At 40.2% G+C, this 125,843-nt stretch overlaps 1 protein-coding gene across 1 annotated transcript; it reads left to right on the top strand.

Moving 5' to 3' along the window:
• Positions 1-7,980: 7,980 nt before the first annotated feature.
• Positions 7,981-109,971, top strand: YAF2 (YY1 associated factor 2; the record flags this gene model as incomplete). Its single annotated transcript, XM_080705757.1, is given in 6 exon segments — positions 7,981-8,006; positions 8,221-8,346; positions 43,040-43,097; positions 43,099-43,112; positions 108,343-108,495; positions 109,734-109,971. Coding segments are annotated over 6 exon segments (615 nt in total).
• Positions 109,972-125,843: the final 15,872 nt, after the last annotated feature.

Raw genomic sequence — 125,843 nt, forward strand, 5'->3', positions numbered from 1 at the left:
GGAACTGGAGCGTATACTTTGATTTTGCCAAATGGCAGATTTACAGTCCCAAGCCCTGGTAGCAGCCCTGTGGCCAGCTGAGGATGGTCAGCCCTTGGGGAGACGAGTGCCACTTAGGGGAGGACAGAAGCAATGGCAGCCACCTCCAGAAGCCTGCTTCAACTGTGGACTCACTGGTCACTGGGCACACGGTTGCCACCAGCTATGTCCGCCGACCAGGCCGTGCCCGGCTTGTGGCCAGGAGGAACAATGGAAAACTAAGTGACCTTGGAAAAGAGGTGAGGCTCAGTTACCTCAACACAGGGGAACCACCCTTCCAGACCAGACCCCGCTGTTTGCCCTACTCGGTCTGGCTGAAGATTGACACTCCCTGGCCTCGGCCACCCGTATTACTCAAGCTGAGCTCAAGGTAACTCTCCAGGTAGCAGGTAAGCCAATCTCCTTCTTGATTGATATGACTGCTACCTACTCCATCCTCCCTTCTTTCTCAGGACCTAGTTTCCCTTCCCAAATCTTGATTCAGGGGATTGACGGCATGCCCTCTTGCCCACGTACTATAGGCCATCTTTTATGCCATTTGGAGACCTTTATGGTTAACCATCCATTCCTGATTATCCCTTCATGTTCTACCCCCCTTTTAGGTAGAGACTTTTTAACCAAAATTGGGGCTGAACTTTCATTTAATTTCCCCACGGCTTCTGTTTCCTCTAATATACTTCTAATGGCCGTAGCTACAGTTGATGACTGGGAAGCCAAATCTCCCCTTCCAATAGATTTTGTTGACCCTATAGTATGGGATACCAGAACCCCAGTTGTGGCAGCCCACCACATCCTGGTCTGGATTGTTCTACATGACCTCACTACTTTCCCTGCCTGCTCCCAGTTTCCCATATCCCTCCTTCACCAACACGGGCTTAAACCCATTATTTCTCATCTCCTGGCCCAGGGACTGCTTATCCCTAATAATTCCCCATATAATACCCCCATTCTCCCAGTTAGAAAACCTTATGGGACTTATAGTTTAGTCCAGGATCTATGTTTATTTTAATTAATGATGTGGTGGTCCCATTCCACCCAGTTTTCTCTAATCCTTATACCCTCTTATCTCAGATTCCCCCCCAATACCACCCACTTTTTATTTCTCAATTTAAAGGACATACTTTATACAATTTCTCTGCATCCTGAGTCATATCCCCTTTTTGCCTTCACTTGGGAGGACCCCAATACCCAGGTTGTTCAATAACTAACCTGGACTGTCGTGTCCCAGGGTTTTCGAGATAGCCCACACCTCTTTGGATAAGCTCTAGCACAGGACCTCCTCCAGTGCCCCTTGGAGCCTAGTTCTCTGTTACAATATGTGGATGACCTTTTACTTTGTAGTCCCTCCCTAGAAGTGTCCAAACGGCACACTGCCCTTCTCCTTAATTTCCTTGGGAGCACGGGTTACAGGGTGGCCCCACATAAAGCCCAGTTATCAGTGCCTGAGGTGCGGTATCTAGGCCTACATCTCACCCCAAACACCTGAGGACTAACTATTGACTGGGTCAAGGTCTTACAAGACTTACAGCCACCCACCTCCAATGACCAAATCCAATCTTTCTTGGGTTTTGTAGGATTTTTCCAGCATTGGATTCCCAACTTTGCCATCCTAGCTAAGCCACTACATGAGGCAATTAAGGAAACCCTGGTTGTCCCCTAACTTTGCCCTCAGTCATTCGCCAAGCCTTCCTGGCTCTCCAGGAAGCCCTCCTTAAATCCTCCAATCTTGGCACTCCCCAATCCCACTAAGGCCTTCTTGTTATATACTGATGAGAGGCAAGAGATAGCCACAGGAGTGCTCACTCAACCTGGGACCAACCCAGGCACCAGTGGCCTATTTATTTAAACAGCTTGACCCTACCACTCGTGAGTGGCCACCCTGCCTTAGGGCTCTGGTGGCAGCAGCCATGCTCAGAAAAGAGGCTCTTAAAATTTGTCTCCGGATGCCCCTGCAGGTTTTTTCCCCACATAGACTCCAGGATTTGCTCTCTCCTTGAGCACTCCCTCTTCTGTCACCTTCTCGCATTCAGGAACTTTATTTGTTGTTCATGGAAAATCCACATGTTAAACTGTCTCATTCCCTGGCCCTTAACCTGTCCATTCATTTACCAGTGAGCCAGGGTTTAGGCCCTTATTTGTGTTCACCTAACAATGTTTACTCTTGTGTTGATATGATTGAAACTTTAATTAAACCTTGGGCAGGCCTCCAGGTTGCCCCCCTTCTTAATCCAGATGTTACTTATTTTGTTGATGGCAGCTCTGTTCCTGACGCCAGAGGTAAGAAAAAGGGCAGCCTATGCTGTGGTCACTCTAACTCAAGTCATTGAGGCTGCCAGGTTACTGGATGGTACTACCTCTCAAAAGGCTGAACTGATTGCCCTAACTTGAGCCCTACACCTGGCAATAAGGAGTGGGTGAACATATATACCAATTCTAAATATTCCTTTTTAATAGCACATTGCCATGCCTCAATTTGGAGAAAGAAGGGATTTATCTCCATCAAGGGTTCACCCATTGTTAATGCCAACTTGATTAAGAAGCTCCTAGAAGCTGGTCGTGTTGGCGCATGCTTGTAATCCCAGCATTCGGGAGGCTGAGACCTGGAGGATCACGGTTCGCAGACAGCCTTAACTACTTAGTGAGGCCCTCTGCAACTCAGTGAGACCCAGTTTCAAAATAAAGAATAAAAAATAGGGCAGGGGGTGTAGCTCAGAGGTCAAATGCCCCTGGGTTCCATCCCCAGACCCACAAAAAAAAAAAAAAAAAAAAAAAAGAAGAAGAAGCTCCTAGACTCTCTTTCTTTATGATGAGCTGGCCATCTACTGTCGGGGCCACCAGGCAGAATCTTCCTTAGTAGCCAAAGGAAACAATAAAGCTGATTGTACAGCAAGACAGCTGACACAAGCTCAACAAAGCCCACCAGTCTCTGTACTATTTTTTATTTATTTATTTTTTTTGGTGGTACTGGGGTTCCTGGAAGCCCTTCTTCCTCCAGGCTACACTCCCAGACCTACTTTTAAATTTCTATTTGGAAACAGGGTCTCCTAAGCCAGCGCACGCGGCTGGCTTTGAACCTGCGCGACCCTCCTGTCTCTGCCTCCCAAGTGCAGGGATTACAAGCGTGCGCCACCACGCCCGGCTTCTCTGTACTATTTTTAACCCTCCCCTCAATGGTGCCTAATTACATCCTGGCTGAATAAAAACACCTGATCAAACTTGGGGCATCCAGTCCTGGGTTGGGGGATACCCCAACCCGGACTGTCAAGGCCTTTAAGACAGGGGATCAAGTCCTTCTCAAGTCGCTTCAACCAAAACATCTCCAACCACAGTGGCCTGGGCCCTTCACAGTGATCCTCACCACACCCCTGCAGCCAAACTGCTGGGAACCCCCAACTGGCATCATCTTACCTGGCTAAAAAGGGCTCCGTTACAAGAGTCCTATGACAAATTCTCTTGCACAGTGTTGGAGCCTACTAAACTTTGTTTTTCTCGGCATAATGTTCTTTGATGTTTTATTTTAGCAGGTCCACTTGTTTACATACTATGGTGCTCTCATCCTTCGGATGCCAAAATTCCATAACTCCTCGTCTGGTAAATTCTCCTCGAGCCCACATCACCAAGCTGTCCAGGGTAACCTCTGACTCATGCTGCAGCCATACTCCCAACTGCCCACTTCTGTAGGACCTGACCTCTCCTGGCCAAAGGTCCCCCTTATGACACCCCTTGACAGGAGGAAGTAGTTTAAGATTCAAATCTCCGCCCATTATTATCAAAAGAGAGGGATGACAAGTCAGGTCCCTTCCCTTTCCCACAGGTGGTGGAACCCTGGAGAAGGAGGAGGAGACTCTGCTAGGCAGGCAGGCCATATTGTGAGGCATGCAATATCGTGAGAGAAGCAGTGTTCCCATGCATAGTCCCACCCCCAAGATGTATACCTTAAAAAAAAGAGGCATTTTCCTTCTAGCCTCAGATGGGTCCGCAGGTCTTTGGGACTGTTCAGCCCCCATACCTTAGAGGACTGCAATAAAATTGGCACTGCGCTCCCTAGTCTCTCTCATCTCTTTACCATGCAAACCTAACAGTATGTTGTTATAATTGTGCTATTTTGCTATTATTTAGAGTACTGGGGATTAAAACTCAGGCCTTTCACATGCTAGGCAAGCATTCTACCAAGGAGCCATATTCCTAGACCCCTTTCTATTTTGAGACAGATTCTAAATTGCTCAGGTTGGCCCGGAACTTATGATCCTTCTGCCTTATCCTCCAGAGTTGCTGGGGTTACAGGCACTCACCACCACATCTGGCTATATTTTTTATTGTTAATCTCTTACTGTTCCTAATTTGTAAATTAAGTGTAACCATAAGTATGTATATATGGGGGTTGGTATTCTTATGTCTGTTACCTAAAGGACTTACCAAGTAACTTGAGGAAAGAGGATTTATTTTCTTCTGTTTTAGAGTTATATCCACATGAGGCCAGGGACTGTGGATCTCAGGGCATGGCAGCAGGAAGCAGAGAAAGGGAGAGCACATGGGCTGTGCTCACATCATGGAGGCCTCGAGCAAAAAAAAAAAAAATGAGCAGGGTCATATATAATCCACAAGGCCGCACCCCCAGTGACCCAGGCTTCTAGCCACTACCCAGATAAATGCATCATAATGGATTTATCTACTGCTGGGGTTATAATCCTTAAGATTCAATCATATCAACTCCAAACACCAATTTATTAGCTCTTCACGGAGCTATTCTATACCTAACCATAACAGTATATATAGGATTTAGTATTATTTATGATCTCAGGCATCCACTGGGGATCTTGAATATATCTCTTAAGGATTAAAGGCAACTATACTACCTGATTTTTGTTGTTGTGTTTGTTTAATAAACTCAGGACTAATCAGAACAGTTTGGAGCTTCTGGAATTCCAAATTCCTCTCTCTCTCTCTCTCTTTGGTGGGGTACTGGGGATTGAATTTGGGGGCTGTCTACACTCCCAGCCCTATCATATTTTGAAATAGGGTCTAAGTTGCTGAAGGTCTTGCTAAATTGCTGAGGTTTTTACTAAATTGCTGAGGCTGGCTTTGAACTCGTTAACCTCCTGTTTCAGCTTCCAAAGTACTGGGATTACTGGCATTCACCATAAAATCTAGCTTTAGTTTTGCTTTAAAAATACATTGTGGGGCTTAGCTCAGTGGTAGAGTCGTTGCCTAGCAAAAGCAAAACCCTAGGTTTCATTTCTAGCATTGCAACCAAATCAAACCAAAGAACGCTGTGGCCATCACTTTTGCAAGTATAGCATTTCTTGTTAGTCTCCTTGACGATCCATCAAACTGAGGCATTTTATTTTATTATTATTATTTTTTTTGCAGTACTGTAGATGGAACCCAGGGCATTCTACCTTCAAGAGGCACCCCAGCTCTATTATTTTTATTCTTTATTTTGAAACAGGGTCTCACTGAGTTGCAAAGGGCCTAAGTAGCTGAGGATGTCCTTGAACTGTGATCCTCCTGTCTTAGCCTCCTGAATGCTGGGATTGCAAGTGTGTGCCACCAAGCCTGGCTCAAAATGAGGCATTTTAAAACATAACGGTCCCTTGGATTTGGAAGGGACTGAGTTGTGGTGACATTTTTTTTTTTTTGGTGTGTGTGTGTGGTATTAGAGATTGAACCCAAAGGCATTCTACCTGTAAGCTACAACCCCAGTCCTATTTTTTACCCTTTATTTTGAAACAGGTGTCACTAATTTGAAGATGGTTTCACTAAGTAGCTGAGGCTGACCGTGAACCATGATCCTACTGTCTCAGATTCCCAAGTACTGGGATTACAAGTACCAGTATCAGCACACCTGGCTGTGGTGACAGTCTTAACTGTTTTTTTTTTTTTTTTTTTTGGTGGCACTGGGGGTGGAACCCAGAGGCTTTCTACCTCCGGGCTATACCCCCAGAACTTTTTTTTTAATATTTTATTTGGAAACAGGGTCTCACTAAGTTGCTGAAAGCCTCACTAAGTAGCTGAGGCTGGCTTCGAACCTGTGCGATCCTCCTGTCTCAGCCTCCCAAGCGTGGGCATTACAAGCGTGCGCCACCACGCCCGGCTTTAACTGTTTTACAGATGAAAAAATGAAGTGATTTTTAAATAACTTTACCCATTAGAGATTTAGATTAGGCCACAGATCTTTTCCTTAATCACATCCCTCCTATTTTTTATGTTTTTAAATTGGGGTCTGACACAAGAGAAGTGACATTTGCAAAAAGTACAGACAGCGTGATAAATTCAAAGACTGGTATAAAATGAGGTGATTTGGTTGAGAAAGCACGGTTTAGTAAAAGGCTAATAGGATACCCGAGCTTTAATCCTGGCCCGTGCATCATATAAAAGCCATTTAACCTGGACCCTGTGTTTTTTGTATTTAAAATAAAGGGTTAGACTACTTGATCAAACATTTGTATAATACTCTGAACCCTTCAAAGTGTTTATTTGTGTAGGATTTACAAAGTGCCTGGAATATAGGGCTCAAAAAATGTTATTTTAGCTGGTCACGGTGATGTGTACCTGTAACCCCACTATTTGGGAGGTTGATAAGGGAGATAATGAGTGGTAAGGAGATCGTGTCTCAAAGAAAAAATATGATAGGGCTGGTGGGGGGGGTGTAGCTCATAAGTAGAACACCCCTGCATTTAGCTCTAGTACCACCCCCCACACACACACAACTTTATTTTATTATTAAGCACAGAGCCACCTTATATAGATGCCATTTTGCAGATGAAGCTCAGAATTATAGAAATTAAGCAAAAATTTCACGGTCTATTAAGGTTAAGGAAAAAGGGAAGAAGGGTAAGAACACAGGACCATTCTCTTTCTGTTGCTATTTTACAGGAATGCAAACTTGATGTAAACCCAAAGATGGGCAGAAATAGAACAGACAGAAGAGGGAACTACATTATTGCAGAAATAAGACATGTACATGAAGAAAGGGTACTGGCAAAGGAATGAATTTACAGTCTTGGTCAGGAGGCAGCTTTTCTGATGGTGAGGTCAGAAAAATGCATGGAAGGTATTAGATGCTAGGCTAAGGCGTCTGGGAAACGGTTTTTTTGCGGTCCTAGGAATTGAACCCAGGGCATTGTACCTCTGAGCTACACCCTCAAGTTACCCCTCCCTCCCTGTTTATTTGCTGGGGCTGGCTTTGAACCTGCGACCCTCGTGTCTCAGCTTCCCATGGACTGGAATTACAGGCTTGCACCACCATGCCCGGCTGAGTCATTAGCTCTTGACCAGAGTGGTGGCCTAATGTCAACAGTATTTTATGTTGAACCCGGTTGTGGATTACTAAATGAATTGAGGAAGTGGAACTGGAGCTTCAAGGACTGGATGGCTTGTGGGAGCCTCGTACAAAATGAGACCTGCATCATGAGTCCTGGGAGGAAGGTGTTCGTCTCGCAGTCGTCTGCGTTCAGGGCATATGCAAACTCTTCCTAAATGATAGGGCTCAAGAAGCAGTCGTTGTAACTGCAGAGCACCTTTGAGGCCAGAAAAGCGCTTCTGGAATGAATACAGGGTTAGGCTCGTGGCTGTTTCATTTCTAATTACGCACCCTAGAGGAAGTCCCCTAACCTCTCGAGCTCCGTTGCCTCTGAATTCAGGGTGACCATCCCTGCTTGACGAAGCACTCACGTGCCCGCCGGACAGCTTCTGAAGGCCTCTCGTCACCGCGCGGCGGCGGCGGCGGGCGCGGGGCGGCGGGCGGCGCGGGGCCGGCGCCTTTGAAGCCCGGCGCGGTCGCTGATTGGCGCGCGCGCGTCACGTGCCCGCGGAGTCCCCGGCCGCCGGGCTGCGTGGGCCGCCCGAGCGCGGCCGCCTTCCCGCCCCCGCCGCGCCCGCTTCCGCCCGCTCAGCACCCTCCGTATTGACAACCGCGGCCGCCGCGTCGGGAGCCGAGCCATGGGAGACAAGAAGAGCCCCACCAGGTAACGGCGCCGGCCCCGGGCCGGCCCGCGCGGGCGGGCGGGCGGCGGCGCCCACAATGGAGCGATGGCGGCGGCCCCGGGCGGGCGGGCGGGCGGCGGCCCCGGGCGGGCGGGCGGGGGCCCCGGGGCCCTGAGCGCGGCGGGCGGGCGGCGGCGGCGGCGGGCCGGCCTGCCGGTGACCCGCGCCGCGTCGTGTCCGGCTTGTGTCCCGCAGGCCGAAGCGGCAGCCGAAGCCGTCCTCGGACGAGGGCTACTGGGACTGCAGCGTCTGCACCTTCCGGAACAGCGCCGAGGCCTTCAAGTGCATGATGTGCGACGTGCGGAAGGGCACCTCCACCCGGTGAGGGCGGGCGGCGGGCGGGCGGGCGGGCGGGGCGGCCAGCAGGCCGCGGCCAGGGCCCAGCGGGCGCGCCGCCCCCACCGCCGCCGGGCTCGCGCTTTGTAGTCGGCGTGCGGGCACCCGGAGCGCGGCCACTGCCGCCTCGGGAGGCAAGGGCAGACTCTCATTCGCACCTCAAAGAAAAGTGTCTGATTGTAGAATACACAATAGCTTAAACTTTTCTTTTTTCTGAAATACGGAGTCTGGAAGGGTTAGAGCAAGGGTTGGTTTGGAGTTTTTACTCCAGGTCGAATATTTCATAGATAAGGTAGTTGGACCAGAGCCCGGTCACAGGAACACATTTTAACTGAAAGTATCTGAATATCTTTAGTTTGATGAAATGGCAGTTTGTTAGACAAATGAGATGAAATGATCTTGGCCTGTTTTCAGTCTCAAGTTTATGGTCTTGTAAGCTTATAGTGTTATAACTGTCTTAAAGAGCTACTTAAACGAATTAAGTGGATAAAGAAAATCATCCAGGAAATTCATAGTTAACGGCATTCTTGAACTGCCAGCTCTTAGTTGCAGAGTTCCTGCGCCTTTATAGGAAGGTAGCCTTTGAATTAACCAACTTTAATCCTGTGATTTATAGCTTAATATTTAGATAAGGCACTTTGATATTACAGTCTGTTATAACCTAAATAATTACAAGTCAGCACATTTACAAGTTTAATGTTGCTTTACAAAAACGCTGATGTATTTCAATATCACATTATAAATATTCAGTAAAAGATTTTTAAAAGTGAGAAATCCGAATTTTTTAAACATCACATATAGAACATTATTAAGTCTTAAAACATAGAAACAGAAATCTTGACGTTTTAAGATTTTTTTCAGTGAAACTAGCTGCTTTTGACCTGGTTGTGTTTTTGTAAATTATAATACTCTTTTTTTTTTTTGCATATGTATTCTCATTTTTATTAGATAAAATATTTTGAATATTTTTTATTATACCACTAAAAAGCAAGCTTTTAAACATTTTAAATTTGAAGGAAGGTAAGAACATTCTAAAAAGAAAAAAAGTTCCCTACTTTGTGTTTTTGGACCTGTGTTTTAAGTATTTTAAAAAGCAGAGTATCTTTATGTATATACGGTTGGATTTATTTGGTTTAGAATATATTTGTATGTCTATGTTAGTACTTTTTTTTAATATGCTCAATAAGCAATATTTAGGAAATTTGTTTTTTGAAGGCAAGAACTTGAGAGGCAGTTATTATAATCTTTATCTCTGGTACTATATTGTTGCTTTTTGTTGTTCCCTTTCTATTTTCTTGTAGCCATTAGAAAAATACTGAAACTAGAAGAGCCTATGTTTATTTCCAGGGACAGCAAGGAAGGGGGGAAGCTGGTGTCCTACTCCACAGCCAGTCTTGGGGTTAGAGGAACCCTGAGAAATAGAGTAGGTGATGGCAGCTCAGAAGAGAAGCAACAGGCCGAATGCGTGGCACCTGGAAGAAGAAGGATTAGAGTTCACAGGGGAGTTGGCCCAGGACAGAGAAGTGGGCCTACTTTAAAAGAGGCTTGAGGCCCACATTGGGGCCCTTGACATTTTTTTTTACCAGTACATCTGAGCTCTTGTAGATTCAATTTTTAGTGGTGGAAACATTACTTGAGGAGGACTCAGAGGAGCATTGTCATTTGGATTGAAACTGAAGAGGCTCTGGGCAACCCACCAGAAGTCTAAGGGACACTCTGTTCCTAAAAGTAAGTGTTTTGCACTACGACCCTCTCAGCTTCTTTCTTCCTCTCCCTGAATTGTCTCTGCTCTTTTGACTTAGGCCCTAAATTAAACCTAAGAGCTCTAATTTTCTGTTACCTGTTACTTTTCTACTGTTGTTTCTGAAATTGAGAGTGGATTCCATGCTTGGCTAGAACAGTGGAACAGGACTTTGCTAATAAGGCAGATACTGATCACACCATAAAATATTTCCTCTTCAGTAATATTAGAAAGAAATAATTAAAGGACTTTAGAACACTATTGAGAGGCAAAAGTTTAAGTAGTTGGAAGAAATAATTTTCCACAGCTGGCATGTTAATTAGCAGCTAGGTAATTTCAAGGATGAGGTTGGCAGGAACCAAAGCAGGGACTAGATAGCCACGAAGCAGAAGGATGAAGTATTCTAATGATATGTTTGTGTGACCAAAAGAGAGGATTTGAATTCCTTGGGTCACATTAACCTTTGAACTGATTCTGTCTCATTTGCCAAATGTGAGGCCAGTGCTAAGCCATTCTAGACATTGGACACATTTTTTTATTTGGGTACTGGGGATTGAGCCCAGGTGCATTCTACCTCTGATATATACCCCAGCCCCTATTTTTATTTATTTTTTTGTTTTGAAACAGGGTCTTGCTAGGTTGATGAGAGTTTCACCACTTGCTGAGGCTGGCCTTAAACCTGAGATCCTCCTGTCTGAGTCTCCCAAGTACTGGAATTACAAGTGTTGACCACCACACCTGGCTTTTTTTTTCTTTTCTTTTTAAGCCTCTCGGTAAGATTGAGTCTGTCTCCCATTGAAGTCTTTACTGAAAAAAAATTTTTTTCCTTTAAAGAATATCTAGTTGAAATGCTTTGTATTCTAATAGAAGACCATTTCCTTTAGCTGTATCTTTGGCCTACTCATGTCATTCGGTAGAATGAGGTTGTATAAGTAGCATGTTATGTCAGAATGAAATGGAATGACATAGCTTCAATTCCTCCACTGATATATTCTTTAAATTTATGCTTTTTTTTTTTTTTGTACTGAGGATTGAACCTGAAACATTCTACCTTCCAGCCCACACATCACATCCAGTCCTGTTTTATTTTTTATTTTGAAACAGGATCTTGCTAAACTGCATAGATTGGAATTAACCTGAGATCCTCCTGTCTTGGTCTTCTAAATCCTTGGATTATATGTGTGTGCCATGACACCAGCAACTTTATGCTGTTTCTGTGATTGAATTTTTTTGTACTTGGTGGCCTTAATTAGTTTAAATTCAATTAATCTTTTTTAACCTAGATGCTAAATGACAAAAAAGTATAAGGACCCCAAATTTTCTACATTTGGTTTTTATGAGAAAAAAGTGCTAATTGTCACATTGGATTGCTCTAATTCAGATAACAGGTATTTAGAAATGATAGAGTTGTTTAGTTTTGAACTATGGTCTAAAATGAGAACAATTGAGATAACCTAGTCCACAGCAGACTTTCAAGTATAACAGTTAATGTTATATTTTCCTGGGATATATTCTTAATTCCATTAGATTTCTCATAGGTGTTATTTTGGAGAGCTGTGGAAAAGATTACACATAGAAAGAGCACTAGGTCTTCTATTGGAAGTCTGGTGACATGAGCTCATCTCTCATTTGAATCACTTCAACATTCCTCTAAGGTTTATGGAGCATCTTAAGGGCTGAGCTAGGTACTAGACATACAGTGGTGAGCAAAATAGATGCTTCTTTGCTTCTTCTATAAAATTTAACGGTTTTGTTGTCAAATGAAAAACACTTTGAACTATCTAAAATTCTATATGTGAAGAAGTGTTACAACATCTTTTATGTGTGAGATAAAGTAGTGAAACTATTGTTTACAGCCGGGCATGGTAGTGCACGCTTGTAATCCCCGTGCTTGGGAGACTGAGACAGGAGGATCGCACAGGTTAGAAGCCAGCCTCAGCTACTTATTGAGGCTCTTAAGCAACTTAGTTAGACCCTGTTTCCAAATAAAATATAAAATAGATTTGGGAGTTATAGTCCAGAGGTAGAAAGCCTCTGGGTTTCACCCCCAGTACTACCAAAAAAAATACTGTTTATAACTGAACACAGTATTATGGTTAGGATTTGATAATTGTGAAAGAAAAGAATTACTGCAGTTTCAAAAAAAATGGGAATAAACCGCAAAGTTCACATTTTTAAGAAACTATAAGGAAATCTCTTTTCAGTATTATTGTTGTCTTGTCACACTTGCTTTCTGTCCTTTAATTTGATGTTTGGTACTGATTCTCCTAGGCCTTTGGTGTGAGAAGTGGAGGGAAAAAACACGGGCCATCTAAATCAATCTTGTTTTTAGAAATACAGAGTTTCTGATCTTCCCCTATGGATCTAAGGACCCTTTCTAGCAACCACTTACTTGTTATGCAGATATTCTTAGTCCAGGAGGTCTCTTGTTTGTTTTTCTTTTTTCTTTTTCTTGGATTGGCCTTCCACAGGTTCCTTGTTTACAGGGAAATTGTGAAAGTGATTAATGTTTTGGATAGTCTGTAGTACTGACTTTCAAAGTATGGAATAAAGACATGAAGGGATCCCTGAGTTGTTTGGTTAATCTGTGAATTCCATACTACTTTCATAACAATACTAAACTGTTGTTTGACACTCGTAGTAATGGTGCAGAGGCCCTGGTAGGTAAATACCACCACGCTTGTACAGTGAAAGTAACACCAGCCTCACCTAAGAAGATGTATTTCTGTGTGTGTGTGTTACTGGTGATTTAACTCAGGGGTGGTTTACTTCTAAGCTACATCCCCAGCCCTATTTTAGTTTTTTAGTTTGAAACACGGTATCACTAAGTTGCTGAGGACCTCTCTGAAGTGTTAAACCTGATCATGCACTTACTGTCCTATCTCACCTTTCCAAGTACTGGAATTACAGGTGTGTGCCACCAGGCCCAGCTCACCTAATAATATTCTTGATGAAACAGTAAAAGTTATTAGTTTTGTTTAATCTCATTTCTTTTAATATTTTCACCAAATGGGAAGTAATACATTAAACATTATATCAAAGTGGGATGTTGATTGCAAGGGGAAGGCACTTGTGTAGTTAATGACATGCAAGCAAAACAAGCTGCTTCTTTCACAGAGCATCATTTTTTTCTTATAAGACTGCCTGACAAACTATAGTTATTCAGACTTGATACTTAGCAGATGGTTTCTTGAACATGGATACAGTAAGTCAATTTAAGGAAAACAATTGATAGGATTTGTTTCTAGTGATAAAAATAATTCAAATAAGAATCTTGAAAACTTGTAGCAGTAAGCTTTAGAGTATCTAAATACTTTGGAGTGTATATATATATATACATATATACATATATACATATATACATATAGTGTGTGTATATATACACGTGTGTGTGAGTGTGTGTATGTATATATTATTTTATTTTTTTGTGGAGATTGAACCTAGGGCCCCCTGGAAGGGACCCTTTGAATATACTAGACAAATACTCTATGGCTGCGTTACATCCCCAGCCTGTGTTCCTCCTTTATTGTGTGTATGGTACTGGGGATTGAACTCTGGGGTGTTCTACCTTTGAGGTATACTCCCAGCCATATTTTATTTTGAAATAGGGTCCCACCACGTTGCTGAGGCTGGCCTAGAACCTGCAGTATTCATGTCTAAGCCTCCCAAGTACTAGGATTACAGCTGTGTACTACCACAGTCAAGTCTCTTTCTTTTTTTAAATTTTATTTTGAGACAGGATCTTACTAAATTGCCCAGGCTACCCTTGGATTTGTGATCCTCCTTCCTGCCTCCCTCAGCCTTCCCAGTAGCTGGGATTATAAGTATATACCACTGTGCTCCGCTGTTTTAGTTTTTTTTTTCTCCCAAGTACTTTAAAGACCTTTCTAATAAGACTTTCCTGTTACCAGTGAATATAACTTCTGATATTTTATCATGAACTGTGCCAACATTTGGAAGGACAGCATAGCTCAGTGAACTAATATTATCTAATAATCAGTGTATGACTTTACAAAACCTTGCATGGATAATCCATTCACAGTACAAAATACTAGGGTTTTGAGGGAACATTATGAAAACTTCATTGATGTGGTTTCAGATTTCACATTGCAACTAAACTTTCATGTATTTTTTTGTTTAAAGTAAAGCAGATCCTTTTCAAGATTATTTCTAAATTTCAATAAAATAATTTTCTTTCCATGTTTCCCTTCTCTCTCCCTCTATTCAATCTCAGCTGCCACAATCAGACAGGTAGAAAGCGTGAGGACACTTTTTTTTTGCTTCTGTATTGGAAACCTTAGTAGCAGACTACAGATCTGGCAACTGAACTTTTAGTAACAACTACTTGTGATTTTATGTAGTAGCAAAGAATATCTACAATTAACTGAAAAAGCTATTAAAATATTTTCTCCCTTTTTTCAACTATATGCCAGAAGAAGTCTATTTTCTTTATATTCTGGACCAAAAACCTTTTTGCAACAATTTGAATGTGGAAACATATATGATAATCTAGATGTAGTCTTCTGTTAAGCCAGATGTCAGAGGCTTATAAAAATACTCAGTGCCACTCTTCACACAAAATTATCTGTTTTGGAAATACAGGATTTTTAAAAATAAAATTATGTCATTTAATTAACATGATGTTTTATTATTTTTAAATGGACTAATAAATATTAAACATTTTTCGTGTGGTACTGGGCATGGAACCCAGGGCCTCATTCATGATATAGACAATTACTCTATCACTGAGCTACATTCCCTAGTCACATTTTTATTTCCAATATAATGAACAAATATAAGACCCACATAAGCAAAAGCACTTCTAACTTTAAAGAGTATAAAGAGATCCTGAGATCAAAAAAATTTTGAACTTTTGGTCTAGAGTTTGACTAGCATGTGTTTCTCCATACAACAGCTTACCTTTAGTAGGCATTATTTTTCTTTCATTTATTCATTACTGTGTGAAGTCTCTGCTAATTGGTGGTCTACCTCATTGTTAAACACACTGGCCTAACACAGTGGTCTTAGTGTTGCCTCTCTGGTGCTTACTATTGATGACTTTTTGTTTTTCTTTTCTTTCTTTCTTTCTTTTTTTTTTTTGGTGGTACTGGGGTTCCTGGAAGCCCTTCTACCTCTGGGCTACACTCCCAGACCTATTTTATACTTTTTTAAAAATTTGTAAACAGGGTCTCTTAAGCCAGCAAAGCTGGCTTTGAACCTGCGCGATCCTCCTGTCTCCGCCTCCCAAGTGCGGGGATTACAAGCGTGCGGCACCACCCCCGGCCGACTTTTTGTTTTTCAATTGAAACGCTTCTTCCTGGATATTCTTAATATTCTTTCTTTCTTTTTTTTTTTTAATGAGGTACTGAAGATTGAACCCAGGGGCATTCTTCCTTTGAGCTACACCCACAGCCTTATTTTATTTCTTATTTTGAAACAGGGCCTTACTGAGTTGTGGAGGGCATCACTAAGTAGCTGAAGCTGTCCTAGAATCTGCAATCCTCCAGTCTCAGCCCTCCAAGTACTGGGATTACAGGAGTGTGCCACCATGCCTTGCTTCTACCACTTTTTTTTTTCCAGTTTTTCTTGTAAGTCCCTTAAGTCAATTTCTGCCTAACCATGTCTTCTCTATATTCCTTACCTTGTGTGTACCATATAGCCCTTTCTGCAACCTAAGATAGGAACACTGTGTTGGCTTTGATTGTAACTTACTATCATCTCTCATGTATAATCTTCTGGATTGTCTCTCAGATTTCTTTTTTCCAGTTTATGTATCTGTAGTTCAGAAGCCTTTTATCATTTCTCTCATGAGCTATTCAACAAATTGATGACCAGAATGCTGCTAATATAATCTTTTTGAAACAAATCTGTTGGTCTCTGTATATTAAAAAAAAAAATGAGGCATCTTCAGTGGCTACTAGATAAATGATGAGTAAATAAATATTTATTACTGAGTAAGTAAATAAATGAGCTATTGAGCATGGTGTTCAAGGCGTTAATAATCTATTCCTAAACTACCTTCCTAGCCTTATTTCCTGCTGCTTATTTCAGTCAACCCTGTGCTGGATCAGCAATCAATATTTTTATCAGATGGTACTCCTAATGAACCCTTCTGGGTTTACCCTCTTCCTATCATTATCATATTGATTCTGTGTTTGTGTAATTACTGCCAGAGAATCACCAAATTGTATAATTATCTAGATATTTATTTGCTCTACAAGGCAGAGACTCATTCATTTTGATATCCCCAGAACCTAGCAGAGTACCTAGAACATTGTAGGTATTTAAACATTTTTTTTTCTTCATTGTAGGTATTTAAACTGCGAATTGGACCCAGGGGCATTCTATTTCTGAGTTATATCCCTAGCCCCTTTTATTTTTTGTTTTGAAACAAGGTCTTGCTAGGTTTCTAAGTTGCGAGGTTGTTCTTGAACCCATGATTCTGTCTCAGCCTTCCAAATACTGGGATTTTAGGTGTGTGCCACAACACCTAGCTAAAACTTTTTCAATTAATGTTTCTTTACTTTTGAATTGCTTTATTGGCATCTGACATTGGTTTTTTTATAATTTCTAAGATTGTGTTGTATTAGGCTATTTTGTCTTTAAGTTGTAGGTTCATATCATTTGTTTTAGCTTTGTTTCCAGGATGATCTTCTGTATGAATACCTTAGCATTTTTGAGATACAGCTTTGGAAAGTTATATATTTATTATTTTTATGATCTTATTTGCAACCATATAGGTCTTGTTTTGAAATATATTGTGTTTCTTGACTGAATTATAAGTTCTTTGTTGAAATTGAGGGCCTATAAAAAACTAAAATATACTATGCATAAATGTGTGATATTTGAGGTCAATTTTAAAATAGTTTAGCATTCAGATTTCACATGTGTTTGAACTGTATTGAGTTTAACATAAAATTGGGCAGGATGTGGTGGTGCATACTTGTAATCTCAGTACTTGGTTCGAGGACAGCCTCAACAAGTAGTGAAACTCATCAACCTAGCAAGATCCTATTTCAAAAATAAAAATAAAATAGGGTTGGGGGTGTAACTTGGAGGTAGAACGTCTCTGAGTTCAATCCTAGTACCAAAAAAATAAATAAATAAAAATAAAATTGAAACTAATTGAATTTAATTATAATTAAAATGAAACCAAGTTTTATGATTGAGATAGTAATGTTTTATCCACAAACTTGTACTTTTAAAGATAAGTTAATTAGCTGGGCGTGGTGGCGCAGGCTTGTGTTCCCCACGCTTGGGAGGCTGAAACAGGAGGATCACACGGGTTTGAAGCCAGCCTCAGCTATTTAGTGAGGCTCTCAGCAATTTAGTGAGACCCTGTTTCCAAATAAAGTATAAAATAGGTCTGGGAGTATAGCCCGGAGGTAGAAAGCCTCTGGGTTCCACCCCAGTACCACCAAAAAAAAAAAAAAGAAAGATTAATTATGCAAATTAGGAATGGCCATATAAAAACTAGGCATATATTAGGAAACTAATGGAGTTTCCCCTTATCTACATCTTCACTTTTTAAACTTTTTTTGTGGTGCTTGGGATTGAACCCAGGGCCTTTTACATAATAGGCAAGTACTTTACCACTAAGCCACACTCCACCCCTCCCCCAACCCCAGCCTAGCTGTGCCACTATTCCAAATTTCTGGGGTCAGACTAACAGGATTAGTCACTGATATCGTTCTAGAATTGTGTTATCATTTGGCCTGTTCAGTGAATTCCTGCTCTTTCTCCCCACCTCCTATACAGGGAATTGAATCAGGGACACTAACTGAGCTACATCTAAAGCCTTTTCAGTTTTTATTTTGAGACAGTCTCACTAAATTGCAGACTTGCCTCAAACTGTCTCAGCCTCCCAAGTACTGAGATTTACAGGTACGTGCCACCACACCTGGCTTCCTGCTTAATATTTGAGACCTGTGACATTCTCATTGCCTATTCTATGACATTGCCTATCCCAAACTTGCCTTTGTATATGCCTCTGAATGTGGCCTCTGTCTAGTTTCAGAATTTCCTCCCAAGCTCAAAGCTGATTGGTCTTTTCCATGAAGCTGAGTATTCTAAGTGGACAAATTAACCAGGGAGGGAGAGAATGAATCTTTTTTTTAAGCTCTGAGAGTAGCCATTTTCTCTTTCTATAATTTGAATATTTCTTCAGGATCCACTTGTGATGCCTATCTGTATTGTAGCATGTAGCATACTATAATTCAGTTATGTGTATTTATCTACTTCCTTGCTGTGCTACTAGTTTCTTAAGAGAAAGTGGAGTTTTTCATTATCTTTTTCGCAGGTGCTTGACATAGTGCCTGGGAAATAATAGACATTCAGTAAACTTTTGTTGAAACAAGTTTGTATATGTATTAGAAAGAACAGGTCATTGCCCCCCCCCCACACACACACACTGAGGATTGAACTCAGAGGTATTCTACCTCTGAATTATACCCTAACCCTTTTTATTTTTTATTTTGAAACAAGGTCTCACTAAGTTGCTGAGACTAGCCTCAAACCTATTCTCCTCCTGTCTCAGCCTCCCAAATACTGGATTACAGGCATGTGCCACAATGCCCATCAGTCGTTGGGTTTTTAAGAATACAACCTGTGAAAAAGTGGGAATTCTCAGCCAGGCGTAGTGGTGCACACTTTGTAATCCCAGTATTTGGGAGGCTGAGACAGAACGATCCGGGTTTGTGGACAGCCTGTGCTACTACTTAGTGAGGCCCTTTGCAACTCAGCGAGTTGTAGCTTGAGATAGAATGCCCCTGGGTTCCATCCCCTGTACTGCAAAAAAAAAAAAAAAAAAAAAAAAAAAAGTGGGAATTCTCAAATAGAATATATATGTCATTGTTTGGTGAAAGAGCCTTTCTGTATATATGTGTAGATTATTGAAAATAGAAATGAACAGAATTCTAGAATTCTGCACATGCTTATTGGGAACATATCATACACCTTGAATGAAGTTAGGATGACAGAATTGTGGATGACTCCCAATTGTAGCCCTTTGAGAATTTGAATTCTGGCACAGAAGATAGATAGTATTGGCTGATGAGTAAGTACAAGGAGTTGAAAATTAATTTTCCAACATAGTCCTAATTTTGGGAGAAGACCTATTCTCAGATCAAATATGAAATCAATTATTGTGGTTTCTATCAATAATGTACTTATTGTAAAATGTGCTTTAGCATCATGGCCATTTTCCAATTTGATTACCTTTTACCCTGGGAAAATTCAGCCAAATGATATCCTTTGAAACAGCTCCCACTTGATTGCTGGTTAAAGCTTTCTCTTTTTTTCCTCTATATTATATGTATATTTTAAGAGAAGTTGCTGTTTTTAATATGATAGTTGTCATAATTGAGGTAAGATTTTATTTTATTTTATTGTGGTACTAGGGATGGAGCCCAGGGAGCTTTTACTTCTAAGCCATCCCCCCCCAGTTCTATTTTATTTTTTGTTTTTTTAAACAGGGTCTCACTAGGTTGATGAGAGCTTTACTACTTGCTGAGACAGTCCTAGAACCTGTGATACTCCTGTCTCAGTATCTCAATTACTGGTATCACAAGTGGGCACTACCATGCTGGCGAAGTAAGATTTTAGTAGACTAAAATTTTCCACCATGTATTCTGGTCCTATATCTAACCTTGAAGAAAAGAATGAGAAGAAACTTTACCTAATCAGGATAGTCTGATAAACCTCTTTATTAAAGGGAAAGGGTAAAAAGATCAATTGGTATTCAGACAACCTGGATTTTGGATTTTTAATCTAGGCTCTAATACCAATCATCTATCCCCCACCCCCATCATGTAGAATGGTTTGAAAACCAGTGGAAAGCTGTACAGGAATGCATTCTGAACATGGTAAAACATGAGTGCTTTGCCTATGACAGATTTACATAAGTTGGTGTGGATTGTTAAATTATACATATTGAACATTTAAAAAGTGATCTCAGGAAATGTATTTGGGAAGTAAAATAGTTTTAAAATGGAATTATATCATTAAGTTGAATGTCTCTCGTTATGTTGGCAGTGATCTTCAATATGCTCTTCAAGTTTTTTGTTTTCCTTTTTTTTCCTTCCCATTTCCAAGTTGTCATTGGCTGGATGTGGTGGCATACACACACTTGTAATTCTAGTACTTGGGAGGCAGAGACAGGAGGCTCGCAGGTTTGAGGACTCAACAAGTAGTGAGACTCAACTGCTAGTTGAGACCCTGTTTTAAAACTCTAGTGAGACCTTGTTTCAAAATAAAAATAAAATAGGGTTGGGGTTGTAGTTTAAAGGTATAACGCTCTGGGGTTCAATTTCCAGTAAACACAACACACACACACACACACACACACACACACACACACACATAGTCATTGTTGAAATACTAAATTGATTTAATTTCCATAATATGTTTACTGCCTCAGAAAATAGTGGCTTTTACTGGTAAGGAATATATTTGAAAAATTTGCTACTGCAAATTTAATTTTTTAGTTACTGTTGGTGGTTTCTGGGGGTAGAAATTCAGTAAATACAGTATCTTTATCACTCGTGTAGTGCTTTAGGGTGTTTGGGATGTGTTCCTATGCAGCCTTCCATCCGCACATTGGACCACCCTGTGTGGTAGGTGGGCAGGCTGCTTTATCTAGCCACAGAATTATATTAGACTGTACCAGGGTCTAGATATTTAGCTTACCAACCCCTTTTCAGGAAAAAAAAAATACCCAGTCCCCATCCCCACCCCTAGAAATCTACCTTCTTTAAGCAAATAGATTCAGTGACAAATTTAGGTTCTATTATGTATCTATATTTTATTCTAGTACCCCCTGGGGGGAAATATTGCCCACTCTGGAAACCTATTTGTCAGGTTGCTTTGACTGCTAGGGATCTTTCACCCTTTCCATTTGGTAAAGATGTTTATAAACCTTTTCTAAACCAGGTATGATGGTACATGCTTGTAATCCCAGTACTTGCGAGGCTGAGACAGGAGAATCACAGGTTTAGCAACTTAGTGAGACTGGGTTTCAAAATAAAAAGTAAAATAGGGTTGGGGGTATAGCTTGAAGGTAGAATGCCCCTGGGTTCAATCCCCAGACCCCCCCCCCCCAAAGAAAAAGGAAAAAAGAAAACCTATTAGGTGGAATGTTTCCTTGCTTTCCTTAAAGAATGACACAGCACCAGCAGACTTGGTAGAAAAATTCTGTGGAGTAGCAAGTTTTCATTCAAGGATTTAAATGAAATCTTAGGGTTTTGAGAGACACATATTTCCTTTAAGAAGTTATCTTTTTCTTAGCCAGGCGTGGTGGCACACACTTATAATCCCTGCACTTGAGAGGCTGAGACAGGAGGATTGCGCAGGTTCGAAGGCAGCCTCAGATGGCTTAAGAGACCCTGTTGCCAAATAAAATATAAAATAGGTCTGGGAGTGTAGCCCGGAGATAGAAGGCCCCTGGATTCCATCCCCAGTACCACCAAACAAAACAAAACGTAGTAGTTATCTTTTTCTTTATAAAATTATTAGTAAATAATTATCTCTTTGGCTTATAAGCTTAGTGGCATTATAGATGTAGGAATATTATATCCTTGTGACTATGTGCCACAAACCGGCTCAGTCGAGATTGGGGTGATCCCACTTGCGATCGAAAATCTCAGAAAAGATGGGGGAGGATAGGGTGCCGTACTGCAGCCGCTTTTCTGCAGCGATCCTTTCCCTTCTAGGAAATAAATTTCTTTAAGTTCCTATTTACGGCGCTTCTGGAAAGAATCTGACATGGATCAATGCTTCTTGTGCAATCGAACACTTTATTCTAGACACAAGATTTTTTATATTTCCCCATTTCCCCGTGATTCCCTAGAAGAAAAGTGCAAACACCAAAAATACAATAGTGAGATACACATGCAAATCACCAACCCTGAATAAGACAAAAGTGAGGCCTGTGACATCACAGGTCCTTGTGATTGAAATCAGTCCCATGAACCCAGGTGGGTCTTGTGCTCCGAGTCAGCCCCTCTGGCCTTGCAGCTGCAGAGGCTTTTAGTGGGCAAGTTCCAGAAGAACAAAAGTCACACTCAAAATCACTTGAAGAATCCAGTTTTTAAGAGTTTTCTTTAACCCTTTTGGAACTTTTATTCCTAGGGCTTAGTACACTGTCCTTCTCTATCTAGCAACCTCCTTTGAGCTGAATGGGGGACGAAGTCCGAGATTCCAGCTTTCATACATGTAGTTGGCGTAGGGAAATCCATGTACATTTATGATGATTTAGAGGATTTCGATGAATGTCTGCTGGATTTTGTCTGCAATACCATCTGCTGTCTGAAAGCTTAAGCAAGCTCATAACACAGTTTAGCAGGTAAACACCAAGAAATAACACGAAGTTTTTAGATTTAGTTGTCAGATGTACTTCTCTAGCAGCTGAGCACTTTTCCTCAAACGATAGGCTTATTAGAAGCCTATTCCTCTTTTAATAATCCATTTCCTCATCTAAAAGTGGGAAGTACTTTGGCCAGAGACCACACCTTCTCTTGGGGCTTATTTCTTGCATTGAGATCTTGCCTATGGCTGCATGAGTGGTTTTCATGCAGATGCCAAGAGAGCTGGTATCTGCAACTATGAAAATAAATTAAGTAAATATTTGTTAAATGCCTATAGGTCTGTTTATTGGCTTTCATGATTACTAAATTACTCTACCTTTAGTTGCTTGGGCAGTGATTTATAACTGTCTCCCTTAAAAGATTCTGTGTGTATTTGGTGTAATATTTGTTAAAGAGAAATTGTAGAATTATTGAGAATTTTAGAGCAAAGGAGGCTTTCAAGAGTTTCCAGGGTGTTTGGTTATTTCCTGAGACAGACTACTTTTTATTGCTTGACTCCTCAAAAGGGAGGGGTAAGACAGTCTTCAGAAGGTAGATCTTGAAGGGTCTGTGTTGGGATGTTGGTATGAAATGTTTGAAGTGGGTTAAAGCTACTCTTGTTTGCAAATCCTCCTTGTAGGGATTTTCAGCTGCATTTGGAAGATTCTTACAGTATTGTCTTAGAGAACTAACAGGTAATATTTTAGAAATCTTCTGGGTGGGGTCTTTTCCTTTCTTTCTTTCTTTTTTTTTTTTTTTTTTTTTGTGGTACTGGGGTTCCTGGAAGCCCTTCTACCTCCGGGCAACACTCCCAGACCTATTTTTTATTTTTTGAAACAGGGTCTCTTAAGCCAGTGCAGCTGGCTTCGAACCTGTGTGATCCTCCTGTCTCCGCCTCCCAAGTGTGGGGATTACAAGTGTGCACCACCACACCCGGCCCTTTCTTTTTTTTTAACCCCAGGGCTATAGTCTAATATCCTACTGGTAATTTTGGAGGGGCAGGCCAGAAAGATTGTGACTTGTTCAAGGTCAAAAGCTGATTAGTATGCAAGTGAGATATCTGAATGTTTAGTACTTTTGTTACCTTGTTGTTGGTAGAATTTAAATTTGCTAGCAAGTATTTTATTAAGAATTTGTTATACTTTTCCTTATACCTAGATGCTATGCATATTGATAACATCAAATATTAAGCCTATTGCTTCTAAATAAGAATTAAATTGTTAAAATCTGCTAGTATGGTGAATGAAAAGATGACTTTTTCCTATGTTAGCTAATATTTTTGAAGTACAGATCTTACAAATTTCATTTTGTTGTCTTTTATAGTAACACTTATTTTCTGTGTATTCAGATTTTTTGATATCATAGTTTCTTAGAAATCTCAGTAAATATTTACCTCCTTTGTGATATAAATACTAAATATCAGTAATAGTATAATTGCTAACCATTTTGAGTATATGTGTATTTGAGTGATTATAAAGTTTGTACCATCAGTTTTTTGACATGAGTTAAAGCATTTCATCTTTACATGTTTAACTTCATCATTTATAGTCTGATCAGGGTTCTTTTAAACAACACTATATTTCACTTCTGTAGGAGGTGCTGGGGCAGTTGACTTAAAAGATCAGCAAGTAAATCATATTTGTATGCTCACAAGTTTGTAAAACTACGTATTTTCAAAGTAGGCAAAGTTGTTTTGATTTTCTTTCATCTTTTGCTATCCGTTTTTACTATTTATCTTTTGTTTTTCCATGGCCCAAAGTCTCTTTATTAATATTTATTGCTAGCCTACCATCTAAAATATCGATTCCTTCATTTTTCACTACATCAACAGTCCTTCCTTTAGAAGAAAATCTTTTAATTATGTTTTATGTAAATCTGAATAAAGTAATTCTACCTAGCATGAACATAAGTAACTTGGGTATGAGGGGGTAGAGTTCTGTTTTTTAAGATAATTCTCTTATTAGGTGCTTATTGATGATTCTAAAGAAGCATAAAAAGGAATACAACAGTTCCTATTATTTTTTAGTCAGAGGTGGCTACTTCTAAAATAATTTTCTATCTTTAAAAAAATTCTTTTAAGCCAGGCGTGGTGGCGCACGCTTGGGAGGCGGAGACAGGAGGACAAGGCAGGTTCGAAGCCAGCTGTGCTGGTTTAAGAGACCCTGTTTCCAAAAATAAAAAAATAGGTCTGGGAGTGTAGCCCGGAGGTAGAAGGGCTTCCAGGAATCCCAGTACCACCAAAAAAAAAAAAAAAAAAAATTCTTTTAAGTTGCCTAGGTTATCCTGTGTCTGCCTCCCAAGCGCTGGGATTACAAGTGTGTGACACCAGGACTGGCCCAGGGTATTATTATTTAAAAGTGGAACTTGAAAAGCCGGGTGTGGTGGCACATACTTGTTATCGTAGACTGAGATCCTCCTGTCTTAGCCTCCCAAATGCTGGGATTACAGGCGTGCACCACCACGCCTTGCTAGGGAGAGACTTTTTTTTTTTTTTTTGGTAGTACTGGGGATGGAACCCTTCTACCTCCAGGCTACACTCCCAGACCTATTTTTATACTTTTTATTTGGAAACAGGGTCCTTTAAGCCAGTGAGGCTGGCTTCAAACCTGCACGATCCTCCTGTCTCCACCTCCCAAGCGCAGGTATTACAAGCGTGCGCCACCACGCCCGGCTAGGGAGAGACTTTTTAATCAAGGATCTTTTTTTATTTCACATGACTACTCATACTTCACATTGCTCTCTCTCTCTCTTTACACTGCAGCACTTTTCACAACACTGGTACTAGGGAAGGCTCTCTTAAATAGGCAAGAACATTTGGAAAATGTTATATATCCTTCTGGAGTTTAATAAATTAAGACTTCTGAGAAGTCCTTGAGTAAAATAATTTGTGTTGACTTATTTAATGGAGCAGTTGAGAGTCATTAGACCAGAGAATTTTTTTCTCATACAGAGTATATTGGGACACATTGTAGGCCCTTCCTATTGAACTGTGTTCTACACATCAGTGGCATCAGCATCCCTTGGAAGCTTAATTGATCTACATGAATGTGGTTATCAAATTCAGTCAGTATTCCCATGTTGCCACTAATCTATAACCAATTTTTTTTTTTTTTAGAGATTGAACTCAGGGACATTCTGCCACTGAGCTATGTCCCTTGCCTTTTTCGAGATAGTGTCTTACTAAGTTGCCCATGCTGGCCTCAAACTTATGATCCTTCTATTTTAGCCTCCTAAGTACCTTAAATTATAGGCATTCACCGCCAATGCCTGGCTAATTTTCTGTAACTTTACACAGTAATTTTCTATGATATACTTTGGTAAATTGTACTTTAAATGTACTCTTGCTATCTTCCACTTGTAGAGGATTGTATTCTAAATTCATATTTTTAATGCAGGAAATACCTGGTTTTATTTTTACATTTGCACATTTAAAATTTTTGTGTGTATTTAGTTTGATAATGTAAAGCAAAGTAGTTATTTAGGAGTTCCCAGCAATTAGGTAGTGTAGTAGGTTAGAGTATGGACTCTGGAGCTCTGATCTTTGAGTTTAAATATTGTTTTCACCACTTATACACTATACAGTCTTGTGAGGCTAATTCAACTTTTTTGAGCATTAGTTTTTTTTTTTTGTTTTGTTTTTGGTGCTGGGCGGTTTAACCTACATTCTTAGCCCTGTTTTATTTTTATTTTGAAACAGGTTCTCAATAGGTTGATGATAGTCTTACTACTTGCTGAGGCTGTCCTCAAACCTATGATCTCCCTGTCTTAGCCTTTCAGGACTGAGATTATGCTGCCATGCCTGATTTAGCTTTTTGCATTTGTAAAAACAGAGCGTGGTGGTGCACGCTTGTAATCCCCGCACTTGGGAGGTGGAGACAAGAAGGATCGAGCAGGTTTGAAGCCAGCCTTGCTGGCTTTAAGAGACCCTGTTTCCAAATAAAAATATAAAATATGTCTGGGAGTGTAGCCCAGAGGTAGAAGGGTTCCATCCCCAGTACCACCAAAAAAAACCAAAAACAAAAACAAACAAAAAAACAGATTATGGTAACACCTCAGAGTTGATGTAGGGATTAAATGTACTTATTGTACTTACTACACTAGCATAATGGATAGTAAGAAATGTTATCTAAAGCCAGGCATGGTGGTATATGCTCATAATCTCCCTGCTTTGGGAGATGGAGGCAGCAGGATCACAAGTTTGAGGCCAGTTTTCATAATTCCATGAGACTCTGTCAAAGTAAAAAGAAAAAACTGTGGATATAATTCAGTGGTAGAACATCCCTGAGTTTGATCTTCAGTACTTGAAAAAAAAGGTGGTGATATACTAGTAGATATCCACGTAGGAGCATATAACAGTTTCATGTAAAACATTTGGGTTCGAGTAGGATAACTGACACAATGAGAGTATAAGAGTAAGTGGTTTCTACTAAAAATAACATTTCCCGTAAATTGCTTCAGGGATATTTTTATCTCTCCACCTTCCCTCCTCCTTTATCTACTTCCTCCTCTCCCCTCTTTCATGCACATGTGTGTGCCTGCCTGTGTGTTTCCTAGCATCCTGATTGTTAAGTAAAATAAAAAATGTGAAGTACAATAAAAAATATGTGAGTAGGGCAGAGTGTGAAAAACACGAGAGAAGTCCGGTACACATGGCATGTAAAGTTTTAATTGCAGGGCTCTCCTGGGGATCGGGCCAGGGCACCGTGGGGCCCGCGCGCCCATCCGAAGCTAGAGGATGCGGGCTCTCCTTTTTAAGGTATGCATCTCGCGAGATGGGGGGTCTACTCGTGGGAACGCCCAATTCTCGCGGGGTTCTCCCCCCCCTCCCCCCCGCCGCCTGTGCAGAGGTCATGTGACACAAAGTCACATGAGTGCAGGACCCAACTTATTATCCTGGCCTTTTGGTGGTAAGGGATAAGAAATGAAGATTCAACCCTCTCGCGATTTCCTGCTGTCAAGGGGTGTTGTAGGGGCCCCTGGCCAGGAGACCACTGGAAGGGGGCAGGTGGGTGTGTAGCTGCAGTGAGAATTGGAGGTTACCCTGGACAGCTTAGTGATGTGCATTTGAAGAGACTTGAACAGGCGAGAGGCTATTAAAGAAAAAAATAGCCGGGCGTGGTGGCACACGCTTGTAATCCCTGCGCTTGGGAGGCAGAGACAGGAGGATCGCGCAGGTTCGAAGCCAGTTGTGCGCGCGCTGGCTTAGGAGACCCTGTTTCCAAATAAAAAATGTAAAAATAGGTCTGGGAGTGTAGCCCAGAGGTAGAAGGGCTTCCAGGAACCCCAGTACCACACACACACACACAAAAAAAAAATCGTGAGATTGAGCAGGTGACCAAAAAGGAGACTGGCTTACTCACTACCTGGAGAGCTACCCTGGGCTGGCAAGGAGGATGGAGGTTGAGGGATCCAGGAACCGTCAGTCTTCAGCGGCAGGGCCTGGTCTGGAAAGGTGGTCCCCCTGTGCTGAGGCACCTGGGGCTCACCCTTTTCCAAGGGCACTGTTCCAGTGGCCCTCCTGGCCACACGCCTGGCATGGTGTGATTGGTGGGCGTGGCTTTGCCCCACTTCAGGCAGGCTCCTGGAGGTAGTCATCCGTTGCTGTCCTCCAACTCTAGGTGGCGCTCCAGAGGGCTGAGCCGCCACTGCCAGCCGAAGGGCAGCTACCAGGGATCTGCCTTTTGGCAAAGTCAGAGTGTATGCTCCATCTACACCTGTTTCTCTCTGGAATTAAAACTTTAAATGCCATGTTAACCAAGTCTCAGGGGTTTGAGGACCGTCCTCAGCCTATCTAATTTTTTTTGAAAAGCCTCTTGAGTTGGTTCAGTCAGCCGCGACGGACCCACACTCACACACAAAGATCGTGTCCCAGGGTGGGTGCCCGGCAAGAATGGCAACGCGGACTTCCCACGGGCGGCCAGAGGGTGTCGCCCTAGCTCACTGTCCCCAACCCCGTCGTTTCCCGCAGCACCTAGGGCGCTCCTGAGCAGGCCGGAAAGGGAGCCAGAAGCCGAGCACGTTTAGGATTGTGTGGAGCCGGCCGGGAGGCCACCCAGCAAATTGCAGTCTGGCGCGGGCCAAGATGACAACTGTGACATCACCAGGCAGTGACTACGTGCCATCACAAAATGGCGACTGGCGGGAAAATAAATGGCAGGTGATGGGGAGAGCATTTGGAGAGATACCAGACCTCTTATAAAAGTTCCTAACTGTTCTTGGGCCACCGCAACCCATTTCCCAACTCATATCAAGGTCAGACAGGCGCTCAGGGCATCTGCTAGTTTAAAGGTTCGACTTCCCATAATTGGTTCCCGGGCAGAAACGAAGAACAGGAAATGGGCGTCCCAAATTTCCCTGTTCAATCGTTCAGACACGGGGGTTAAGAGAGGGAAGGATGTCTTCAACCCTTCTCAGAAAACTGGAGGATGACCTGGTCATCCGGAGGGTGGTCCCAGTGGACTGGGGGACAGTGGGTCACCAAGTGCTTGGATTTTGAGGTCCCAGTGGACTGGAGGACCCACGTCCAGAGTCCGCTAACCAAGGGAAGGAGGCAGCTTACCTGAATGAAACATTGCTGACCAGCGCTGGCTGCGGCAGAAGCGCTGAGAAGCTGCTGGGGGCATGGTCGAACCAGGGTGCGGGTTCCTGGTGTGGGCGGCACTGGCAGCCGGCGCATGCAGGATCAAACAGTGGCGCGCAGGCAGTATGGCTTGCCGGGCCCGCGGTGTGGAGACAAAATGGCTTCTAGGTGCGTGGCCGATGCATCACCAGTGAGCCTGGCTCGGGGCAGGCAGAATGGAGCAGCAGCAAGTGAAGCTACGGGTGGCTGTGGCGGAAGCCGGGGCGGCTGTGTGCCGCCTAATGAGCCTGGCTTGGGGTGGGCGGAGTGGGCAGGACAGAACAGTTGGAGGTTCTGGTGGTGACCGGAGCGCTGAGCTGGAACGGCGGTTTTAGTAGGTCCAAGCGGCAGGCAGAGGTCCTGGCCCGTGCAGGCTGTCGACGGACAGAGCAGTGCCGGCACCACCCTAGGAGCCTGGCTCGGGACGGGTGGAACTGGCAGCCTGGCGACCAGCAGAGTCTGCATGCCCCAGTGGTAGTGGCTGCGACAGCGGCGGCAGCAGCAGGAGCAATGCTTGCTAGCGGAGCGCTGGTGTGGGATCTCGCAGTCGAGCTGCTGGTGGGTTGGAAAGTCCAGGGCTTATAAAGAGAGTAAAAATAAAAAGAGAAAAGAGAAAAAAAAAAAAAGAAAAAATAGGGGAGGGACCCGAAAGTCCTCCCAGGTCAGCACCAAATGTTAAGTAAAATAAAAAATGTGAAGTAAAATAAAAAATATGTGAGTAGGGCGGAGTGTGAAAAACACAAGAGAAGTCCGGTACATGTGGCATGTAAAGTTTTAATTGCACGGCTCTCCTGGGGATCGGGGCGAGGCACGGTGGGGCCCGCGCGCCTGTCCGAAGCTAGAGGACTTGGGCTCACCTTTTCAAGGTATGCATCTCACTAGATGGGGGGTTTACTCACGGGAACACCCAATTCTCGCGGGGGTTTCGGCCACCCCCTGCCCGTGCACAGGTCATGTGATGCAAAGTCACATGAGTGCAGGACCCAACTTATCACTGATATGGACTGTCACATAAAGATTAGGCCATACCAGTAAATTTAATAGTAGTAAGAAGAGTATGTGGACTTAAGACTGGAGCAGCGTAGTTTTTCTTTTTTCTTTGTGCTGTTTTTCATAGTTAAAGAGTAAGTCTGTTTTCAAGGTGTAGTTTGTCAGAGCAGGGTTATGGTCTTTTTCAGGCTCTTTTCCCTCCCCTGTCTCCCACAAATTTTTTCTTGTTCTTTGTGATTGCTCAGGCATTATTCTGAAAAAGATCTTCCTTGTCCCTAGGCCAGAATAAATGCCCTTTAAGTTAATTGTAAAGCACTCTTTACAAAAATTGATAATTCTGTTTACACAGTTTATAGAGTATATATTGGTTTTACTTCTGTCCCTTCTTGGGATTGTTGTTTTCCTGAGGGCTGTGTTGATTTGTCTTAGAATCACTTTCCCCCACCCCATTGGTACTGGGAATTTTTACTTCTGAACCCAGGGACTTCTTACTTCTGAGATATACCCCCAACCCTTTTATTTTTTTTGAAACAGGGTCTCCCTGAGTTTCTAAGGGTATTGCCAAGTTGCTGAAGCTGACCTTAAACACGTGATCCTCCCATCTCAACCTCTCACATACTTGGGCCAACATGCCCAACTATTCCCAGCATTTATTTATTTATTTATTTATTTATTTATTTATTTATTTATTTATTTATTTATGTGGTACTGGGGATGGAGCCCTTCTATCTCCAGGCTACACTCCCAGACCTATTTTATATTTTATTTGGAAACAGGGTTTCCAAAGTGTGGGGATTACAAGTCTGCGCCACCATGCCCGGCTTATTTTTTATTTTGAAACAGGGTCTTGCTAAGTTACTGAGGATGGCTTCTTACCTGTGATCTTCCTTTCTCAGCTTCTCTCAGCCTCTCGGATGCTGGTAATATAGTCATGTGCTACCATGCCCAGCTCTACATTTCGAGTCTCTACCTTGCCATTTATATACCCATTTTTTTTTTTTTTTTTTTTTTTGGTGGTACTGAGGATGGAACCCAGGGGCCCTCTACCTCTGGGTTACACTCCCAAACCTATTTCATATTTTATTTGGAAACGGGGTCTCACTAAGTTTCTGAGAACCTTACTTAGCTGAGGCTAGCTTCGAACCTGTGTGATCCTCCTCTCAGCCTCCCAAGTACATCACGCCCAACTACCCATATGGATTATTTTGTGATTTAAATGTGGTAAGTTATATAGTGAATTCAGTATAAATCTTAGTTAATTATGATGATTACAATAATAATAAAAGTTCTGAGTGCCCATCATTGTGTCTCATATAGGTCTATCAACTGTACTTGACAGAACTGAAAAGGCTTTTATAATTTATGTGATTCTACTGGTACCTTAAGCTGTTTTATGCTCCTTGTTTTCTAAGAAACATATTATTTCATGTTATAATCCTGTGTAACTAGAGTATATTTAATTATACTTATCTTTGCTAAAAAAAAAAGTACATCAGTCAGTGTTGCTTGCATGTTCAACTTTTTCAGTTTTTTTTTTTTTTTTTTTCATACTGGGGATTCAACTTATGGGCATTCTACTTCCAAGGGACACCCCTGGCTTGCTAAGGGTCTTGCTAAGTTGTTGAGATTGTCCTTGAATCTGTGATCCTTGTGTTGCAGCCTCTCAATGGGATTATGGCTGTGAAGCACCATGCCTGGCTTAGTAGTTTTTAAAGTGCTTTCTTTTACCATCAGTACAGTGTATGATTGGAACCACAGCCAGTGGCATTTTATTCTGTCTTCTGTTATGCTTACTTGTTAAGTCTTAGCTACCAGTAGAGAAATGGTTTTGTAGAACCAGTGCAGTAATTTAGACCAACAGACAAGAATGGCCTGAGCAAAGGTAATACCAAGTGGGGAGTGGGAAATAAATGGAGTTTTTAGATGTATTTAGAAGAAATTTTTTAGGACTTGATGATTGATTTGATATGGTTGTAGGAGATAAGAAATAGCATTATACAACAGGGAGTTATCAGGAAAGACCGTAGGGTTCTGGCTTATTTAAGCAGGTGGGTAAGTGGTGATATTTCTTACTGAGGTAGTACTAGAAAGGCAATAGTTTACTTTTAGATTTGTTAAAGGTTAGGTGCCTGGGGAAAATCTGAGGAGTTGGAGTGTATGTAGGTCAGTGGTAGATCACTTGCCTAGCATGCACAAGACCCTGGGTTCAATCTTTAGCACTACAAAAAAAAAGTTTCCTCCCTCCCTTTTTCCTTCCTTCCTTCCTTCCTTTGTGGTACTGGGGATGGAACCCAGGGGCATTCTACCTTCGAGCTACATCCCCAGTCCTATTTTTTTAGTCTTTTTATTTTTTGAAGCAGGGTCTCACTGAATTGCTGAGGGCCTTGCTAAGTAGCTGAGGCCTTCCTTGAACCACAATCCTCTGGTCTCCGCCTCCTGAGTGCTGGGATTAAGTGTGTGAGGGTGGGGAGTGCAGATCTCAGGACCAGGTGGTGATGGGAAGAAGAGAGAGGGAGGACAAGAGCAACATGTAGTAATTCTTAAAAAGTCTTGAAAATGTGTGCAATTGTGAGGAAACATGTATGGTTAGATGAAACTCTTTTATCTTCTCTTTTTTAGGAGGGATGAGTCAGCACTTTTTATTGATGAGCTCTAACCAAGCAAATCACAGTACCTTAAAAATGTTTTTGATCTATAAAGCAGTAGCTATCTCAAAAGGCACTGGATTTGTTATGATTTGTGATGCTTAAAGATTCAGGTTTTATGAATGCTGAATAACAAAGTTTATTTAGTGGATAGATAGTATAAAAAGGGAACAAAAACTCTTTAATTGAAAGTCTCTGAGCAGCTTGTGAATTTTGAAAATGATTCAACTAATTAAACTTATTGGAATGCTATTATGGAGCCGATGCTGAGTATGTGGTGGACATACAAGTCATCCTTTATGTAATTTTAAGTTTTAAACAAAAAATATAGGTAATGTAATTATAGATTGTGATAACAGTAGGAATTGTTTGAAGTAGGTAGATGAGACTCCTCTAAATGGGTAACATTTAACTAAAAGCTGAAAGTAAAAGGGAGGTGTTTGTGAAAGAGTTCTGGTTAAGCTGGGTGTGGTGACTCACAGGTTCAAAGCCAGCCTCATCTACTTAGTGAGGTTCTCAGCAACTTAGTGAGACCCTGTTTCCAAATAAAAAAATATAAAATAGGTCTGGGAGTTTAGACTGAAGGTAGAAAGCCCCTGGGTTCAACCCCCAGTACCACCAAAAAAAAAAGTTCTGGTTAGCAGCAAGGTTAAAGCCCTTTCTGTAGGAAAAAGTTTGTTTTATATTTAGCAAAGATTAGCATGTGGTAAGGCAGGGGTGCATGATGTCAGATGAAACTGGAGAAGTAGGCAAACTTCCAGATCACAGCTTAGTCATAAATGATAAGACACATTTGTTGAAAGTATAACAAGCCATTGAATGAGTTTGTGTGTGAAAGTGTTGTGTGGCTGCTATAATGAGAATGGACTGAATGGAAATAGAAAAACTAGCTAGGCTATTTCTCTGATTAGGTAGAAGATAATGTAGCATTAATATTTGAGGATTAATTCAAATAGAATGGGTTTGTATCTCACTGTTACTTACTGTTATTAATATCTTGATGAAAGCTTTCATGGATAAGGTAATTAATGAACATCCATTAAAGACTTCGAAAAGTGGTATTTCAGTACTTAATGGCTTTATGTGACCTTTTTTTTTTTTTTTTTTTTTTTTTTTGATGCTGTAGAACAAATCTAGGGCCTGACACATGCCAGGCAACTATTCTACCATTGAGCTGTCACCCTGGCTGGCACTATGTGTACTTTTTTGGGTGGTGGAAGTACTGGAGATTGAACCCAGGAGCAGTCTACTCCCAAGTTACATCCCTAGTCCTTTTTATTTTTATTTTGAAACAGGGTCTTGCTAAGTTGTTGAGGCTGACTTGATCCTGTGATCCTCCTATCTCAGTCTCCAGAGTACTGGGCTTACAAGTGTGTGCTACCATACTCAGCTTTATGTGCATTTTTTTTTTTTTTTTGAGAGGATGAAGAACCCAGGGGCATTCTACCTCTGAGATACACCCCCAGCCCTATTTTGTTTTTCATTTTGAAACAGGGTCTCACTAGGTTGATGAGAGTTTCGCTAGTTGCTGAGCCTGTCATGCAGTAGAGAAATTGTTACTTAGAAGTTTTTATTCATTGGTAGTAAAGGAATCATTTTTCTTTCAAAGGAAGGAAAATGAGACATTCAGAACCTTTCTTCAGTTATAGTAACTACTAGCTGTTTTGATTTGAGACTATATTGAAATTTATATTAGAAAAATTTTCCTTGTTTTATTATATATACACACTTCTGCGCACATATGTAATGGGAATTGAACCCAGGAACATTCTACTTCTGAACTACTTCCCAGTCCTTTTTTATTTTGAAAAACAGGTTTTTCTACATTGATGAAACTGGCCTTGAAACTGTGATTCTCCTGTCTTAACCTCCCAAGTACTAGGATTACAGGTTTGCACCACTGTGCACAGCAATAAAATGAGTTTTACAATTAAAAATATTTTTACTTATATTTTAGAAATTGTTAAGAATTGATTTGAAAACTACTGCAGAGCTGTTTAGAATCTGGTCAGATTAATTTCGGTCTTACAATTATGTTCTTCTAATATTCTCTCACAAGGCTGCAGTCAGAATGTCAGCCAGAACTGCAGTCATTTCATTTATCTACTGCTTTCAGGCTCCCTCCTGTGCTTGTCAGCTGGCCTTGGAACACCTGCTTCCAGCTTACTCATGTGGCTGTTGGCAGGTCTCTGGCTATTGGCTAAAAACATCAGTTTCTTGCCACTTGGGCTTCTCTGTAGGAGTTTGCTTGCCTCAAAGGAAGATATCTAAGAGACTGTGAGGCTGAGTCCTCAAAACAGCAACGACAGCCTTTTTAGGTACTTTTGGTCCTCTCAGTCCTGCCAAATTCTCCTTAGAGATAAGTCGCTAAATCAGGAGGAGGCAATTATATTAAGGCCTCAGTATAGGAGGTGGGATTATTGTGGGCTATCTTGGGGGCTGCTCACCACAATATCCTGTAATGCTTTAAAATTTTTGCTGTTAGCCAGTCGTGGTGGCACATGCTTGTAATCCCAGCATATTTGGGAGGCTTGAGACTGGAGGATCGCGGTTTGCAGACAGCCTCAGCTACTTAGTGAGGCCCTCCGCAACTCAATGAGACCCGGTTTCAAAATAAAGAATAAAAAATTGGGCAGGGGGTGTAGCTCGGAGGTCAAATGCCCCTGGGTTCCATCTTAAACACCGCAAAAAAACAAAACAAAACAAAAATTTTGTTGTTGCAGCTGGTCATGGTGGTGCATGCTTATAATTCCAGTACTTGGGAGGCTGAGACAGGAGAATTGCAGGTTCAAAGCCAGCCTCAGCAGCTTTGTGAGGCTCTCAGCAACTTAGACCCTGTTTCCAAATAAAATAGGTCTGGAGGTAGAAGTTCCATCCCCAGTACCACAAAAAAAAACAACAAAAAAAAAAAAAAAAAAAAAAGTTGTTGCAGGAGTCTTTCTTGAAAAAGAAGCTTATGAGGAGCTGGGTGTGCTGGTACACACTTGTAATCCCAGCATTGTGAGGCTGAGACAGGAAGATCGAGTTCGAGGACAGCCTCAGCTACTTAGTGAGGCCCTTTGCAACTCATTGAGGCCCTGTTTGAAAAATAAAGAATGGAAGCTGGGCGTGGTGCAGCACGCTTGTAATCCCTGTGCTTGGGAGGAGGAGACAGGAGGATCATGAAGAGACCCTGTATCCAAATAAAAATATAAAATAGGTCTGGGAGTGTAGCCCTAAGGGAGAAGGGCTTCCAGGAACCCCCGGTACCACACATAAAATAATAATAATAATAATAATAATAATAATAATAATAATAATAAATTAATAAAACAATAAAGAATGGAAAATAGGGCTAGGGGTGTAGCTTGGAGGTAGAATGCCCTTGGGTTCCATCCCTAGTACCAAAAAGAAGCAGCAGCAGCTTATGAGGGAAACCCAAAATGTAAAATAAACAGGGAATTGTTCTGTTTAGAGCAACTCTTACCTAGTTAGCATCCTCCACCTTCAGCTTTTTACAACAGGTTGGATATTAATGTTTCATCCATCAAATGTCAGTCAAGAACATAGACGTATACTGCTTTTCTGATACTTTCATTTTAGAAGTTGTCAGCAGGTACAGTTCTAAGATTCTAACTGAAAAGTCATGCTTTGGAATGTGGAAAACAATTTGCAGCAATGTTTCTGGCAACTTTTAGTCTGAGTAGCTTCCTTTACTAAAGTAAGTCTAATACAATGGCTTATTTTATAGACAGGACTTATATATTGGTGTGATAATAATAGTGGTTTGCTTAGTAACTACTCTCAGGAATGAACTATTTTCAAGTTCTGTGTTTTTAAAAAAATCTTTAGTAAAGCCGGGCGTGGTGGCACATGCTTATAATCCCCATGGTTGGGAGGCTGAGACAGGAGGACTGCACAGATTCAAAGCCAGCCTCAGCTACCTAGTGAGGCTCTCAGCAACTTAGTGAGACTGTTTTCAAATAAAATATAAAATAGTTCTGGGAGTATAGCCCAAAGGTAGAAAGCCCCTGCATTCTACCCTCAGTACCACCAAAATAAATATAATAAAATAAAAATTAAAAATCTTTAGCATATGCTGATATAGGTTTTGCAGTTTGATTTTAACATTATTGTGTTCTTGTGGCTCTTTTCTGCTGCAAAATGTAATTTTTAATAACAAATTACTTATTTTCTTCTGCAATATGAAGAATATAGTTTCAAAATATTACCAATATTAACAAATAATCTAAGTCAAGTTTAGAATTTCTCTGGAGGTATTTTAGTTTTCAGACTATATCTACTAAAGATGTATAAAGTCATTTGAAAATAATTCCTTTTCTGAATAGATATGTTAATAATTTGATATATGGCTAGATTTTGGATATTGTTTCTAAATGCTTTCCTAATATTAATTTAATAAATCCTTATAAATGCCTTATGATGTTCCCTTGTTACTGTCTATTACAAGTGAATATAGTTTTGCCATCTTGATTTTAGACTAATTTGGGTAAACAAGAAAATAGTGCTCTTTTTGCTTTATGAATTGGTATAAGGAGAGATAGTGGAATTAACTGAGTGAAAGGAAAAATATTTTTTTCAGTTCCAGATGATTTTATATCTTTCTCAAAAAAAGTTATTTACAGGAGCTATATATCAATAATCTGACAGTGAACTTGACATTAGCTGGCTTGATTTTTTTTTTCTTTTTTTTCTCCCCTAAATATTGTTTTTCTTTTGTGGCTTTGAATTTTAAGACAGATATTCTACACAGCATATTGCATAGAATGGATGGTTTTTTAAAAAAGTTTAAAAAGGTAAAATAGTCCTAGTGCCTGTCATGTTATAGTAAACATACACACAGTGTTTTTGCTTATTATAATATAGACTTAAATGTACAAAGATGTTTTCCACTTTTTTTTTTTTTTTTTTGGTGGTACTGGGGGTGGAACTGGGGCTTTTCTACCTCTGGGCTACACTCCCAGACCTATTTTATACCTTATTTGGGAACAGGGTCTCACTAAGTTGCTGAGAATCTCACTAAGTAGCTGAGGTTGACCTCGAATCTGTGCAATCTTCCTGTTTCACCCTCCCCAGAGCTGGGATTACAAGTGTGTGCCACCATGCCCAGCTTTCCACATTTTTAAAAATCTTTAAACACAACAACTATAAGCCTGAACACATAGGGAAACCCTGAGGGAAGTATAAGTGTACATGGGAGGGGATAAGGCACAATAAACTCAATAAATTTTTGTCTAGTGTGTGTATATTGTGTGTGTGGAGGGTAGCAGGAATTGAACCAAGAGATGCTCTTACTGAGCTATACCCGTAGCCCTCTTTATTTTTTATTTTGAAACAGTCTTGCTAAATTATTGTGTGTTGCCTGTGAACCTTCAGTCTTCCTGTCTCAAAAAATATATATTTTTACATGGTGTGTTGGCACATGCTTACAATCCTAGCATTAGGGAGGCTGAGACTGGAGGAGTGCAGTTCACAGATAGCCTTAACTACTTAGGCCTTCCACAACTTAGTGAGACCCTGTTTCAAAAATAATAGTGCTGGGGGTGTGTGGCTCGGAGGTAGAATGCCCCTGGGTTCCATCCCCAGTACCCCCCCAAAATGTGTGTGTGTGTGTGTGTGTGTGTGTGTGTGTGTGTGTGTAATAAAATAAAAACTATATATATATATATATGTGTGTGTGTGTGTATGTGTGTGTGTGTGTGTGTGTTTTTTAAAGGCAAAGTATCAGTTGGGTATGGTGGCACACACCTGCAATCCACAGCTACTTGGTAGGCTGAGGAAAGAGAATCACAAGTTTGAAGCCAGCCTGCCTAGTATAGTAAGATCCTGTTTCAAAAAATAAAATGGGCTCCGGGTGTGGTGACACACGCTTGTAATCCCAGCATTCGGGAGGCTGAGACAGGAGGATGGCGGTTCGCAGACAGCCTCAGCTACTTAGTGAGGGAGGCCCTTTGCAACTCAATGAGACACGGTTTCAAAATAAAGAATAAAAATAGGGCAGGGGCTGTAGCTCAGAGGTAGAATGCCCCTGGGTTCCATCCCCAGACCCGCAAAAATAAATAAGTAAGTAAGTAAATAAATAAATAAATAAATAAATAAATAAATAAATAAATAAAATGGGCTAGAATGTAGCTTAATGATATAGCACCCCTTGGTTCCATCTTCAGTAACATATACACACACCCTCAAAATTTCTGTTTATAAGTAATGTGCTGTCTAGGTCTTTCTCCTTAAATGATAATAAGAGGGAAGATCTAGCTAAGAAAAATCAGATAATACAAGATTCTGTTGTTTATCTGAACTATTCCATAAGCTAAAGGAGCTAAAAAGAGTTTCTGTAAATAATATTACTTAATAGGTAAGTTTATAATTTACTTTTTATCTTACTTTGGTTATATAAGGCTCAACTTAATTGTGTCTATTTCTCTCTGAGTGTATATGCACACACCTCATATTTATATATGAACCATCAATAATGTCACTTAAATATATATGAATATGTGTATAATGCTAAAGTTTACTAAACTGAATTCTGAATCCAGGATTTATATGAGGAAAAAATTTCTGCAACTTTAATACCTGCATTAGAATCTTAAAAAAAAAAAATATACACACACACACACACACACACATATAGTACAGGGGATTGAACCCAAGAGTGTTCTACCTCCGAGCTACACCCCCAGCCCAACTTTTTATTCTTTATTTTGAAACAGGGTCTCACTAAGTTGAGGAGGACCTTGCTAAGTAGCTGAGGCTGGCTGCAAACCTGAATGAATCCTCCTGTCTCAGCCTCCCAAGTACTGGGATTACAAGCGTGCACCACCACACCTGGCAGAATCTTAAATCTTTGTTGTTGTTGTTTTTTCTTGGTGGTACTGAGAATTGAATCCAGGCCTGGCATTCTGCATCTGAGCTATACCCTTAGTCTTATTATTTTTATTATTATTATTATTATTATTATTATTATTATTATTTTGTTTTTTGAAACAGGGTTTCTCTTGGTTGCAGAGGTATTCCTGGAATCTGTGATCTTCCTATCTCAGCCTCCCAAGTATTGGAATTAATAGGCATGCCACACAGTACCTGGCTTAAATCTTAATTGGAAAATAGAAATAATGTAACTGAAATAATCAAAACCAGTTGTAATGTCCAAGCCAGGGGGTGGTAGGAGAAATGAAAGCTAGCTACCACACTTTATTTTTATTCTTTTATTTTTGTTTTGGTGGTACTGGGGTTCCTGGAAGCCCCTCTACCTCTGGGCTACACTCCAAGACCTATTTTATATTTTTATTTGGAAACAGGGTCTCTTAAGCCCATGCGGCTGGCTTTGAACCTGCGTGATCCTCCTGTCTCCGCCTCCCAAGCGCTGGGATTAGAAATGTGCGCCACCATGCCCGGCTAGCTACCACATTTTTTTTTTTTTTTTTTTTTTTTGGTGGTACTGGGGTTCCTGGAAGCCCTTCTACCTCCGGGCTACACTCCCAGACCTATTTTTACATTTTTATTTGGAAACAGGGTCTCCTAAGCCAGTGTGCGGCTGGCTTCGAACCTGCGCGATCCTCCTGTCTCTGCCTCCCAAGCGCTGGGATTACAAGTGTGCGCCACCACGCCCGGCTAGCTACCACACTTTAAACTGTTCTTTCCATGGGTTTGGATTGATTTTGTGAAATAGATTTTCATTAGTGAAATGTTTGATTTGGGATTTGTGTTAAAGGAGTGCCTTTTTGTTGCTAAACATTATAATGATTAGATCTCACAAGGATGTTGTCTATTGAATAGAGCATCCTAATCTATTTTTTCTAAACTATTTTGATGAATTCATTTTAATTGGGCTTATGGAATAATAACAAAACAAAATATAACTTGCAATGCCAGTTTCTGATTGACCCTTCTGGTTGCTTAAACTATTTTCAAGATGTTTTAGTTCTCAAATTTTTATTATTATTGTTATTTTGGGGTGTGATATGGGGCATTATACCACTGAGCCACATTCCATTCCTAGCCCTACTTTATTTTTATCCTAAAATAGGGTCTCACTAAGTTTCCCTGTGCTGGATTCAAACTGAAATCCTCTTGTCTCACCTTCCAAGTAGCAGGATTATAAGGGTATCACACCATGCCCAGCTTCAAATTATCTTAAATATGTATTTGATTCTATCTTGAGTTTGCAAGACTTAAATCTCAGTGAGGACTGCATTTGCTATAAAGAAAAGTTAGAAATTACCATTTAATTTTTTATCTTTTATCCTAGCCTATATCACTAGGAAGAAATATTTGGATTAGTGCTCCTGTATCTATTTTATCAATATACACTATAAGATCTTCAGTGAATAGAAGTTAAGGAGGAATCTAATTAGAAAAGTTAACTAATTGACCTTTTGATAGTGATCTTTATATTTACAATTAGAAATAGATGTCTATATTAATCTATTTTCTGTTGCTTAAAAAATGTCTGAAGCCTAGTACTGTATAAATAGTAGAATTTAATTAGCTCACAGTTTGTAGATTGCATGTCTATGATTGGGTGATTCCATCTATTTGGACTCTAAGAAGGGCTTCAAGGTAAATGGTGTCTTAGTGGTGAGGGGAAGTACAGAAGAGTTCACATAGGAATATAGGAAGCCCCAGTGTAAGGAGGGACCAATATTGCTCTTTATAACAACTTACTCTTATAATTTTATAATTAATCCTTTCTTTTTTGTGTGTGGTATTGGGGATGGAACGAGGAAGCCTTTTTACCTCTGACTAAACCCTCAACCCTATTTTATTTTTTATTTGGAAACAGGGTCTTGTTAAGTTGCTGAGGCTGGCTTCTAACCTGTGTTCTAACCTCTTGTCTCAGCCTCACAAGTACTGGGATTATAGCATGTGCCTCCATGCCTGGCTGTAATTAATCCTTTCTGAAGGCAGTGTCCTGATGACCCAATTAGTTTTAGCTGTGCTCCACCTCTTGAAATTCCAGCATCTCTCAACATTGTCACACTGAGGACCACATTTCCAGTGCATGAATCTTTGGTTCATACATACTCCCACCATCGTAGTGTAATTCCCCTGTTTGAGTTAATGAGTCACTTGAAATCTAATGCATTGTTATTATAGTATTTTATGATTCAGGTATACAGAAAAATGCATATATTTTACCAACAGTAATTTGTGTCTTAAAATTAAAAGGGAACTAACAAGTGTGGTGTTGGCCTTTACTAAATACAAATATTACATCATATGAAAATTGAAATATGAGTTTCATTAGAGTTAAATTTTGAAGCAAGTCATGGCACATGCTTGTAATACCAGTACTTGGGAAGATAACAGGTTCGAAGCCAGCCTCAGCAACTTAGTGAAGCCCTGCACAACTGAGTTAGATCCTGTTTCAAAATAAAAATAGGGCTGAGGGTATAGCTTGGAGGTGGAATGCCCTGGGGCTCAATCCTCAGTACCCCACCCCCACATATACCAAAAGACATTTTGAAGCCCGATGTGGTGGTGTATGCATGTAATCCTAGTACTTAGGAGACTGAGATAGGATTGCAGGTTTGAGTCCAGCCTCAGCAACAGACTTTTATCAACTTAGTGAGACCCTCTTTAAAGTAAAAAAATAAAAGAAGATTGGGGTATATCTTGAAGGCAAATTGCTCCTGATTTCAACCCCTAGTTACCCCCTCAAATTAGATTTTTGAATTTGTTACTGTGGAATGATTTTACAGACCATTTTACCATATTTACTCTTAAAGAAAAAATTGTACATTTTCTGTTTCCATAGAATGAAGAATCATGAAACTACAATTTTCTTAAAGGTTTTCCCAAGTCCTGGGATTCATATGTGTACTACCATGCCCAGCTTTCCCCCCTTGTATTTGTTTCTTTCTTTTCTTTTCTTTTCTTTTCTTTTTTTTTTTTTTCTTTTTTTTGGCAGGTCTGGGGATGGAACCCAGTGGCATTTTGACCTCCGGGGTACACCCCCTGCCCTATTTTTTATTTTGAAACCGGATCTCACTGAGTTGCAGAGGGCCTTACTAAGTACCTGAGGCTGTCCGCGAACCACGATCCTCTGGTCTCAACCTCCCAAATGCTGGGATTACAAGCGTGCGCCACCACACCCGGCAACCCCTTGTATTTCTAATAATGCCAGTAGTTTCTGTTGTCCCTGTAGTTGGCAAATTTTTTTCACATTTACTCTGGTGTGTTCTTATTATCTGACAAATTTCTATCCTTTTCTCCTGTAGTTCTACATGTATTGATAATCTCAAATAAAATTAAATAATCTTTTTATTCTGATAGAGAAGAAAAACCTGGATCACTTACCAGTAACTGGAGTTCTCCTATTGGGTAATCTCCACAGATCCACATTCTTTGAAGTTATTGTGAATGCCTCGAGGACCAAGGAACGGTTGAAAATTTCCAATTTCAGGAAGGTAAGCAAGTGCACTGAAGCATGTCTCTAGCATCTTCCAAATCCCCTGCCCCCAACCTTCTTACATATGCGTCTGTACTGCATGCCCCCTCAGTTCCAGTGGATGTCCATCAAGAAGAGTCTCATGCTGGACAGAAGGGCAAGAGAGGTGGATCTGTGAGGGAAAAGACCCAATAGGATAACTCAAGTTACTGGTAAGTAATCTAGTTTTTACAAGCTTGAGATTTTTTTCTTCTCAGATTTCTTCTCTTTAGGAAGAGTTTGTTTAATAGAAAGAAAGAAAGTTGTTTGAGATAGTTTCTTTTGGTATGCTTGATGTGTATTATATAAATTAGTGTATGGATGATATGCCAGAATATTAATAGATATATAAAAAAGAATATGGTAATCTTGAGTATGCTATTTACCTCATAACTTTATGAAAAATAACTATTTATTAGCTTTTGGTTAATGATGTGGTTCTAAAGCAGTATAGGAAAAAGTATATGTTGAAATCTTATTTTTTATTTTTTGCAGTGCTGGGGATCAAACCCAGAGCCTCATGATGTTAGACAAGCAGTGTACTGACCTGTAGCCTAGTCCTTGTTGAAGTTTTTTACAAATATATATTTTTGATGTTGCTTTTAATAAAGTTAATATGTGTACTATAAATTTATGTACATATCAAATTTAGTCGAATTATGGCACAGTAGTAACGAACAGTAAGAGAAATTTTATATTAATTGATTAGCCCTTTTTTTTTTAATTTTGTTTCTTTAGTCAGGTGTGGTAGTGCATACCTATAATCCCAGTACCTGGGAGGCTGAGACAGGAGTCACAAGTTTGAGGCCAGCCTCAGCTACTTAGTGACACCCTCCACAACTTAGTAAGACCCATTTTCAAAGTAAAGAATAAAAAATAGGGCTGGAGGTGTTACTCAAAGGTAGAATTCTCCTGGGTTTAATTCCCAGTATCTAAATAAATGAAAAATATTCCGTTTTTTTCTGTGGTACTGAGGATTTAATCTAAGGTCTTGTGGTCTTGTATATACTGAGCAAACACTCTACCACTGAGCTGCATTGCCAATCTGCTTAGCACATCCTTTTTTTTTTTTTTTTTTTTTTTTTTTAATTGTGATACTGGGAAGCCAGGCATTGTAAGGCATGCTTGTAATCCCAGCATTTGGGAGGCTGAAACAGGAGGATCCGGGTTTGCAGCCAGGCTCAGTTACTTAGTGAGGTCCTTTGCAACTCAGACCCTGTTTCAAAATAAAGAATAAGAAATTGGACTAGGAGTATGGCTCAGAGGTAGTATGCCCCTGGGTTCCACCCCCAGTACCCCCAAATAAATAAATAAATGAATGAATTGTTTACTAGGGATTAATCCTTATCTACCACTGATTTATTTATTTTTGTTTTGAAACAAGGTCTCACATAAGTTATCACATGCTGGGCTTGAATTTGTGAATAGTCTCAGCTTCCAGAGTACTGGGATTAGCATGTGCCACCATGCCTGTTTTAACTATCAGTTATTAATGACATAAATTTCAATGTATCTACTTTTGTGTGTGTGTGTGGTACTGGAGGTGGAATCCTGGGGCTTTCTACCTGTAGGCTATACTCCCAGACCTATTTATATTTTATTTGGATACAGGGTCTCACTAAGTTGCTGAGAACCTCACTAAGTAGCTGAGGCTGGCTTTGAACCTGAGCTATCCTCCTGTCTCAGCCTCCCAAACGCGTGCCACGCCCAGCTCAATATACGTACTTTTAGCTTTATTAAAGATGTATTTGAAAAATAGTTTCAGCCATATTGCAGTTATATCTGCTACTTCCTTGATTGTAATGAAAGAACTTATTAATGTGAGGTATGACAGAATTAGTTCAGTTTGAGCTTTCTGATTTCTTTCACCTCAACATGATTTATTGAGGTGGCATGTAAATGTCAAGTAGAGTTTTCTTCTGGTTTCTCATTCTGCACTGCAATCAGATAACTATTCTGAAGGGCATTTTTTCAGCACATAGAGCCTGTATTGATATCTTGCTGTAGTTTTCTAAAATTTTCATTTCTTTGCTAGGTATTCAAGTCCTCTCAATTCCATTATTTTTAGCCTTAAGTTTTTTTGGTTAGCTATCATTTTTATACTTTTGAGTAGTGTTCATTTTCTTGAAGTGGCTTCCTCCTGCTATTTTCCTATACCTCAAAGTTGAGTGACATTCTACCCTGTATCAGTCCTTTTTTGCTAGAATCTTTGTTACCTGTGTTTTCCCAGTGGAGAGGTAGGTTTTCTGTAAGATGGTGTTAATTTGTGGAATGTGCTTATTGTATGATGCCTAGCAGCACGTAGTAAGTAATCTTGTTACATAGTATTTGACTGTAGATTGGTCTAAAACATTTCTGTGGTTACAGTTATCTTTACAGTTTCTTCCTCATATAGTTTAGTGCTTTAGGTTGCATCACTATTTTGTTTTTAAATATTTAAAACTCTTAAGCTTGGTTGTATACTCTTTGAGAGGATTTTATAGCTTTTTATCTTGGTTTCTAACACTATGACCCAGATAAAATTATATCCACTGCAACATGTGGGGGGTGCCTGCCTTACTTGAAGCAGCTTCTACAACTTAGCCTGGCCCTCTTCAACTTACTAAGATCCTCTTTCAGAATAAAAAATGAAATAGGGCTGAGGGTGTAGCTTGGAGATAGAATGCCCCTAGAGAATCTCCAGTAACACACACACACACACACACACACACACACACACACACGCACGCACGCACGCACGTACGTGTGTTTGGTAATGGGAACTGAACCCAGGGGCATTCTGCCTTAGCTACATACCCAACCCTGTTACTTATTCAGAAACAGTGTCTAAGTTGCAAAGAGAGGCTGAGACAGGATGATCACAGGTTCAAGGACAGCCTCAGCACATAGTGAAACTCTCATCAACCCTGTTTCAAAATAAAAATGGGGTTGGGGGTGTAGCTTGGAGGTAGACTGCCCTTGGGTTCAATCCCTAGAAACAAACACACACACACACACACACACACACACACACACACACACACACACACTATAAAACCCTAAGAAACAAAAACCTATCTAATGAAGGAGTAAATAAAATCTAATTTTAAGATTAGAAGAAGTCATAGAAGAAAGAAAATGTTCTTTGACAGTGTCTTCTAAGTAATCACCAGTGGCCGGGCGTGGTGGCACACGCTTGTAATCCCTGCACTTGAGAGGTGGAGACAGGAGGATTGCACTGGTTCGGAGCCAGCCTCACTGGCTTAAGAGACCCTGTTTCCAAATAAAAAAATATAAAATAGGTCTGGGAGTGTAACCCGGACGTAGAAGGGCTTCCAGGAACCCAGTACCACTAAAAATAAATAAATAAAAATAAATAATCACCAGTGAACCAGTTCAGGTCCAAGCATTAGGCAAGCCAAGATAAGAACATTTTAGGTGGCTTAAAACACTAGCTTTGAATCTGCTGCTGAATGTCTATGGTATAACAATGGTAGTTTATCGACAGTGCTCATATTCTTTGAAGATATATGTTGACATATTTAGTTTTCTTATTATCCTGAAATATTTGAATGTGAAATATCTTGAGGGGTTTAGGAATGGTTTTATTTATTTTATTTATTTATTTATTTTTGGTGGTACTGGGGTTCCTGGAAGCCCTTCTACCTCCGGGCTACACTCCCAGACCTATTTTTACATTTTTATTTGGAAACAGGGTCTCCTAAGCCAGTGTGCGGCTGGCTTCGATCCTCCTGTTTCTGCCTCCCAAGCGAGGGGATTACAAGCCTGTGCCACCACGCCCGCCACCACGCCCAGCTAGGAATGGTTTTAAAAAAGAACTCTATTGTGTTTCAGCTTTTGTAATTCTAAGTTGAAATAAATGGACCCTGTTCTTTCCATATCTTGACGAGAGCAGGCATAGTTGGATAAAATGTGACAATAATAGACAAGAGATCTCTTTAAAAAAATGTCCTTTTTTGTGACTAAAGATGGGCTTTATAATAGGTTGTTTTTTGTTTGTTTGTTTTTGTTTTTGCGGGTTTGGGTATAGAACCCAGGGGCGTTTGACCTCTGAGCTTATATCCCCAACCCTGTTTTTTATTTTTTTATTTTGAAACAGGGTCTCACTAAGTTGCAGAGGGCCTCACTAAGTAGCTGAGGCTGTCCATGAACCGTGATCCTCTGGTCTCAGCCTCCCAAATGATGGGATTACAAGTGTGCACCACCACGCCCGGCTAATAGAGACCATTTATAATGGAAACTTTTGCCTCAAAGTTTCACCTAGGCAATTGAGCAAGACCCTGTTTCAAAATAAAAAGCAAAATAGGGCTGGTGAATGAGGTAGAATGCCCCTAGGTTCAATCTCTTACTACACACACACACACACACACACACACACACACACACACACACACACACGGATTAGGACTGGCATAGTGCTGTGCACCTGTAATCCTAGTACTTAGGAGGCCTTGTCAATTTAGTGAGACCATTTTCAAAAAAATGAGGGGGGGCTAGCGGTATAGATCTGAGGTAGAATGCCATTGGGTTTAATCCTCAGTACTCCTGCACACATGAAAGAAAGACAGAGAAAGAGGGGTGTAATGGGGAGAAGAAAAATTTTTAATATAGTGGAACTGGGCATGGCAGTGGCAGTGTACCCTGTAATCTAATCCAATTTACTGAGGAAATATTTCAGTAATTCAAAGCCAGCTTGGGGAACACAGCAAGATAGAGTAAGAGACAAAAAAAAAAAAAAAAAAAAAAAAAATCTAAAGCATCATAACTTCAGGACTCCTAGAAAATAGTGATTAGCGATTTGGAGTAAATTTACCTTAAATAATGCATATATTAGACTAAAAGATTGAAAATATTTTTTTTTTTTTTTTTTTTTTTTGGTGGTACTGGGGTTCCTGGAAGCCCTTCTACCTCCGGGCTACACTCCCAGACCTATTTTTTACATTTTCATTTTTGGAAACGGGGTCTCCTAAACCAGCGCGCGGCTGGCTTCGAACCTGCGCGATCCTCCTGTCTCTGCCTCCCAAGCGCGGGGATTACAAGCATGCTCCACCACGCCCGGCAAAAGATTGAAAATATTTTGAATATAAATGATCTTGCTAGTCAACAACAGAATAAGAATAAAAATAAAAAAGCCGGGTGTGGTGCACACTTGTAATCCCAGCATTTGGGAGGCTGAGACAGGAGGATCGTGGTTCAAGGACAGCCTCAGCTACTTAGTGAGGCCCTTTGCAACTCAGTGAGACCCTGTTTCAAAATAAAGAATAAAAAAATATGGCTGAGGGTTCAGTTTGGAGGTAGTATGCCCCTGGGTTCCATCCCCAGTACCGCCAAAAAAAAAAAAAAAAAAAAAAAAAAAGCAAAGCTGGGTGTGGTGGCATGGCACATGCTTGTAATCCCAGCACTTGTAATCCTGGGTGGGAGGCTGAGACAGGAGGATTGCACAGGTTCAAAGCCAGCTTCAGCTGCTTAGTGAGGCTCTCAGCAACTTAGACCCTGTTTCCAAATGAAGTATAAAATAGGTCTGGGAGTATAGCCAAGAGGTAGAAAAGCCCTTGGGTTCCACCCCAGTAGTTCAAAAAATAAATAAGTACATACATACATACATACATACATACATATGAGATACAATAAAACCAAAGAAAGGAGGAAGAGAAGGGACTCTTGTAATAAAAATAGAATTTGATGAGCTAGAAAATAATCAGCAACAATAAAAACAGTATCATAATCGGTCAAAAAAAATGCTGGTTCTTTTCAGTTAATTCTGGAAACTCATCAAGAAAAGCAGATTTCACCAATTTAAAAAGAAGTATCACTATAAATACAACAGTAATTTTAAGAAGACAAGGAATCACTAAATAAATTTCAAAATGAAGATGAAAAAAATCTTTTTATTGGGAAAAATCTTTTCATATTTTTGGCTCTTCAGGAAAAAAACTGAAAACAAATAGAAAACCATTAAAGAAATTGACACTTTGGTACATTTCTCCATAAGGGATCGTTTTTGTTTTTTTTTTTTTTTTTAAAGTAACAGGGCTGGGTATATATAGCTCAGCGGTATAGCACTTGACCGGCATGTGCCAGGTTCTGTGGTTGATCCCTAGGACAACAAAATAAATAAAACAAACAGTTGAGATACAATTCACATACTATACAATTATTCCCAGTTAAAATGTACAATTCATTGAATGGGATTTAGGTTTTTTTATTTTTATTTTTTTAGCAGAGTTGTGCTATGGTATCAATAGTCAATTTTAGAAAATTTTCATCTCCCTAAACTCACTATTTTAAGCACCTATGAATCTTTTTTCTGTTTCTATAGACTTGCCATATCTTGCTAGTTTTTTTTTTTAATTGGTGCATTTTAGTCATACATCTTAATGGGGTACAAGATGGTAGAGACATACATGCACACATCAATTATTTAGCCCTTTCCCAATTTCTACCCCATTCCCTCCCCTCTCTTTGTCTTGTTAGTTCATAAAACAAAATCTTATAATCTGTACCTGTTTCGATTGGTTTCTTTCACATAACATGTTTCTTCTTACTTTTTTTGGCAGAGGATGGGGTGTGGAGTGGGGAGGGTGCTGGGGTTTGAACCCAGCTGCATTCTAACTCTGAGCCATACCCCTAGTTCTGTTTTTATTTTCAAACAGGATTTAACTAAGTTGTTGAGGCTGGTCTTGAACTTGTGAGCCTCCTGTCTCAGCCTTCCAAGTACTGGGATTACAGGTGTATGCCACCGTGCCTGGCTGACTATCATTTTACTTTCATACCACTAATGTTTGGGGGTTCTAATTTTACCATGCCCTCATCAAAATTTTTCATTATGTATCTTTTTTTATTTCTGGCATGCTAGTTTGTGTGTGGTGGTATCAGAAGAAATAGCTTTAATGGTGATACTTATAATTTCAGATACACATTTAAGAACAGATCTCAATTTTATACAAATTGACTCAGAACAGAAAAAGAAAATTGCCATGATTCTATTAAAAAAAAAAAAACAAGTTTAATCTTGAAATGTGGACTGGAAAGAATATACAAGGGAAAATATATCACATTCAAATGTATTTATGGTGCATGAACATTTTAAGTGAGGTAAGAAAAAAAGAATAAAAAAAGGAAAACAATTTTAAAAATAAATGGGATTAGATTGTAAAAATAGTTCAATATTTGAGAACTGTATTAATGTACTTTATAAGAAAATTTAGGAAAATCTAGATGAATTTAGCAAAAGTATATGATAAAACTCAATATTCATTCATGTTAAAAATATATAAAAATGCTCTTAAATTGGAAAGGTGGATGAACTTCTTTTTGTGTGTGTGATGCTGGGGATTGAACCCAGGGGGCATTCTACCTTTGAACTACAATCTTAGCCCTAGTTTTTATTCTTTATTTTGAAGGAGGTAGGACTCATATATTGATAAGAAATGAATAGCAGTTGTCTTAGAAGAATGTTATTGATGAAGAAAGGTCATGAGATCCTGCTGGAGTATGAGAAATGTTAATATCTTGGTCTGGACTGAATCATATGGGGTATTTGTGCTTAAAAATCAAGCTATACATTTATTCTTTATATACTTTGCTATGTGAGTTATGTCCCAATTTTAAAAAATGAAAGGATGGCACTTGAAGTAGTATATTATTAGTATAGGAAAAGACAGATTAACCGAATAGAGTTTAGAAATGGATCTGTATGTATTTAGAAAGTTGGCAACTGCCAGAGATGGCATTTTTATCACTAAGGAAAGAAAAAATAGACAAATTGGTTTTATTTTGGGGGATGAGGGAACTAGATCTCTAAACCATTATGTAAGGACCTGGGGGTGTTGCTCAGTGGTAGAGTACTTGCCTCCTGTAGTGTGACACTCTGGGTTTGATCCATAGCACTACAGCAAACTAGCAGACAAACCATATACAGAAATTCCTGTTGAATTAAACAGTAAACATAAAAAAACTACTTTTTATTATTTTTTAATTTTTTGTGTGGTACTGGGGATTAAATGCCCAGGGCATTTACCTCTGAGATCTACTTTCAGCCTTTTTTTTTTTTTTTTTTTGAAACAGGGTCTCATTAAGATGCAAATGGCCTCACTAAGTTGCTGAGACTGGCCTTGATCCTGCCTGTCTCACCTTTCTAGTACAGGGAAGTGTAATCCCAAGAGAGGGTGTTCACGCCCAGCTGAAAAGCTACTTTTTCAAAAAAGAAAAATATAGAAGAATGTTATTTTAGAATATAAAAATATTTCTTGCCGGGTGTGGTGGCACATGCTTGTAATCTCCTCGCTTGGGAGGCAGAGACAGGAGGATCGTGCAGGTTCGAAGTCAACCTCGCTGGCTTAGGAGACCCCGTTTCCAAAATATAAAATAGGTCTGGGAGTGTAGCCCGGAAGTAGAAGGATTTCCAGGAACCCCAGTACCACCAAAAAAAAAAAAAAAAGAAAAGAAAAAATTTCTTTAGCAAGTCAAGAAAAGAAGAATGAGCTGTCAAAGATAAATTATTTTATTACCTCAGAAAGAGAAACATGCCAGGCATGGTGGAATATACCTATAACCCCAGTACTTGGGAGGCTGAGACAGGATAACAGGTTCAAGGCCAGTATCAGCAACTTAGACTCTGTTTCAAAATTTAAAATAAAATAGGTTGGGGGAGTAGCTCAAAGAAAGAATGCCCCTGGATTTCATCCCCAGTACCTTTCTACCCTTTACCCCCCCCACACACACAGAAAAACTTAAATAAATGTCATAAAAAGAACTAGGTGCAGTGGCACACTCTTGTAATCCTAGTACTTGGGAGGCTGAGACAGGAGGATCGCAAGTAGAGGACAGCCTCAGCAATTAGTGAGACTCATCAACCTAGTGAGACCCTGTTTTAAAATAAAAATTAAAAAAATGGAATAGGGCTGGGGATGTAATTTTGAGTTTTAAAATGCCACTGGGTGTCAGGTGTGTTTGTAATCCCAGCATTTGTGAGGCTGAGACACGAGGATTGCAGTTTGTGGAGAGCCTCAGCCTCTTAGTGAGCTCTCTGCAACTCAGTAAGATGTTGTTTGAAAGTAAAGGCTAAAAAAACAGGGCTGGGGGCATAGCTCGGAGGTGGAATGCCCATGGTTTCATCCCCAGTACCACACAAAAACAAAAAATAAATAAAATGCCTCTGGGTTTGCTCCCCTCAAAAAAAAAAAAAGAAAGAAAAAAGAAAAGCCAAACTGAAAGATAATTGGCATTACCGAGAACAGACAGGTACAATGTCTTCTTAATATTTAGTGGATTTTGCACCGGGCGTGGTGGCACACGCTTGTAATCCCCATGTTTGGGAGGCGGAGATAGGAGGATCGCACTGGTTCGGAGCCAGCCTCACTGGCTTAAGAGACCCTGTTTCCAGATTTTAAAAATATATAAAATAGGTCTGGGAGTGTAGCGCGGAGGTAGAAGGGCTTCCAGGAACCCCAGTACCAAAAAAAAAAAAAAAAAAAAATTCAGTGGATTTTTGTCCAGACTATAAATATTGAGAAATGAGCAATGTGTATAAATGCACTTTGCAGCAGAGAAAACTGGAAATTGGACAACAAAGAATTAAAAAGACGCTTAATGCTATTTGTAGGGAAATGTTCTTTAAAACATATGAATTGAGGCAGGTGTGGTGGCTCATGCCTATAATCCCAGTACTTGGGAGGCTGAGATGGGATTGCAGGTTTGAGCAGAGCCTCACCAAATAGACTCTCATCAACCACGTGAGACCCTGTTTCAAAATAAGAAATACAGTTGGGATGGGGGGTGTAGCTTGAAGGTAGAATGCTTTTATGTTCAATTCTCAGTACCATTAAAAAAAAAACAAAGTGTTAATTTTTATACATTAGATTACAGTACTCAGAATGGGGTATTATTTAGTTGAATATATGCATACTCTATTATCTAGCAAATAATTACTAGATAAGGTATAAGTCTAGAAAAACTTGCACATTTGCCCAAGGAGATTTGTACATGGATATTTATTTGGAAAACAACTTAAATGTCTCTCAGTAGGAGAACATATATAAATTAGATACAGAATAATTATATTATGGAGAATTACTGAGCTCTGTGTTTTCTGTTATAACAAAATACTTGAAACTAGGAACTTTATAGAGATAAGAGCCCTGTTTAGCTCACGGTTTTTGAAGTTGACTATCTATGACTAGGGTGGCCTCATCTATTCTGTTTGTGACAAGGACCTCATGGTGAATGGCATAGCAATTGCAAGGAAGTGGTGAGACAGGAAACCAGTGAGTGGGGAAGTGGCAGTCTTGTTCTTTTGTTGTTTGTTTTAATAACTGGCCCTTGAGAGAACTCACTCATCAGTGATGGTGAGACCATCATTAATCCCTTATGAGGGTGTGGTGGCACATGCTTGTTTTTCTAGCATTTGAGAGGCTGGCACGAAAATCGCATTTCGTGGACAGCCTTAGCTACTTAGGCCCTTTGTAACTCAGTAAGACCCTGTTTCAAAATAAAGAATTAAAAAAATAGGGCTGGGTGTAGTTCAGAGGTAGAATGCCCCAGGGTTCCATTCCCAGTACGGGGGGGGGGGGGTATTCTGAGGCTTATACCCCATTGACCTAATTACCTCTTACTAGCTCCAGCCTCTTAATATGACAGCACTGGGAACCAAGCATCCAACCCTTAGGGACCAACTCAAGCCACACCCAAATGATACCAATAACCCATAGACTGTCATAGCTATTAAATAGCAGAGCTGAGAGTCAAAGTTAGGATTTGAACCTCAGTTGCCTGGATACAGAGCTCATCACTTTGCCATATCATCTTTTGATATGTATGAATATGGAGAGACCTTACACATGTAAGTAAAAGCTAATTGCAGACTGATGTGTGTAATGTGATATCATTTACAACTTAAGAATAGTGGTGCCTCTGAATGGGCTTGGGAAATGAGGGAGATCTGGTGATATGATTGAAAGAAAACTGATTTTGTGGGCTGCTTGTTTTTCTTAAAGGACATGTATCATAGCTTCTTTTTGCAAAAAGAAATGCTGCAAAGATTGACCTTTATTATTTTAATCTTTATTTACTCTTGATTTTGGTCTATTATAAAAAAGCAGTAGTGGCTCTGACACAATATCTGAAAGATTAGCCTAGTTCTAAGCTGGTTTGGGGGTTCACACTTGTAATCCCAGTACATGGGATTACATTTATGCCAGCCTCTCAAATGCTGAGATGAGTGGATCACAGGCTTAAGGCCAGCCTCAGCAACTTAATGGGACTCTGTTTTATAATAAGATATAAAAGAGGGCTGAGAACGTAGCTCAAAGGTAGAGCACCATGCGTTCAGTCCCTAGTACCAAAAAAAAAAAGGAAAGAAAGATTAGATATTAGCCTAGTTCTGAGGTAGTGAGCCACAGATAAGCACCTGGTACTGGGGAAAGGGAGATGAATGGTGTTTGGCCTCTCTCTTTAAAGAGTTCAGAGTTTTATAGGGAGAGAGATAAGGAAAATAATTTAATTCATTTATCCTTTCCTGTATGATCATCCCTGCCTCCTTGTTTCCAAACACAAATAGGAAAGGGAAGAAATATCTTGATTTGAGGGATGGGAAATAGGCACTGAAATATTGATGGCGATCTGCAACTCACTGAGACCTTTTTTAAAACAAAGAATAAGCCGGGCGTGGTGGCGCCTGCTTGTAATCCCCGTGCTTGGGAGGCTGAGACAGGAGGATCGCACAGGTTCAAAGCCAGCCTCAGCTACTTAGTGAGGCTCTCAGCAACTTAGTGAGATCCTGTTTCCAAATAAAATATAAAATGGGTCTAGGAGTATAGCCTGGAGGTAGAGAGTCTCTGGGTTTCACCCCCAGTACTACCAAAAAAAAAAAAAAAAAAAAAAAAACCAAAGAATAGAATATAGGGCTGGGGTTGTAGCTTGGAGGTAGAATGCCCTGAACATCCCTAGTACCACAAAAGAAAAAAAATCTTTAATTTTTCTGAGCATAGCACAATTTTTAAAGCTAGTAGTCTTAAAATATCAGATAATACAGTTGTTCATAGTGTCACAGTATTCTTTATCTTCCAGTCAGTCCTGTCTTATAAAACTGGTTTTTTTGGGGGGAGTTGGTACTGGGGTTGCTGGAAGCCCTTCTACCTCCAGGTTACACTCCCAGACCTATTTTATACTTTTTATTTTTTTTTATTTTTTTATTTTTTTGAAACAGGGTCTCTTAAGCCAGTGTGGCTGGCTTCGAACCTGTGCGATCCTCCTGTCTCTGCCTCACAAGCGTGGGGATTACAAGCATGCGCCACCATGCCCGGCTTGTAAGACTGTTTATGTTTTGTATTTTATTTTTGAAATTCTTAATTTCCTAAAGAACACATTTTTTTTTTCAAGTCTCCAGGTAGGCTGTAGACTTTTTCTGCATGATACTAATGTTTATAATAATAAAATATAACATAAGTTCATTATGAGAGAACATAAGTTCTCTTTATAAGTTTAACTTCTTGGATTTTAGTTGAGAGGATTCTCAGAGAAAGCATGGTATTATGGCTGGATGAATACAGTTGAACTTACTTAAATCCTGTTCCATGTGCACACAGTACTTCTTTCTTACTATGTAGCCCTTTTGCCAGAGATAAAAAGGGAGCCTGGTTACTGTTTGGTGGAACAACTTTCCTGGCTCAAGCCTCTGCAGCTTTGTCACTGTTTTTCACCTTAAAATCATTTTACCGAAGATGGCGACAGAGAAAAGCGGGTCTTATGAGCCCTGCTAACAACCAATCTCTGTTACCACAAAATCAGCGCCTTTCATAGCCAGAAAACACCATTAGCAGAGAAACAAAAAATGTAAATACAAGGGACAGAGAAAAAGAGGGCTGGAAAAACGAGACACCAGAAAGAAACCAGACCGCAGTGCTGTGGCCAGAGCCGCGGCGCGGGCGCCATCTTCCCTTGCAGCACCAGGCCCCAGAGAGGAGCGGAACTCAGAACAGAGCTCAGAGCCAGAGAGGAGATACGCTGGCCTCACGGCCGAGGACGTAGCAATAGCGCCATACTGCCAACGGCAGCAGCGAGCTCACCAGATGGCGCCAGACCAACAAACTCAACAGCCCACCAGGCTCCAGAGAGGAGTGGCGGACAGCAAGCCGAGGTGAGCGGCTGCAAAGCAGCCGGGAGCAATTCGGCAGATTTTTCGGCACCGGGAACATCTTATGCTCCGAGGGGCTGGGCTAGCACATCCTGCAGGGACTCAGAGTGGAGCTCAAAAACAGAAGAAATACGCCAGCTTCACAGCCGAGGGTGTAGCAGTGGTGCCATATTGCCACCGGCGGCAGCAGCAGTGAATTCACCGAGTCCACTGCAGCTCCATCAGTGCACTCAACGACAGTGAGTCAAATTGCGGCCCCTAGAGGAGAAATCCCAGTACTGCACCTCCAGGGACTTGACCCAGTGGGGGAGTGGCGGTGGCAGAGATATCACACCATAGTCACAACTCCCTGCAGGAGAACGCCCAACCCGGGCACCCCCCCATGGTCTAAAGCAGCCTCGATTGACTCCCTGGGTCTGAGACTTTGCGATACAACCCAGTAAAGGAGTAGTGGGGACTGAGATACCACAGACTTGAGATCCAGAGCACCTTAAGTGAAGTCGTAGTGACCCAGGGAAGAACCCAGAGAAGGCACAAACTTCCAAAATCATGGGAAAGAAGAATAACAATGGAGCAATGAATGCCCACAACCCCACAGCATCAGAACCTGATAAAACAGAAATTCAGAGATTTCTAGAAGATCAAATCAGGAAAATAACTGTAGAAATAATAGAGGTGTTTCGAAAAGAATTCAAGAGAGCCAAAAAGAGATAAAGAATGCAATCAATGAAGTAAAGGCCTCAATTCAAAGTATAAACAACCGATTAGACCACATGGAGAATAGAATCTTGCTCCTAGAAGATGATCACTCCAAAAATGAACGCATAGTTTCTAATTTAGAAAAAAAAAAATCTGACAGCAGGAATCTGACATTGAAGAAATATGGGCCCACTTTAAGAGAGCTAACCTAAGAATAATTGGAATAGAGGGGGGAAAAGAAGGGAGAACCCAAAGGGATCAACAATCTCTTCATGGAAGTAATAGCAGAAAATTTTCCAAACATAGAGCAAGAGGTCGATACACAGGTCCAGGAAACTTATAGAACTCCCTTTAGACAGGATCGGAGAAGAGAATCCCCATGCCACATAATTGTCAAAATGATCAATGTGGAAGCCAAGCAGAGAATCTTAAAGGCAACAAAAACAAAGGGCCAAGTGACATTCAGAGGCAAACCAATTAGAATCACTCCAGACTTCCCAAACCAAGTCATGAGAGCCAGAAGGGCTTGGAGTAACATATTCCACACTCTGAAAGAAAACAGCTTCCAGCCAAAAATTTCCTACTCAGCAAAACTTTCTATCAAATTAGATGGGGAAATAAGAAGCTTTCATGACAAACAGAAACTGATGGAATTTATGTCTTTAAAACCAGCGCTAGAGAAAATACTGAAAGAGATTAACTACAAAGAAGAAATAGGTAACACACACCAGAACCAGAGAAACAAGATTTTCCATCCAACAGACAACTAAGATTGGTTGTCTGTGGAGATTCATTACTTATGTTAGTCTTTTACCTATTTCTAAATTGTATTGTTTGCTTTTATTGTTGCTAATTTTTAGGATTTCTATTTGGAATATTAATATACCTTCAGATATAGCATTTGGAAATATTGTATTCGTTCTATCAGCAACTTTTAACTCTGTTTACATTGTCTTTGGATATACTTTTTTTTTTTTTTAGGGAGTTTGTTTACCCTTCTGTTGCCTGTGCCATTGAAATCATATCCAAGAAATCAAAATCACTGCCAATTTCAGTGTTGTGAGGTTTTATGACCCAGAATTTCTTCTAAAAGTTTATAGTCTTAAGATTTATATTTAGGTCTTTTATCTATTTTGAGTTAATGTGTGTATATGGTGTTGGGTAAGGGTCTAATTTTATTCTTTTTCATGTAATTATTATTTTTCAACAATATTTAGTTAAAAGATTATTATTTCCTTCACCAAATGTTTGTGGAAACCTTCTCAAAAATAACTTGACAATATATGGAAAAATTTATATCAAGGCTTTTATTTAACTCCTTTGGTTTAAATATCTGCCTTTATAACAGTACTACACTGTTTCAATTATTGTAGCTTTGTAAGGTTTGAAATCAGAAAATATACATCTTCTAGCTTTGTTCTTTTTCGAGATCGTTTTGGGTATCTAGAGTTCATATTCCATATTAGGATAGATTTTTTCTGAAAAATAAATAAATGTATGATAGTTTCACCTAAAAAAAGAAAAAAAGAAAAAAATATTCTCTGGTAAGAAAAAAAGCAAAAAGAAATATTGAAATGTTATCTTTAAGTCATCAAAAGCTTGGTATCAGACAAATGAAACTGTTATGTGAGATTATCATTATTAATTTTGGATAAATTGCTATAATACTAGATGTCAACCACTAAGTCAAGCATGGGAAGGAGGGATGGGGAGGGAACCGGGTGGGGATCACGTAGGGGCTAAGTGGGCAATATGTGCATGTATGTCTGCAATAGTTTTTATTATCTTATGATGTATGAATACAGTGCACCAATTAAAAAAAAATTTTTTTTTAAATCATTTTACCCAGCCAGGCGTGGTGGCACACACTTGTAATCCCTGCGTTTGGGAGGCAGCGACAGGAGGATTACGCAGGTTTGATGCCAGCCGCGCTGGCTTAAGAGACCCTGTTTCCAAATAAAATACAAAATAGGTCTGGGAGTGTAGCCTGGAAGTAGAAGGGTTCCATCTCCAGTACCACCAAAAAAAAAATAGTTATAATAATTTAAGGCTTCACATTAAACATGAATAATTGAAAATAGCACCACTCAATACAAATATAATGCAAGCCAAAAAAGGAACAATAAGGTTGGGCATGTGGCTCAGGAGTAGAGTTCTTGCCCAGCATCTGTAAAGCCCTAGGTTTAGTCCCTAGTACCACACATACACAAAAGGGAGCCATAGCCGGGTGTGGTGGTGCATGCTTGTAATCCTAGCATTCGGGATGCTGAGACCGGAGGATCACAGTTTGGGGACAGCCTCAGCTACCTAGTGAGGCCCTCTGCAACTCAGTGAGACCCGGTTTTAAAATAAAGAATAAAAATTGGGCAGGGGGTGTAGCTCGGAGTTCGAATGCCCCTGGGTTCCACACCCAGACGTGCGCCAAAAAAAAAAAAAAAAAAGGAGCCATATACATAATTTTAAATTTTTTTAAAGAATAAAAAATAGGGCAGGGGATGTAGCTTGGAGGTCGAATGCCCCTAGATTTCATCCCCAGACCCTCAAAATATATATAATCCTTTCAATGATTAGTGAGATATTATTTTTTTTTTCCTTTTTGTTGGTACTGGAGATTCTCAGGGACATTCTACCTTCGAGCTACACCCCCTGCTCTATTTTTTATTCTTTATTTTGAAATGGGGTCTCACTGAGTTGCAAAGCCTTACTAAGTAGCTGAGGCTATTCATGAACCACAATCATCCTGTCTCAGCCTCCCAAATGCTTGCATTACATGTGTGCTCCACCATGCCTGGCTCTGCCCCAGCTTTTTTTTGTGTGTGGGTGTGGGTGTGTGTGTTTTACTGGGAATAGAACCCAGGAACGTTGTACCTATGAATTACATCCTTGGTCCTGTCCTATTTTTTAGTCTTTTTAGTTTTGAAACAAGGTCTCCCTGAGTTGTGAAGGGCCTTTCTAAGCATTGTGAAGTGCCTCACTAAGTAGCTGAGGCTGTCCGTGAACCTTGATCCTTTGGTCTCCGCCTCCCAAATGCTGGGATTACAAGCATGTGCCACCATGCCTGGCTTATCCCAGCCGTTTTTATGTTTTATTTTAAAACAGCGTCATGTTAAGTTGTTCAGTCTCGCTATTGCTGAGGCTGATATCAAACCTGCAGTCCTCCTGTCTCAGCCTCCCAAGTAGTGAGATTACAGGCATGCTCCACCACACCTGGCGATGGTGGCAGCTTCTCCTCTTCCTCCTCCTCCTCCTCTCCTTCTTCTTCTCCTTCTCCTTCTCCTTCTTCATTACTAAGTCTTTGAAATCTGGAGTGTATTTTATACCTACAGCACCAGTGTGGACCAAACACATTTTAAGTGCTCAGTACTCATACTCCTTCTGTATTGTAATGTGAACCTGGAGCATTTTTTTAAAGCTTGTTTTATTTATTTCTCCTGTTCTCACTAATGATGCTTCAAGTTTTTTTTTTCTTCTATTGTTTCACCTATTCATGGGTACTGCTGTACTGTTGATCATTGGTAATTGGAAATCCTACTGTCTAACATTTAGGTTCGCTAGTGTTTTCTGATACCTAGATCACCTAAATTTCTTTATATGGAGTTTGAAGTTTCCCTTCTATAAATTTTTCATCAGAATATTGGCTACCATCTGGACATGGTGGCACACACTTATAATCCCAGCATTCTGGAGGCTGAGACTGGAGGATTGTGGTTCCCAGATAGCCTCAGCTACTTAGTTATGCCCTCTGGAACTTAGTGAGACCCTGTTTCAAAATAAAGAATTAAAAAAAAAAATAGGGCAGGAGGTGTAGGTCAGAGGTTGAATGCCCCTGGGTTCCAGACCTGCAAAAAAAAAAAAAAAAAAGAATAAAAGAATATTGGCTACCGCCTTATATCTGAATACCCAAGTCAGACCTTCTAAAGGGGCTTCTACATAGAATGAAAAGGTATAATTGTTATATATTATTATTTGTTATTTGAGCAAGGTCTTACCTTTCTTTCTTTAAAGTCATCCCTCTTAACCAGAAGGTTTCCTTATGTGATGATGTCTTTTTTATGAAGTTAGATCCAACATTCCACTTTATGGGGATTGGATACCCTTTCCCTAGATACTAAGTGCTTAGAGATGATGATTCTTCTTTTTATTCTTTTTCTTATTTATTTATTCATTTGGTACGGAGGACGGAACCCAGGGGCATTCTGCACCCCAGCCCTATTTTTTATTCTTTTATTTTGAAACAGTTTGTCGCTAAGTACCTGAGGCTGTCCTCAAACTGCAATCCTCCTGTCTTCGCTTCCCAAATGCTAGGATTACAAATGTGTGCCACCATGCCTGGCTGGTTAGAGATTTTTGGATCCGCTAATTTTTTTCTACTTTTGTCCTCAGTAAGATACTATTTGAGAGAGAAAAATAGAGACCATGAGTTAACATTTTGATAGCTTATTGGTTTTACCTTCCTTAAGATGAAGGGCATTTAAGATTATTTCCAGTGAATGAATTTTTAACCTCTAATATTGTTTATCCATATATCCCTTCACCAGCCGAAGAATTTTCTATAATTTATTTCAAATGATAACCAGACCTTACCCCCCTTTTTGATGGGATTCTCCTATATTACTCAGTCTTATTTTAAACTCCTGAGCTATTCTGCCGAACCTCCCTCAGTCTACCAAGTAGAAGCTGGGACTACAGACCTGTGTCGCCAAATTCTGTGTGTGTGTGTGTGTGTGTTACTGTAGATCAAACTCAGGGGCATTCTACCTCTTAGCTACACACTTGGCCTTATTTTTTATTCTGAAACAGTGTCTCAATAAATAGCTGAGGCTGGCTTCAAACCTAGATCCTCCTGTCTTAGCCTCTTACTAAAATTACAGGTATGCACCACTGTGCCTAGCTAGGCTACGTTTTTACAGTGAAGTTAGTTGGATTCTGGGTATATGAATATTCAGATTCTGAGTTTCCTGGGCTACCTGTGTTCTTGTTTTAATTAATTTCTATACCTGTTAGGAATTTCTATTCTCCAACTTTTGTCCTTGTTATACCACCTTTATTCTAGCAGAATCTCATGCCCCACCATGTTTCTTTCCAACCATGCTGTCAGGGATAGCTGTTAATTGTTGGGCATTATTCAGCATTCAGCATGGCTAGTGCAGCATTCGACTGTTACTTATCCCCAATAAGAGAGCGGCTTCAACAACAGTAGGTAGCCTTAAATTAAAGTATGGTATTAGCAATAAAGTTTTTGGCTTGGAGTAAAAAAAAAGCGAATAAAAGAATACTTTTCCCTCCACTGTTCACACATCCTGTTTAATTTTATTGACCTTAGTCAGATGAAAATTGAGTTAATAGTTGTGGTCACTGGTGTGTTGGCCAGTCTCTGAGTTACATACAGGCAGTTATACAGCCAAAGAAGGAGTGCACCAGGCATTAAAGAAAGAATATTAGGCAGCATGTGCTAGCAGCTGACTAGGAGCAAAACTAAAAATGGGTAGAATAGCTGGCTTGAACTAGAGCAAAAGCACTGGGTTAGTTTTCTTATTTATATTTTCTCTTCTCCAGTTTGTCCTATCTACTGCCATCACACTTATTTTTTTTTAAAAATGCTGCTGCTAAACCGGGTGTAGTGGCACATGCTTGTAATCCCAGTACTTGCGAAGCTGAGACAGGAGGATTACAGGTTTGTGTCCAGCCTCAGGTACTTAGTGAAGTGCCTTTTGCAACTTAGTGAGACCCTGTTTCAAAATTAAAATAATAATAATAATAATAATAATAATAATAATAATAATAATGGCTGGGAGTGTAGCTCAGAGGTAGAATGCCCCTGGGTTCAATCCCCAGGACTGAAAAAAAAAGAAAACAAAAAAATCCAGTTTTGCTGGGCGTGGTGGTGCACGCTTGTAATTCCCACGCTTGGGAGGCGGAGACAGGAGGATCCTGCTGGTTCGAAGCCAGCCTTGCTGGCTTAAGAGACCCTGTTTCCAAATAAATATATAAAATAGGTCTGGGAGTGTAGCCCTGAGGTAGAAGGGCTTCCAGGAACCCCAGTACCACCAAAAAAAAAAAAAAAAAAAAAAATCCAGTTTTAACTTTTTCACTTAGTACTCATTGAAGCCAACTAAAGGTGGGGTACTTTCTCAGAAGTGATCAAGGCAGATACACTGAGGCTTCACAAGTGACGGTTGCATGTCATTCATGTTTAAATCTTTAGGAATTCCATCCTTGTTTAAATCTTCCCCTCTAGCTCTGTCTTGGAGGTTCTACAAGTGTCTGGTAATAACAGTTTTATGTATAGTGTTGTTTTGTTTAGAACCTCAATGTTGACCCACCATGTTTTGAAGAAATTTGTTAGCGATTGTTAAAATACCCAGCGTTTGGTCGTGTGTGCATGCGTGCTTGCTCACGTGCACTCGCTCTTTTTTGCAGTTCTGGGAATTGAACCCATGGTCATTCTACCTCTGGGTTATACTCCCAGCACAATATTTTATTACAGGGTCTCATTAAGTTGAGGGCCTTACAAAGTAGTTGAGGCTGGCTTCAAACCTGCTATCCTCCTGTCTTAGCCTCCCAAGTACTGGGATTACAAGTGTGCACTAGAGCATTCTCTTGAAATGTTGAATTTCCATCTTCTTTTGAAGATTTAACACAATGAGTCACATTATTAACTGTGACAATTTTCCCTAATTTAGTTTTGGACTTTTGTATATCTTAAAATTCCCTGGTTTCTCTTACACCTGGTCCACTTATGTTTATCTTTCATCTAGTATCTATACATAGTTCAGTTTAAAATCCTTGTGATAGATAATCTTTTTCCTTGTTATTTTAAGCTTTATTTCTTTTCTGTTTATGAAACTTAGTACAGCTAAAGGGACATTCTTAGGATAAAACCCATACTCCTTACAAATCCTTTCATGGTCTGGTCTCTGTTCATCTTTTTCAGCTTAGCTCTCAGCATGTACTCCTATAAAGTCATGCATTGGCCATATCCCTCAGTACCGCTTTTTTTTTTTTTTTTTTTTTTTTTTTTTTTTTTTTTTTACTTCCCATTCTCTGTTTCTCCCTCATACTTGCTTTTCACCCAGGTTTAGTCATTCTTGTTAATTTCGTGTCTCAATTTGTCACATGCTTCAGAAAGCTTTCTTGTGCCCATGGAGTCTGATTAGGCACCTACTCTATGGATTTATGGAGGTGCCTGAATTTAACCCCTTTTTTCTGTTTGTTTGTATGTGTTAGTAGGTATTGAGCTCAGGGGCATCTACCTATGAATTGCAACCATAGTCCTTTTTATTTTTTTACTTGAGACAGGGTTTCACTAAGTTGTGGAGTGCCTCACTAAGTATATGAGGCTGGCTACAAACCTTCAATACTCCTATCTCAACTTCACAAGTGCTGGGATTACAAGTGTGTGCCTGGCATGTGGTTACTATTGTAAGGAAAATTCATTTCACATCTGGGCATCGTGGCACATGCTTGTAATCCTAGCATTAGGGAGGCAGAGACAGGAAGATTGTGGTTCATGGACAGCTTCAGCTACTCATTGAGACCCTGTTTCAAAAATAAAAAGACTAAAAAAAATAGAGCTGGGGGTGTAGATCAGAGGTGCAACGCCCCTGGGTTCCATCCTCAGTACCCAAATAAAAAAAACAAAAAAACAAAATTCATTTCACTTTTCCAACTTTTATTCATCCTCTACATTTCAACTTGGGGACCATCTCGAATAGGTTGGTTTTTGTTTTTTGTTTTTTTTTTTTTGCCTGTTTCAGTGTCTACTTGCTTTTTACTTTTTTAAAATTTGTTTTATTGCGGTACTAAGGATGGAACCCAGGGGCATTCTACCTCTGAGCTACACCCCCCCAGACCTATTTTTTTTTCGTTGTTGTTGTTGTTGGTACTGGGGTTCCTGGAAATCCTTCTATCTCCGGACTACACTCCCGGACACCTATTTTTTATTTTTTTATTTGGAAACAGGGTCTCTTAAGCCAGTGTGGCTGGCTTTGAACCTGCATGATCCTCCTATCTCCGCCTCCCAAGCGCGGGATTACAAGCATGCGCCACCACGCCCGGTGACTTTTATTCTTTATTTTTAAACAGTTTTACTATGTTGCAGAGGGCCTCACTAAGCAGCTGAGGCTGGCAGTGAACCTGCAGTCCTCTTGTCTTATATCCCAAGTATTGCGATTACAACTGTGCACCACCATGCTCAGCTTATTTTTTACTTTTTAAAAATTCTAGTTAAAGCTGGACATGGTGGTGCACGCTTGTAATCCCAGCGCTTGGGAGGATAAGACGGGAGGAGGATCACACAAGTTCAAAGCTAGCCTCAGCTACTTAGGCTCTCAACAACTTTGTGAGACCCTGTTTCAAAAAATAGGGCTGGGGGTGTAGCTCAGAGGTAGAATGCCCCTGGGTTCCATTCCCAGTACAGCAAAAAAAAAAAAAAAAAAAAAAAAAAAAAAAAAAAAAAAGAATAATAAAAACCTCTTGTGGATTAAATTTGTGATAAAGAACTTTTCGTTTTCTTTCTTTTTTGGGGGGGTGGTTGGTACTGAAGATTAAACCCAGGAGCATTCTGCCTTTGAGCTGTACATCCAGACTTAATGTTTTGTTTTGAAACAGGGTCTCATTAGTTCACTGAGAGTCTCACTATATTGCTGAGCCTGTCCTCGAGCCTTTGATCCTTCCTGTCTCAGTCTTCTAAATAGTGGGATTACAGGTATGCACCAGCATGCCTGCTTTAAAGAACTCTCTTAATCCTTTAGAACCAAAACCAGGCTCTGGACCCCTTAATACCAATTAGAACTTTCTAGAGCCTGACTCCAGTTTGCTTTTTCAGCTTTGTGTCTTATTGAAATCTCACTATCTACTTGTACTTGACTACTAATTACTTACTGTGTTTCTGAAAATACTTTGGAAATTCCATGCATCTTCCTGACATTGTGGTTTTCTTCATAGTGTTCTCTCTGACTTTGTTGCCCTGCTTTTCAGTTCCTTTTGTTGGAATTCTTATATACATTGCTCAAGGCTTAATTTAAGAATCTTTTCAGGAAAACTCTCCTGACACATTTGTTTTCCGTGTTGACTCTTCTAATTGTAGGTGTTTTATTATTTCTACCTCATATTTATTCAATAAATATTTGAGAGTATACTATGTCCTGAGGCATTACTGGTTTCCTCGTGGCTGTGTTTTTACTAAGTTGAAGCTCTGTGATGATAGGAGCCATGTTCTCTTTACCTCTTAGTCTGTTTAGCATGACTTGCAGAGTGGAAGTTTTGAGGTGAATAGTGATCTCAACCACAGACACTCACATCGACTGTCTTATATGCTAACATTGTTCATATGAATACTTAGAAAGTTTTTGAAGTTGAAAAATACTGTTCAAAGACAAAAGAAAATTAAATGATTTTGGAAACTTAACAGCCTAAATTTTTTGGAGTTCTTTGTATTCCATTTTATTTTGTCTATTTTAATTATATCTAGTTCAGTTCCTCTTTCTTTTTCTTCTATATTACCCTCTCCTACACCAGATTTTTGGTAAATATACTAATCTATTTTTTTGTAACAAACATTTATTTTCTCATTTTGTGAGTCAGGCTGGTGGATACAGTTTAGCTGGGTGGTTCTAGCTCTGGATCTCTTCTGAAGTTCTAGTTAAGATGCCCCTCCAGTTGCAGTTGTCTGAAGGCTGTACTCAGCTTACACATCTGTTCCCAAGATGGCTTACTCACACTGGCCCTTGACAGAAGGCCTTAGATCCTTGCCATTTGTTTTTCTTCATAGGTTGCTCCAGTGTCTATGGCATAGTGGCTGGTAGAAGTCACAATGTCTTTTATGACCTAGCCTCAGAAATATGAGTTAGGTCCTGGGTTAGATCCTCAGCACTGAAAAATAAAAATAAAAAGTAAATAAAATTAAATTTATTATAGCCATACAGTTGCTATATAAGATTCCATACATATTGTTCAGATATGCATACCACTTGAGCAAGACTCTAGAAACTGTAGAAGTGATCAGTTTGAATGTTATCAGTGTCTTGACATGGAAACACTTTCTTGCAATAGCTAGTTTATATTAAGGTGGGAAATTCAATATTCCATAATGTTTTCTTGGTATAGGGAAAACATGATCATTCTTACTACATTGAATCAAAATTTGGAGGTATATTTTTGATTACCAGTTAACATTCTGAGGTTTCAAGCAACATATAGATCACCTTTCATTTGCATATTCATTTTTAACTCATTTATAACTTTGAATCTACATAAATATTTTATCAATATTGATATCAGCCCACCTTTTCAGTTGATATCAAAGTTCAGTTTGTGGTATAGTTTTATTATACTAGAAACAACTTTTCTGCTGCTTAGGATATCAGTGATAAATCAAAAAAGTTATTGATCAATTTTCTCTCAAATAGATTTCCTATAGTTATATAGTGAGCTGATGCTGATGGGCTTTTGTTTTTTTTTACATTTGTGGTTCATTATAATTATAAAGAAAACATATCTGTACCATGCACATATAATGGTCTTAACTCTTCCACACTGTATGCTGTTAGGATTATGCAGAGCCCAACCATGTCATGTTAAGAGAGATTTTATGTCTAAGAAAAATTTCATGCCTTCTGCTTTTTCATCAAATGTATGTTATTAACTCTACTCTGTGTGTGTGCACGCGCGATAGTAGAAATTGAACCCAGGGACATTCTATCTCTGAACTACACCCCCAGCCACATTGTATTTTTTGTTTTTGAAACAGGGTGTCTCTAAGTTTCTGAGAGTTTCATTTAGTTGTTTAGGCTATCTTCAAACGCTGCAATCCTCCTGCCTCAGTCTACCAAGTACTGGGATTACAGAATGTGCCACCATGCCCAATTCTGAATTTTTTAGAAAGTGTCTGTGGCCCTCCCTTCCTCCCCTCTTTCTTTCTTTTTTGGTGGTACTAGGAACTGAGCAAGGGGCATTCTTCCACAGCTATAGCCCCAGCCCTTTTTTAAAATTTATTTCTTGCGGGTCTAGGGATGGAACCCAGGGGCATTCTACCTCTGAGCTATACCCCCTGCACTATATTTTATTCTTTATTTTGAAACAGGGTCTCACTAAGTTGCGAAGGGCCATGCTAAGTAGCTGAGGCTGTTGGTGAACTGTGATCCTTTAGTCTCAGCCTCCCAAATGCTGGTATTACAAGCATCTGCCACCACGTCCAGCCCCCCAGCCCTTTTTTATTTTGAAACAGGGTCTCACTAGCTTACTGTGCATGGTAGCCTCTGCAGTCCTGTCTCAGCCTCCCGATTACTGGGACTATAGATGTGAGCCAACACGCTGAGCAAAAGCTTCTCTTTATAATGGTTTTATTAGTAAGATCGTGAAGGGAACTTTTGCAGTTTCACATTTCTCTGTTTTATGACAATTTTTCACAAAATTTTACATGCTTTGCTTTTGTTCTTTAAACCTTACTTGGTTTTTCAGAGAGGTACATTCTTTTGAAAGTTATTCAGTAGCTTTGATGCTTCATATCAATATTTGCAAAAGACTGTACTAGATAACATTGGTACTAGAGGCAAAAGATTATTAAAAATGGCTTCAAATACTTATCGATATACTTCCTGTTTACACTTTTCTTTTAACTTCTTTTTACTTTTCTTTTTACTTTTTACTTGTGAATTCTACTTGGAATTCACTTTTACCAGTTCAGTACTGATTAACATTTTATGTTGCATTGAAGCTCTGGTCTTTACGTCATTATTTTGAATTTTGAAATTTGTGAAATTATTTTCATCTCTACTTTTCATGAATTAAAATAATTTTTTTCTTTTGTGGTACTGGGGGTGGGACCCAGGGGCTTTTCTACCTCCAGACTATACTCCCAGACCTGTTTTATGTTTTATTTGGAAACAGGGTCTCACGAAGTTGCTAAGTAGCTAAGGCTGGCTTCAAACCCGTGTGATACTCTTGTCTCAGCCTCCCAAACGCTGGGATTATGAGCGTGCGCCACCATGCCTGGCTAAAATAAATTTTAATGAGTTTGTATTATATAGTCTACAAACAACAGCAAGGCTTCAATGAAAACTCATAATTACCTTTTAATCTTATTACACTAGGCTGCCTGTTGTATACTTGATAGATTGACAATGTAGTGAGTGATTTACAGACCATGCTTTGAGAATATTGCACTAAGCTATTCCAGGAGCAGTTATTGAAGAGTCATAGTTCTGATTATTACACAAGGAACCACAGGCATGTTAGATTAAAAAAAATAGTGAAGAGGTAGAATGCAAGGAGCAGTCCAGCTGCTTGGTGATAACTCTGAAAACCAGTGTTATACCTGCAGAGGGACAAGAGAAAGAGGAAAAGCAACAGGGCAAGTAGTGAGGAGTGAAGCACAGAGTAACTAAAACAGGAATAGCACAGAAAAAAAAAAAGAACATTACAGAAGAGGGAGTCGGTGTTAGAAATTAGAGTGAAGGGCAAGCCAAATAGTATTTACTTTAGTAAAACACATCAAGCAAAACACATCTTGTCCTACACTGGAGGTGCTGTAACTTTTCTTTTCTTTCTTTTTTTTTTTTTTTTTTTTTTTGTAGAACTAGAGATTGAATCCAGGGTTATTCTACCTCTTGAGCCAGTCCTATTATTATTTTTTTGTGCTACTGGGGATTGAACTCAGAGGCATTCCATCTCTGAGCTACACTCCCAGTACTACTTTTTCTTCTTTATTTTGAAACAGGGTCTAACTAAGTCACAGAGGGCCTCAATAAGTAGGTGAGGCTGGCTTTGAACCTGTGATCCTCCTGTCTTTGCCTCCTAAGTACTGGGTTTACAAGTGTGTGCCACCACACCCGGCTCCATAACCCTATTTTAAAGGGGTTCTTTTTTTTTTTTTTTTTTTTTTTTTTTTTTTTTTTTTTTTTTTTTTTTCCATGTCTGTCTTTTCGGAACCGGTGGTCAAACCCAGAACGCCACGCCTGCAAAGCAGGCGCTTTGCCACTGAGCTACATCCTGGCCCCATCCTTAGCCCTATTTTTATTCTTTATTTTGAAATAGGTTCTCATTAAGTTGTGGTGGATCTCACTAAGTTGCTGAGGCTGGCTGTGAATCTGTGATCCTCCTGACTCAGCCTTCCGAGTCATGGAATTACAAGCATGCACTACCATGCCTGGCTTTAATCTGATGGTGCTTTAATCTGATGGGTAGTTTGTTTTAGTTCAGTGTGAATTATGTGAGTGCCATAACTTCTGTGTAATACATAAAAATTCAGTTGACCAGAACTAGGTGTATAAAAGAAGCTGTCTTCCACTATGGATATCAGATTTTCTGTAGTGAAGAATGGCATCCTAATATTTCAAATGTGTTAGGTATAAATATATGTATTAGTTATTTTTTGCTGTATAACAATCACCCCAAAATTTAGCTGCATAAAACAACAAAATTATCTCAGTTTCTGTGGGTCAGAAATATAAGTACAACTCAGCTAGCACCTCTGATACAGAGTCTCTCTTAAGACTTCAGTCAGCTTCATGGCTGGGACTATGACTAGCTCAGGGGTCCTGGGTGAATTTCTCCTGAGTTTATTCAAGAGGCTGTTGACAGGCCTCATTCAGTTCCTTGCTGGCAGTAGGATTGAGGACCTCAGTTCCTCCATGATCTGGAGGTTGCCCTCAGTTCTTTGCTAGTATAGGGGACCTCAAAAACCAAGAGGGATGAGCAAAGGTGAATGATAGAATCTTTTAGTAACCTGGTTTTTTGAAGTGATACCTAATTAATTTGGTTGTAGTCTGTTTGTTAGAATACTAAATTTACCCATTCACAGTGAGGGAATTTTACATGGTCGTGAATACCAGGAACTTGGGGATTGTTGCTGGCCATTTTATTTTAGTGTCACTAGGGATTGAACTAAGTGGTACTCTACCAACAAACTACATCTATAGTTCTTTTTATTTGTTGAGACAGAATCCTGCTAAATTGCCCAGATTAGCCTTGAACTTGCAGTCCTCCTGCTTCAGCTTTCTGAGTAGCTGGGATTGTAGGCATACATATGACATCATACCTGCCTTGTTGCAAACCATTTTAGAAGGCTGCCTACCATAAGCATTTTATTTTATTTATTTATTTATTTATTTATTTATTTATTTATTTATTTATTTTTTGGTGGTACTGGGGTTCCTGGAAGCCCTTCTTCCTCCGGGCTACACTCCCAGACCTATTTTATATTTTTGAAACAGGGTCTCTTACGCCAGCACGGCTGGCTTCGAACCTGCGCGATCCTCCTGTCTCTGCCTCCCAAGCGCGGGGATTACAAGCGTGTGCCACCACGCCCGGCCTATTTATTTATTTATTTATTTATTTATTTATTTATTTATTTATTTTTTTGGCGCAGTACTGGGGATGGAGCCCAGGGGCATTCTAACTCTAAGCTGTCCTATTTTTTAGTCTTTTTATCTTTTGAAACAGGGTCTCAGGTCGGGCGTGGTGGTGCACACTTGTAATCCCAGCATTCAGGAGTCTGGAGGATCACAGTTCAAGGACAGCCTCAGCTACTTAGTGAGGCCCTCTGCAACTTAGTGAGTCCCTGTTTCAAAATAAAAAATAAAAATTGGGTAGCGGGTATAGCTTGGAGGTCGAATACCTCTGGGTTCCATCCTTAGACCTGCAAAAAGAAAAAAACAGGGTCTCAACTGAGTTGAGAATAGCCTCACTAAGGAGCTGAGGCCTTCCTCAAACTGTGATCCTCAGGTCTCAGCCTCCCAAATGCTGGGATTACAAGCATGTACCACCACACCCGGCATAATAAGCATTTTCATAAATGAGTAAAGAAATGAAGCAAAGGAGAGAGAAAAATCCCTTGTGTCAGTAAGTCCTGCATAAATATAGGTTGCAATAATGGAAATTGAACATAAAAGAGAATCTGTAGCAAAGACCCACTTAAGCTAAATTTTATTAGTGAATAAATTATTAGTTCATTCTTGTCATAAAAGAAAGGTTTGGAAAATACAACTATTTTGTATAGACTCTCAAATCAGTAACGTCTTTTATGCTACTGATCTGTATATTTGGAAAAGTTAGGACATCTAGATATGATGTTTTTTAGTCATTGTTTTCAACTCTCACTGCCTATTCAAATCAATTTGGAAACTTCACAACCAAAACCAGTGACAAAAAGTGTATAGGCTCTGCTGGGCATGGTGGCACACACCTATAATCCTAGTACTTGCGAGGCTGAAATAGGAGAGTGGGAGGCCTGAAGACTGTCTCAGCAACCTAGTGAGACCCTGTTTCAAAAGAAAAAAATAAAATTGGGCTCAGGGTGTAGCTTGGAAGTAGAATCCCCCTGGGTTCAAATCCAGTATTATCACCACCAGAAAACCCCCAAACAATAACAATGACAACAACAGAAGAAAAAAACGAACTAGGCTCTAAACCTGACTAAATAAATCAGAACGCATGGGGCCCAGAAGGGTGTATTTTTTTTCTTTTAAAGGTCCCCAGGTGATTCAAGTATGTAGCCATAGTTAGGATCTACTGATTTAAGTGATTCTTAATAAAAAGAACTGTACACCTTTTCTCTGGTTTACTACAAATTAAAAAGGCAAATCATTTTGTGAATAAGCTCCCTTCAGCATATATTTATTCAGTATTCAGTATGTATTTAGCACTTATAGGAGAATTTTTTAAAAAGTAGTTTAAAAGTGGGATTATGTTGGACTGGAGATTTAGCTCTCTGATGAGTACTTGCCTACTATGAGCAAGGTTCTGGGTTTGATTTCCAGCACTGAGAAAAACACAAATTAAGCAGTTCTTCATGATAAAACGGGATGTCTCTAACTTAAAGGAATATGCCCACATATGTTGTAGGGTTTCAGAGAGGGGAGAGATGAATACAGATTAGTAGTTACAACTATTTGGAAACAATGGGATCTGAGGTGCATTAGGAAAGGTAAAATGAAGTATAATCTCACCTGACAGATCTTAATCTGGAGTCTGATAGATTTGATGGTTTAGGTAGCATTTGCTCTTATTTGGTTGTCCATTGTCTACAAAATAGGAGTAGTTAAGGAGATTTGGAAAGTACCTATACTAGGCTTCACTTCTATTTTATGTCAGGTTAGGAAAGACTTCTCTGGCAGTTGGCATTTGAACAGATAGCTGGGAGAAATGAGGGGTGAATGGGCACAAGGACAGCAGGTGAAGCTTCTGGCAGAGGCAGAGGCAGGAAGTCAATGAGGCTGAGTACTATGGATGGAATTATGCCTCCAGAGTTCTTGGGTTGAAACCCTATCCCACAATGCAACTGTATTTGATGATGGGGTTTTTGAGAGGATAAGTCAAAAGACTGCGATCCCAGTCCCAAGGGATTGGTAGGCTTATAAGAAGAGGAAGAGAAATGGCTCTCCCCATGTATCCACTGAGGAAAGGCCACATGAGAACACAGAGAGGTGTTCTGCAGACCAGGAAGAGAGCCCTCATCAGAAGTTAAACCCTGCTAAGACAGAAGAATCTCAGGTTCAGGGCCAGCCTCAGCAACTTAGCAAAGCCCTTTGCAACTTAGTGAGACTCTGTTTCAAAATTTAAAAGAAAGGAGGGCTGGTGGCGTAGCTCAGAGATAGTCCCTGAGATCAGTCCCCAGCACCAAAAAAGAAAGCAAGCAAGCGAGAAAGAAAGAAAAGAAAAAGAAAAAAAGTTAAAGTCTACTGGATTTTTCCCTTGGGCTTTCCAGCCTCTAAAACTGTGAGAAAATAAATTTCTGAGCCACTCAGTCTAGGGTATTTTGTTATGGCAACCAGAGCAGACAAAGATACTGCAACAGGTTTCTAGTCGGGAGAGTACAGATTAAGATCAATTGGAAACAGAGGTTAACTCATGTAGGGACTCGTGAACTAGAGCAAGAATTTTGGATTTTTTTTCAATTGCTGTATACTCTGGTTGCCAGTATGTAACAAGAAAGGGGGTTGGCTGGGTGGGGAAGAAGAACTCATTTGCAACAGTTTTGGTTTTCAACCTGATTGTATAGAGGGATACATAGAAAATTCTGTGTGTGTTTATATGGGAATGTTTCAAGAGAATATCCGCATGTGGGTCAGTGAAATGAGTGGGGAAGCCCTGGGCTGAATGTGGGCAGGATTGCCCTGTAGGCTGAGGGCCCAAATGGAGTGATAAAGCAGAGAGGAAGGGGGAAGCTAGCTCTCATGTTGCTTTCTTCCTGAGCTGATGTTTTCTTCTGCTATCACTTGTGGACAAAAGACTCTGAGTTCTTCAAACTTGGATCAGCAGCTCTCTGCAGGGCCCTGCCTTGATTTGGGGCTGCATCATTGTTCATCTCTCTTGTCCTGAGACTTTGGGCTTTTGGCAGTTTCCCTGGTTATCTAGCCTGCTGGTGACTGTTGTAGGACTTCTCAGTGTCATTGTGTGAGCCAATCTAATAAATCACATCATAATTATATATATTTTATGGGCTCTATTTTCCTGGAGAACCCTGATGAATATATATTTTAAACAGAAGAGCAATTTAATTTTATTTATATTTGGAAGGACCACAGTAGCTCCTTGTAGGAGGTCAGTCTGTGCCAGAACAATAGAAAAACATTAGTTATTGAGAATATTACAAAGAGAGTATCAGTGAAGATGGTAATAAGTCATTCATTTCTAGATATATTTTGAAGATGGATGGAAAGGATTTTCTGTGAGTTCAATGTTGTGTGTGTTAGAGGAAGAGGGTATTAAATACTGTTTCCATGTGTTTGGTCTGAGCAGCTGGAAAAAAGGATGCTATTTACTGAAATGGGAAGATTGTCAAAAAATGGAAGTGGGAAAGGGGAAGTATAAATATATTTTTTTAACAAAATGAAGGTTATGTTGAGTTACTACTTGACATCCAAGTGGAGGTGTTAAGTAGGAAGTTGGCTGTGTAAGTCTAGAGTTTGGGGGAGACATTAGGGCTGGTAATAAATATTTTGGAGTATCATTGTATGGATCAGTTTTCCTCAACCTTGGATACACATTAAAATCAGCTTGTGAACTTTCATGACATTTGAGCCTGGCCCTATCTCTGCAGATTCTCATTCAAGGTGTGGGACAAGCTTTCCTGTCTTAATTTCATTAGTGATAAACATTTTTTTAACAGCTTTTACTAAGATATAATGGGTATATAATAAACTGCAATTAAAGTGTGCATTTTGATGTTTCAACAGATAAATACATCTGTGAAACAATCACTACAACCCCCAGAAGTTTTTTTGTGCCCCTTTCATTTCAGTTCCTTCTTTGCTGATCTCCTTTCCCATCTCCTGTCACTAGGTAACCACTGATCTGCTTCCTGCCATAATATTAGTTTGTATTTTTAGAATTTTACATAAATACAATCATAAAATATGTACTCTTATTTTGTCCAGCTTTTTTCATTCATAAAACTATTTTTCATCTATGTTGCTGAGTTTGAGTAGACATGTCTTTTTTCCACTGAGTATTATTCCATTTGTATGGTTGTACTATAATCTATCCACTTATCTATCGATGGACCATTTGTTTGCTTTCAGTTTAGAGCTGCTATGAACATTCATGTATAAGTTTTTATGTAGACATACATATTTTATTCTTTTGTACATATCTTGGAGTGAGATGGCTGGGTCATATGGATCACATATTTTTCATATGTTTCTTTTTTTATTTTTATTGGTGCATTGTAATCATATATCACATTGGCATACAAGACTTGAGAGGGTATACAAGCACACATCATCCAATTAGCCCTCATCCAGTCCTCATCCCATTCCCTCCCCCTCCCTCAATCCCATGCTTGTTTGGTGATTAACTTTGATACATTTGTTTATGTACCTCCTGCGTTTTAAAGAGGCTCCATCCTCCCCTATTCCATACCCTCTGATTGGTCACCTTAATTGCTTCACTATAGGGCCCTTTCTATAGCTTGACCTCTTCCTGTTGCCCCTTTCCTCCTAGTTATTGCTGATTAGGGGAAGCATCTGGTTTTTATTTTCTGCGATATTTCTCTGTGCATGCCGCGTTGCAAGTACTGATCCCACTCTTTTTTTTTTTTTTTTTTAATTTTATTTTATTGGTGCACTGTATTCATACATCATAGTGGGATACAAACTTTTGTAGACATACATGCACACATCGCCCAGTCAGCCCCCACCCGATCCCCACCCCATTCTCTCCCCATCCCTCCCTCCCATGCTTGGCTTAGTGGTTGACATCTAGTATTATAGCAATTTATCCAAAATTAAAAATGATAATCTCACATAACAGTTTCATTTGTCTGATACCAAGCTTTTGATGTCTTAAAGATAACATTTCAATATTTCTTTTTGCTTTCTTTCTTACCAGAGAATATTTTTTTCTTTTTTTTAGGTGAAACTATCATATATTTATTTTTCAGAAAAAAATCTATCCTGATATGGAATATGGACTCTAGATACCCAAAACAATCTCGAAGCAAAAACAAAGCTAGAAGATGTATATTTTCTGATTTCAAACCATATAAAGCTACAATAATTGAAACAGTGTAGTACTGTTCTAAAGGCAGATATATAGACCATTGGAGTTAAATACAAGCCTAGAGCTAACTTCTTCCCTATATTGTCAAGTTATTTTTGACAAGGTTTCCACGAAGATTTGGTGGTGGAAATAATAATCTTTTAACTAAATATTGTTGAAAAATAATAATTACATGGAAAAGAATAAAATTGGACCCTTACCTAATCCCACATACAAGTATTAACTCAAACTAGATAAAAGACCTAAATATAAATCTTAAGACTATAAACTTTTAGGAGAAAATCTGGGTCATAAAACCTCACAACATTGAAATTGGCAGTGATTTCTTGGATATGATTTCAATGGCACAGGCAACAGAAGAATATACAAACTCCCTAAAAAATAAAAGAAAATATTGTATATCCAAAGACAATGTAAACAGAGTTAAAAGTTACTAATAGAATTGGATAAAATATTTCCAAATGCTATATCTGAAGGTATATTAATATTCCAACTAGAAATCCTAAAAATTAACAACAATAAAGGCAAACAATACCATTTAGAGATAGGTAAAAGACTAACATAAATAATGAATCTCCACAGATAACCAATCTTAGTTGTCTGTTGGATGGAAACTCTTGTTTCTCTGGTTCTGGTGAGTGTTACCTATTTCTTCTTTGTAGTTAATCTCTTTGAGTATTTTCTCTAGCGCTGGTTTTGAAGACATAAATTCCTTCAGTTTCTGTTTGTCATGGAAGCTTCTTATTTCTCCATCTAATTTGATAGAAAGTTTTGCTGGATAGGAAATTTTTGGCTGGAAGTTGTTTTCTTTCAGAGTTTGGAATATGTTACTCCAAGCCCTTCTGGCTCTCATGACTTGGTTTGGGAAGTCTGGAGTGATTCTAATTGATTTGCCTCTGAATGTCACTTGGCCCTTTGTTTTTGTTGCCTTTAAGATTCTCTGCTTGGCTTCCACATTGGTCATTTTGACAATTATGTGGCGTGGGGATCCTCTTCTCGGATCCTGTCTAAAGGGAGTTCTATAAGTTTCCTGGATCTGTGTATCAACCTCTTGCTCTATATTTGGAAAATTTTCTGCTATTACTTCCTTGAAGAGATTGTTGATCCCTTTGGTATCACTTTCTTTTCCCTCCTCTATTCCAATTATTCTTAGGTTAGCTCTCTTAAGATGGGCCCATATTTCTTCAATGTCAGATTCCTGCTGTTGGATATCTTTTTCTAGATTAGAAACTATGCATTCATTTTTGGATTGCTCATCTTTTAAGAGCGAGATTCTGTTCTCCATGTGGTCTAATCGGTTGTTTGTGCTTTGAATTGTGGCCTTTACTTCATTAATTGCATCCTTTATCTCTTTTTGGCTCTCTCTGAGTTCTTTTCGAAGCACCTCTATTATTTCTACAGTTATTTTCCTGATTTGATCTTCTAGAAATCTCTGATTTTCTGTTTTATCAGGTTCTGATGTTGTGGGGTTGTGCACATTCATTACTTCAGTGTTATTCCTCTTTCCCATGATTTCGGAGGTTTGTGCCTTCTCTGGGTTCTTCCCTTGGGTCACTATGGCTTCACTTAAGGTGCTCTGGATCTCGAGTCTGTATTATCTCAGACCCTACTACTCCTTTACTGGGTTGTATCACAGAGTCTCCGACCCAGGGAATCGATAGAGGCTGCTTTAAACTATGGGGGGTGCCAGGTTGCACGCTCTCCTATGGTGTGATATCTCTGCCACCACCACTCCCTCACTGGGTCAAGTCCCACGAGGCACAATACTGGGATTTCTCCTCTGTGGCCCACAATTTGACTTACTGTTCTTGAGTACGTAGATGTAGCTGTACTGGACTCGGTGAATTCACTGCTGCTGCCGCCGCCGGTGGCAATATGGCGCCTCTGCCACGCCCTCGGCCATGAGGCTGGCGTATTTTTTCTTCTCTGGTTTTGATTTCCACTCTGAATCCCTGCAGCGTGTGCTGAGCTCAGCCACTGGGAGCTTTAAATGCTGTCTGCGCCGAAAGATCCCGCCTGGCTGTTCCGCATCGGCTCACCTCGGCTTGCTGTAGCCGTCCGCTGAGTTCGCCGCTGCCGCTGGCAGTATGGCGCTGCTGCCGCGTCCTCGGGCGCGTGTGTCTCCTCTGTGGCCCTGAGCTCTGTTCTCAGTCCGCTTTCTCTCTGGAGCCTGGTGGTTTTTTTGTTTTTCTGGTGATGGTGTTTTCTGGCTATGAAAGGCGCTCTTTTTGTGGTAATGGAGATTGGTTGTTAGCGGGACTCTTAAGCCCCGCTTTTCTCGACCGCCATCTTCCCGGAAGTCCCGCCTCTGTTCCTGATCCCACTCTTGACGACCCCAGTAGTGGCCTGGCTACCCTGTGGACTGATCCAGACCTCACTGGCTCAAGCAGCGGCTTTGCCTCATTGGAGGCCCCGATTCTGGTTTCGCTGGCCCCGACACCATCCTAACCTCTCAGCTGGCTCCGATCCCGGCCTCGGTGGCCCCAGCACTGGCCTAGCCTCAAGGCAAGCTCCGATCCCGGCCTCGGAGGCCTCAGTAGTGGCCTTGCCTCATGGAAGGCTCCGATGTTGGCCGCTGGCCCCAGCACCGGCCTAACCCCTCGGCAGGCTCAGATCCCAGCCTCGGAGGCCCCAGCACCAGCCTTTCCTCACAGCAGGCTCTGATCCTGGCCTCTCTGGCTTCGGCACCGGCCGAACTGTTGTTGGTAGAATCGTAAGGGCCATTTGGTAAAGACCAAAGGCTAACTTGACGTGAGTCTATGGTGGGGGTGGAAGGAAGAAGTGTGGAGAGTGAGTGTTGACTAGAAAGGGATGTGGACTTAGGGAGGGATTCCTTTCCCCTCCCCCTCTTCCTTTTTTGGTGTTAGGGATTAAACCAGGCGTATTTTCCCTCTGAGCTCTACTCCCAATTCTATTCTATTATTTATTTGGAAATAGAGTCTCATGAAGAAGGGCCTCTCCTTTTTTTTTTTTTTTTTTTAAGGTAAGAACTAGCTAGCCATGGTGGCACATGCTTGTACCCAGTACTTGGGAGGCTGAGGCTGGCCGCGAACCTATGTTCCTCCTGTCTCTGAGATCCTCCTTTCTCAGCTTCTCAAGTACTGGGATTACAAGTGTGCACCACCATGCCTGGCTTTATTTATTTATTTTTAATAAATTTTATTGGTGCATTGTAGTCATACATCTCAATGGGAAAAAAAAAAACTTGTGGATATATACATGTACACATCACCCTATCAGCCCCTACCCAATATCTAATCCCTTCCCTCCCCCTCCCAGCTACCCATGCTTAGCTTCCTGATTGACTTTGATACATTTAAGTATATCATGTGCTTTAAAGAGTTTCCCTTATTCTTCCTCTTCATCCCCTCAGATACGTCACCTTCATTGCTCCTCTATAGGGTCCCTTCTTCATCTAGAGTTCCTCCTGTTACCCATTTCTCCCTAATATTTTGCACATTCTTCTTTTTCTTTTTCTTTTCTTTTTTTTTTTTTTTTTGGTAACATTTCACTGAATCCCATAATTTTGTTCTCCCTTACAACTGAGCAAAATTCCATTGTGTATATATCCCATAGTTTTGAAATCCACTCATCCATTGAAGGACATTTTGGCTGATTCCACAGTTTGGCAATGATGAGCTGTGCAGCTATGAACATGGTTGTTCATGCGTTAGTTTGGTATTTTGGTTTTCATTCTTTTTGTTAGCTACCGAGAGGTGGTATTGCTGGATCATATGGTAAATTAGTTTTCCTTCTTCTGGGGATCTTCTATACTGTTCTCCAAAGTGGTTGCACCAACAATGTATTAGAGCTTCTATTTCCCCACACTTATTCCCACTTACTGAAAGCCAGAAGGTGAGTAACTTTGACAGGATGATCCACTCACAACCAATTTTTTGTTTGTTTGTTTGTTTGTTTTGGTGGTACTGGGGTTCCTGGAAGCCCTTCTTCTTCCGGGCTATGCTCCCAGACCTATTTTATACTTTTTTATTTGGAAACAGGGTCTCTTAAGCCAGCGTGGCTAGCTTTGAACCTGCGCGATCCTCCTCTCTCCGCCTGCCAAGCGCAGGGATTACAAGCGTGTGCCACTGCACCCGGCGTAATTTTTTTTTTTTTAAATAGAGGTCACTTGGGTCTGGAAAAATGCTGAGAGATTAGGTGAGGCAGTGACAACTTTATTGCTTCCTGGCCACACAGTTGAAGAAACCCGCTGGCCCTTTTCTGTGAAGCAAGCCCCAGTTCCAGGCCTTCCGTGCAACAGGCTCTAGGCCCTGCCTCACTGGCTGAAGACCCGGCCTCGCCCCACGGCAGGCTCTGGGTCCAGACTGCTGGCTCCAGACCTCGCCTCGCCACACTGCAGACTCTGGGCCTGGCCCGCTGGCTCCAGACCCAGCCTTGCCGCCTGGCAGGCTCTGGCTACTGTCACTGTGGGCATGATGTTTACAAAGGTTCCTATTTTATATATTAGTAGGAGAAAGTAGCACATGTCATTTGCAGAAGGTGAGAGCCCAATTACCTAGCAGCAATGGATTTTATTTCCCCACTGAAAGTGGAGGCTCACAGTTTCACCATGGAGAGCGGGATTCACTGCTCCAAGCACACCTTGACCCCCAGCATAGTGCAGAGGAGCGCAGCGGCCATGGGCTGAGGTCTCCTGGGACCTTTGGCTCAGCAAATCAGCCCAGCAAAATGGGTGGAGCTCCCTCCGACTTACTCTGGACGTTTTTCTTACATAGTGTGTTGTCCAGAATTCCTGCACATGTGCGGCAAGAGCAGTCTACTTTGGGGGAGATATTTTCAAAAATTCAAGGTAGATTAGATTGGATGTGTCTACCTCTCCCGAATACTGGCCACCGCAGCTACCGCCATTTTGGTCCATCTCCACAAAACTTTTTCTTGCATAGTATGTTGTTCAGAGTTCCTGAGCATGTTGGTGCAGGAACAGTCTACTTTTGGAGAGATTTCTTCAAAAATTCAAAGTGGATTTGGTTGGATCTCTCTGCCTGAATACTGGCTGCTGCTGCCGCTTTCTTGGTCTCTCCTAGAGTATGTTGTTGTTAGGTATTCCTGTGCATGAGTGGCAGGAGCAGTCTGCTTTCTGATCTCTTCTGGGATATCCCTTCAAAAACCACTTTTCTTGCAGTGGCGGGTACTGTGTTGCTGTCTTGCTTCTAATTCCACCATTTTACACTTTTTCTTCTATATTTCAGATAGGATATGACTGGAAGTGTTTCTGTGTGTTTTCCCATTCAGCTGTTAAATCAAAATCTGTTGGCTAGGGTTTCTCAGGGGTATGCATATTTTATTCAGCTGCTACTAACCATCACCGCTACGGTTGTGGTTGCTACTGCAACTGCAGCTGCCGCCATCTTCCCTCTTCGATATTTTTTAATAAAAATAAACAGTACGTGTATTTTGCAGGAGTTGGGGGCCCAAGTACTTAGTAGCAGTGTATGTTATCTCCCTGCCAAGTACAGAGGCCCACAGCTTCACTACGGAGCACAGGTCCTGTTGCTCCGAGTGCACCCACCCCCAGCGCCATGGCGGCTGGATGTACTCTTGACTCCTGGGACACATGGCTCTGGCCCATCCGACTATACGGGGCTCCATCTGACGCGCCCTGAACATTTTTCTTACATAGTGAATTGTCCAGAGTTCCTGAGCATGTGGGGCAGGTGCAGTCTACTTTCAGGGAAATTTTCTCAAAAGTTCAGATTAAAAAAGTTGGATTAGAATGAATTTACCTGCCTCTCCCCTATACTGGCCATTGCAGCAGCTACCATCTTGGCCCTCCTCCCGAGCATTTTTCTTACACAGTATGTTGTCCAGAATTCCTGAGCTTGTGGGGCAGGAGCAGTTCTTTTTTTTTTTTGAGATTTCTCCAACAGTTCAAGGCGAGTTGGATTGGTTTTATCTACCTCTCCCGAATACTGGCTGCCACTGCCACTGGCTGCCACTGCCACCGCTGTGTCTGCCATCTTGGTCCATCTCTTCTTTCTTTATATTGTCCCAATCAGATATTAAACCAAAATCTGATATCCAGGGTTTCTGAGAGGAATACCTGTCGTATTTGGCCGTTGTCAGCTATTGTTGCTGAGGCCGCAGTTGCCAATGTGACTGCCACCGCCATCTTCCTGGAAATTCCATGCCTGACTTTTAAAAAAAAAGTAATTTCTGCTAATACTTGGCATTATTTGGCTTTTAATCAGAATTCAAATATTAACCATAGCAACAACATTCAAATCTCATTGTTTTGCAGCAGGTTCATGCTAACAAAAATCTTACAAGAAATCTCAATATAAAAAATTAAAGGAAAAAAAACTTCTATATGAACTTGAGATACTGACCTCTTAGTCCCCAATTCACCCTTATATCTCAGTCATCTCAAGTTATACAGAGGTTTGCGGCCAGCCTCAGCTATCTTAGTGAAGCACTTTCTAACTTAGTGAAACCCCATTTTAAAAATAAAAAATAGGGCTGAGGATATAGCTTGGAGGTAGAATGCCACTGGATTCAATCCCCAGTAGCACACACACAGAAAAAATCCACAAAAACTCTTTGCTCCTGTGCATGCATGTGTGTATGTGTGTGGTGTTGATTTTTTATTTTTTATTTTTGGCTGAAGGTTGTAAGATCTGCCATGCTAGATATTGGGGATAAAAAAAAAGAGAGAGAGATGAAACCAGGCATGGTGGCGCATACTTGTAATCCCAGTACTTGGAGGCTGAGACAGGAGTATTGCACAGGTTCAATGCCAGCCTCAGCTACTTAGTGAGGCTCTCAGTAACTTAGTGAGACCCTGTTTCCAAATAAAATATAAAATTAATTATATTAAAGGGCTGGGAAAGTATCCCTGAGGTAAAAAGCCCCTGGATTCCATTCCCAGTACTACAAAAATAAATAAATAAATAAATAAAAGAAACATTTTACCAGGTAGGGCACAGACCCAACTATTGGGGAAACAGAAAAGAGCTATAAATGATAAATGTCATTACAGAGGAAGATGGAAGACTATGGTTCTTCAGAAATGCTGCAGGGGTCCTATGAATTGTTTGATGCACATTTCTTTTTATTTTTGGTGTGTGGGGGGGCAATACTGGGGATGGAACTCTTGCACCTCCAAGGAAGACCTCCAACCCTGTTTTTTAGTCTCTTTATTTATTCATTTATTTTGCAGTACTCAGGATGGAACTCAGAGGTGCTGAACCTCTGAGCTACACCCCAGCCCTATTTTTTAGTCTTTTTATTTTGAATCAAGGTCTTACTGTGTTGTAAAGGGCATCATTAAGTAGCTAGGGCTGTCCACAAGCCTCAATCCAATTCTCCAGTCTCTGCCTCCTGAATGTTGGGATTACAAGTGTGGACCACCATGATTAGCCTGCACAGTTCATTTCTAAATGTTTGTACGATTATAAACAAGTAATATAATGTGTCACATAAACATATTCTGTGTACTACATATTAATATATATTGAGGGAAGATGACTAAAGGTAATATATTTTGCAGATATTTAAAAAATTTTTTAATAGAACTGGGAATGGAACCCAGGGGCATTCTACCTCCAACCTACACCCCAGACCTATTTTTTTTCTTCTTCTTTATTTTGAGACAGGGATCTCACTGAGTTGCTAAGGAACTCACTAAGTAGCTGAGGCTGCCTGTGAACTGAGATTGTGTGTGTGTGTTAGTGTGTGTTAGTGTTACTGGGAATGGAACCCAGGGGCATTCTTTCTCCAAGGTATACCCTCAGACCTATTTTGTTATTTTATTTGGAAACAGGGTCTCAGTAAGTTGCAGATAGTCTCACTAAGTTGCTAAGACTGGCTTTGAACCTGCTGTCCTCCTGTGTCTGCCTCTCAAGTACTACAATTACAAGCATGCACCAAGTCTGGCTTAAATTTTTTTTAATTAGGTAGCAAATTCTTTATTTTTATTTTTAAACTTTTTTTTTTTTTTTTTGCTTTTTTATAATTTTTGGTGGTACTAGGGGTGGAACCCAGAGGCTTTCTTCCTCCGGGCCATACTCCCAGACCTATTTTATATTTTATTTGGAAATAGGGTCTCACTAAGTTGCTGAGAGCCTCACTAAGTAGCTGAGGCTGGCTTTGAACCTGGGATCCTCCTGTCTCAGCCTTCCAAGCCCTGAGATTATAAGGGATTACAAGTATGTCCCACCTTTACTTCTGATTCTCTATCACAAAACCTCAACATCTGATCCCTCAAGTAAGACCCATTTCATTAAGCCTGGGAGAGGAAGACCTTGAGTGAAGGCCATGTTAATTGGCCCCTCAATAGGAAAAGGGAGGAGAAATACAAGGCATTTTCACTGGGTAACTTACATCCCTTCCTGCTTGTTAACCTTTGTAGGCTGCTTGGTGCTAAAGCTTTGTCTTTTTTAGCTTAAGGGATTCCAAATGCATGTTTGAAAACAACTTGTTGAAATAAATTCACCCTGCCGGGCGTGGTGGCATACGCTTGTAATCCCCGGGCTTGGAAAGCAGAGACAGGAGGATTGCGCAGGTTCGAAGCCAGCTTTGCTGGCTTAAGAGACCCTGTTTCTAAATAAAACTATAAAAATAGGTCTGGGAGTGTAGCCTGGAGGTCGAAGGGCTTCCAAGGAACCCCAGCACCACGAAAGAAAGAAAGAAAGAAAGAAAGAGAGAGAGAGAGAGAGAGAGAGAGAGAGAGAGAGAGAGAGAGAGAGAAAGAAAGAAGGGAGAGGGGGAGGGGAGGGAGGGAGGGAGGGAGGAAGAAAAGATGGTAGGGAGGGAGGAAGGAATTCACCAGTTTTAAAGTATTTATTATATTTAGTCTGTTCACAAAACTGCACAACTGTCACCACAGTCTAGTTTTAGAATATTTTTATTGGCTCCCCAAGAGACCTTCATATCCCTTAAGTGTTACTCCTCATTACCTTCCTCTAGCCCTACGCAATCACAATTATTCCTCACTAGCCCTACGCAATCACAAATCTGCCTTTTGTCTCTTTGGTGTTGACTGTTTTGGACATTTTATATAAGCGGGATCATTTTTCAGTTCTTCATTCCTTTATTTGGCGGTGGGGGGGAGGGGGTACTGGTATTTAACCCAGAAGTATTCTACCTCTGATCTGCATTTCCAGTCCTATTTTATTCTTTTAACTTTTTTCTTTTGCTTTGTGAAACTTTATTTCAAGATAACTATGCTTATAAAAATTTACAAATATTGGTTGGTGGAATGCAATTAAAGATTAACGGATCCACACAAAGATCCTCCATCAGGTGATGGTAAAGAAGACAGCAAAGAGCCTTGACAAGTATACCTTTTGGTTAGCCTCAGAAAAGTAATATGTATCACACTATAAAAGTTTATACAATTGGAGCAACAAGACATTGTTGTAATGTTACAGTAATGCTGAGTTCAGTGACTAGTGAATGTAAGAGAAGGTGTCAGACAGTCTGTGTACTAATGCAGAACTGTAAAAGTTAGCTGATTCAAGGATGGAACGTGTGTGTGTGTGTGTGTGTGTGTGTGTGTGTGTGTGTGTGTGGTACTAGGGGTGGAACCCAGAGGCTTTCTACCTCTGGACTATACTCCCAGACCTATTTTATATTTTATTTGGAAACAGGGTCTCACTAAGTAGCCGAGGCTGGCTTTGAACCTGTGCAATCTTCCTGTGTTAGCCTCTCAAGCGCAGGGATTACAAGCGTGCGCCACCACGCCCAGTTTAAGGATGGAACTTTAAATAAAGGTCTCTTAAACATGAGTGCAAGGTCAGTATTTCAGGTTGATGGGTGACTACTCATTCAGTGACCCTTTATTTTCTAAAGGCGTGTATCATTCTGCATGTTTGAGATTTCACATGTTCCACATGCTACAGCAAAGGGGAGAGAAAATGAAATATGGAGGAAACAGATCCACATGTCTTAAGTCCCAGAGCTGAAAATGACACATTTTCATACATTTCTTTGAAAGGAAATTATCAAAGTATGTGATTACAGCTCACTTCAAGAAAGACTGAGAAAGTTTGTATATATCTTGGAAACTTTGTGTGCCAGGCTGAAATCTTATTTCCAAAGAAAAGGAATTTTGGTAGATAGTGAGCAGTCTCTACAAAAGTAAGTCTGTGAAAATGGCTAATGATATATATTTTAGAGCCCTATTTTATTCTTTATTTTGAAAGAGGGCCTCACTAGGTGGCTGTAGCTGGTTGTAAACCTGCGATCCTCCTGTCTGAGCCTCCCAACTACTGATACTACAAGCATGTATCACCATACCCAGATTCTTTATTCCTTTAAATGGCTAAGTAACATTTAATTATATGGATATATGCAGAATTTGGGTATCCTTTCATTATTTGATGGATATTTGGATTGCTTCCAATTTGGAGTTGTTATAAAGATAGTACTGCTATGAGCAGATACATACAAATGTGTTTATAGAACATATGTTTTTATTTCTCTTTAGTATATATCTGATTAATTCATTCCTAATAGACCTCAAAATAACATTTCTGCTACCTTTGGGCTTTTTCAGCCTCTTTGAACTGTGTCATCAGTTTGGAATGTTGTAACTGTTAATCTTTTTAATAGAATTTAGCACCCATGTAGGCTCATATAAAATTGTGTGGCATCTAGATCAGTTCACCACTGTAATATATGCATTCCTTAACCAAAGCACATCTGAGAATGATCTAGCCCATCTACTGATGGTGCCGTTTCATCATGGTTTAGTAGCCACATGGTCTATAATGGATGCCTAGCAAAGATCTCAAATCATGATACTTTATGTGTTCCTCTTGTCGGTTATTATGACAAAGAACATGAGTTGTTATTAATAGCTGTATACCAGACCTAAAACAGCGTTTAACAACTTTATACCAAAATTCCCTCTTATTTTCCCCCAAACTTCTAAATTAAGTGCTTTCCAAGAATCAAGATGCATTTCAAGTTAAAAGATTATCATTTAAGCCAGGCGTGGTGGCGCACGCTTGTAATCCCTGCGCTTGGGAAGCAGAGACAGACAAGAGGATCGCTCAGGTTCGAAGCCAGCTGCGCGCGCTGGCTTAGAAGACCCTGTTTCCAAATAAAAATGTAAAAATAGGTCTGGAAGTGTAGCCCGGAGGTAGAAAGGCTTCCAGGAACCCCAGTACCACCAAAAAAAAAAAAAAAAAAAAAGATTATCATTTAAGTACGGTACATCCACTTGTAGTTTCATTTGCCTATGGTCAGCTTTTGGTCATATATATATATATATATATATATATATATATATATATATATTTTTTTTTTTTTTTTTTTTTTTTTGCGGGTCTGGGGGTGGAACCCAGGGGCAGTTGGCCTCCGAGCTATACCCCCTGCCCTATTTTTTTTATTCTTTATTTTGAAACCAGTCTTACTGAATTGCAGCGAGCCTCACTAAGTAGCTGAGGCTGTCCGCGAACCGCGAACCTCCAGTCTCAGCCTCCCAAATGCTGGGATTACAAGCATGTGCCACCATGCCCGGCTGGTCTATATATTTTGAGAGAGAGGGAAAGAGAGACTACAATCATATAATTTGTATGGTAGTATATTTTAATTGTTCCATTTTATATTTTAATTCTGTTTTATTATTATTGTTGTTGTTGTTAATCTTTTATTGTGCCTAATTTGTAATTTGTAAACTCAACTTTTTCAGAGGTGTATGTATGTATGTATTGGAAAAAAGTATGCATAGGGTTGAGTACTACCTATACTTTTAGGCATCCACTGCGTCTTAGAACATATCCCTCAGGAGTAAAGGTGAACTACTGTATTTAACTGTGTGAATAATTATTTCCTCAGTACTGTAACTCAGACCAAACACAGAAATGGCATAGTGCCCTAGAGGAATAAAAACCAAAGAGAAATTAACATTGGAAATGCAGTTAGAGACTGGTCTCTTAAGGAGCTTAAATGTTTGTTATAAACATTTATTTATTTATTTAAAAGAATAACTTGCAAAACTTGCCAGTAAATACAGATTCGCAGTACCATGTCAGAGATTCAGACTCCTTCTGGCTAGAATGGGGCCTAGGACCGGCATAATGAACATTTGCATTGCATTCATGTCTGAAAGATTCTCACCGAGATGCTGTGTAGATGCAGTGTAAATTATGAGGAGGCGATCGGACAACGGTATATGGAACCAGTTTTAATCCTGCAAGGAGCTCTCCCCACCCCTGGAGATGGGGGCCAGTAACGTGAAGGGACCAGTCCCAATTGACAGGCAGACCACACCCAGGTTCTGGGGCTGAAGTACTTCTTTTTTAAAGCCGATATTTTGGGGGGTGGGACTAAGAGTGGGAACGCTGATTCTCCATACTCTCGCGGAGCAGACTCTCTGCCTCCAGGGTTCCATCTCTGCGATGCTGCGAGATCATGTGGGGGAGGGGAGGGACCCGACTTATCATCCTGGTCTTTTGGTGATAATGGGCGGAGATCAAGTCTTAAGCTACTTCCTGCTTTCAGGGGGCGACTTAGAGGGGGCCCTTGGCTGGGAAAGGTCAGGTCCTCTGGAAGTGGGCAGGTGGGAGTATGGTTGCAGCTGAAGTCGGAGGTTACCCTGGACAGCTTGATCATGTACATTCGAGGAGACTGTAACAGGTGAGGAGCTATTAAAAGAAAAGGAATTCGTGAAAGCAGGTTCCAGGTTGGGCAGGTGTCCAGCAGCTACTGGTCCTTGGAGCCCTTCGAGATATGAGGTAGATTGTCACTAGATTTATTACTATGATAGCAGCATTTTTTCTGAGAGAGACATACACTGCCCTTTTAGCAGTTTTTATTAGACCAGAATCATTAATAGCAGCATTTTTCTTGAGAGACACATGCCACTCTTTTCAGCCGTGAGTGGGTATGGGTCATTCTGGTCAAGTGAAAAAACATGCTATTGGATCAGAAGCATCAGTAATGGATTTTAGAGAATTTAATACTTAAGGCTGCCTGGCATCCAGAGAGGGAGAGCCCCATTAAAGAGACTTATGCCGATAAAAATGAAGCTTAGTGGGCCCCAACAGTGTACAAGAGAATTTGTCCTGTCGCTGTTGTAGCGGAGCCCTTTTTAGCCGCATTAAGATGATGCCAGTTGGGGTCCCCCAGCAGTTTGACTGCAGTAGGTGTGGTGCAGATCACTGTAAAAGGATCAATCCACCGAGGTTGGAGATGTTTCAGTTGAAGCAACTTGAGGATGACTTGATCCCCTGACTTAAGGGCCTTGACTGCCGGGTGTGCAGTCGCTCCTTCAGTCCCAGGTTGGGGAAGATATCGGTCAGCATGTTCCCTAAGAAGGTGACTGAGAAAAGACAAGTAAGGGAGATAGGAAGCCAAAGGAGGGGGTCCGAAGGGAGAGCGTGATTAAGCAAAAAAGGGTGACCATACAGCAATTCAAAGGAGCTAAAGGTGGGGTTTCAAGGGGTGGCCCTCACACGGGCCAGAGCCAGTGGCAGGAGTTCAGGTCATGATACCCGCAGCTCCAGAGAGAGTTTTGTTAGATGTTTTTAAAGAATCCCATTCATATTTTTTACCTTTCCTGATGACTGCAGTTGATATGCTTTGTAGAGCTTCCAGGATATGCCAAGAGCTTGTGCCACCTGTTGAGTAGCCTTAGAAATAAAAGCTGGTCTGTTATCAGACTGTAAGGAATTAGAGAGTCCAAACCGAGGGATGATGTCCGAGCATAGAACACTGGCCACCGTGTTAGTTGTTCTTGTCCTTTGAGGGAAAAGCCTCTACCCAACCTGTTAGGGTATTGACCATGGTAAAAAGATATTTTAGTTTTTTGTGAGGCGGCATATGGGTGAAGTCGATTTGCCAGTCCTGTCCTGGCAAGTGTCCTTTCATTTGGTGGGTAAGAAAGGAGGGGTGAAGGCCTCCTTGGGGGAGACACAGCAGCACGAGTAGAACAGGAGGCACTGACTTTACTAGTCAGCTGTTGCAGGAGAGGAGAATAAAACAAGGGGATTAGGAAATGCTTAAGCGCCATAAGTCCCACGTGTAGGGAATTATGTATTAGGCTAATGACCTTTTCGGCCTGAGCCTCAGGCAGAGCAATCTTATCCTGTATCATGAACCATCCATCCCCTGTTCTGGATGCCCCAAGTTTGAGCCGGTGTTTCTGTTCAGCCAGGCTATAATTAGCCACCATTGTGGGAAGGGTTAAAAATAGTTCAGAGGCCGGTGGGCTTGGTTGAGGTTATTGTGTTAGTTGTCTCTTTGTATAATCAGCTTTATGGTTCCCTTTTGCCCATCAAGGAGGATTCTGCCTGGTGGTCCCAGCAGTGGATGATGGCCAGCTCCGATGGTAAAGAAAGGGAGTCTAGGAGCATCTTAATTAAGGTGGCATTAACAATGGGTGAACCCTTAGTGTAGAGAAATCCCCATTCTCTCCAAATTGAGGCATGGCAGTGTACTATCAAAAAATATTTAGAATCAGTATATATGTTCACCTGCTTGTTTCTTTGCCAGGTGTAGAGCTCGAGTCAGGAGAATTAGTTCGGTCTTCTGAGAGGTAGTACCATCTGGTAACCTGGCAGCCTCAATGACTTGAGTTTGGGTGTCCACTGCATAGGCTGTTTTTTTCTTACCTCTGGTGTCAGGAATAGAAGTGCCATCAACAAAATAAGTAACATCTGGATTAAGAAAGGGGGGTGTCCTGGAGGTCCACCCAGGGTTTAGCTAAAGTTTCAATCGTATCAACACAAGAGTGAACATCATTAGGTGAACACAAATCAGGGCCTGAACCCTTGCCCACTGGTAAAAGAGTGGCCGGGTTAAGGACCGGGGAGTGAGACAGTTTAACATCCAGATTTTCTACGAACCAGAAATAAAGTTCCTTTATGCGAGAAGGTGACAGAAGAGGGAGTGCTTGAGGAGAGAGCAAATCCTGGAACCTGTGTAGGGAAAAACCTGCAGGGGCATCTGAAGACAAATTTTAAGAGCCTCTTTTGTGAGCGTGGCTGCTGCAGCCAGAGCCCTAAGGCAGGGTGGCCACCCACAAGTGGTAGGGTCAAGCTGTTTAGCTAATTAGGTCACTGGTGCCTGGGTTGGTCCCAGGGGTTGAGTAAGCACTCCTGTGACTATCCCTTGCCTCTCATCAGTATATAACAAGAAGTTCTTAGTGGGATAGGGGAATGCCGGGGGAGGGGATTTAAGGAGGGCTTCCTGGAGAGCCAGGAAGGCTAGGCAAATGACCGAGGGTGAAATAAGAGGGCCAACCAGGATTTCTTTAATTGCCTCATGTAGTGACTTAGCTAGAATGTCAAAGTTGGGGATCCAGTGTTGGAAAAATTCTACAAAACCTAAGAAAGATTGTATCTGATCAGCCGAGGTCGGTGGCTGCAAGTCTCATAAGGCCTTGACCCGGTCGACAATTAGTCCTCAGGTGTTTGGGGTGAGATGTCAGCCTAGATACCGCACCTTTGGCACTAATAACTGGGCTTTATGCGGGGCCACCCTGTAACCCCTGCTGCCGAGGAAATTAAGGAGAAGGGCAGTGTGCCATTTGGACACTTCTAGGGAGAGACTACAAAGTAAAAGATCATCCACATATTGTAACAGAGAACTAGGCTCCAAAGGGCACTGGAGGAGGTCCTGTGCTAGGACCTGTCCAAAGAGGTGTGGGCTATCTCAAAAACCCTGGGGTAGGACAGTCCAGGTTAATTGTTTAGCAACCTGGGTGTCGGGTTCCTTCCAAGTAAAGGCAAAAAGGGTGTATGACTCAGGATGCAGAAAAATTGTATAAAACTCATCTTTCAAGTCGAGAACTGAAAAGTGGGTGGTATTGGGGGAATCTGAGATAAGAGGGTATAAGGATTAGGGACAAATGGGTGGATTGGGACCACCACATCATTAATGAAACAAAGATCCTGGACTAAATGATAAGTTCCATTAGGCTTTTTAACTGGGAGAATGGGGGTATTATTAGGGGAACTAATAGGGATAAGCAATCCTTGGGCCAGGAGATGAGAAATAATGGGTTTAAGCCCACGTCGGTGAAGGAGGGATATGGAAAACTGGGAGCAGGCAGGGAAAATAGTGGGGTCATGTAGGACAATTCGGACCGGGTTGTGGTGGGTTGCCACAACTGGGGTACTGGTGTCTCATAGGGTCAACCAAATCTATAGGGAGGGGAGGTTTGGCTTCCTGGTTTTTGTCTGTAGCAGCCATTAAAAGTATATTAGAGGAAATGGAAGTCGTGGTGAAATTAAATGAAGTTCAGCCCCAATTTTGGTTAAAATGTCTCTACCTAAAATGGGGTAAAACATGAAAGGATAATTAGGAATGGATGCATAATCATAAAGGTTTCTAAAAGGCACAAAAGGGGGGCCGTGCAACGTGGGCAAGAGGGCATGCTGTCAATTCCCTGAACCGAGACTTTGGAAGGGAAACTAGGGCCTGAGAAGGAAGGGAGAACGGAGTAGGTATTTTCCGTATAATTCAAGAAGGAAATTGGCTTACCTGCTACCTAGAGAGTTACCCTGAGCTCAGCTTGAGTAATACGGGTGGCCGAGGCCAGGGAGTGTCAATCTTCAGCCAGGCCAAGTAGGGCCAACAGCAGGGCCTGGTCTGGAAGGGTGGTTCCCCTGTGTTGAGGCACCTGAGACTCACCTCTTTTCCAAGTGCACTCAGTTTTCCAGTGTACCCCCTGGCCACATGCCGGGCATGGCCTGGTTGGTGGACGTAGCCAGTGTGTCCACAGTTAAAACAGGCTCCTGGAGGTGGTTGTCATTGCTGTTCTTCACCCCTAGGTGGTGCTTGTCGCCCGGAGGGCTGACTCTCCTCTGCTGGCCGCAGGGCAACTACCAGGCTCTGGCCTACAAATCTATCTTCTAGCAAAGTTGGAATGTACGCTCCACTTACACCTGTTCCTCTCTGGATTAAAAACTTTAAATGCCATGTTCACCAAGTCTTGGATAGGGGTTTAAGGACTGTCCTCAGCCGTTTTAAATTTTCTCCGAATATCAGGGGCTGATTGTCCAATAAAATGAGTTGCCAATACTACCAAGCCTGCCTCAGAAGATGGCTCTAAGCGGGTATGGAGGGTAAAAGCCTCCTCCAACCAATTAAAAAAAAACAGCTGGGTTTTCATCTGGACCCTGGGTGATTTTCTTAAGCCTGTCATAATTAACTGCTTTGTAGGAGGCATTTCGCATGCCAGCAAGAAGGCATAATATCATGTGATTTCTGTTTTCTATTCCCTCTCCCCTATCATTATAATTCCAGTGGGGGTCTTTGGAAGGAACTGCAGCTGTTCCAGTAGGGAGCTGTGGATTGGTTAGGTGAGTCTGGCCTGCCTACTCCCTGGCTGCCTTTATAATATGTTCATGTTCATCTGGAGTTAAAGAAGTTAAAATAACATGATGATCCTGCCAATTAAATCATATGCTTGTACAATATGTTGGAATTCTTTAATAAAATAAGATGGATTGGCAGAAAAAGGACCCAGTTTCTTTTCAATTTGAGCAAGATCAGGGAGGGGAAAAGGGACATGGACATGGACTACACCTTCTGCACCAGCGACCACACCAAGTGGGGCCAAGAGAGAAGGACAGGTGCAGTGACCTACAGGGGTACTTGAGGGAGAGGTAAGGCTTTGTCCCTTAAGGGAGGAAGGTGGGGGGGAAGGATTGGGTTAGAGTGGTAGGCTGCCCTGGAATAAGATGGTGGCCGCTGTGGTAAGGAGAAATCTTGTGCGTCAGGGTCATCAGAAAATGGGGCCTGTAACTCGGCCGGGTCAGACTCCAGCATTTATGTATCACTACAAAATGGTGACTGTGAGTCAGCAGAATTGCAGGCCTGTGACCCAGAAAGATCACCAGGTGGCGCCTGTGAACTGTCACGTGGCGACCAAGTTGGTGATCAAGATGGTGACTCTGACTGGTGGGAATGACTCGGGCAGCAGAGCCAGGGATGGGTGGAAATGGAAAGCCAGGAATCCATGCAAAGAAAAGCCTGCACATAAAGCACTTTCGACCATTTACCAGACCATTTGCAAGTTACTGAGATCAATCAACATTCTAAGATCTAAAGTACCAAACTCAGGCCACTGTAAAACATTACCTAACTCATAAGTAGGCCAGACCTTTGTGTAGAAATAAATGACCCACTCGGGGCACAGTTTCCTGGATAAACCCAGAGTCTGGAGATTAGCCAGAACATGACCTACTGCAGACTGGCAATTGATTTTGGATTTTTAATTTCCCCCTTAAATGCCAGTTTGTTATCCTCCAACAACCACCAGGAGCTGATTTCGATGCAAAAGCAGGAGGGAATTGGTCAGCGGGCAAGGATGAAAAAAGGGAAATAGCTGTCCCCAAAATACTGCTTAATGTCTGGAAACAGGGCAGCATTGTGGTTGAGGAGGACTTCACTCTCTTTACACAACCGAAGGGCAGCCTGGCTACTCCAGGGGACCTGAATACCAAATATTTGGATTTTTAATAGTCGTGAGCCTAAGTCCAGGAGAAGCTAAATGCCAGAACCTGCTTGCCCAGGGAAGGGGAAGCTCACCGGAGTGAAGTGTTGCTGGCCAGCACCGGCTGTAGCAGAAGTGCTGAGAAGCTGCAGATCCAGGGGCGCACTGCAGAGCTGCTGGGTGGAATTAAAAATGGCCACTGGTTCTTGGTGCAAGCGGCGCTGAGTGAACAGCGTGGCTGCTGGGACTGCGTTATGGAAAGAAAATGGCTTCCAGGTACCCAGCAGACGCCAAGGCTTGGCCCGTGGCAAGCACTGAGTCTCGGCCGTGGGAGCCTGGCTCTGAGCGGGAGGACCAGAGCGGCGGCAGGAGAGGCAGTAACACTGAGTCAGTAGAAGGTCCAAACGGCGGGTGTAGGCAGATGGAGCCAAGGGGCTTGAGCTGGAAGTGCCCAAAACACTGGAGGGGGGCCTGGCGTGGTGGCACTGGCGGTCTGGTGGTCCATTGGCTAAGTAAGTGGAAGGTTTTGGCGGCGACTGCAGGACACGCAGCCCAAATGCTGCCCAGGCAACAGGCAGAACCACGGCTGGGGGTGGAAGAGCTGCGGCAGTGACCGGCGGCTATCTGGTAGGCGGTTTCAGTTGTGCAGAGCACTCCGTGGCAGCGGCTCAGAGAGTTGAAGAAAGGAAAATAATTTTTTAAATAATAAAAAAAATAGTCGTCTCTGGGTCGGCACCAAGATGAAAGATTCGCACAGAGATGCTGTGTAGATGCAGTGTAAATTACGAGAGGAGACGATCTGACAACAGTGTATGGAACCAGTTTTACTCCTGCAACAAGCTCCCCCCACTCAAGGGATGGGAGCCAGTTGCAGGAAGGGACCAGTCCCAGTCGACCAGCAGACCACACCAAGGTTCCGGGGTGGGAGTACTTCTATTTTAAAGCCGATATTTTGGGGGGTGGGACTGAGCGTGGGAATGCCGATTCTAGTGGAGCAGACTCTGCCTCCAAGGTTCTGCCTCCTGCCTTTGCTGTGAGATCACATGGGGGAGAATAGGGACCTGACTTATCAATGTCTATGTTCTGTTCTTGACCAATAAATTAGAAGTATTAATGTGTTACTAGTTTGTGGAGAATGACAGGAATTCCATCATATGCGATGTTTTTGTTTTTTTTAGTACTGGAGATTGAACCCATGGTCTTGTGCATGCTAAACAAACTCTCTACCACTGAGCTACATCCATAGACCCTTTTTAAAAAATACTGTATTTTGGAGTCGGGCATAGTAACACACACTTGAAATCCCAGCACTTGGGAGGCTGAGACAGGAGGATCACAATTTACAGACAGCCACAGCTGCTTAGGCCCTTTGTAGCTCAGTGAGATCCTATTTCAAAATAAAGAATAAAAAATAGAGCTGAGGGTGTAGAATATCTCTGGGCTCCATCCTCAGTACAGAAAAAAAAGTGTTTTTGTATTTTGGGATAGGGTCTTGCTAAGTTGCCCAGGCTGGCCTAGAACTTGTGATCTTACTGCCTTAACTTCCAGAGTAGCTGGGATTACAGGCATGCACCACCATGCTTAGCCAGATGTGAGCTTTATGTAATTAGAAAGGGATCAGGAGTGGTTTACCTAATCATGGTTATTTTGCTTATTGGCTATAAGAACTATGAGAAATCACTTTGTTGAACTGTTGTGTGTTCTTTTTGTTTTTTTTTTTTTATTTGGTACTTGGATTGAATTTAGGGCACTGTTTCTGTGAGCTAACTCAGAGAGAGGGAAAGAAAGACAGACATAAATGGAGATAGAGATATACATATACAGAGAGAGATCTCACACACAAGCACACACACATTCAAACAGGTTAATAAGAGTCTCACTAATTACTGAGGGTGTCTTTGAACCTGTGATCCTCATGTCTTATCTTCCCAAATACTAATACTAAAAGTGTGCACCATGATGCCTGGCTTGGTTTTATTCTTAAAGTTAATTTTACAAATAACACATATGCCTATTTTAAAATATAACATTACATATTAAACAATTGCTGACTACTTTTATTGTTCCTAGTAGGCTCTTCCATTTCCCCACCATTTAGATCTGTTATTAGGACAAGCAGTATGTTTTTATTCTTGTTAAGTATGAGTAATATTGATACCATTGGAGTGATGGAGCTACAGAACCAACAAAACTAAATTTTAGGAAGAAGCAGAGATAGAAATAGTTTTCTATGTAGGGAAAACTGATAAAACTCATACATGAACTCCATAAAGCAGAATAAAAACTGGAAACCAACACAAATGTCAAGTAGTCTTCTTTGTTATCACCAGGATATGTATGATAAATGAGCATGTTTTGGGAGAGGGGAAGGAGTTATTTTTAAAAGGGCAAGGTTAGCCAGGCATGGTGGCACACACCCTCCCCTACTTGGGAGGGTGAGACAGGAGGGACAGTGTTTCTAAGATAGCCTCAGCAACCTAGTGAGACCCTGTTTCAAAACAAAACAAAAAAAAAGGAATTAGGTGTGGTAGCCTAAGGTTGTAATCCTAATACTTGAGAGATTGAGAAAGGAGGATAATAAGTTTGCTGCCAGCCTCAGCAACTTAGTGAGGCCCTCTGCAGCTTAGACCCTGTTTCAAACTGAAAAGTAAAATAGGGCTGGGGGTGTAGCTCAGAGGTAAAACACTCCTGGGTTTAATCCCCAGCAGCTAACCAAATGAAGGAAGGAAAGAATAAGGCTGGTGGTGTAACTCAGAGGTAGAATACTTCTGGGTTCAATCCTCAGCAGAGGAAGGAAGGAAGGGAGGGGGAGGCATGTAGAATGCCTCTGGGTTCAATCCCTAGTTTTACACACACACACACACACACACACACACACACACACACACACACACACACGCTCACGTGAAGATTGAAGATTTGGAAGAGAAAAAAGGCTATTTCATAAATTCAGCAAATATTTGTAGGAAATATATTAGGCTCTGAGCTTGGTACCAGTGTTTGAAAAAATGAAGACACAATCCTTTAGGAGCTTGCAGGTGTGTGTACAATTATAGTACAATATGAATGACTTTTTTGTCAAAAGCACATGAAATTTAGCACCTTAATTTTTAATTAAGTGTGTGACATTTTATAACAGAAAGAACAGCACTTATAAAGTCAAAAGGCTGGGAAAAAGCATTATTGTATTTGAGGAACAACTAGTAGTTCAATATGGCAACATTATAGGGTTCTTTGGAGAATTGTATTGGAGCCTTCTCTGAATCAGTGCTGAGAAGCAGCACCTGAGAACCCCATGGGTCAGCTTGTTTAGATACATGTATCTAAGGACCAAAAGAGACCAAAAAGCAGCTGCAAACTTTGATGCAGCTCCCTTGGTACTCAGTGCTATTTACTTTTTTCCTCCCTAAAGCTTAACCTGTGATTGTCTCTCCCTAAACTTGTGACTGCCCTACTGTTTAATAATTTTTAGAACTGTTTTGTTTAAACCCTCAATAAGAAAAGATGCTGGTTGAAGGAGAAGCAGAAGCCTTTTCTGCCTTCTCCCCAGCTGCCCCATATCTCTAAAAATAATCATTTTGACTCTTAAAGTCATTCATGTGAGAGACTTCTGATAGTTAAGCTTTCCGTGGTAGCTCTCCAGCAGAGAATTGCAGCATAGAAATCTGGAAAGGGGTGTGTGCTATATCAAGTAATTAAAACATTTTCAGAAAATGACACCACCATACTTTTTTTGTTTGCTTGTTTTAAGAAAGATAAACTCTGGGTTGTGGAGGTATAGCTCAGTGGTAGAGCACTGCCTAACATATAGGAGGCCCTAGGTTTGATCCCTAACACTGCAATTAAAAAATAAAATAAGATAATGCCGGAGGTGGTGATGCACGCTTGTAATTCCCGTGCTTGGGAGGCGGAGACAGGAGGATCGCGCAGGTTTGAAGCCAGCCTCGCTGGCTTAAGAGACCCTGTTTCCAAATAAAAATATAAAATAGGTCTGGGAGTGTAGCCCCAAGGTAGAAGGGTTTTCAGGAACCCCAGTACCACCAAAAATAAATAAATAAATAAGATAAACCTGCTTGATGGTGTGTATATAATGTAGATAGACAGTAGATATCTTAGTTACCTTTTACTGCAGTTGTTGATAGAGTAAGAATAATATAAAATTGCTGGGTTTTTCTCTTGGCCAAGAGTTTGGGAAAATTGTCTTTAGAAGATAGCAAGTTTTAGTTGAGCCTAGTGGCACATGCTTGTAGTCCCAACATTTGGGAGGCTGAGACAGGAGGATCGTGGTTCAAGGACAGTCTCAGATGCTACTTAGTGAGGCCCTTTGGGACTCAGTGAGACTGTTTCAAAGTAAAGAATAAAAAAAAAAAAATAGAATTGGAGGTGTAGCTCGGAAATAGAATGTTCCTGGATTCCATTCCCAGTACCGAAAGAAAGAAAGAAAGAAAGAAAGAAAGAAAGAAAGAAAGAAAGAAAGAAAGGTAGGTAGGTTAAGTTTTGTGGGCATGCCTGTAATCCCAGTGTTTGAGGTACTGAGACAGTAGGTTCACAGGTTCAAGACCAGCCTCAGTAACTAGAGTGTCTATTTTTACTAAGTGTGTGTATATTGGGGGGTGGGGGGCAAGTGTTGCCCAGGTTCAATCCCCAGTTTTTCTAAAAAGAAGTATTGAAAAGGCAAGCAGAGGAGGCATTATAAATTGAAATAGAGCATTAACAATGGGAGATTGCCTTATCAGAAATCTTCAAATATATTTAGGTGGCTGCCAGGGATGTAGCTCATCGGGAGAGTGCTTTCTTAGCATGAATAAGGTCCAGAGTTTAATCCCTAAGAACACACACACACACACACACACACACACACACACACACACACAAATATATATGTGTAAGTATATATGTGTATACGTAAAAGGTTAAGTCGAGCATGGTGGCACACGCTTGTAATCCCCATGCTTGGGAGGCTGAGACAGAGGATCGCACAGGTTCGAAGCCAGCCTCAGCTACTTAGTGAGGCTCTCAGCAGCTTAGTGAGACCCTGTTTACAAATAAAATATAAAGCCGGGCGTGGTGGCGCACGCTTGTAATCCCAGCATTCGGGAGGCTGAGACCTGGAGGATCGCGGTTCGCGGACAGCCTCAGCTACTTAGTGAGGCCCTCTGCAACTCAGTGAGACCCGGTTTCAAAATAAAGAATAAAAAATAGGGCAGGGGGTGTAGCCCGGAGGTCAAATGCCCCTGGGTTCCATCCCCAGACCCGCAAAAAAAAAAAAAAACAAATAAAATATAAAATAGGTCTGGGAGTATAGCTTGGAGGTAGAAAGCCCCTGGGTTCCACCCCCAGTATCATCAAAAAATAATAAATAAATAAATAAATAAATAAATAAATAAATAAATAAAAGGTTAAGAAAAGAAGTTAGGTTGAGAAAAAAAGAATGACTACTTACCCAAGATTTTTTTCTTGGTAGTCTTGGAAACCTTCTTTCTTACTGAGTAATTTTTTTTGGTATTGGAGGGAAATTAAAATTACTAGATTACAAGGTAAAGAAAGGGAAATTAGAAAATTTTGACAGGTATTTGTTGAACTTTTGCTTTGTGCTGTTTTGAGCCTGGTGTAATGGTGTATACATTCAATCCCAGCTACTCAGAAGTTTGAGGAAGGAGGCTCCCAAGTTCAACTTAGACTCTGTCTCAAAATAAAAAATAAGGCTGGGCATGGTGGTACACACCTATATTCTGCTAGTACCTGGGGTGCCGAGACAATAGAATTGCAGTCTGAAGACAGCCTCAGAAACATAATGAGACGCTCAGCAACCTAGTGAGACCATCTCAAAACAAAAAATAAGCCAGGTGTGGTGGTACATACTTGTAATCCTTGCATATGGGGAGGCTGAGACAGGAAGATCGTGGTTTGTGGACAGCTTGAGCTTAGTGAGACCCTGTTTCAAAATAAAGAATTAAAAAATAGGGCTAGGGATATAGCTCAGAGGTAGAATGCCCCTGGGTTCCATCTCCAGTACCGCCAAAAAAAAAAAAAAGAAAGAGCTGGGGTATAGCTCAGAGAACACCCCTAGACTCAATTCCCACTTCTGTGTATTCACATGCACATACAAAATAAGTAATGGGCTGAGAGTATAGTTCATTGGTAGAGTACCACTGGTTTCAGTTCTCCGTCCTAGTATATATAAATAAATTACTAAAAGGTTATTCTAATATGGTGGCATTTAAAGAATTAGAGTATGTGTATTGTTCTAGCACATGTTTTTTTTTTTTTTTCATTTTAAGTTGGGCTCTTTCAATTTTTTAGTTCTTTTTGTAGTTCTGGTTTTAAGAGTTGTTATTTTATCTTTTGTTCTTTCCTTGAAGTCTTCAAAGGACAAGGAAAACATTTACTTGTTTCATAATGTGTCCTTTGGGCCTTTTAATAGCTATTATGTATATTATATGGTTTTTAATGATTTTATTTTTCCTGTATCTGGTAATTGTTTATTTCATCATCCTAGGAATTATTTCATATTTAATAATTATTCCCAATTATATTAAAAGTAATATGAAATAATTTGACAAAAATAATATGAAAACAAAAATGATGGAATCACCTAGATAATTGATGACATTATGAAACAGCTCATTACTATTATATTATTTTCAAAGAAAGTCTGGAGAAACTTCTTTTTTGGTAGTCTTTGTTTCCTTTACCTTTTGGCTTTCCTTGAACACATTTGAGAATTCAAAATTTTTCATTATCTGTCCATAATGACAAAGAAATGAAAATTTGGAGGATTTATATATTTTGTTATGCTGGAGCTTGAACCCAGAAAGAGAAGAAAATTGGATGAAGATGTTTGACAGTTATTCAGTAATGCAGGAGATTAATGCAAAGAAATTCAGAGTAGATAAGTTTCTCTAAAACCCAAGAATAATAAGTCAACATTGCGGTTTCTCACATAAGTATTCATTTACTAGAAAATGTGTGTGTGTGTGTGTGTGTGTGTGTGTGTGTGTGTGTGTGTGTGTGTTTTACGTTATTGGAGATTGAACCCAGGGCTTTTTTGCATGATATGCATGATAGACAAGCATGCTATGACTGAGTTTTGTCCTTAGCTTGTTTATCGGTCTGCCTACCCTTCCTCCTGTCTCTTTCCACTCCCCCCATCCTTTTTGTTTGTTTGTTTGTTCATACTGGGAATTGAATCCAGAGGCACTCTTATTTCAGAGCTATACCCCCATCCTTCCTTATTTTGAAACAGGGTCTCCCTAGGTTGCTGAGGCTGTCCTTGAACCTGCCATCCTCCTGTCAGCCTCCCAAGTACTGGGATTATAGGCTTCCTTTTTTTGTGTGTGTGCTTTTGTTTGCTCAGCAGGCTACTTAAGGGATCTGAATAAGGAGGAGTGGGTAGCCCCAATGCTGGGCTGGCTGTGTCTTATCAATAGAAAGGATTTCACCATACAATATTTTGCTGCAAGAACTTAGACTTTGGTGTTTTTCTTAAAGGATACATGATAGTCTTTCATCTTTGATACTTGGCACAGGTTTACCTGGTTACCTTATCTAAGGTTTTCAAAAGTGAAGTGTTTGATGCATGTAACCCCAATACTTGGGAGGCTGAGACAAGAGAGAATCGCCAACTTTGAGGCCTGTTTAAACAACTTAGGCCCTGTCTCACAATAAAAAGTAAAATGTGCTGGAAGGTAGCTCAGTGGAAGGGTGCCCTCTAGTGTAATCTACTGTACCACAACAAATAAATCCTCCCAAAACAAAACAAAGTGTGTGATGATGCACCAAAAGGATTTGAAATAAAACACACAGAAGTAAATGAAATCAAGGTGATTTTTATAAAAGCATGCCATTTTTATTAAAGTAGTAAAACACTGATCTTCATCCCCAGTCTTAAAGCTTTTTGCCTTCTTTTTTCAAATATTAACTAAAGACTTTTTAGGAACATGTCTGTCTAATAACTGCTGATTCTTGATTTCAAATACCCTCATCATTAAAACAAGAATAAAAGAATGGAATATTGTGTAGGACACATTTAGGAAACTCAAGGATAAAAAGAGAAAGATAAAATTATTTTATAACATTTTAAAGGCAAAAAAATCCTGCAAAAACACCGTCATAGAAAATTAATTATTAGCTGGGCGTGGTGGCGCACGCTTGTAATCCCCGCGCTTGGGAGGCAGAGACAGGAGGATCGCGCAGGTTCGAAACCAGCCGCACACTGGCTTAGGAGACCCTGTTTCCAAATAAAAATGTAAAAATAGGTCTGGGAGTGTAGCCTGGAGGTAGAAGGGCTTCCAGGAACCCCAGTACCACAAAAAGAAAGAAAGAAAGAAAGAAAGAAAGAAAGAAAGAAAGAAAGAAAGAAAGAAAGAAAGAAAGAAAGAAAACTAATTACAGATTAAAAATAACAAAATCAACAACAACACTAGATACAGAAATTACATGACTGCTGATCACACCACTTCCACTTTCCCTAAAGCCAGTGTCACTTTATGTTACAAAATTTTCAAGCTCAGCATATTTAACATTAGGCTTATCAGTCTCTTATTCTGGGTAGTCCTGTTTTTGGCTTCCTGTAATTGCCCTCCTAGATTCCTGTTTCTTTTACTCCTATTAATGAGGGTCTCTTTATTTCTCTCTATCCAGGTACACAGCAGAGTATGTACTTCTTTTGAAACAGATCGACTGTTTCCATTCAATTTGACTGTGTCATAATATAGACCATTATCACCATGAGTTCATTTCTAGTTTGATGTGATAGTTTCTAGCTTGTCTCCTTATTCCAGGTGCTCCACTGACCAGTTCAACTAATTGTTCTTTCCATATTGGTCTTTGTCTCCTAGAAGGAAGCATGTACATTTAATGAGTATTTTATTCTTACCAGTGAAAGTAGAGCACTTTAGAAGAATTCTGGATTTGTACTTAAAAACAAATTAACTCAGTCTCCTGGTTTTATGAAGCAAAGCATGCTTTACTCATATATCTTTATTTTCAGATTGATAGTTCATAAAAATGAAAGAATGACTTGAATTTGGAGAGATAAAATACAGTATAGATTTGGTGTCAGTTATGAATTGGGGGATCAGGAATATTGCATTCTAACATGAAAGTGGGTATGAGATGTTGAAGAACAGTGCCACACAGCAGAAGGTACTAACTTAGAGACTCAGGCTGGGCATGATTGACCATGTCATAAGAATATTCTGTACCTAATTACCGCACAATAGTTTCTGAAAATCTTCATGGTAGGTACTGAGGTCAGTAATGAAACTAAAAAATCTAGAGCACTATTCCGTTTTACTTAAGGGCAGCATTAGATAAAGTAACATTTTAGTAAAAGTGACTACTACAAATAATTTTAATTTGTTGATTGCTAGGTACTTCGGAATTTCCAGTTTAGTTTCAAAAGAATATAAATTTATTTTAACATTTCCAATTTTAACTCAGGGATATTTTTGTAAATTCTTGAATTAAATTTAGAGATATAGCTGGGTGTGGTAGCACACACTTGTAATCTCAGCATTTGGGAGGCTGAGACAGGAGGATCATGGTTCGAGGATAGCCTTAGCTACTACTTAGGCCCCTTGCAACTCAGTGAGACCCTGTTTCAAAAATAAATAAAAAATAGGACTGGGCGTGTAGCTCAGAGGTAGAATGCCCCTGAGTTCCATCTCCAGTACTGAAAAAAAAAAAAAAAGAAAAAAAAAGAGAGAGAAAGAAAGAAGGAAGGAATTTAGAGATGTAAAGAATGACAATCCAAAGTGCAGAAAATGAAGTCGACAGTCATAATATTATGAGGTGACTAGATGCATAATATCTTATGAGACACAATGATGACAACTATTCAGTTGCATTTTATATCTTGAAGTAACTCTCAGTGTTAAGTGACTCACTGTTTACTAGGTATGCACTGGCCCAACAGATATTCTTAGCCTGGCCATACCTTTGAGCTTCCTTTCTCTTTCCAGATCCTTCCCTCTCTCCTTTCTTCCCTTCCTTTTTCTGGTACTGGGGAAGAAACCCAGGGGCATTCTACCTCTGAGCTATACCCCTAGACCTATTTTATTCTTTTATTTGGAAACAGGGTCTCACTAAGTTGCTGAGAATGGCTAAGAACCTGCGATCCTCCTGTCTCAGTCTCTCAAATACTGAGATTACAAGCATGTGCCACCACACCTAGCTTCTAAAATATATATTTTATTTGCAATAGCAAGTAATTTTTCATCATTAAACCTTAATTTTATTATCCACTAATTCAGCTAATAAGTATTGGGTTTAAGTGTTGTGCTAGGTAATAGTCATATTGTGATACAGAAAACTATAATACATCTTTTCTTTATGGCACTTATATCCTAGATGAGGAAGCAGGAAAATTAACACTGCAACTCTTTCAATAATACTTCATATGTTTCATACTTAATTTTTCTTTTTGTGTGTGTGGTATTGGAGATGGAACCCAGGAGCATTCTACCTCCAAGCTATAACCCCAGCCCTATTTTTTTATTCTTTATCTTGAAATAGGGTCTCACTTAGTTGCAGAGGGCCTCACTAAATAGCCGAGGCTGTCTATGAACTGTGATTGTCCTGTCTCAGGCTCCCAAATGCTGGGATTACAAGGGTAAGCCAACACACCCGGCTTCTTAATTTTTCTTTATAATGTCTAAGGTTTTTTTTGTCTTTGTTTGGTTCCATTGTCTTCATCTGTTTGTTACTGTAACAAAATTGAGTAGACTGGGTAGCTTAGGAAGAACAGAAATTGATTTCTGTTTTGGAGGCTGGATAGTGTAAGATCAAGGTGCTGGCAGATTTAGTGTCTAGTGAGGGCTCACTTTCTTTTTTTGGTGGTACTGGGGTTCCTGGAAACCCTTCTACCTCCGGGCTACACTCCCAGACCTACTTTTTATATGTTTTTTTTTTTTTAAATTTGGAAACAGGGTCTCCTAAGCCAGCAAGGCTGGCTTCAAACCTGCGCGATCCTCCTGTCTCCGCCTCCCAAGAGGAGGTTGGGGGGGGGCATTACAAGCGTGTACCACCACACGTGGCTTGAGGGCTCACTTTCTATTTCATAGATAGTGTCTTACTTGGTCCTCACATGGTGAAAGAAATAAGGCAGCTCTCTGGAGCCCCCTTTTTTGTCTGTGTCTATGAACCTTGAGGCACTCTACACTGAGTTATATCCCTTCACCCACAGATTTATTTTGCAACAGGGTTTCATTAAGTTACTGGGCTCTGGCCTCTAACCAGTGATCCTCCTGTCTCAGCCTCCCCAAGTACTGGGATTACAGGTGTTTCCCCGCTGCACCAGACCTCTTTCGTAAAGGCAACCTGTGTTAAAGATAACGTGTGTGAGAGCTCAGGACTCAGGACCCAATCACCTTTGCCTTCCTAATTCTTTATCACTGGAGATTAGGTTTCAACATAAGAACTTGCGAGGGGACCCACACATGTAAACCATAGTGTTCACCCACATAATGTTATCTACATGAGAGAAAGGTGTGTGTGTGTGTGTGTGTGTGTGTGTGTGTTTTGTTTTTTGGTATGCTTTGCTTAAGGAATATTTGTTGGTTGAGAAGTGAGGAATCTGCACATTTAATCAGTTACCATATACCATATACTTTACACTGATTCTTCAGCCTGTCTTAACTCTACTACTGCTTCCTTATTTTAGGCATTATTCTTTTTAAAATTTTTGTTTTTCTGCCTGCCCTACTAAACAGTTCCTCTGCCTGTAGCATCTTTCCACTGCAGACTGAGGTCAATACTCTGCACAATTCACATCTGAATTTCTTCATTGATCTATCATTTAAGGGCAAATCAGATTCCTTAGCTTTTCATTACTTTCCCATCTATCCAGCTCCTCCTCTTTCTTCCCTTTTTTTCCTTTCCTTTATTTCTCTATTGCTCCTTGCTCTCTACTTCAGACTTTATGGTGAAGTAAGTAGCAGTATTCACCAAACTTCTTCAAGTTTCTTTTCAGTGTGGTCTCTAGACCAGAGAAATCAGCTTAGAAATTAGTTGACAATACAGATTCTTGGGTTCCACCCTAAGGCCTACTGAGTCAGAAACAAGACTTGGAAGAGATTCTGATGTACCTTGAATTTGAGAACCACCACTTTAGTCCTTTTCTTTATAAGCTTATTTTAACAAGTCAGCCCTTATCATTTAATAATCTTTACTTATTTAATACCACTTATCTTTAAATAATCTACATATACTTTTATATAGATGTCTAGATACAGATCTGTAACCCTGATTTCTATCAATCCTGATTTTGAAATTATGTATTAGACATGTGTCATAGGTATCCTTGTAATAATTCACACTGTGTGGGCTTTAAACAAAATTAATCTTCTGAAATTTGTTTTACATCCTGTTTCCCATTTCTATCCAGCCTTACAGCTTAGAGTGTTAAATTGTACAATACTTTCTCAGCAGTTTCTATTTTTATTGTCGTAGAGGAATGAAAGAACAAAAGATTTTTTTAAACTCTACTACCTAAAATAGGATAAGACTTTCCAGGTATTAACGTTACCATCGTTTATGTGCCATGTATTAAAATCTATCTTTATCTTACTCTTCTTTTCTTCCCTTGCTGTTCTCTTCCACTCCTTACACACACACACACACACACACACACACACACACCCATGTATCTATTTACTTTAATCTTGACCTCATTTGCTCAAGTTTTATGAAGCTGGAAGGGAAGGGTCCTTGACCCTGGGCCAATAGAATGATAGCTTATATACTAGCACCAAAAGGTGATTCCAGGCAACATTTAAGTCATCTCTGTTTAAGCCTTGCAGTAAGTAGATTCTCAATAAGTGCTTTTAAAATCGCAAGTAGGTAAATCTCACAGGTTTGAGCAGATCTCCAGAGGGTCAAAATTCGGAGGGTCAGAATTTGTAGTGAGAATGTCACTAGAGATATAAATAATTTCAAGGTTTTGAGTAAGAAAATTTGACATACATCTGTTAAATGAACAAATTCAAAGCATTTTAAAAACAAGAAAAAATAGCCAGTGTCACAATTAGTGATTTCCTTCCAGAGAAATAAAAGTACTGTTTCAGGGGCTGAGTAATGGAGTGCTTGCTTTGCATGTGCAAGGCTCTGGGTTCAATCCCCAGCACCACTCAAAATGAAATATTATTTTACTGTAAGCTTTAAAGTTTACTTTTTAAAATTCATGTTTATTTTTGTGTGCCTTCTTATGAGCATTTATCATGATAAATATTTTAAATAATGTCTTATGTTTATTTATGTAGCTGTATTCTAATGCCTTGACCATATATCTTGAACTATAAATTTTAAACTATTACTATAGTTTTTTTTCTATTTTTGTTGACCAGGAAAGACATTATTTTACATCTTATGTGTGAGGAATTTTATACTTGAAAATATCATATATATCTCTTCTCTTAACATGAGATTTTCTTTCATAATTTAAAACCTTTCTTTTTAACATGCTCACAGGAAACCTCGACCTGTCTCCCAGTTGGTTGCACAGCAGGTTACTCAGCAGTTTGTGCTCCCTACACAGTCAAAGAAAGAGAAAAAAGATAAAGTAGAAAAAGAAAAAAATGAAAAGGAAACAACTAGCAAAAAGAACAGTCATAAGAAAACCAGGTAAATTTGAAGAATGTGTTATGGAATTTTTGAAATAATAAAATTAACTATTTAGTGTTCTTTTTTAACAGTGATAAAAGTGAAAGTAATAAATTCATCTCTCTCTCTCTCTCTCTCTCTCTCTCTCTCTCTCTCTCTCTCTTTTTTTTTTTTTTTGTGGTATTGAAGTTGGAACCCAGCGGCTTTTCTACCTCCGGACTATACTCCCAAACCTATTTTGTATGTTATTTGGAAATAGGGTCTCATTAAGTTGCTGAGAGCCTCACTAAGTAGCTGAGGCTGGCTTCAAACTTGTGCGGTCCTCCTGTCTCAGCCTCCCAACCGCGGGGATTACAAGTGTGCGCCACTATGTCCAGTCATCTCTTTTATTATAAAGGTTTTTTGTTCTTCCTGAGTTTGAAGGGTATATTAGAGATCAAACATAGAAGTCACAAATATAGGCTTATATGTGAGGATGTTTCTCCTTTTACTAGATTTTAAATAGATGTTTATGTCTGTCCTCTTTCTTCATTAAGAGAAGCAATTTGAAAAAAGAGAGTGTTCATTTGCATGGGCTTTGGCCAAACAAAATGTTCATGACTAGTCAAAATAATCATGATATCCTAGCCAGGCATGGTGGCACACGCTTGTAATCCCAGTGCTTGGGAGGCTGAGACAGGAGGATCGCACAGGTTTAAAACCAGCCTCAGTTACTTAGTGAGGCTCTCAGCTACTTAGTGAAACCCTGTTTCCAAATAAAATATAAAAAATAGGTCTGGGAGTATAGCCCAGAGGTAAAAAGCCTCTGGGTTCCACCCCCAGTACCACCAAAAAAAAAAAAAATCATAATCATAATCATGATATCCTTAACCCTGTATATCAGTAGAGTAGCAGGCCTACTTACCTCACTTTTATCAGATTTTCTGTAATGCAACTATTTTTATCATCCTGAAACTTCTATATCATAAAATAAATAAACTACCTGCAAATTATAATGTAAATTTAAAACACATTTAAGAGACTATTACATCCAGGCTTTGAGGTTTTTTCTCATGTTAAAGATTCATGAATGATTAGTTTCATTAAGGTAAATGATTTGAAATATTTAATGATCTTTCTGTGGTTTGTTGCATAGGAATCACTTTAAACATAGATATATTCATTTTGTTACTTTTGCCTAATGTATTATTTAGTATGTGCTTAGACATTTGTTAGAGGGAAAGCTAGTTTAAAATTTTATTTTATTTTTTTATGTTTAGGCCAAGATTGAAAAATGTGGATCGGAGTAGTGCTCAGCACTTGGAAGTTACCGTTGGAGATCTAACAGTCATTATTACAGACTTTAAGGAGAAAACAAAGTCACCGCCTGCATCCAGTGCTGCTTCTGCAGATCAGCACAGTCAGAGTGGCTCTAGCTCTGATAACACAGAGAGGGGAGTGTCCAGGTCATCTTCACCCAGAGGAGAAGCCTCATCATTGAGTGGAGAATCGCATTAAAGTTTACTTTCTCTATTTCTTAGTCACTTGTGTCCTACCATGCAGATACACAGATTATGCCAAGAAGCACCACATTTTCATGACAAATACATTCATGCACAATCCATAATTTGAGTTTTATATAAAGTAAAATTTTGTCCAAACTTGTTAGATTTTATTGTAATCTATGCCTACTAAACATTTTCAGACTTAACAGTTTGGTCTCTGCAGTTAAATGCCATGAAAATGTGGTTGAATTATTCATTATGCAGTGTTATTGGTAAGTCTATTTTTCACTTTTAGTTTAGTGAATTCTAACACATAATTCTTCAATTCTCTACTATTGGCATGTAACGAGTTTAAATTTTTTATAACATAGTGCAAGCTGCCTAAATATGTATTATTTGAGAATTGTGAAACAAATAGTTATATGTATACAAGTCAAAGATCAACTTAATCACTATTGCTGAGACAGGACTTTCTTAATGGTTATCCTCTTAAATACACCTGCTGGTACTTGGTGTGGTTAAATAGGAAAGTTGTTATTAAATAAAGAATTTGTACAAACCTTTGCCAATGTTTTTGACATGCTTTACTAAATTATTGTTTCTGAATTATGTTTCTGGTTTTATCCATTTTTTAAGTTTTTGTTAGTTTTCTTATTTTTCAAAACACTTATTGTAATGTTTACTAGTAGACTAGTAAACAATAAAACATTGATTATTTAGCTTTATAATTCAGGTTTAGTGATATTGTCATTGAATACTGGTATTTTCTGTATTATGCAAAACATTAAATTCAAATAATTATAAGCATTGGGAAAATACAGAAGAGAAAGAAACTTGCCGTATTTTAAAAGCTGCAATTTTGGAAAAGCTTTAACTTAATGATAGTTTTATCACTGTTTCCTTATCCCAGACTTATCCAGGGTCATAGATGTATAAACCTAATTAATACAGAAATAGAAACTATTACACAGAACTGGGAACTAATCTTTAAATCAGTTTAATTGGCCTTTTATTAAATATAACAATTTAATGAAGATGACAGTACCCTATTTTCAGAGACAACTGCCATCCTATGCATTTATCAATATCCTGAAATTTTAAAAGTATTTACAGCCCCACTCATTATTATGTACAAATTACCAATAAAATATTTTTATGACTACAGATTTTGCATTTTGTTTACAACTAATATAAAGTGTTTTATGTTGTATTTTAAAAATACAATTCAGAAACCACACAGTACTTCTTAAATTCTTCTAGGGTCTCCTGCTTTCTCTAACGAATTTGCTTAGTATATATCCACCTGTAGGAGACATCTGAAATGTAAAACAACTGAAAAACATAACTTGGATACAAAATATCACATAAAAGACATCCTGATAAATATTTGAAAAAAAAATAAAACTGTAGAACCTGACAGTTGTGATATTTGGTGGTTTCTTGTGGTAATGTAATTTTTTTCTGTTTAATTGCAATACTTTTTCAGACACAGTGGTACTGTCTTTTGTAAGATGCTAGTTGTGGAATACAGTTAATTGCTTACAGTAAAAGTCTGTGATTAAAGCATTCATATACCTCATTCTTCAGTGTTGTTAAATGAAAAAATGTGTTTTATTATAAGTTTCTTTCAGTGGAATACCAACTAACTGGTTACAACGTTCTTTTAAACATGATTTTGTCGTAACTTCTGTTTTCCATGTTTCAGATGTTTTTATGCATATGTTTTTGGGGACAGTAAAAATTAAAAATAATTGTTATAGGCAAAATATCCTAGTTCTTAAGTCAAAACTATACTTTTAAAGCTTTGCATCTTATGACCAAATACTTAATAGCATGTACTTTAATGAACTATAAGAGAGAAATTTGATAAAGGGTGGGATTTTATCTGAATAGAACATTTCATCATTCTGTACAGGAAAGACAGTATGGCATGGAGATTAAGTGCTGAATGGTGCTTGAGTGCTTGTTGTAGAACTCAGTGAGGTTTTTGGTTTTTTTGGGTACTGGGGATAGAACCCAGGGGCCTTGTACCTCTGAGCGACACCTCCAGAGCTATTTTTTATTTTTGAAACTGGGCCTCACTGCGTTGCGAAGGACCTCACTAAGTAGCTAAGGCTGTCCATGAAATGGGATCTTTCTGTCTCAGCCTCCCGAATGCTGGGATTACAAGCGTGTGCCACCACGCCTGGCCTTAAGTGAGTTTTAGTGAGCAAATTATTCAAACTTATTTTCCACCTATAAATCAGGGATAAATGATCATATTTAAGTCACAGGATTGTTGGGAGGATTAAATGTCAATATATATGAAATATTTAACTCAACACATACTAGTTGCTCAATAAATGTGAGCTTTTATTGTCATTATAAGTAAGATCCCATTACTAAAATACAAAAGTCTTTTTTTGTAACAAAAATTATTTTTGTGCCCTCTTGGATGACTAAAATGAATAGTGTTCTGTTCTATAGGTGATACTAAATTTTCAGTGTAACATCAGATGTTTACTCTGGTCCCAGGAAGACCATCTTTCCATAATTAGAAAATTTTGACAGGAGCCAGGTGTGGGGGCACACACTTGTAATCCCAGTACTTGGGAGGCTGAGATAGGAGATTGCATAGGTTTGAAGCCAGCCTCGGCTACTTACTGAGGCTCAGCAACTCAGTGAGACCCTGTTTCCAAATAAAGAATAAAAATAGGGCTGGGGGGTGTAGCTTACAGGTAGAAAGGTCCTGGATCCATCCCAGTACCACAAAAAAAAAAAAAATTTTTTTTTGACAGTATGTACTAGGAGACTGGAAAAATGAACTGTGATGTCTAGCCTGAAATTTAGTTTCCTTTTATTTATTGCAATTATATTCACCTGCCTTCATTTCATTGTACCTGAACTATACCAGGAACTGGTATACCTGAACTGTACCAGGAAAACATGCAAATTATATACTTATGCCTAATGTTAAAAGGTGCAAAAAGGCTGGGTGTGCTGGCGCACGCTTGTAATCCCAGCATTCAGGAGGCTGAGACCAGAGGATCGCGGTTTGTGGACAGCCTCAGCTACTTAGTGAGGCCCTCTGCAACTCAGTGAGACCCAGTTTCAAAATAAAGAATAAAAAAAATAGGATAGGGGGTGTAGCTTGGTGGTCAAATGCCCCTGGGTTCCATCCCAGACCTGCAAAAAAAAAAAAAAAAATATATATATATATATATATATATATATATATAGTTCAAAAAGATTAAGAATCTGAGCTTAGAGCTGAGTATGGTGGAACACACTTGTAATCCCAGCATTTGAGAGGCTGAGACAGGAAGTTTGAGGACAGCCTCAGCCACTATATAGTGAGACCCTGTTTGAAAATAAATAATAAAAATTAGGGCTGAGGGTGTATGTAGCTCGGAGGTAGAATGCCCCTGGATTCCATCTCCAGTACAAAAAAAAAAATCTGAACATAGTATATATTTTTAGTTTCATTAATTTACAATGTGGGTTTAGCAGTAGGTTTTTAAAATAAATTTCATACAAAAAATTCTTGGAGTTTGCCTAGGGATGTAGCTTAGTTTGCCTGGTATTAGCAAGGCCCTAGGTTTGCCATCACCACCACAACACACAACAACAAAGATGCAAGGATTTGGATGTCTTTCAGTTACCTTACTTTGATAAAAGTACAAGTGAATGAGGCCAAAAATTAAAATAGTTGACTTAAAGGTTGTGTTCTTTATTAAATGCTTTTATTAAAACTACAGTGATAATAATAGACAAGGTGAAAATATTTAAAAGAAAAGCCAGACAGGAGTTGTGGTGCACACTTGTAATCCCAGTACTTGGGAGACTGAGACAGGAGGATCAGGATCACAGGTTTGAGGTCAGTCTCAACTTAGTGACATCCTGTTTCAAAATAAAAAATAAAATAGGGCTGGGGCCTAGCTCAGGCAGAATGCCAGTGGGCTCAATCCCCAGTAAAATACACACACACAACCTTAGTTTATGTTGATAGCATATTTATTCGATTTCACATATAAGTCCTTGTTACTTAAAATATTGTAGTTTTGGCATATTATATGCATTAGTAGTAGATAGTCTAGAAGTTTTAACTTTCTACCAGGGCCCTTATTTTATGTTCTTGGTCTGTGACTTATTTTCTGGAATCTTTGAGGAACCTGATGTAGGAATTGGGCTATTTAATAAGCTATTGATAGATACTTCTGCACTATACTCTGGAAATAGAAGAATGTGTGTGCAAGGAGAGGACAACAGTAAAATAATGCAATGACTTCTTAGCACTCAGTACCTTCAGTTCACTCCCAGTCACCCTTAGTTGCCAGGAACAACAAATGTAGAAAAGTCATCAATGACAAAAATAGCTGAGCGGAATCAAAAGACAATGGAGGTTACAGAACACAGGATGCGGCTGATCAGTTTTTGAAAGCAGAAGGAAAAGAATGCCTTCCCTGGCTGCTAAGGGTGATGAAAAATAAGTCTCACTACTACCAAAGGCCAGCAAGGATAAGCATGGAAGACTGTGAAGGGGAGGAGGGGACAGTAGAGGTGAGGGGGTAGTGGGAGGCCATGGACAAAAGAAAGCATCTCTAGGAAGGGAAGGGAACAGCTTTGAAGACTTCAACAATATGCCATGGCAAATCATCATAATGACTCAGTCATTAAAGTTTAACTTGTATTTAGTAGAATGGTTACTACTGCAGCAATATGTATGATACTTCAGAATGATTTTCTCCAAAACCCATTCACTTAAAGCTGTCACAGAAGTTTTCCTTGAAAGCTGGGCATGGTGGCGCACGCTTGTAATCCCAGCATTCAGGAGGCTGAGACCTGAGGATCGCGGTTTGCGGACAGCCTCAGCTACTTAGGCCCTCGGCAACTCAGTGAGACCCAGTTTCAAAAAAAATAAAGAATAAAAAATAGGGCAGGGGGTGTAGCTCAGAGGTCGAATGCCCCTGGGTACCATCCCCAGAACTGCAAAAAAAAAAAAAAAAAGTTTTCCTTGAGTGACTTCCCAGTGTACATCCCCACTTGCCCAGATCATTTTTTTTTTTTTTTTTTTAATTCCGGGACTGGGGATGAAACCCAGGGGCATTTTACCTCCGAGCTATACCCCAGCCCTATTTTTATTCTTTTGAAACTGTCTCACTGGGTTGCAAAGGGCCTCACTAAGTAGCTCAGGCTGTCTGTGAATCACAATCCTCCTGTGAACCACAATCCTCCTGTCTTAGTCTCCCGAATGCTAGGATTACAAACATGTGCCACCATACCCGGCTCACATGTTTTTAATGCATTAATTAGGCTTTGAGTCTAGCCTGTAAACCTATCTTGCCTTTATAGAATGAGTCAATTCTGAGCAATATGGTAATACACCTCAGTGGAAAAATCACTGAGCGCTCTAGGAAATTTCAGTGCTCTGGGATGTTTCACATTCTGAATCTTTTTTTTCCCTTGTAGTTGGGATTGTAGAGCATAATTTACTATTGTAATACTTGCAGTATTTTCTTAATGTAGGTTTTGTCCTACATCACTATTGGGTATATTTTTGCTGCTAGGTACTATACGAGGGGTTGGTTATAAAGGGGGATAGATACTCATATCTTAAAAATATGTAAATATTTTCTTTCTAGAAAACTCATGTAGGCCTAAATGCCTACTCCAAGTACACATGGAAAATATTAGGACTTTTTTATGTTTACAGCTAATAATGTTGGTATAGCTAATAGTTTGGGCCAACTACTAATTTATTACTCCAGTTTGAATTGCCAAAAGTTTAATTTGTGTGTGTGTGGGGGGGGGTACTGGGGTTCCTGGAAACCCTTCTCCCTCCAGGCTATACTCCCAGACCTATTTTATATTTTTTTTAATTTGGAAACAGGGTCTCAAGACAGCAAGGCTGGCTTCGAACCTCGATCCTCCTGTCTCTCCCTCCCAAGCGCAGGGATTACAAGTGTGCGCCACCACACCAGGCTAAAAGTTTAAATTTTAAGCCAGGTAATTTGAGATAACTAACTCATCATTTCCCTCTACTTTTTTTTTTTAAATCAAGACACAGCTGAATGAAGCCTGTTATTTTCTTTTGTGAAAATACTGGAGAAATATGTCACATTACTCCATCCAAATAAATTTATACAGGGCTGTTTTAGAAAGAGCTTTACTTCACCTGAGAAATAAACTATTTTTATGGACAATGCTGATCACTGATTGTCTTCAATTATTTTATTTATTTATTTATTTATTTATTTATTTATTTATTGTGGTACTGGTGATGGAACCCAGGAGCTTTTCTACCTCCGGGCTATACTCCCAGACCTATTTTATATTTTCTTTGGAAACAGGGTCTCACTAAGTTGCTGAGAGCCTAAGTAGCTGAGGCTGGCTTCGAACCTGTGCGATCTTCCTTTCTCAGACTCCCAAGCGCTGGAATTACAAGTGTCAGCCACCATGCCCAGCTTGATTGTCTTCAATTTTTGCTGGAGTTGTGAGAAATGTCAGAGTAAGAATGGGCTCAATTTTAATAATTTATGTAGGAGTAAATGGCCAGTCTTCTTATTCTTGATAATCTATTTTTCCACATTCTTCTATTTGTTTTTCTTTTTTCTTATAAACTGCCTCAAATCTCTTGTTTAAATAAGGTTATACAGAGATAATTTATAAAAACTCATTTCGAAATGTGAATCTAGGTTTAGATATGCTATGGAGGAAGGGAATATGTATGAAAGCTACCATATCATCATTTCTCTATGAACTTTTTTAGCAAGAAAATTCAGAAACCAGATGGGAATCCATCCATGATTTATTAATTGACACTTAATATGTTTTCATTATCCTTTTTAACTCAATAATAATGAAATCCTCCACCTAACTTTTGGATGCATGAAGAACAGGAAAAGCTAAGACATTGCAAAAACAGCTTGGGAGAAGGTAACTAAAGGGCAAACAAAATTGTGAACACATCTTTAAAAGAGGAAGTAGGTTTAGTTCTCTTCCAAAAAAGAACAGAGTTAGTGAGTGATTAAGCTTAAGCCCAAGAGTTTAATTTTTGGTCTTTAATAGAAGACCAAAAAGTCTATATTTTTAGCACAGAATAAGTTAAACAGTTTAAGGGACCACTTTCACTTAGAATAAAAAGTCATTTTTAATTTATTAGAATATAAAAATATAGCTGGGTATGGTGGCAAACACCTGTAACACACCTGTAATTCCAGTATTTGGGAAGCTGAGACGAGGATCTTAGGTTCAAGGATAGCCTCAGCAAGCAGTGAGACTCTCATCAACCTAGCAAGACCCAGTTTCAAAATTAAAAAATAAAATAGGGCTGGGGGTATAACTCAGGTAGACTGCCCTTGAATTCAATCTCCAGTACACACACCTCTCTCTCTCCCTCTTTCTTCATATATATATACTGTGTGTGTTTGTGTGTATGTATGTATGTATATGTAAAGATAAAAGAAGCCAAACAGGTCGGGCGTGGTGGCGCACACTTGTAATCCCAGCACTTGGGAGGCTGAGACAGGAGGATCACACAGGTTCAAAGCCAGCCTCAGCTAGTAATTGAGGCTCTCAGCAACTTAGATCTTGTTTCCAAATAAAGTATAAAATAGGTCTGGGAGTATAGTCTGGAGCTACCCTTGGGTTCCACCCTCAGTACCACACACACAAGCCAAACAAGACTGTCTATTAATCTCTGTACAGAGGGAGTGACAAGAAGAATTGTGAATTCAATTTTCAGCTGGTCACTGGACTTTGGAAGAGAGATTACATCCCAATTATTAATTATTTTTAACCCTCAGTTTTGAGAAAACTAGGTCAAGAGAGTCTTGTTTATTGGTCCTTAATACTATAATTATTCATGCCTTGATGATGGGTTTTGGATGGTTTTAGCATGGGTGTTTTATTGATTTTTTACAATACTGGGTACTGAACCCAGGGTCTTGGGCATGCTAATCAAGCATTCTAGTATACTACACCCTCAGCCTTTTTATCTTTTTATTTTGAGACAGGGTCTTGCTAAATAACCCAGGCTGGACTTGAATTTTTGATCCTCCTGCCTCAGCCTGCTAAGTATCTGGGATTCAAAATATGCCATCACACTGGGGTGAGTCTGTTAGTCCCACTATTTTTGTTTTGTTTTGTTTTAAATAATAGATGTAGGGATGGGGTCTTACCTAGCATGTCGAGGGCCCTGAGGCAATTTCTAGTACTGAAAAAGAAAAATTTTAGCTAATCTACTGTATTAATGGGAGTGGAAGGTTTCTGAAGGTTGAATCAGGGAGTGATAACATGTCCATATGTTACTTTTGTTTCCTTTCTTACCTGGCTGTACCCCCCCTTTTTTTTCTGTTTGTAGGTCTGAGGATGAAACCCCTGGGCATTCAATCTCTGATCTACACCCCCTGCCCTATTTTTTATTCTTTATTTTTGAAACAGTGTCTAAGTTGCAGAAGGCCTCACTAAGAAGTGAGGTGGTCCGCAAACTATGATCATCCAGTCTCAGCCTCCTGAGTGCTGGGATTACAAGCGTGCGCCACCATGCCCAGATACCCCATCCCTGTTGTCCAGTGGTGCAGACTTGTAACCCCCGCGCTTGGGAGGTTGAGACAGGAGGATCGCATAGGTTCGAAGCCAGCCTCAGCTACTTAGTGAGGCTCTCAGCAACTTAGTGAGACCCTGTTTTCAAAGAAAATATAAAATAGGTCTGGGACTATAGCCTGGAGGTAGAAAAACTCTGGGTTCCACCCCAAGTACCACCAAAAATAAAATAAAGTTTGCTTTAGAAACAGGCATAGTTGGACACACTTGTAATCCCAGTACTTGGGAGGTAAAGCAGGAGGATCACAGGTTTGAGGACAGCCTCAGCAAGTAGTGAGATTCTCATCGACCTAGTAGACCCTGTTTCAAAATAAAATAGGACTGGGGTATAATTCACAGGTAAAATGTCCCTGAGTTTAATCCTTAGTAACACACACACACACACACACACACACACACACACACACAAATAAATAAAAGTTTATACTAATTTCTAAGACCTTCCATGAGTTTTTCATATTATATTGATTTCCTTTTGCTTTCACTCTTATTGGCATTACTTAATGAAGCATTTACTTGTTCAGTGTGAGATATAATGGGAAAACCAACATGCACTTTGGATCTTCAAGATTTCTATCAGATGTACTTCTGGGAAGATGGCAACCAAGAAAAGTAGCGTTTACAAGTCCAGCTAACACTCGATCTCTATTGCCACAAAATCAGCGGTTTTCATAGCCAGAGAACACTATCAGCAGAGAAATAAAAAATGTAAACACAGGGAGAGAGAAAAAAAAGAATAGAAGAACAACCAGAGACCAGAAAAAAAAACCAGCCCGCATTGCGGGGCAGCACCAGCACCATCATGCCCACCAGGCTCCAGAGAGAAAAGATAAACAAGGAGCTGAAGTGAGCAGCTGCGGATCATTCAGGTGTAATTCAGCAGTTCTTTCAGTGCAAAGAACGTTTAAAACTCCCAGTTGCCAAGCTCATCACGCCTTCCAGGGACTCAGAACAGAGCTCAGAACCAGAAAAGAAATATGCCAGCCTCATGGCCGAGGATGTGGCAGCTGCGCCATATTGCCAGCAGCTGTGGTGAGTTCACCACGCCTGCAACAGCTCCAGATCAGCGCACACAATAACTAAGTGAAATGGCAGCCCGTACAGGAGAAATTCCAGCACTGCGCCCCCAGGGACATGAGCAGCTTTGATCATCTCCCTGGGTCTGAGATTTTGCAGTCCAACCCAGTGAAGGAGTAGTGCTGGAAAAGAAACCACACACTAGTCACAGCTCCTTGTGGGAAAACGCTCAGCCCAGCCCCCCCATGGTCTTGCACAGCCTTGATTAACTCCCTGGGTCTACGACTTTATGATACAACCCAGTAAAGGAGTAGTGGTGGCTGAGATTACAACAAACTCAAGATCCAGAGCACTCTAAGTGAAGACATGATGACCTGGGGAAGAACCCATAGAAGGCACAAACTTCTGAAATCATGGGAAAGAGGAACAACAATAGAGCAATGAATGCCCACGACACCATAATATCAGAACCTGATAACACAGAAATTCAGAGACCTCCAGAAAATCAAATCAGGAATATAACTGTAGAAATAATACAGGACTTTCGAAAAGAATTTAGAGTCTTAAAGAAATAAAGGATGCAATAATTGAAGTAAAGGAATCAATTCAAACTATAATCAATTAGACCACATGGAGAATAGAATCTCACTCCTAGAAGATGATCACTCCAAAAATGAATGCATAATTTATAACTTAGAAGAAAAAACCAGACAGCAGGAATCTGACATTGAAGAAATACGGGCCCATTTTAAGAGAGCTAACCTAAGAATAATCGGAATAGAGGAGGGAAAATAAGGTGAAACCAAAGGGATCAATAACCTCTTCAAAGAAGTAATAGCAGAAATTTGCTGGGCGCGGTGGCACACGCTTGTAATCCCCATGCTTGGGAGGCGGAGACAGGAGGATCACGCTGGTTCGGAGCCAGCCTCGCTGGCTTAAGAGACCCTGTTTCCAAATAAAAAAATAAAAAATAGGTCTGGGAGTATAGCCCGGAGGTAGAAGGGCTTCAAGTTACCCCAGTACCACCAAACACACAAAAAAATTTCCACACATAGAGCAAGAGGTAGATACATAGGTCAAGGAAACTTATAGAACTCCCTACAGACAGGATCAGAAAAGAGGTTCCCCACGCCACATAATTGTCAAAATAACCAATGTAGAAGCCAAGCAGAGAATCTTAAAGGCAACAAAAACAAAAGGCCAAGTGACATTCAGAGGCAAAACAGTTAGAATCACTCCAGACCTCCCAAACCAAGTCATGAAAGCCAGAAGGGCTTGGAGTAACATATTCCAAACTCTGAAAGAAAACAACTTCTAGCCAAAAATTTCCTACCCAGCCAAACTATCTATCAAATTAGATGGGGAAATAAGAAGCTTTCATGACAAACAGAAACTGAAGGAATTTATGTCTTCAAAACCATTGCTAGAGAAAATACTCAAAGAGATTAACTACAAAGAAGAAATAGGTAATACACACCTGAACCAGAGAAACAAGATTTTCCATCAAGCAGACAACTAAGCAAAGAAGAATAAACAGTATTTCAAACAGAAATAAAATCTTAACATGTTAGGAATTAAAAGTTATCGCTCAACAATCACACTGAATGTAAATGGCCTCAATTGTCCAATAAAAAGACCTAAAGTGGCAAAATGGATTAAAAACCAGAATCCATCTATCTGCTGCTTAGAAGAAACACACTTTAGCCGGGCATGGTGGCGCACGCTTGTAATCCCCGCGCTTGGGAGGCTGAGACAGGAGGATCGCGCTGGTTCGGAGCCAGCCTCGCTGGCTTAAGAGACCCTGTTTCCACATAAAGTTAAAAAATAGGTCTGGGAGTGTAACCCGTGGGAGTGTAGCCCGGAGGTAGAAGGGCTTCCAGGAACCCCAGTACCACCAAAATAAATAAATAAATAAATAAATAAATAAATTGTTTCTATTGTTGCTAATTTTTAGGATTTCTATTTGGAATATTAATATACCTTCAGATATAGCATTTGGAAATATTTTATCCAATTCTATCAGTAACTTTTAATTCTGTTTACATTGTCTTTGGATGTACAATATTTCTCTATTTTTTATGAAGTTTGTTTATTCTTTTGTTGCCTGTGTCTTTGGAATCATATCCAAGAAATCACTGCCAATTTCAATGTTGTGAAGTTTTATGATGCAGGTTTTCTTCTAAAAGTTCATAGTCTTAAGATTTACATTTAAGTCTTTTATCTATTTTGAGTTAATATTTGTATATGGTGTTAGGTAAGGGCCCAATTTTATTCTTTTTCATGTAATTCTTATTTTTTAACAATATTTAGTGAAAAGATTATTATTTCCTTCACCAAATGTTCTTGGAAACCTTGTCAAAAATAACTTGACCATATATGGAAGAAACAAACAAACAAACATATCAAAGTAAATCAGGAAACCAAGCAAGGGAAGGAGGGAGGGTGAGGGATGGGTTAGGGATTGAGTAGGGGCTAATTGGGTGATGTGTGCGTGTATATCTCCACAAGTTATTTATCCCATTAACATGTATGACTACAATGCACGAATAAAAATTTATTTACCAAAAAAAAGATTTCTATCAGATTATAGATTTTTATTATTAAACATGTGGTTAATGAGCCTCTCTGAATTTTAGGTTATTTGCTTTTGTTTTTTTTGGTGGTACTGGGGTTCCTGGAAACCCTTCTACCTCTGGGATACACTCCCAGACCTATTTTATACTTTTTTTTAAAATTTGGAAACAGGGTCTCTTAAGCCAGCGTGATGGCTTCACACCTGCGCGATCCTCCTGTCTCTGCCTCCCAAGCGCGGGGATTACAAACATGCACCACCACACCCAGCAAGTTCTTTGTTTTTTTAACAGAATAAAATAGCATTTCTGACTTCCTATGAGTGTGTGTGTGTGTGTGTGTGTGTGTGTGTGTGTGTGTGTGTGTGTTTGGTTTGGTACTGGGGATGGAACCCAGGGGCATTTTACCTCTGAGCTATACCTTCCAGCCTTATTTTTTATTCTTTATTTTGAAACAGTGTCTTACTAAGTAGCTGAAGCTGGCAGCAAACCTGCAATGCTCTTGTCTCAGCCTCCCAAATGCTGGGATTACAAGTGTGGGCCACTAAAAATGTGTGGCTAAAAATATTGCATCTTTTAAACCTTTTCCTTTGTTTACATCAATCTTTTTGATAGCATGAAGGAAATTCAACATACATTAAAAATGTGATAGCCAGTCTGGCATTAGAGAATTAAGAAACTGGTTTTAGAGACTAAAAATAGATTTAAGGCCAGGCGTGGTGGTGCACACTTATAATCCCTGCGCTCGGGAGGTGGAGACAGGAGGATCACGCTGGTTTGGAGCCAGCCTTGCTGGCTTAAGAGACCCTGTTTCAAAATAAAAAGTATAAAATAGGTCTGGGAGTGTACCCCGGAGGTAGAAGGGCTTCCAGGAACCCCATTACCACACACACAAAAAAAAATAGATTTAAGGCCCGGTGTGATGGTGCACACTTGTAATCCCAGTACTTGGGACACTGAGACAGGAGGATTGCAGGTTCACGGCCAGCATTAGCTACTTAGTGAGGCTCTCAGCAACTTAGTGGGACCCTGTTTCAAAATAAAGAGTGAAAAAAAGGGCTGGGGGTGTAGCTCAAAGGTAGAATGCCCCTGGGTTCAATCTCCAGTACTGGAAAAAAAAAAAGGATTTAAGTATACATATAAAAACACAATAAATGAAATATTTATTATAAAAAATATTTTCAATAACTTAATTTTACAAATATAAAAAGGAAATAAATGATTTCTGGGAATGATCAGAGGGGATGCAGCATACACACAACTCTGCCTACTCCAAGGTAACTGGTTGAGCGTGTGTGGCTGATAAGATCTTTTCTACTTTAAAAATACCTATGCAAGCCGGGCAAGGTGGCCCATGCTTGTAACCCCAGCACTTGAGAGGCAGAGATGGGATCGCAAACAGCCTCAGCTACTTAGTGAGTCTATTTGTAACTCAGTGAGTCTCTGTTTCAAAATAAAGAATAAAAAAAACAGGCTGGGGGTGTAGCTTGAAAGTAGAATGCCCCTGGATTCCATCTCCAGTACCGCAAAGAAAAAAAAAAATAAAGAACCTTATGTAAACTGGGTGTGGGTGTGGTGGTGTAAATTTGTAATCTCAGTATTTGGGAAAATGAGATAGGAGGATGTAGGTTTGCAGCGAGCCTCAGCTACTTAGTGAGGCCCTCTGCAACTTAGTCCCTGTTTCAAAATAAAGAACAAAAAATAAGGCTAGGAGAGTAGCTTGGAGGTACAGTGACCCTGGGTTCAACCCCAAGTATTGCAAAAAAAAAAATCTTATGTAATTTTCTACAATATTTATTTTGTAATTATAGGATTAAGAGAAACCTAAAGAAACTGTGATCTGGGTGTGGTGGCGCAAGCTTGTAATCTCAGTGCTTGGGAGGCTGTGACAGGAAGATCACACAGGTTCAAAGCCAGCCTCAGCTACTGAGTGAGGCTCTCAGCAACTTAGTGAGATCCTGCTTCCAAATTGTTTCCAAATAAAGTATAAAATAGATCTGGGAGTATAGCCTGGAGGTAGAGAAGCCCCTGGGTTCCACCCCCAGTACCACCAAAAAAACCCAAAAAAACCTATTTTCCATTCTTATCAATGATTTTATTATTCTCTGTACTTCATTAAGTTCATTTCTCTAAGAACTGTATAGTGGAAAGATTATACTACTTTATTTCTGAATACTGTGCAGCTTGTCTGGAATGTAGAAAATATTCAATAAATTTTTATTGGATGAAAAATTGTATAGTTCCATTCTCCTTATTCACCTTGATAGCATGCTGGTTTTCAGTTTATGCTGGGTAAGGCAAGACATTTAATTCTTTTTTTTCTTTTTCTTTTTCTTTTTTTTTTTTTTTTTTTTTTTTGCAGTACTGTGGATGGAATCCAGGGGCATTCTACCTCTGAGCTATACCTCCATCCCTATTTTTTCTCTTTATTTTGAAACCGGGTCTCACTGATTTGCAAAGGGCCTCACTAAGTAGCTGAGGCTGTCCATGAACCATGATCCTTCCTTCTCAGTCTCCCATGCCCAGCTAAGACATTTAATTCTTACTGGGAGGAAACTAAATTTTTTTCTAGTGACTTTGCTCAGATCATAGATCTAGCACTTTTTGGTGCAGGAATTCAGATCAGCTACTATATTGTGAAGCATTTTCCCCCTTGTATTTTTTCTATTATTTTTTATTTTTTTTATTTTTGGTGGTACTGGGGTTCCTGGAAGCCCTTCTACCTCCGGGATACACTCCCAGACCTATTTTATATTTTTATTTGGAAACAGGGTCTCTTAAGCCAGCGCAGCTCTGGCTTTGAACCTTCATGATCCTCCTGTCTCCGCCTCCTAAGTGTGGGGATTACAGGCGTGCGCCACCACGCCCGGCTACCCCCTTGTATTTTGTGGTCCAACTTTTCAATCCTCCAGATGCATATTGAACATTTTAACACGGAGTGTGTATGTATTTTTAAGCCTCAACTTTTGGCACTTGAGCTGCTGCCTTCAATTTTCTCATTTCTCTCTAGTCTCGGTTGCAGCCAGAATGTGCTCCCTAAAATGCAAATGTGATCATGTTACTTTCTTACTTTAAAACCTTTCAATGGTTCACATTGTCTAGCAGATTAAGTTGAAACTTCTTGGTGTACAAGTATCTGACCTCTTCTACTTCTATAGTCTTATCTCTCCATCACATCCTGCGTTGGGTTCACTTAGCTGGTGGTATCAAACTTCTCAGGTCCCTCAATACAAGAGCCTGTTTCATAGATCCCCAAGCCCAGAATTCTTCCCTTACCAACCGCTAGACTCCAGGGCCCCTTTTGCCTTGAAGTCTCTCCAGTCTCTCCAGGTGGGTAGAATTGAGTACACCTTTGGGTGTGCGCCCACACTTTTACAGGTCTATATTCAGTATGTGTCCTCAGTTGAAATTATTTCCAAAGTATTCCACCGTCCCAGTCAAGTTGCTGCTAGCACCCCAAGGTACTCACATTTTGCTTGGGCACACAGAAATGCTTTATAATGATCAGTGAAGAAACGGGATGGAAATGTAACTGAGGAAGAGGGAGAAGAAAGGGAACCGGAACAAAGGAGCAGCTCTTTGAGGGAGAACACTTGTTTTGGATATACAAACTTGAGTTGGAAGGAAAGTAAAAAGGATGTTAAAGACACCTGGGCATGGAAGTGCATGTAATTCAAGCACTTAAGGAGGCTTGAGACAGAGGATTATAAGAATG

The sequence above is a fragment of the Muscardinus avellanarius genome (genome assembly GCF_963383645.1).
Source record: "Muscardinus avellanarius genome assembly, chromosome: 11".
NCBI classification, from domain to species: Eukaryota; Metazoa; Chordata; class Mammalia; order Rodentia; family Gliridae; genus Muscardinus; species Muscardinus avellanarius.